At 47.1% G+C, this 140830-nt stretch overlaps 7 protein-coding genes and 1 pseudogene across 30 annotated transcripts in view; 3 read left to right on the forward strand and 5 right to left on the reverse strand.

Moving 5' to 3' along the window:
* The first annotated feature begins 1381 nt into the window (after positions 1-1381).
* SFRP5 (secreted frizzled related protein 5) lies at positions 1382-6953 on the forward strand. Its single transcript, XM_077878086.1, has 3 exons — positions 1382-1904; positions 4104-4181; positions 5857-6953. Exons 1-3 carry the CDS (start codon positions 1382-1384, stop codon positions 6201-6203), a joined length of 948 nt encoding a protein of 315 aa, XP_077734212.1. The 3' UTR covers positions 6204-6953.
* A 6358-nt stretch (positions 6954-13311) lies between these two features.
* Positions 13312-34760, reverse strand: ZFYVE27 (zinc finger FYVE-type containing 27). 5 transcript variants are annotated; one of them, XM_077878083.1, is made up of 13 exons: positions 34573-34758; positions 33008-33205; positions 29078-29148; positions 27121-27307; positions 24088-24183; positions 23241-23353; positions 22376-22515; positions 21799-21870; positions 20422-20442; positions 20108-20252; positions 16319-16365; positions 15937-16018; positions 13312-14937 (listed from the first exon to the last, which is right to left on the reverse strand). In XM_077878083.1, the coding sequence occupies exons 2-13, from the start codon at positions 33202-33204 to the stop codon at positions 14873-14875; spliced, it is 1236 nt and encodes a 411-aa protein (XP_077734209.1). In that variant the 5' UTR covers position 33205; positions 34573-34758; the 3' UTR covers positions 13312-14872. The 5 variants fall into 5 exon arrangements, with proteins under 5 accessions (XP_077734209.1, XP_077734211.1, XP_077734210.1 ...); XM_077878084.1 differs by lacking the exon at positions 13312-14937 and adding an exon at positions 15238-15356 and having other exon boundaries at positions 34573-34760; XM_077878081.1 differs by lacking the exon at positions 13312-14937 and adding an exon at positions 15376-15704 and having other exon boundaries at positions 34573-34760.
* Positions 34761-49778: 15018 nt separating this feature from the next.
* On the reverse strand, positions 49779-53841 carry MARVELD1 (MARVEL domain containing 1). Its single transcript, XM_077878091.1, has 2 exons — positions 51650-53841; positions 49779-50673 (listed from the first exon to the last, which is right to left on the reverse strand). Exon 1 carries the CDS (start codon positions 53647-53649, stop codon positions 53128-53130), a length of 522 nt encoding a protein of 173 aa, XP_077734217.1. The 5' UTR covers positions 53650-53841; the 3' UTR covers positions 49779-50673; positions 51650-53127.
* Positions 52776-77931, forward strand: AVPI1 (arginine vasopressin induced 1). Of its 3 annotated transcripts, none has more exons than XM_077878088.1 (3): positions 52776-52921; positions 76069-76365; positions 77332-77931. In XM_077878088.1, the coding sequence occupies exons 2-3, from the start codon at positions 76079-76081 to the stop codon at positions 77489-77491; spliced, it is 447 nt and encodes a 148-aa protein (XP_077734214.1). In that variant the 5' UTR covers positions 52776-52921; positions 76069-76078; the 3' UTR covers positions 77492-77931. The 3 variants fall into 3 exon arrangements, with proteins under 3 accessions (XP_077734214.1, XP_077734215.1, XP_077734216.1); XM_077878089.1 differs by lacking the exon at positions 52776-52921 and adding an exon at positions 69830-69991; XM_077878090.1 differs by lacking the exon at positions 52776-52921 and adding an exon at positions 70007-70338.
* On the reverse strand, positions 62833-64333 carry LOC144301308 (small ribosomal subunit protein uS2 pseudogene; annotated as a pseudogene).
* A 1042-nt stretch (positions 77932-78973) lies between the features above and the next one.
* PI4K2A (phosphatidylinositol 4-kinase type 2 alpha) lies at positions 78974-110483 on the reverse strand. Its single transcript, XM_077878087.1, has 9 exons — positions 109955-110483; positions 101712-101912; positions 97006-97137; positions 96497-96650; positions 90376-90437; positions 88610-88709; positions 87794-87927; positions 87233-87292; positions 78974-81431 (listed from the first exon to the last, which is right to left on the reverse strand). Exons 1-9 carry the CDS (start codon positions 110396-110398, stop codon positions 81270-81272), a joined length of 1449 nt encoding a protein of 482 aa, XP_077734213.1. The 5' UTR covers positions 110399-110483; the 3' UTR covers positions 78974-81269.
* Positions 110484-115985: 5502 nt separating this feature from the next.
* Positions 115986-127915, forward strand: MORN4 (MORN repeat containing 4). Of its 17 annotated transcripts, none has more exons than XM_077878123.1 (7): positions 115986-116150; positions 117295-117387; positions 121655-121771; positions 124179-124253; positions 125704-125818; positions 126184-126293; positions 126551-127915. In XM_077878123.1, exons 4-7 carry the CDS (start codon positions 124187-124189, stop codon positions 126697-126699), a joined length of 441 nt encoding a protein of 146 aa, XP_077734249.1. In that variant the 5' UTR covers positions 115986-116150; positions 117295-117387; positions 121655-121771; positions 124179-124186; the 3' UTR covers positions 126700-127915. The 17 variants fall into 17 exon arrangements, with proteins under 17 accessions (XP_077734249.1, XP_077734246.1, XP_077734253.1 ...); XM_077878120.1 differs by having other exon boundaries at positions 121689-121771; XM_077878113.1 differs by having other exon boundaries at positions 115987-116150; positions 124153-124253.
* HOGA1 (4-hydroxy-2-oxoglutarate aldolase 1) overlaps positions 126552-140830 on the reverse strand; it is a 26434-nt gene continuing 12155 nt past the window's right edge. The window contains exons 2-7 of one of the 2 annotated variants that reach the window (XM_077878104.1): positions 140796-140830; positions 140460-140587; positions 139716-139850; positions 139365-139461; positions 137568-137701; positions 126552-127082 (exon numbers count right to left, since the gene is read on the reverse strand). The exon at positions 140796-140830 is cut by the window's right edge and continues 94 nt beyond it. In XM_077878104.1, coding sequence (XP_077734230.1) covers positions 127065-127082; positions 137568-137701; positions 139365-139461; positions 139716-139850; positions 140460-140587; positions 140796-140830 — 547 coding nt within the window. In that variant the 3' untranslated portion in view covers positions 126552-127064. Of the gene's footprint in view, positions 127083-128589; positions 130075-137567; positions 137702-139364; positions 139462-139715; positions 139851-140459; positions 140588-140795 lie in introns of those variants that run through there. The other variant, XM_077878103.1, reaches the window with a different exon arrangement.

Consider the following 140830-nt stretch of genomic DNA (forward strand, 5'->3'; position numbering starts at 1 on the left):
GGATGGTAGGGGATAGGAAGTATAAGGGCAGAAGCAGAGGGGGGCAAGTGCAGATCCAGCCCCTGGAGTGCCGCAAGACACCTCCCCAGGGGACCTCCCCACCAAGGACTGAGGAGGTCAGGTCTCAGGTCAGGCTCTCAAGAAGAAGCTCTCCAACCCTCAAGCATTTCTCCAAAGCTCCTCCCACAGGAAAGCCAATGGAAGGCAGGGTTCAGGCAGAAGGAAAAGATCCCAATCATGGGGTTCTTGAAGGCCTCCTCCCTGATGCCTCCCTGTACATCATCAGTTTCTTCCTCTTCCTCAGCCTTTCCTGTCCTGGGTTGGAATTTATCTTAGGGCAGAGTAGTTAAGCCCTGGCCTTTGAAACTCAAACCTGGATTCAAATCCTGGCTCCCTCACCTATTAGCTATGTGATTGAAGTCCCCCAAAGCCAGCAAGCCTGTAGACTCTGAATCCAGACCTCCTGATTGTACCTTGTTTCTGACTCTGGAACCAGACCACCAGGGGTCAAGTCCTGGCCCCTATCCTCACTTAACTCCTCTCTTTGCCTGGGTACCTTTATCTGTAAAGTGAAGATAATAACAGTACCCATTCGCCTTATTACAGCAATACTGTGAGAATGCCGACATACAGTTAGAACGCCTGGGTACAGTTAGTACCCAAGAAGTATTAGCTATCAATAGAGATAGAAGGCGATAAGGCAGTGAGGTGCCGTGCAGTGTCCACAGGCACTCGGAGCTCCCTGAACGCAGTTATGATTACCTTGGCCCCACTAGGCTAGGGTGTCCCTGGAGGTGGGGGGGGGGTTCCTGGGTCAGATCCATCTCTGATTCCCGGCAGCCAACACCGTGCCGGAACCAGGCAGGAGCTCAAACACAGGCTTGAAGACGGACGGCCGGAGCCCTGCCCTCCCGGAGCAGGCGGGTGTGGGCCGCCAGGGGAAGGGAGAGCCGAGGTGTCAGGGAAGAGAAAGCAGAGCGGAGGGGAAAGGCCGAGACGACAGATAAGCAAGTGGAGTGAGCGAGAAAAGGAACAGGGGAGGCTGTGGCGGAGGGAGATAAGGAGAAGGACGGCGAACGCGGTCGGCGGGGAACGCCCCGGGAGGCGAGCGAGCCCCGCGCCGAGGCAGGGGAGTGGGTGCGCGGGGCGGGGCGCGCGCGAGGCGGCGGGAGGGGCCGAGGGGCTCCACCTCGCCTCCGCGCCTGGGCCGGGGGCCGGCGGCCGGAGATTGGCTGGGGCGCGCGGCGAGGCCGGAGCCCCGGGGTGGGAGGTGCCAGGATCGGTCGGCGCGCCGGGAGCCGAGCGAAGGCTGCGGGCACTCGGGCCACGGCGGCGGCGGGGCGGCTGCGCGGGCGCGGGGCCGCTGGAGACGCCGCGTGCCATGCGGGGGCCGGCGGGGGGCGCGCGGGCGGCCGCGCTGGCGCTGCTGCTGGGGGCGCTGCACGGGGCGCCGGCGGGCGCCGAGGAGTACGACTACTACGGCTGGCAGGCGGAGCCGCTGCACGGGCGCTCGTACTCCAAGCCGCCGCAGTGCCTCGACATCCCCGCCGACCTGCCGCTCTGCCACACCGTGGGCTACAAGCGCATGCGGCTGCCCAACCTGCTGGAGCACGAGAGCCTGGCCGAGGTGAAGCAGCAGGCGAGCAGCTGGCTGCCGCTGCTGGCCAAGCGCTGCCACTCGGACACGCAGGTCTTCCTCTGCTCGCTCTTCGCGCCCGTCTGCCTCGACCGGCCCATCTACCCGTGCCGCTCGCTGTGCGAGGCCGTGCGCGCCGGCTGCGCGCCGCTCATGGAGGCCTACGGCTTCCCCTGGCCCGAGATGCTGCACTGCCACAAGTTCCCCCTGGACAACGACCTCTGCATCGCCATGCAGTTCGGACACCTGCCTGCCACCGCGCCTCCAGGTAGCGCCGCCGCCGCCGCCAGCCCCCGGGCGCCCGCGGGAGCTGGGCCCTTAGCACTGCTCTGCGGGGCCCCGCGGAGGCGCCACCCGCTCACACACACACACACACACACACACACACGCACACACACGCCTTTACCCAGCCCTGCATGCATGCCCGGGAATTGCACCCCCCGCTGCCCCCCTGCCAGCCTCCCCACAAACTCCCAGAGTAGGGCCTTCTCGCAGCTCTGGACAAGCTCACTGGTTCTACGCATTCCAGCTTCGTTCCCAATGATGCCCCTCGCGCCCCTCGCAGCGCTGACCTTCCCAAGACGCTGGAATCCCTGGGTAACCCCAATGCTGTCCCCTCCCCCCATTCTGAGGCATCCTCATAAATGTCTTATGGCCTCTCTCAGCCCAAGAATGCCCAGGCCCAGTCACCTCCACCACAGCTCTGGACCCCAGGGCACCAAAACAAGCATCACCACCACCCCACGTTGACAACCTGAGAGGGGAGGGGAGCCTATGGAAGGGATATAGTGTAAAAATCGTGAGCTAAGTGCACTCCTGGGCTATGGTTCCACACACACACACACACATACACACACACACTCATCCCATTTTCTGTACCTGGGAACCCGAATTTCTTGTACTCTCTTCCCAAAATCCCCCAGTTGGGAGACCTTCAGGTAAAGTTCAGTGCAGAAGAGCAGCTTACCAGGCTCTGCCACTAACCAGGAGCCTCCTTAGTTGTTGCTTAACTTTGAACCTCACTTTTTCCATAAGTATAGGAAATGAGCTCAGGTTCCAGAACCCTGTGAGATCCTAAGTGCCACCTCCCACCTACCCCAAGTCCCATTTCCCCTAGTTCCTCCCTGGTCTCAGCTTCCCTTCACTGTGCAGCCCCCACCCCTGCCCCAAATGCCAAACTCCTTCCAGAGTAAGCCTGGGCTGGGCACCAGACAGGAGAATAAAACAGTGGCAGTGAGCAGAAGGGCTTTGTTTGGGCAGTTAATTCGAGAGTCTAAGGAGCCCCTGATGCTGGGACTCCCCCAAGGGGCAGCACTGCTTTCCCATTTTCTATCTGATCCAGCCCCCCAAAAGCAACTGGACTCCACCATACCCTACCCACCTCCTCAGGGCTAACCTCATCCACACAGCCCTTGATCCTACACTCCCATGTCCCTCCTGAGAGTCAGTTGGGTAGGGGTCCTGTGACTGGGGAGTGTTGAGAGAAGGGAAACACCCCTGTTCGTGGGTTGGAAATGGGACCAGGAAGCAGGGGAGAGAGAGCCAGCTCAAGGAGAGATAGCACAGCCCCTAGCAGGGATCCCAGCATGGTTCCTTTTCTGGTTCTCTTGGAAGCCATGGATTAACAGCCTCGACAGCAGGGAAGGGAAGTCCTGGGCTCGGGCTCGGGCTCGGCTCGGAATCCCCCCTCACTCTGCCCTCATGCTTCTGACCTCTCTGAAGCCCACTTTCCCCTGTGATGTGGCACCCACCTGGAGGCAGAGACAGAGGACAGAGAGCAGATGTGGTGGCAGAGAACCAGAGGCACCCTGAAGTGTTTGTGTGGCCACAATAAAACTGAGAATAATAATAAAAAAAAAAACTGAGAATATTTCACATAAAAATTAAAGAGCTTGGGCTTCCCTTGAAAAAATCAAAAGTTCTGGTAATGCTAAGCTGCCCACCGTAGAGGAGGATGCTCTTCAGCTTACCACAGCCTCTGCCCTGCCAGAGTCACTTGTTTCCCCACCTGTCCGGACCCTGTGTTCCTAGAAAAACCCTGCAGATACCCCCATCTCAGCACTAGCCCAGGAGTCACAAATGCTGAGTTCTAAGCTCAGTTCACGATAGTTTTGCAGACTTGAGTAGCCACTCTGGGCCTCAGTCTTCTTTTCTTTAATAAGAATAATACCTACTTCATAGGCTGGGGATTAAACGAAACAGTTTGGAAGACAATGCACATCATAGTGGCAGTTGCCAGGGTCATGGAGCAATTGTGCCTACTGCAAGGTGCCACTGCAACCTTGTCTCTTTTGAACCTCACAACGCCTCAGTGAGCATCATTACCATCATCCCATTTCCTGATGAGAGTGGAGGCTTGACAGGGGGAGGTGGCTCATCAGTGGGATAAGCCTGTACTCGAGTGGCTTTTTTGGACTCTGATTCCCTTATCAGCCTCCCTCAACCCCACCCCTGCTTCCCTCTTCAGTGACCAAGATCTGCACCCAGTGTGAGATGGAGCATAGTGCCGATGGCCTCATGGAGCAGATGTGTTCCAGTGACTTCGGTGAGTGTGGAGCCCACGTGGCCGCTCCCCCAATTCCTCTCCTCCTTGACACACACACACACACACACACACACGAACACACGTGTCCACAACTATCTTAGTGAATACTAAGACTGTTTGCACCACGGGTCTGATTATGACCCTGAACCCTCTCCCCAAAGAAATGCACCTCATTCTGCAGGTCATCCCAGGGGCTTCAGAAGCCCCTCAAGGCCATGGTCTGTGGGCCCCAAAACCACTCCTGGCCAAGGCTCTTGCAGCCCTCCCTTGGCACCTGCCCACAGAGGGGCCTCCAGGGCTGGATCCTCTTCAGGAAAAGCAAGCTAAGCCTGGAGATGGACAGGGGCATCAGGGAAAGAGCTGGGCCCCAGGATGGAAGTGCAGCACCCTCATCCCTGGGCACCTCTGGCCAGGGGAGCTTCATCCTGGAACCTCTCCATTCCTGGGACAGTGAGCCAAGTCTAGTCAGGACCACACGACCCAGCACGTGGCCTTTGCCAAGTGGAATGCTGTTTTGTGTATTAGCCTCCCTTTCTGAAAAAACAGAGAGCAATGAAATCCTTACTTGAGTCTTTTATGTCATTAGTCTGCTTGGAAAGAGAATACTACTATTGTAAGGTGTGTGTATGCCTCTGCCCAAGAGAGAGAAAGAATGAAATTTTATAACAATTTCCTTCCCTGGGTGAACAGTCATCCTCTGGCATCTCCCTGGTTGCTCACAGAGATGGGGGTCCAGAGGCCTGAAGAAGGGGTAGACTAGCCTAAGTGAGTCCCCTCCAGCTCTAGACTCCCAACCCACAACTTATTAGGCTCTCTACAGCCACCCTGGGATGGTCAGTCACCCCTACCACTTTCTAGCCTTTAACCACCTCCCTCACCCCTATATTCACACTCCAAAAACACCATAGACACACTCTGATACATAAAATACACAGCACTAAACATCACACTCTCACCCATATACTATAGTCTTACACAGATCACAAAAGATGGTTGTGTGCATGCTTCTCAATCCAATGCTCTGTGATGCAGTAGGCCATGGTGTGTGTGTGTGCGGGGGGGTGGAGGGGTTACCCCATGGAAACCAGCACATGCTACAGAGCACCTCCCTCCCCAGGGCCAGCTGTCAAACATTTGCCAGCCCACCACTGCTATACACACACACACACACACAGAGCCAGAAATCTCATTTAGAAGCAGCCCCAGGGATCATGAAGTCCAGCCTCCCTCTGTCACAAGGACCTCTCCCCACCAAACCACCCCTCCAGTTGGTCAGCTCCACCTGAAGCATTTCCCTCCCTGGGGAGCCCAATGCCCTGCTCCACTCCCCATCAGGTGCTCCCCACCCTGCCTGTGGTATCCTGGAAAGGCATGGGCTCTGGGGTGTTAGACCTTGGTTCACTTTAGGCTCTACAAGTCTGACAGGTCACCCCCTCTCCAAACCTCATTTCCCTCCCACCTCAAAGATGAAGCATGAGAATGTCAGTGCAAGTCCTGCACATGATAAAATCTTCAAAAATATGAAAATGTACCCATATAAGCCCACCTCACCAAGGCCTAGGCTTGGAGCTTCAGGCACAAGCACTCACTGGGGGCCCACCAGCATCCTGAGCACACCTGCCCACTCTCACATTGTCCCTCTGTCTACCCCCTCCACATGTGTGCACACACACAGTGGTTAAAATGCGCATCAAGGAGATCAAGATAGAGAATGGGGACCGGAAGCTGATTGGAGCCCAGAAAAAGAAGAAGCTACTCAAGCCTGGCCCCCTGAAGCGCAAGGACACCAAGAGGCTCGTGCTGCACATGAAGAACGGTGCTAGCTGCCCCTGCCCACAGCTGGACAGCCTGGCTGGCAGCTTCCTGGTCATGGGCCGCAAGGTGGACGGACAGCTGCTGCTTATGGCCGTCTACCGCTGGGACAAAAAGAATAAGGAGATGAAGTTCGCAGTCAAATTCATGTTCTCATATCCCTGCTCCCTCTACTACCCCTTCTTCTATGGGGCCGCTGAACCCCACTAAAGGGCGCGCCTCCCTGCCTCATGCAGCCAGCTGTGCCTTGCCCTCTCTCCACCCCTGAGGCACACTCTCTCTTTCTGCCCACTTGGCCTCACCCCTCTTCCCAGGCTGACCCAGCCCCTGCCTGAGTGGTCCCATGCAGAGCTATTACCAGCACAGGTCTTAAGGAATGGGCATGGAGCCTGAGCTGCTCTTAACTGAGGGGTTCTGGGTCCTTGGGGACTTCTTCTTTTAGAAGCAGGGCTTTCTCATTTGGGAAGGAACTCCAGGGTTTCAGAAAGTAGGTGGAGGAGAGAGCGAGAAGCATGGAGGGGCTCTGAGCAGCCCGAGGAGGTAGTTTCCGGAGTAGACCATGGCGTCTGCTCCCCTCTGTCGGTGATGAAGCCTTGCCTTGAAGAGGAAAGTCTCAGTATTAGACTGAGCTATTTGGGGGGACAGTTCCTTACCTCCACTGCCCACTTGTGTCATCAGAGTCCCCCCAGAGGAGAGGCATTAGGGTCACAGCACCCTCCAGCCACAGTTCTCCACCTTCCCCATCTCTTCCCCTTCCTGCAAACCTGGAGAGAAGCCCAGCCCAAACCCCCTCCCAGAAGCCGCTTTTTGGGGTTTGTTCTTCAGCCTCCATATGTCCCTGTAACCCTGATGAGTAAATTATCACCACCGTTGCAAGGCCACAAGTACTAGATCTGATGCAGGCAAGGTCTGGTTTCTAATTTTTTTTTTAAGTTTTTAATTAAATCAAAGAAAACAACAGTTGGTTTTGACTAGGTTATTTGTCAGCTGGTCCCCAAAGGTGGGGAGAGGGAGGTTCAGAAGAGACTTTTAGAAAGAGGCCCTTGTCATAACCCACAGCCTGTCCACACAGACATACTTGGAATGCCTAAGAGCAACACCCATGTTCTTGTAGGATCCCGAGAGCACAGAGTGAGGATCACCCTGCTCTTCCCCAGCACTAAGTGAGGAAGGGAGATAACCATCCTTTTTTTCCCAAAGAAGGAGAGAGACACCAAGATCCCCAGTCTGCTCCCAGGGTCAAAAGGCTCCAGTCCTGAAGCACGTCCCTGGAAATACCTGCTCCTCAGATCCCAAGAAGGCTGGACCACTGGGCACTACTCTGAAGAGCCAAGGGCCTATACACAAGTCAATTCCTACCCCTGTGACACTCTACACACACACACACACACACACACACACACACACACACCACCCCCTCCACGCCCCCATCCCCTCCACCCCTATCTCCCACCCTCTGCACTGGTCTGAACCGGGTGGGGATAATGGTGTAGGCAAGTGCCACAGGGACCAGAGGAGCAGCATTGCCTAGAGCTGGTGAGAAACACAAAAGCTCAGGCCCCACCCCAGGCCTGCTGTTTCAGAATCTGCATTTTAACACATAAACCTTCAAATCATCTAGAGAGCTTTTGCAAAATGGGGGCCCCACTTAAGCAATTAAATCTGAATATCTGGAGGGTGCTCAGAAATCTGAATCTCTATAAGCTCCCTGGGGTGGTATGCAGCCTGGGTTGAAGACCTTGATCTGAGGCAGGAGGAGGGGGAGGGGCTGAGGGGAACTCAGCTGGAAGGATCTCGGTCCAGCATGCTGGGCAGGAAGTGGCTATTCTAACTGAGGACTTCTTCAGCGAGCTCAGAGCAGATGGTGCTGCTACCTGGAGCAGAATGGGGCAGGGAGGGGAGGAGGCTTGAAAGGGAGGCAACAGGTTCCTGCACTCAGATGACCAGCATTTGGAAGGGGTGGCACCAGGAAAGAGACTTGGAGTTTGTCATCAGATGCTGAGGAACAAGGCAGATGTATCCAGAGCAGGGGCTGGGGACACCCCCAGAGCAGCTTTCCTCAATAGTGAGAGTCTAGCTACCAAGTCCAGTCGAGGCTTCCTGTTCCTCCAAGACACTGCAGCTGCATTCCCTTGTGAGCACTCGGCTTCCAGGGCTCTCAGAGAAGCAGGATGCCATAGAGAAATGAAGAAGGCAAAAGGGTCCAAATTCTGCTGTGGGGCCAATTGTGAACTAACAGGTGGTCTGACAGCCTGCCCGTAAATCACCTCCCTGGGCAGTCAGGTGGCCTCACCACAGGTCAGGAGCAGCAGAGGCCTGCTTGTTTCTCCTCAACTCTGAGGAAGCCACTGCCACCCACCCTCACCCAAAGCCTGCCCAGCCTACCAGCTCCCTGAATCTGCCCCTTGTCTCCCAGCCTCCTACCCCAACCAAATATTTACGGACACTTCTATGGTCAACCAGGGCCCAGGATTATTTTTCCACTGGACACACAGGACTCAAGCTACTTCTGGCAGGATCACAATACTGATCTCTGTCAGGTGCTGGCAGCCAGTGAGATGGAGCAGGCGGGGGGAGAGGCTCCCTTAACCCATCCCGGGAAGCCCCGGCAAGACCCTCCTCACCCACCCACCAACACAGGGGTCATGCTCTATGTATCAGCTCTGTTCCCCAGCATCTATTGTCAGAGCCCCCAGCAGTCTCCTCCCTAGGACCAAGAAGAATCTTCCCCCAAACCAGGGGAGGCCTCACAAGGCCTAGGCCCACCCTTCATTTCCTGCGGTCACAACACGCTCCCCGCTGGCCGGTCTGAAGAGACAGGTGGTGCTGCCCAGGGAGCATCTGGGCTGTGTGTCAGTGAATGACTACATCTGACAGAAACCTCAAGAAACGAGGGCATCCCCATAAGAGAGGTCTGGAGATGGACAGGTGGGAGGTCCATGTCCCAGACTCATTTGGTCTTCCTGCTCTGCCAGAGGATGGCTTCTGTTCTCGTGGTTACAAACAGTGCCTCCTCCTCACCACTTCTCAACCACATTCCAGGCAGCAAGGCAGAGAAGGGGAGCAAAAACAGCATGTCAGCTGCCTCTGGCCCTTTTGATCAGGAAAACAGTAATTTCCCAACAAGTCCCACCTGGTAGATTTCCACTTTTAGCTCACCGGCCAGAACTAAGTCACATGGCCACCCCTAGTTGCAAGGGAGTAAAGGAAGTCAAGTGTTTCAGTTGGGTACAAAATCAGAGTTCTGATAAAGAACAGGAAGGATTTTGGGCAGGATGCTAAATATTCAGGATCAAGGGTGCCTGGGTGGCTCAGTCAGTTAAGCATCTGACTCTTCATTCCGGCTCAGGTCATGATCTCAGGGTCATCGGGATCTGCATCCAGCTGGGAGTCTGCTTCTCCCTCTCTGCCTCTGCCCCTCCCCCAACTCACACACCTCCTCTAAAAATAAGTATTTTAAAAAAAATACTCAGGATCACATGAAAAGAGGTAGTAGGGCCCAGTTTTAAGTTCCAATCCTGTGACTTAGTGACCATGTGACATTAGGGACACTGCCTAACTATAAAATGGAGTAATAATGTCTATTTCACAGAGTGGCTGAGTGGTAAGTGGGGAAACACATGAAAAGTTCCTGGAACTAGTGCCCAGCATTTAGAAGATATTCATTAAATGATAATTAATATTTTACTAATCAAAGGCCTTGACCTGGCTTAGCATGGTGCCTGCACATAACAGGTACTCAGTACATTCCTGATTTGTTAAGGCAGAAAGAAGACAGGAACATCTCACCTAAAACCCAGAATTGCTACTTTCAGGAGGTCAGAACCTACATTTGGCATTTTACTTCAGAAAATACATTCCTGGGGGGTATGTAGAAGGGAGTAGAAGCCAGTAGAAGGGAGAAGACATATAATAATACTAGTAATCAATAAATATCAAGCCCATGCTAGATGACACACACTACTCTAAGCACTCTGGTATTCTTTTTTTTTTTTTTTAAAGATTTTATTAAAAAAAAGAAAAGAAAGATTTTATTTATTTGAGAGAGAAAGTGTACGTGCGCACCCACATGAGTGGGGAGGGGCAGAGAGTGAAAAGGAGAGAGAATCCTCAAGCAGACCCTGCACTGAGCGCAGAGTCCAACTCAGGGCTTGATCTCACAACCCTGAGATCATGACCTGAGCCAAAAATCAAGAGTCAGACGCTCAACCAACTGAGCCACCCAGGCACCCCTCACTCTGATATTCTAATTTAAGCCTGCCAACAGCCCTTTGAGGTTAGTATTATTATCACCATTTTAATGAGAAGGCTGGGGTTCAGAGAGGTCAATGAACTTATTGAAGGACACACAGCTTGTACATAGTAGTGGTGCCAGGATTTGACCCCAGGCTCTTAACCACTATACTACTGCTTGCAGGGGGTGACGCCAAGTAGGGGTGGGATACAGACAGCAATGCCTCTGCCACCCTCAGAGGAAGATTTCTGGGAGCCCTCCTCAGATCCCACTCCAAGGGCCCTGACAGTAGCAGAGGAGCCAGCCTCAGACAGCAGCTTTTCTCCTGACCCAAAGCAGCCTACCCGACCCCTCCTCCCCTCTCAGCCTCATCAGATTTGAGGCTCTTGAGCCCCACAAAGGAAGCTCACAACCCACAACTGTTTAGTCGGCTGTAATCCTGGCTAAAGTTCACTCCTTGGGAAATCCAACGTGGGGGGTGGTTGCTGCTGGAATGCGTGTGGCTGGGACCCAGTATCTGAGCACAGACAGCAGGCTCTGCTGGGGCCCTGAAGAAAACAGGCAGCCAACAGGCAGCTGGGTGGGGAATCCGGAATCCCCAACCCCCAGCTGTGCCAGAGAATGGAATGTGCTGCTCTGGGGTGTTGAAACAGACCCAACCAAGGGGGGATGGTGCTGGGGTGGGGGGTGCTCCTGCCACAAGGCTGCCTCTGTTCCCCTGGAGGCTGAGCCTACTTTGCTAGGGCTCAGGATGGGCAGGTCCCTCTCATTAGCTCAGTGGCTCTGAAGATCCTGGGGCAAGTGGGGGTAAGCTAGTGGGGGCAAGGTAGAACAGAGGGGAGGGTGACAGCCAAGGCTGTGTGTTCACCCAAAGTTTCTCTGATAAGGCCTCTACAAGTACCTGTGGCACGATTCACACCCTGGCTCCACAGCTTACTAGTTACGTGACCTTGGGCAGATTACTTAACCTCTCCAGGCCTCTATTTTACTCATTGGTTAAATGGAGTTAATAATAGAACCTAGCTTTGGGATTGCCATGAGGTTTAAGTAAAAACAACATGCTCAGCATGTTGCCTGGCACAGTGCTCAATAAACGTAGGTGTTACTGTGCTCTCAGGACCAGCCACCAGCTATAGGATAGATGCCTGAGCCAGGGCCTCTCAAAACGGGTGCCTCGAAGGTTCCATGGAGGTAAGGGCATGAAAATGGAGTTTTTGTTTGGCTTTAGTTCCGAGGGCCAGCAGATCAACTACAAATCCTGGAAGAACCCAGAAACCAGGACCAGTTCAAAGTCTGCCAGGGCAGTGACTGCTCCCCACCTACCAAACCACAAAAAGATCAACAGAACCCACAACTCAAGCCAGGTTGTGGGGGCTGGCTATCTGTCCCAGGTCTGCCCCAATGATCACCAGAGCTGGAGCAAAACCTGGCTACTATTCCTCCTAATGGGTGCCTGAGAGCAAACTGGAGGCATCTTTTAAACCAGGCATCCAGTTCTACTATGAACAGTCTGTCCCCCAGGCCACCTCACATTTGGTCCTCTCCACACTGTGGACCCCAGCCAGCTGTAAGACACAATCCAATCCTGGTAAACCCCTCCATGGCTTCATTTTCCAGGTGGTACCTGCACTTGAAAGTCATCCGTCCCTGGCCTGCTCTCACTGAGGCCCTCACACACACTGAAGGGAACAAGGAGGTGACCCCCTGGCTTCCCTTCTTTAAGGCTCCAGACCCAATGGATAAAACCCGTGTTTCCCAGTATCCCATGTCCCAAAGTCTACTTGTGGTACAAACTGTTTCACCAACATTAGGCTTTGTTTTCATTTTCCCAAAATAAAATAATATTGTCTCGGCTTTTTCAAACTACACTCTGACCTCAGATTCTTTCCTGAATAATAATCTAAAATTAGTCTCTGGTTTAAAAAAAAGGAAAACAAGAACAAACAAAAAACAAAACAAAAAACACTGTTCTAAGCCACCCAGGACAGTTATCTTTTCCTTAAGATTGCCAGCATGGCAGTAACGGGTTGGCATTTGTAGAACTTTTACTGTGCGCCAGGCATCATGCTCCATGCCTAGAGTGGATCATCTCATTTACTCCCCAGAGCAGCCCTAAAATGTAGAGATCACTATCACACCCATTTTACAGAGGAAGCAGCACAGAGGCCTGGGGCCAATGGCCCTGTGGCAACTCACTCCAGCATGACTGCAGCCGATGGCAGAGGAGGCCAAGCATGGGGCCTGCCATAGCAGTGCCTACCTCTTACTGCCACCAGGCTGTGCCTCGAGGCCCTTCAGGGCGGCAGGGCCCCACAACTCGGGGAGGTTCCTGAGTTAGGCGAAATCCCACCTGGACCAGGCCAAGGTCTGTGAGAGCAGCACATGCATGGGGGGGTTGGGGGCAAGAACAGGGCTGCAACCTAACCTCACCTTGGAAGCAAGGCCTCTCCCCCGCCCTCTTCACTGCCCCAGGCCTCCATCTGGAAGACTCTGCAGGGTGCCAGGCCAAACCTTTCATTGCCACTACTTCACTTCCCTTGGCCTCAATGTCTCCCTTATAAAATGGGGAGAACAGTGCCAACCTCATAGAACCATCATAAGGATTAAATAAAAGAATGTGTACAAAACATTCATCACTGTGCCTGGTACCCCATAAACACCCCACAAACCCTGCTTTCAGAGAACTACTTATCTGTCCCATCTCACAGCCAATCCTCTTTCGGCTGGCTCTCAGCCTCCCTGGGGACCAATCCTTTTTTGTTTTCTAAGAAGGATTAGCTAAAATCCTTCCATTCTAAAGCCTGCATTGCTTAGTGTTTGACAAGTCCTGGTCCTAACCCCAACCACTCACAATTTGGTCACAAGACGGAGCCTCAAGTCAATCTGAAAAACACGTGCTGAGCCCCACCTATACAGGCACGGCTTTCCTCCCCCTCCCCCCGCAGACCCCAGGGATTCAGTCTCCATGCCCCCTCCAGCCCTGTCCCGCAGGCACAGCGCAAGCCTGCAAACTTGGCCAATGAGGGGGGAGTCTGGATCTCCAGCCTCAGAGAGAGGGTTAGTGCAAGGACCAGGACAAAAACATAAGAAGCTTCAGGCCTTTTTATTGACAATTCTCCATATACACAGAGATCCTTTGCATTCCTCTCCAGTGTAAGTAAAGCACAGGGTACTTAACTGTCATCTCTTAACAAAGGAGCCCAAGGAAGGGAGTATACCAAGGCCTGCCTGGTGTCCCAAGGACATGCACCTCCCTGGCCTAGAGCAGGCCCCTGGCTGACCAGCCCTAACCAGACTGGCAAGAAATGTGGCCTGGGACGGTCTTGTCTCCCCTGCCCGCCTCATCGGATCCCTGCTCAGGAACCCCCTCCTATGGGTCCTGGGTCCCCAGCAGCCCATGAACCCAGGGAAGCATCCTAGAGCAGGAGAACCCCTCACCATCCTCTTCATCCCATTCCTTGTGCCACATGTTCCCAGGAACCATGCAATAAATAAATAAATATTTCAGAAGGCAGGGCAGCTCCAGGGGAGGGAAAGGGTGCCTGAGCCCGCTCAAGGCTTAGGAAGAGACACTGATACCCTAAGAATCCAGAAGTGAACATAAAAGTATTGAAAATACATGATGGGGTCCTCAAGTGGCCTTAATCCGTAAGTGAACTGTCCTGCTGGGGAACAATGCTAGAATCTAGGACACAGCCCGGAGAGATCCTACACTTCCCAGGCACCCAAGGGTCAAGGGCTTCAAGACCTCTGCTTTGCTTGCCTGTAACACACTCCATGGAACAAGCGGCCAGGGAGGGGAAACAGAGCTTTGGGCCAGAGGAAGAGTGCCGGAGGCTCTGAACAGGAGGAATAAGGGAAATCTGAATGCCTAGCATCTAACCCAGTGGAGCTGTCGCCAGGGTAATATGTAGGCTGAAATTCTGCAAGTCAAGGTTTCTTCAAGGTGAGCCTGATATCCTTTGAGCTGCTCGGGCTCCCTATGTTTTGCTCCACTTAATACTAAAGGACTCTGACAGGCCCTCCTAGACACATCCTCCTCTGGAAGAATATGGAAACTTCAACCCTATTTCTAGGACTTTTGGTCTTGTTAGCTTTGGCCAAGCCCTCTGGTGGAGAAACAATGAGATGCTGATGCCTGAAGGGACATTCAAAGAGCAGAGTTGGGTCCTGCCATGCCCAAGCCCTCCTGCAGGTTCTCAGAGGCCAAGCGACAGGGCCCAGTAACCAGCAGAGGAAGAATCTCTTCTCCCAATCTCTCATCTGTGGTCTCCTAGAATTGTCAGGTGTGGAGTGACGCCCTGATGCAGAGACCAGGCCTAGCTCACTACTGCCCTCTAGTTTATATTTCCTGCCTAGCTCTGAGTCCACTAAATTCAGCCCAGGGCAGAGGAGGGCAAACGTGCCAGGCCCTCCAGGGGCTCCTCTTCCCTCTGGGTTTTGAGAACTGCCATTTACTAACCATCCACAGGAGTAGGGGGTGGCTCCAGAACCCAGCTGGAGACAGCAAGGAGAGGAAGGGGAAGCCTACCTAACGTTTAGGCCACATTTGCCCAGCATATACCACATGGGGCTAGGGACAGGAGAGTGAGATCTGCTGCTGGCCCCAGGGACCGACGCCCACTTTAGACCCCAGCCCCTCTTCTCACTTGCTCAAGGTCTGGTTACACGAGGCACACACAAAAACAGTCTCTCTCTGGGCTTCAGGGGCTGAAAAGGAGGAAGAACTTGGTGAGACACTTCCTCATGCCCTTCAGTTCATGGCCCCCAATAGTACAACCACCTCCCAACCCGCAAAGTCCCACAAAAGCCACCCACCACTCAGTCCACATCTTCACTAACCCAGCTCACTAGAGTGCTCTCAGACTCCTCTTTCCATGGGGACTGGGGACTTTAGGAATGACCATGACCATACCAACAGCAGGCCTCTGCTAGGTGCTCTGCATTAGAAATTATCTAGGCACCGAGAAAACATCACTAAAAAAATTTTTTAAATAAAATACCAGAAAAAAATTTTCTAAAACGTTTTAACAGTGGTTATCTCTAGGTAGTAAAATTACAGGATTACTTTTTTCTTCCTTCTTCTTCTGTACAATAATCTCCAAATCTTCTAGAATAAGCATATGTTACTTGCATGACCAGAAAGAAAACAAAAAAAAAGCCTCAATTTATAACATATTACAGGCAGTATGCAAAACATGCTCCCAATTTTTTAGAACATGCATATGCATTTATCCTATGTGCACAGACTGGTGCTCTATATCTTTTATTTACAGTAAGTACACACAGCTCTTATGGAAAAATTATTTTTTTCATTTTCTTCAAAGTATTACCAAGGTAATAAGAAAAAGAATAAAATTCAGCACAGTAGTTTCCTTGGGGAAGGCAGGGTGGTGCCGGGTAGCCTTGGGCGGAGGGGTCGGTAATGTTCTGTTTTTTACCTTCAGTGAAGCAGCCACAGGTATTCGGTATTATGCCTTATAATTCAGATACATTAAATATATTCTTCTGCATGCATAAAATACTTCAATGTTTGATTTGTTAAAGGACAGCAGAGACATTTCTACAGGCTAGCCAGGATCCTGAGTCCCCCTGTCCTCTCACTGACTCCCTGCTCCCTTCCCACACACACAGCAGCACCCCCTGGGGGAGGTGGCAACCAGCCAACCCCTCCCAACGCCCTGAGCCCCAGCTACCTGCCCCACTCACCTGTGGCCCCCATGGAAGATTTGGGCACCTTGAAGGAACAGCACCGAGAACAGAAGCTGTTTCCACAGTTACTGCAGCTCCGCTGCAAAGAGCCATGGTCAGTATCAGATGTGTCCCCCACACCAGGAGCCTCCCTCCTTTCCATCAGCTGATCCCACCCAAGGAACCTGGGACTAGCAGGGGAACAGGGAGGTGCCCAAAAGGGGCAGGACAGGGCAAAGATGACATCCAATGGGAAGGCTGGTGAAGACATGGGCACAGGGACAGCAGATCCCTGCTCACTGAAGCAAACCTCGGACCCCAGGCCTGATGTGGCCCAATGACTCCCCCTCCTCCCCTGCATCTCATCCCAAGTCCCCAAAAACGCACCCTCAAGACTTACCCTCTTCTTCAGAACTGAGAAGGTGGCCGAGCAGCCCGTACAGTTCCCTGACAAACAGAGGCAGCAGCTCAGCCTTGAGGAGCCCAGGGCTCTCAACTCTCACCTGCTCCTGCTCCTCTAAATGGGACCACTAAGGCTGCCAGCCCAGCCCCCACATTTTGGCCAGAAGCAATGAGCAAGGGGGCAAAGTCCAGATCCAGAGCCAGAAGGGGACTCAAGCTAAAAGGAAAATTCCCAAGGTCCCTGGTAATCCATGTCTGCAGACCATATGCAGCTGCTAGTGGAAGTACCCTCCCAGGGCTTCCAGGCCCCACCCGCATGTCCTGCAGAAGCTGAAGAGCACCCAGCAGAATCTGCTCCCTGGAGGTCAGGAGGGACCTGATGACATGCATCCTTCAGAGAAGGCAGCTCCAAAGAGCTCAGATGAAACCTGCCCAATACAACCCCTTCCTAAGTGTCTCCTGACAAAGAGTCTGCTCACAGGGAATTCAGAAATGCCTAGAACCCCAGACTCCTGCTTCCTGTCATCTGAAGATCTAGGAGAGGAGCTCAGAACCAGGCCCCTTTCAAGGGCAGGGCAGGGGCACAGGCACTGCAAGCAGAGGGCAGGATGGACAGGACAGGCCACAAAACACCCCCATCCCCACCCCAAAACCACCACATGCAACCACGGCACAACCATGGTGGAGGAGTCAATGGCAGCTTAGCAAATGCACGGGAGGAGGCAAGGGGGTTTCAAAAAGACATAAAGGACAGAGAGGGAGGGGAACCAACCATTCTTTCAGAGGCCCCTGTGCTCACCACTCACCACCCACCCACACCCCCAGGAAAATGACAGACAGAAAGGCAGACTGCAATAAAGATACAGTCTGCTGAAGGGGGCACATGAAGGGGGGTGAATGAAGGGAACCAAAAAAGGAAGCAAACTGAGGCCTGAGGACAGGAAAGGTCACACTGGGCCTGATGACTTTACCAAGCTCCAGGAACAAAAGCAAAACCTAAAGAGAACAAAGAAGGTTCCAAGAGCTGTCCCTGGGAACATTGTGGCCTGAGGCAGAACTCTCCATGCAGGGGGCACTGAGCCAGGGGAGAAAGGCCTGGCAGGGGGCCACAATGGGCATGAAGGGGGTCCCGAAAGGGGCTACAGAGCCCAGCCCAGGACTGTGGGCCCAGAAGGAAATGGAGCTGGGTCCTGAAAACACTTGGGAGTGGACAATAAGGCACCTGGATTAAGTGTCTACAACCTGGGGCCCAAAGGCCTCCTGGGATCTAGCCAGAGCAATGAGCAGCTTCAGGAAGCAGTGCTGGGCCTCTGGAACCAGCTATGTGACCAGGTACAGAGCCCCAGGCCTCACCCTCACATAAAGGCCCAGAGCTACACTAACAGCTACATGTGGTCCCTTCATCTGTTCCACCAGAACCCCTAGCAGCCTTCACTATAGGATACTTTCTGTGTTCAAAGAAAGAAGGGGGATCCCTGGGTGGCGCAGCGGTTTAGCACCTGCCTTTGGCCCAGGGCGCGATCCTGGAGACCCGGGATCGAATCCCACATTGGGCTCCCGGTGCATGGAGCCTGCTTCTCCCTCTGCCTGTGTCTCTGCCTCTCTCTCTCTCTGTGTGTGACTATCATAAATAAATAAAAATTAAAAAAAAAAAAAAAAAGAAAGAAAGAAGGGCCCATGCCAGAGCAAGAAGCCTGAGGCCAAGGTGTGTAAGCTGAATACCACTGCTGCCAGTCAGCTCCAGGCCCAGCAGAAGAGAGGAAAAAGTACAACAGGTGCGGCTGCCTTGATGCCAAACCAGCAACCAGGCTACTCCAACACCTTGTCCCCCACACTAAGAATGTAAGCAAAGCAACCCACCTTGGGGCACCCAGGTGGTTCAGTCAGTTAAGTGACAACTTAATCTACCAACTCTACTTGCCCTCATTCTCAGCAAAGGGCCTGACTCACCAGGTGATGATGCCATGGGAACAGAAAGGAGCCTACAACTGCATGGGCCCTGCCAGGATAATAGTCGAAGAGCCTCAGGGCCAGAGTGGGACCACATAGAAGCTCCTGAGCAGCCTGTTCTCAACTGTCCCATGCATCCCCATCATGCAGTGACAGCCAGTCCAAGGGTGGCTGGCTCATCTCACTCTGGTCTGCAGGAGCCAGACCTAGGAGCAGAGCTGGTACACCTGCCCCCACAGCAAAGAGCTTGAGAGCATTGCAGGGAAAGGACAGTAAGCAGTCTCAAAGAATGGGAATTAACAGGGGCTTAGAAAAAAGCAGCACGGTCTGCCCTCGCCATCCTCATGTGAACTCCACACATCCTGGCAGGGATTACCCGAACCAAAAACCAAATACTGAAATAAGACAGACATAAAACCAGGACTTCAGATACTAAGGCAAAGGGAGCAAGATGAGTTAGAAAAAACAAGAACACAGGAGCCAGATCAGATGGTGTGAATTTGAGTCACAGCTCAGCCATTTTTTACTGGCTGAAGACATGGGGCAAATCACTTTTCTCACCTAAGGTTGTTCACCTGCAAATGAGAACATCTAAGGCCTTTACTTAAACTTCATACATACAAATGAATCACAGGCTAGATAAAGCAAGAGTACTAATTCTTGTGGAGTGGTACTTGGGACTTCTGGAACCCAGCTGCTTCTAAGCATCTAAGAACTGCCTGTCCCTATTGCATCTACCGTCGGGACTACATGATACCGTGTATGTGCAAGGGCACTGAATACAGTGCCCCAGAGAAGGGAGGCACTCAGACCAGAAAGCAACAGTATGTCCAGGACCTCTAATCCTCAAAAGCAACTGCCCTGAGTGCTACAGGGGCAGCAAGGCAGTGCCCTGAATGCCCTGGGTCAAATTCCTCAAATGAACCCTAGGGGCTTCTCCCAGGTGCAGACCCTAGAACTCACTCCCACCATAATACACAGTATAGACAATGCCATCCTCCTATCAGCTGATAGCAAGCACAACCAAGGTTCTTCCTCAAGATCAGTGTGGCCCCCAAATCACCTGCTTTCTTCAGCGAGAACTCTATCTGGCTCAGCAACTGCTCTCCTGGGTTGAGTCAGGTTTCCCACCATGCCAACAGTCAAGTGCACCCTTCTCTAAAGCTGCCTTCCTTGACCTTCCCCAAACTCCCAAATAAAATAAGGAGTCGCTGGTCTATGAACTTGGCTTAGGAGAAGGGACCTCAGGGTTCTATCATGCCCAGAGGAAGATATTTTTTTTCCTTCAACTTGTTTCAACCTGGGTAGGAAAAAAAGCTCCTAGACACCTGCAGGATGGACCAGGACCCCTTGTATTAACAACACCCCTTATTAAGCACTTACTGTGATCTAGCCAGCACTGTGCTACCACTTAATAAGCATAACTTCATTAGAGACCTCTAAGAACCCTGTGAGGTAAGAACTATTATTACTACTCTTTTATAGAAAGGGAAACTGAGGCACAGAGAGGTTAAATCATTTGTTCAAGGACACCCAGTAGGGCTGAGATTTACATCGGGCAGTCAGACTACATTCTGTTCTCAGCCATTATTCTACACTGTCTTCTGAGGCTCTGTCTCAGGATTACACCTCTCTACATCTCAGAGTGGCATTTCTAGAACAGAATGCCTCAACTTCCTACAAGCTAATGTTCAAGGAGGACAAGGTGACAAGAAGGAACTCACACTCACTCCCTTGGCAGTCCCACCGTGTGTTTGCTACCTTCCCCAGGGCCCACAATTCCAAAACCCTGGCCCCATAGTGCCCACGCCGCTCTGTTTCTCAGCCCCAGCCGTACCAAAGTTGTTGGTAGGGTAGCGTTTGCGGAGCCGTTCCGTGAGCCGTGACACCTTGCTGCGCAGCACCTCATTCTTGCTCAGGAACCCATTGTCCTGCAGAACCAGCTCATCCTCTGCAGGGCACGGGGCACCTTCGTCATCCTCCTGTGGGAACATCTCCTTCCAGTCCTGCCCACCTCATGGCAGCGCTGTGGGACCCACGTGCAGGGGCACCCAGCACAGTAGACCCCACAAGGCACGGTGATGGCTGGCTCAGTTGCTGTCGCCCTCCCCCTGCCCAGCCCCTGCCCAGCTCACCAAGGCTCCTACTTACCAGCACCACCAAGTGGGTCTCCTGCCTCCCAAGTCGCGGGGGGAAGGAGAGAAAACAGAGAGAGATAGCAAGGAGGACGCTGCTGGGATGAGGAGCCCAGGCAAAAGGAAACACAGAAGCACCACTCTGTCTAAGCACGCCACATAGGTTGATGTTAACAGAGCCCCCCAGAAAAGGAGCCCAGCATCAAATAAGCTTGAGAGAAGCTGTATACTACTGTTTCTCAAACTGGGTGAAATAATTACGTAGCTTATTATTTCAATAGAACAAAATAGAACAGAAAATATCCCTTATAATGTATTTTCAGAAAGCTTTTGCCTCATTTACATCTTACATATTTTAGACATAAGCATGAACTAGGCCAAGACATAAAATGGCCTCATTACTATGGGTTATGAACAAAAGAGCCTGAAAGCCCTGGCTGCATATATTCCCTACCAGCACCAAGATGCACAGTCTACAATCGTATATTCAAGTCTTGGAGAAATCTTTAAGCAGGCGAAAATTCAAATGCCTACATGATGAGGCCAGGGTAATAGTGACATGGGCTAGGGTAAATCACAGGCCCAGGGGCAATGCACAAGACCCCTTTTCTTACACCTCAATGTCTCACATTATAGAGACAAGAGGAATGACTTCCTGTTATGTGGAAGCAGAGTTGTGACCACAGCAACCACACCAGAACTCAGTGATTGGGTACAAGAGGGGGGTGGGGGCAGTGGTGGGGACTCGGTGACTTTTGTAAAAGGAGACAGTCATTCCCCAGCTACACTGACCACTACAGACTCAGGGCTACCAGGGCTTCTGATTTTTCAGAAAAACTGAAAATCCAGACTTTTCATTGAAATCTCTCCATTTGTAAATGCTTTTAAGTCTTACATGACAAATAAATGCTCCTGTGAACTACAGTTTAAATCACTGTCTTAAAAACAGAAAGACTCTTTGATCTAGTACTTGGCCTACAACCACTTTCTCTAGCTTCTCCTCTCTGTCCCCAAAAGAGGGGGACCTCACTCTGCATAATAGCAGTCAGAGACCCAGGGCAGGAACCTCCCCTAAAGCTGCCTTCCCCACACCCAAGGCCCCAAGCCCAGAGTCTCCAGCCTAGGTGATGAATGATCCACCTCCCACCACAGGTACTTCCCAGAGGTTTCCAGAGCCATCCCTGTCCTGGGCAGATGACTAGGTCAGTCACAGAACGGGTGGAAGTTCAGAGGCATCCTTTCACCCAGTGAGCTCTAGCTCGCAAGTTCCAGTTTCTCATTTGATACAAGAGAACTGAAAAACCTAGACTCAGGATGTGAGAAGCCACCCAGCTCCTGGACCACCCGACTTTCCAGCATGATCAGTAGAAGGTGGTGGGGAAGGGCTACCCACCTCAATAGCATCTTTAAACTCCTCATCGGGCTCAGCCTCCTCAGCCTCCTCCACACTGCCGGGCGTGAGGTCCTGGGAAGAGAGACTATTACAGGAGAGGGATGGTAGCCTTGCTCCCTGAGGTCAAGGCTACCAGCTCCCGGGAGCCAGCATCCAGGTTCTCTTGAACACTCATTCTTGCCCCAGAGAAGACAGCACACATGCAAGAAAGAAGTCACGGGAAGGAGGGCACTCTCTGACCTAACAGGGATACGGACATGGGCCCAAGACATGGTCCAACAGTGGCTGCAGAGCACAGGTTCTAGAACTACAGGGCCTGGTCTGAGTCCTGGCCCTATCACACTGGGACAAGCACTTGGTGCCTCAGCCTTCTCCTGTGCAGAAGAGAACCCTCTCATTCTCAGAAGCAATCTACACCTCATAGGGTTAATATCAATAAATGTTTATTATTCAACATTCCAGAGAAGATGAGGCCAGGGAAACAGCAGGAACTATAAAAAGTGGTATGAACAAGCTGGGAACAAGAAGGCTCCATGACCTGCCTGCAGCAGGCTCAGCCCTAATAGGGGGTGCTCACCTCTGTGGGCGTGGGTGCGGGCGTGCAGTCTGGCAGGGCACACTTTCCCCCAGCCTCTGGCAGTGGTGGGCTCTCAAAGACACTGTCTTTCTGCTTGGGGTTCATCCGCCGCTGCAGACATGCCCTGTATTCAGACACCACTACCCAGGGCAAGGACAGGGTGGGAGGCAGAAACAGGATGGAATGAGTGGTGCTCTGGGGGTATCCTCTTCTCCAGGTGGCTGGCTTCCTCCACCAGCAGCCCACTCTGCTGCAGGAAAGTCACCCTCCTAACTGAACAAGTCACCTAACCTAAGCCCCATAAATAAAACAGAAAGACCACCCACCCTATGGATTGTTCTAGAGAGATTAAATGTAGTAAGTGCGAGATAAATTAGGGTTTCTGTAACCAATTACCCAACTACAGGAAGCAAAACAAATACAGCCATCACCCAAACATAGTACAAGCCCAGGTTTCTATGGCTCAGGCCTCCCCAGACTGCCATGCTGCTTTAGAAGCTAGATAGCAGACAAGAACTCTGGGATGGCACAAGAAGTGGCAGCTACTCCAGGTGGCTACACCCCAGGAGGCGGGTGGCAGCACTGGGAAAACCACCCTCTCTCATCTCCCAGAAGCCATCACATCATGTGAGCAGGGATTCACCTGCCTTGGGAAGGGAGATCCCTACAGTAGCAGTCTCTCCTGTATCCCACCTCACACCTTAGAGATACAGGAGCCCTCCCAGGAAGTACCCTGGTGTGGTGCTGCCCCCTTGTGGAAGGCACAGCAAACAGATTATTAGCCGTAGAGACACATACAAAGTGGAGCCCACCCTAGCCAGGAGTCTGGGCCCCATCTCTTTCTTTCTAGCTGTCCAGGACTTACCTCGGAAGAACTCCACATTTCCCAGAAAAAGTGTGCTGTTTAAAAGGGCAAGGACCCAGCACAGGGGCAGCAGATACAGCATGCAAACCGTGCCCAGAAGAACCCCATAGAACCTGCATCGACAGAGAGGAACCAAAGTATGAGAAATTCGTAAGATCAGAAGGACATCACTGTGGAACACAGACACACGGCAACTGGCACACTTAATAAACACGACATCTGCTAATCAAACAAGAGGGTGAAAGATTACATGGTGAGTTCTGTTTCTACTATTAAAATATTTTCAGGGACAGCCCCAGTGGCACAGCGGTTTAGCACCGCCTGCAGCCCAGGGCCTGATCCTGGAGATCCTGGATGAGTCCCACGTCAGGCTCCCTGCATGATGCCTGCTTCTCCCTCTGCCTGTGTCTCTGCCTCTCTCTCTCTCTCTCTCTCGCTGCATCTCTATGAATAAATAAATAAAATCTTTAAAATATATATATATATATATTTTTTTTTTTGGGGAATTCCTGGATGGCTCAACAGTTTAGCGCCTGCCTTCATACCAGAGCCTGATCCTGGAGTCCTGGGATCGAGTCCCACACTGGGCTCCCTGCATGGGGCCTGCTTCTCCCTCTGCCTGTCTCTCTCTCCCTCTCTCTCTCTCTCTCTGTGTCTATCATGAATAAATAAATAAAATCTTAAAAAAAATTTTTTTTCACCACAGCTAAAAGCAGTACATCCCTGACATTCATGTGCAGGTCTGCACCCAAGAGCCTCAGAGGTTCTCCTCCTCTGAGCTAGGGGAGCAGAGGCTGCTGTGGCAAATCCCCACAGAGCAGCAGTGGGGAGAACAGGGGCCACTCACTGTGAGGATGCGGTGGGGTTCTCCCAGTGCAGCACACGGTAGGCAGCTTCACAGGTGCGGCAGAGGCGGCTCAGGAGGGCCTCCAGCTGGATCAGGCTGTGGGCACAGGGGGCTTCCGTGAGCCGCACGCCCAAGGGCCTACCACAGCTCGGTGCCACAGAACCCAGGACTTCACAGGCACAGCTAGCCAGAAGCAGCTGGTCCCTGTGAACCCATGGGAGGAGCCAGAGAGCTCAGGAGAAACTGCATACACACATTTCAGTCCTCTTTTGGGACCCCTACAGAGATGCAAACAGTACAAATGTTCCTGCTTGGGTCTCTTCCTAGTTGTTGCTATCGGGATGTCTGCTTAACTTTCCCAGGGCTGAGGTAAAATGAAGGCAAGGTACCCACCTCACAAACACATTGCAGTTGTAGGATAAATGGCAGGATAGAGGTCACTGGGTCTCCACCTGAGGTGTGAGGCAGCCTCACTTGGAGAGTTTTTTTTTTTTTTTAATATGAATGCACCCTCAGAAGCAATAAATGCATGCTGCACCCAGCTCTCGGTTTATAAGGGCTTCGTGGAAAAATGGCTGATTCCAGAGCTGGGGCAGTGCCAAGTATAAGACGAATCTGAGTATCATATGCACTCATAAATGATGGAACATGGACGCCTAGGGGGCTCAGTCAGTTGAGCATCCAACTCTTGAGTCTAGCTCAGGTCATGATCTCAGGGTCATGGGATCAAGCCCCCACACAGGTTTCAAGCTCAGTGGGGAGTCTGCTTGAGATTCTCTCTTTCTCCCTCTGCCCCTCCACCCCGACCCTCCCACCTCCATGTGCATGCACTTGCACATCTTTCTCTGTAATAAATAAATAAATATTTTTTAAAAACATGGAGACACACCAAAAGAACACAGGAGCCAGTTCAAAAGAGCTCCTACTGCCCAACTTAGGACAGTTTGAGATCAGGCAGCTTGGGTGGCTCAGGAGTGTAGCACCGCCTTGAGCCCAGGGTCTGATCCTGGAGACCCGGGATCGAGTCCCGCGTCAGGCTCCCTGCATGGAGCCAGCTTCTCCCTCTGCCTGTGTCTCTGTCTCTGTGTCTCATGAATAAATAAATAAAATTAAAAAAAAAATGAGATCAATATAATGACAGTAATGGATTACAATTCACTAAATGAAATTAAGAATTTTCAGTTCATACTGATAAGATGGAAGAGCTCTTTCCTAGAGCAGAATGCTAGCTAACAATGACAACTCAAAAATCACCTTTGCAACTGTTACAGTACTAAATTAATAAAGACAAGACCCAGCAATGGTCATTTTATAGTAGAGAAACCTTAACCAAATGATCAAAGTTAGAATCTCCCCTAAGGGGACGCCTGGGTGGCTCAGAGGTTGAGCATCTGCCTTTGGCTAAGGGCATGATCCGGGGATCTGGGATCAAGTCCCTCATCTGGCTCCCTGCGGAGAGCCTGCTTCTCCCTCTGCCTATGTCTCTGCCTCTCTCTCTGTCTTTCATGATAAATAAATCTTTAAAAAAAATCTCCCCTAAGGAGACAGGCTGACATCATGTACCTCCTGATATCATATACTGACAACAACACAAACACTGTCACATTCCTGCAAAAATGAATCACCTCAGTCTACTCATAAGAAGGCAAACAACCTCAAATTGAGGGAAATTATACAAAATAATAAGCTTATTCTCTTTAAAAATGTCAAAGTCATGAGAAACAAAGACTAAAGAACTATTCCAGATTACAGGAGTCGAAGAAAAAAAAAAAAGAAGAAAAAAAAAAACAGGAGTCTAAAAAGATATAAAAACAAAATGCAACGTATGACTCGGGACTCGATTCTGGATCAGAAGAAATTTATATAAAAGCCCTTATTAATACCACTGGTAAAATGTGATTATGAACTATATATTAAATGCACTAATGCGAATGCTAGCTATGTAAAATTTCCACGCTTATGGATATATAAGAGAATGTCCTTGCTCTTAGGAAAGAAGCATTTGGGGTAAACAGGCATGATATTTACAACTTACTTTCAAACAGTTCAAGAAAAAAAAGAACAAAGTGCAAGATGAAGCCAATGTGGCAAAATGTTAGTAACTGTTCTAACTGGGTAAAGGGCCTGTGGCAGTTCTTTGTATTATTCTAATTCCCATTTGAGTTTAGTCATTTAAAAAAGGGGAAGGGGGGAAGGGATTAAAAACCATAGATACCCAGACCCCACTCCAGACAGCTGACGCAGGCCTCCGTTTGTAACTTTTTTTGAAGCCTTGCAGATGCCATGGTTATGGTTATCAATGGTCTTAACATGCTTCTTCAGAAGTACCAGCTCTATCACACTAAGGAAGCTTTTCAATAGTGTAGGGACAGTGAGTGACATTCACCGAACACTTCCCGGGTACCATTCATTCAATCTTCACAACCACCCAGGAGGTAAGTCTACTAGTATCCCATTTAACAGGTGAGGAACCTGAGTCACAGAGAGGCTGAGCAACCCACCCAATGTCAACCATCAAGTGTGGGATTTCCCGTGACTTATGCATGCACGTGCTTAGTCAAGACCCTAAACTGTCTCTTTAGTGGAAAGAACACGAGTTGTGAAATCAGCTAGATCTGGATTCTCATCCCAGCCGGGTCACCTTTTCGCCATGTAAGCCTTTTTCCTCATCCATAAATGGAGAATAGCAGCAGCTATCTGGGCAGCCCGGGCGGCTCAGCGATTTGGTGCCTGCCTTTGGCCCAGGGCGTGATCCTGGAGACCCGGGATTGAGTCCCATGTCGGGCTCCCCACATGGAGCCTGCTTCTCCCTCTGCCTGTGTCTCTCTGCCTCTCTGTGTGTCTGTTATGAATAAAAAAATAAAATCTTTAAAAAATAATAATAATAGCAGCTATCTCCCAGAGCTGTTAAAAAGATGAAAGAAAAGAACATCTGTGGTTTCCCTGACATGACGCCTGACACTAAGCAGTCAGTGTGGTGGCTCCCGTTCCTGTGACCATCTCTCCCACCTCCCCGGCCCCTTCCATACTCACAAGCTCTTCACCTCAGCCACAGCCTCAGGGCGAGACAGGCGAACTTTCTGGAGGTCCTCCTGCCTCACACTGTGATACTTCCTCCGCATCAGGTCAGACTCAGGCAGCCGTGCCCGGCATACCTCCTGAAGGTAGCCCAGGAGGGCAGGCACTGAAATCATCAGGGCACCCACCGAGTACCATGCGCCTATGGGATCAATAACACTGCAAGTAAATGAGGAGCAAGACCAGGAGCCTCTGCCTACCAGATGCCCACATGCTTACTCCCTCACCTCCTCCAGGGCTCTGTCCAAAATGCCCTCCCTGATCACCTCAGATGAAACAGTGTCACCCCTGCTCACTCTCCTTTAACTCAGCTTTACTTTTCCTCAGAGGATTTATCACCACATGACTGATTACAGGCATAGTTGTTGTCTCCTCCACAAATAAAACAGGCTCTTAAGGGCCGGGACTTCATCCATTTGGTCACTGCTATAGTTCCAGGTCCTTTTTTTTAAAATACTAACCAACCTATGCTAGCACCTAGCAGGTGGCTCATGCTTGGAGTCTGACTGCTGGGAACTGCCCACGACTGACATTCTGACCTCTGGGCCACGAGGGCTTTTAGAACACCACAGACCAGACCACTGTAGACTGAGAAATGGGGAGGCTGAGAGAAAATCCAAAGCACTTTCTTCCATTTAGCACGGTACCCCCAAAGCAAGCTAACAGAGCACTGGGGACAGAGCAAATGCTGGTTAAATATCGGTCATAGGATTACAGAAAAATCTTAACAGCTTGAGAAAGATATCTGAGTTTGGATGAGACAAAGGGTCCTACTAAGAAACAAAATGAGGTCTTATGTGAAAACAGGGCTTATTTTCAATCCACTGAATCCGTATCTCCATAGGAAACAAAGGAGACACTTGAGAAATATAAGTTTGATAGAAGAATGAATACATGAATAAAGAACCCAGCTCCTCAGAACATTCTGTCCCAGGCCTTTCACATACCGCCCCCCCCCCCACTAAGGGGGGGCTTTTTCAGAAAAAGATGGCTTTTTCTGCAGCCATCTGTCAGTTCCAAACAAGAAAAGCGCTGGGTCCTGGTATACTTTGTCACAAGAGGTCCCCAGAAGACATTATTACCCAAGATCTCAAGAGCCACCCACGTGTCCACACATCCACCTCAAAGGCTACAGACCCCTCAGAGCTGGTGACTGCCCGGCAGCCCCCTCCAGGCTCACCTGCCGAGCTAGAGGAAATCAATAAATGAGGCAGAAATCTCTTAACCATTCACCTTCCTGGCACCCTCACCCCATGTCATGCCCTCAATGACCCCAACAATCAGCTTGGAAATCAAAATAGGAAAAGGCTAGGACGCCTGGGTGGCTCAGTGGTTGAGCATCTGCCTTCAGCTCAGGGCGTGATCCCCGGATCCGGGGATCTAGTCCCGCATCAGGCTCCCCACATGGAGCCTGCTTCTCCCTCTGCCCGTGTCTCTGCCTCTCTCTCAGCGTCTCTCATAAATAAATAAATAAATAAATAAATAAATAAATAAATAAATAAGTCTTAAAATTAAAAAAAAAAAAAAAATTGGAAAAGGCCACAGCACCAGCATTCAGTCAAGAAGGAAACATTAGCTACAATACATTGGTGGCTTACTGTGTCAGGCACCGTGCTAAATGTTATACACAGGCTACCTCGTTCCTCACCACTACCCTCTGAGAACAGCACTATTATTATCCTCCCCTTAGAGATGAGAAAAATTAGGCCTTAAAAAACAGGTTAAAAAACCCCTGTTCAAAGTCACCCCAACAACCTAGCCATGATTCTAGCTCAGAGTATGTCTCTCTCAAGCAGGTTTTCTGACATGGAGCAGACACGGAGGGAGGCCAACTCCATGGCAACACAAGCGGCCAATTCTTAGAATTCCTTCCCACTTTCATTCACAAAAACCCCCTGGAATCAGTTCTTACCCTCATTCAAAGTGAGGAACAAGACGTTGAGGCCCATGCAGGTCAGCAAGGAACACAAAGGCGTCTGCCACCTACAACACAAGAAAGTCCTGGTCACTGAAAATGGCCACTCCTCCAGTTTGGCAGGGCAGAGGGGAAAGGGAGGGGCAGCCATCACGGGCGGGTCATCAAAACCAGGAGCAAGAGGAGGGGGCTCAGAGCTCAGAGTGTCAAGGAGAAATGAAAAGTAGGCCTCTCACATGGACAGGCAACCAGGAGAGGAGCTGAGGTCACACATTAGGCCCCAGGATAAGAAAAGGTATCCTCTCAGAACTAGAAGACCTGTGGAACTTTCTCCCAGAAGAGAAGATTATATAAAGTATCTGTTAAGGGATCCCTGGGTGGCGCAGCGGTTTGGCGCCTGCCTTTGGCTCAGGGCGTGATCCTGGAGACCCGGGATCGAATCCCACATCGGGCTCCTGGTGCATGGAGCCTGCTTCTCCCTCTGCCTGTGTCTCTGCCTCTCTCTCTCTCTCTGTGACTATCATAAAAAAAATAAATAAATAAAGTATCTGTTAAGAAACCCAGTCAACACTTTAACCTGTGTTTCGTAACATTCTGGTCTCTTTAAGAGGTGACAATGACGAACTTTCTTCTTTAAAATTTTCCCTGGGATCCCTGGGTGGCGCAGCGGTTTAGCGCCTGCCTTTGGCCCAGGGCATGATCCTGGAGACCCGGGATCGAATCCCACGTCGGGCTCCCGGTGCATGGAGCCTGCTTCTCCCTCTGCCTGTGTCTCTGCCTCTCTCTCTCTCTGTGTGTGACTATCATAAATATAAAAAATATATATATATTTTCCCTTATTCTTTTTTACAATTTCACAGGAACATAAATTCACTGTGCAAGAGCCATCTAATATACAGAAATTAAGAGAACAAAATGTGAAGGATTTCTGTGACCACATTTGTGACTTTCTCTTCTTTCTGAAATTTTGAAATTTTAATATATGTTAATCCAAAAGGGGAAGACAATAATTAAGATTTTGTTTTAATATACCAAAAAAGAAGTTGAAACTGGGGTATAGCATTCTTCCAGTAGACATGCCCTAGGTGAACTGCAACAGCTGGAAGCACATGCAGACTCAGCCCCCACCACCACCACCAAAAAGCAGTGCAGACGCCCCAAAGAGGAAAGAAAGACAACCAGACTCAGGTTGCTGAGGACAAGCAAATTCTCTGAGGACAAGCAAATCTGCTGGCTTCATCCCTGATAAAGGATATTTAATAGGGAAAAGGAGCACAGAGGCAACAATGAAGCCACTGACACCAATATTCTAAACAGCAGTGTAGCAATTCTAAGGTCAGCCAACAGAGGAGAGAGTCAAAGAGAAAAATAAACAGGTAAGTTGCTGGCAAGTAGTGCATTCAGAACTTCAATGTATTTTCTTTTGCTGTGATTGACGTGTATCAGTTGCTGAATGAAGTTCACTAATTTATGTGCTGCTTTTATTTTTTTTACTTATTGGTTGGGGGTGGAGGGGGAGAAGGAGAGAGACAATCTCAGACAGACTCCCCACTGACTGTGGAGCCTGATACAGGTCTTGATCTCCAAACCCTGAGACTATAACCTGAGATGAAATCAAGAGTCAGACACCCCAACTCAGTCATCCAGGCACCCCTGCTTTTATTTGTTAATAACAGTTATGAGTAAGGGAAAGAAATGACCTCCGTCTGCCTTTCTCTGCAACCCAGCATCCTCTACTGTGCCTCCCTAATGAGGCCTCAGGACCAGCTAGTGGCAGCTACCAGCATGAAGAGCAAATAATGGTCTAAGGCCAATCCCATTTCAGAAATAAAAACATCATACAACCACTGAAGTCACCTTCACTGTAAAGCCTCTCCCATGCTTTCTTATGTCCTTACCGATCACCTACTAGTGTAGCAGATCCCAGAAGAGAGGAGTCTTTTAAAAATCTAATGCAGCTCTAGGCTTCAGACCTGCCAGACAAAGCTCAAGATTAGGTCCCTCTTGAACGTCAAATCCTCTTTGCTACGAAAAGAACAATCAAGAGCACAAACTAATCTGACAGCCATTCTCACAGACCAGTGCACATTAGCAAAAAAACACAAGCTCTGGGGGAATTCCTAGGACAAAGGCTTTAATGAGTCCCACCACATCCTCAGATTTCTAGTTTCATAAAATGGAAAAACCCTAACACATGAGTGCCAAGAAGCACTGAAAGACCAGCGGTGGAAAAGGAGAAGGGCAATAGGATATATTTAATTTTTGTGCTTTGCCACAAAAAGAATAAAACACACATAGGCACGCATACACGCCTGTATATGTGCAAGACAGAAAATCCCAAGACCCATTCCCTCCACTACGGAAGACAAAAATTCATTTCAGCTGGATCGTCATGGTGGGATCATAAAACAAACCCCTCGTACCCTCTCCCCTATCCCTTGTGCCAAGGGTTCAGTGATCTAATGGTAGAGAACACTGCTCTGGAATACAAACTAGCTCATCGCTAGGACTAATGTCAGAAATTAAAGGGGTTCTGGGGTGAACAAGAAAAACCTAAGGCCTTGTTCAGAGTGTTAAAAATAAATCTCCCACTTTCCAAACTGAGTTAAGAATGAATATTCAATAGCATTCTTAGAGGTTAACCCAACTCCACTCATCTTGCCTCCTACCACTCTCAGAGGATTAGAGAGCTTTAAAAGAACCTGATGAAAACCAGAAGCTTCTCCCTTAGAAATACACATGCGTGCACTTACAAAGTGTTACATGTAGTTTCAGGAGGTTCAGTGATCTCTAAAGCCCCCCTCACAGTCTCTGGGCTATGAATGTCTGCTCTGTAGGACAACCAAGTTTTATGTGGCTCCCAATATTAGGAACATATGACCTTTGTCATATGACCTTTGTGGGGGGGTTTCACTTGAATATGATCCAATCTTTAAATCTAAATTCCATTTTGCATCATGAGGAAGCAACCAGACAAATCTAACTAGGAAATCCTCCAGGACCATCAGCTCAGTCTCCAGCAAGTCAGTACCATAAAAAAGAAACCATTTTAGATTGAAAAAGACTTAGAGGACATAATAACCACATAAGAATGTGGTCCTGGTTTGGACTCTGATTTGGCCAAAACAGAGCATTCTTGGGACAACTGAGGAAATCTGAATGTGAACTGGGTATAAGATGACATAAAGGAATTACTGTTAACTTTGTTAGACGTGATGTTGCTTTTTCTCATTAAAAAGGATGCCTTTGAAAAAAAATAAAAAATAAAAAAAATAATAAAATAAAAAAAAATAAAAAGGATGCCTTTGTTATTTAGAAATAAACTGCAGTATTTAGGGAGTGGAATGGCATATATCTGTAATTAAAAGTCTTTAAGATAAATACAGTGAGCAGAAAAGGGAAAAAAGAAACTAGAGATTTCTTTTATAAATTATTTGATTTCATCAAAGCAAATCAAGAACAAAACAAAAATAAGAAAACTCAAAGCAAAATAAGAACAAAAAATTTTGAGCTCCATAATCCTAAAAGATTGGTGAAAAGGGTACCTCCTTATTCACAGGTATTTTTATTTAACTGATGTTCAAAATTACATCCTAATTTTAACATTAATTATGCTAATATTGAGAGAAAAGAGGAAAAAAATCTCCTTCAAGATTTAGAAAGCCCAATGTTCAGAGCTAGTTAGCAGTCCTAAGGAATGAGTTTACTAAAGCCCAGAAAATAAACTGCAGAAAGACCACATGGTTCCTAGGGCCTGCCTCTCCTGGGGCAGGCCCAGAATAAGCCCAGGGAACCAACAGACCTCCCAGAACCACTCCTCACTAGGGCAGAAGGGACAGCCCAGCAACCACCTAAACGACCAGCACAACTATGGAGCAGGAAAGCAGAAGGCCAAGACAATCAGAGTAACTCTACAAAGTCTGTTACCTGAGCAAGTACCGAACACCGTCACCTGCATCCTTCAGGGGTTCCAGATAGATCTCCAGCCTCTTGTAGGATAGAACCAAGTTGAAAAGATCAAATGCCGGGGACTTGGTAGGGGCAGGTGGAGTTTCCAGGGGAGCCTCAGGGATCACGCTGGGGCTCACCTCTGGCCCACTCCCCTCACGCTCTGACGTCTGCATCCTGCAATCATAATAATTCCCGACATTTGCATTGCCCTTACAATCCCCAAAACACTTCTACTTACGTTATTTTACGTGATGCCTATAATAAACCTGAGAGGTAGGAAGGGTTACAGATGGAATACCCATTTCACAGAAAGGAAACACATTCAGCAGGGAATAGTGAATTGCCCAGATATAAAATCCTGCTCTTTGGGGCCCCTAAGTGGCTCACTGGAGAGAGTCTGCCTTTGGCTCAGGTTGTGATCCCGAGGGTCCTGGGATGGAGCCTGCTTCTCCCTCTGCCTAGGTCCCTGCCTCTCTCTATCTCTCACGGATAAAAATAAAATAAAAATCTTTTAAAAAATAAAATAAAATCCTTCTCATATGACTCTTCATCTAATGTTCTTTTCCCCACAGATCCATCAAGAGTAAAAACCATAAAGACCAAGCACACATGGTTGCTGCGAAGAGGCAGCATGATGTCTAAAAAGAAATGATGACCTGGTATATTTTTCACCCACTCTTTACCTGGTTAACTCCTACTCATCCTTCAGGTATGGGCTGAAACACTGCTCCCTTGATCTGAGAGATCTTTTTTGCCAAGGCCCCCAGTCTGGAATGGGAGACCATCTCTAATAATCCCAATGGATCAGGTACTTGCCCTAATAGCATTTATCACACCAAACTAAAACTCCCTGCTTTCTTGCCGGTCTGCGCTTCTTGACAGGTCAAAAACCACGTCTTCCATTTACCATGCTTGTGCACTCAGTGGACGGGTAATGAATGCTCACTAATGAGCGAACGCACTGTCCATCCTCTAGGGCTCCCAAGCTTTCTCCTGGCCGCCACATCTGCGGCTTCTTTCTCCTTTCTACTCTCAACCACTTCCCGGATCATTCCTGCTCATTATCTCCCTTTTTCCTTCAACCCCACGGGGCAGTCACTTCCTTCCATAAAGCCCGTCTCCGAGGAGGGGCACCCTCACCCTCTTCCCTAATTCAAAGTCCTACTCCAAACTCTAAAAAAGAAAAGGAGGGGGCGGCACGCGGGAACCTTGGCGCACAGCACACGAGCCAGTCCCTCGCAATGGACGGCGGCCTGCCGGGGGTTGGGGGTGGGGATGTGACCAAGTGGCCACTGGGAGCCCGCAATACCCGCAGGCGGAGCTCGGACTAAAGGACCCCGAGAGGGCGCGGGGCTGGGCAGCGCCGGCAGAGGCCCAGACCGTCCCCTCCGCAGCCCACCGAGCCCGCCCGGGGCCCGCAGCCCGCACGGAAGGCCACGCCCCAAGCGGCTGGGCCAGCAGGTGGTGACCCCCGCGGCGTCCAGGCGCCCAAGTCCGCACGGCTGGCGGAGGCCTGGAGATAAGGACGGGCAGCGCCTCACCTGCCCGGTCGCTGGGGGGGCGGGGGAGGGGCGGGGACGGCCACGGAGCACTGAAGGGCCACCAGGCCCGCGAGCGTTGCCTCAGGCCCGCCCCACCCCGAGGACGCGCCGCTTCCAGGGGCCTCTCTGGAGCCGCAAATCCAAGAGCCTCCGCCGCCGCCAACGCTTCCGGGACGCGAATTGCTCTGCGGCGGCGTGCTCGTGACGTCACCACGCCGCCCCGCCTCCCGCGCCCGCGTTTAGCCCCGCCCACCCCGGCACAGGTGAGCGCCTCCGGCCGCACTGCGCCTGTGCGTCTCCTCGCTCGGCCCCGCCCGGGTTCGGTGGGTCTCGGGGGGCCGCGGTTCGCGGAGTCGCCGCGCAGCCCCGGGAGCACGAGCTTTACGACTGTTCGTCTCGCCGCCTTGGTCCAAATCCAACCGGTTGGTCCAAGCGGGAGTCAGATGTCTGTAGCCCTTCTGTGCCCCAGCGGGAAGTTCTCCCCCCTCCAAACAGCTGCAGGGCAGACAGAGCCGCATCCCCACGCGCACCACTAAGCAGCAGCCCGAAATCCTCCTCCTTCTCAGGGGAATGGACCTGGCTCCGTGGCTGGGCCAGGCTTGTCTGCCGCGTTCTGCCTCTCCTCCTTTGGATGAGTCTAGGAGAAGTATAGAAAGATGGTTTTTTTTTTCTTTAATATCCTAACCACCTGAAATTTCACAAGTAGTTGTAAATCAATAACTTACTCCAAAGATGAATTTTAGTTTCTTTGCAATTCCTCACTGGGTGGGCCAGTGGCTGTCCGGTAGTATAACTGGTGCTCTCTTCCAGCAGATCTGCGTTGAGAGATATTATTCAAGAACTAGACATTTTTGGGGGGGGGGTGCGATAGAGGGAGATACAAGGAGGGGATACGAGGATACAAGAAGGCTCTAAAGACCAGAAAGGAACAGCCACGACCAATATCAATGAACGATGGCTTCTCCTGATAATTAGACACTGGTCAGCTAGACTCTGCTTTTGGGGGGTCTAACTTTGAATTTTGTATAATGAAGTTTGCTCAGTTCTTTCTTTCCCTTCTCCAGCATTTTGTCTTCATACTTTGCCTCAAGTCCTAGTGCCACTGCTAAGTGAAAGAGACTGAAAGAGAATATAAAATAGCAGTGGGGTGCTTGGGTGGCTCAGCAGTTGAGCATCGCCTTCTGCTCAGAGGACGGTCCCAGGGCCCCAGGATGGAGTCCCACATTGGGATCCCTTCAGGGAGCCTGCTTCTCCCTCTGCCTACGTCTCTGCCTCTCTCTCTCTCTCTCTCTCTGTGTCACTCATGAATAAATAAGTAAAAATCTTAAAAAAAAAAAAGGAAACAAAATAGTAAAAGTGGATAACTAATAACTTGACGTTTTGCAGTGGTTAGTCTGCATCTCTAAGCGAAGGTGTGTATGGCCCACATGATTGGACCTTGGAGAAATACTAGTGGGGAATGCTGAGTAGAAGAAGCTGGAAAATAGGAGTGGGAAGAGAAAAGAATGTCAGTGTGGCAAGTATACCGTCGAAGAGGTTGATAAGCAAACCGTGTGCAAGGGCAGGTGGTGCTAGGATGTGGGAACTCTGTATTTCTTGGCAATTTTTTTTTTGTAAACCTAAAACTCTAATACTTTATTGAAAAAACAAAATGGGCCTGGAGGAGATCACCTACAGGGGGAGTGCAGGCAAAAAGGAGGTCCTCAGGAACCAAAGACCAAGGTGTTCTGGAGACTATTTGTATATACCATTCTTCCCGTTTCCCTATTTCTTCTATTCCTTCTTATCATACTGCCTTTTAACTGAGACTGACCTTATTTCCACTGTTGCTCCCTCTAGAGCACCATGGTCCAGGTGGACTTCACGGACAATGGAAAGAAATGGTCTATTATCTGGGCTGTCTGATAGAGTACCAGTAGGCACATGTGGCTACAGAGCAATTACAAGGCATCTATCGCAACTAGGAAATAAGTGTTTAATTTTATTTTATGGAAACTTAAGATTTTATTTTGAGACAGAGAAAGAGAGAAAGTGATAGAGAACGAGCTGGAGGGGCTGAGGGAGAGGGAGAACCCAAGCTGACTCCCTGCTGAGTGCCAAGCCTGAGGTGGGGCTTGATTCCTTGACCCCAAGATCATGACCTGAGCCGAAACCAAGAGTCAGCTGTCCAACCAGTCAAACCACTCATGTGCCCCTTTATGGGATTTGTAAATGTAAATAGCTAAATACAGCTACTGGTTATGACTAGGACAACAAAACTCTAGAGTCCAGTATCTCTTTATTTGATCCTTTTTTCTGCCCTTTTACAAGCCACGATATTTCTGATGCTCCACTCTCGATTATCTTGGCTCCAGAACATCTTTAAACAATGTCTGCAGCCAGACTTCCCTCAGTCATGGCCCCTATCTTTCTACACCTACACAGTAGGACTATAAAAGGATAGAAGTCTCCCAGTTGAAATGACCGCCCTCACTAATCTGCCTGAAATTCAGGCCTCAAAGGACAGAGTGTTAGGATTTTATGAAAAACTCATAAGTGTGAATTTTCTAAACAAGAGAGAGGGAAAAAAGATTCCTGGTCTTAATTATAAAAAGAGCTATTTAAAATTCACAAATTGGGGCGCCTGGGTGGCTCAATGGTTGAGCATGTGCCTTTGGCTCAGGTTGTGATCCTAGAGTCCCCGGATTGAGTCCCACATCAGGATCCCAGCAAGGAGTCTGCTTCTCCCTCCGCCTATGTCATTGCCTCTCTCTCTCTGTGTCACTCATGAATAAAAAGCTTAAAAAAAAAAAAAAAGAAAAAGAAAGAAAGAAAATAGTAAAAAAGGATAACTAATCACTTGACGTTTTCCAGAGGTTAGTCTTTGCACCTCTAAGCGAAGGTGTGTATGGCCCACATGATTGGACCTTGGAGAAATACTAGTGGGGAATGCTGGATAGAAGAGCTGGAAAATAGGAGTGGGAAGAGAAAAGAATGTCTAAGCACACCTACCTCCACCAGATGGCTCCCTCACCCACTCTTGCACAAACTGAGGTTTCGTAGTTCCCTTTAAATTTGGGAGTTTTCTGTGGTTTCTCCTGCCACCATTTCCACCACATACCAGACTTTGTGACACTTTGAGCTGTATTCATTATTTCTTTCTGTATAACGAATTATTTCAAAACTGACTGGATTAAAACAATAATAAGTTTATATTTTCTCACATTGGTTTTGGCTTTTGGGTAATTTTGGTCAGGAAATGGAGAGGGGCTTCGTGGGTGATTTTGGCTCCAACTTTAATGAGATTGCAGTCAGAGGCTGGCCATGGCTGCCTTCATCTGAAAGCTTGGTGCGGCTGGAGGACTGGCGTCCACAGTGGCTATCTCACACAACAGATAAATGGATGCTGGCATTCTTATGCTGATAGGCTGGGAGGAGGTTTCAGTTGCTCTTGACTGGGCACTCTCCAGAAGGAATCTTGAGTGTCCTCTTGACATTGTGGCTGACTTCCTCCAGAGCAAGAGATCCAAGAGGGAGCCACAAGATCTTCTATGATACATCCTCAGAAGGCACATATCATTTTCACAATATCCTGTTGGTTTTAAAGGTCAGAACTATTCAATGTCCCAATGTATAATGGGAGGCTTATACAAGAGCATGACTACCAGGGGTAGTCATGGGGAATGGGGACAACCTAGAGGCCATCTTGGAAGCTAGCTACTAGGTACTGCTCTGTAGTACCTGCTCCCACACACCTTTCAACATCCAGCTTGAGTGTCAAGTCCTTTGTGAAGGTTTCCCCAAATAATTCCTCATTTCCTCCTTTGTGTTCACACAAAACTCTGATCCTATTAAGTACCTATCACCTTGCATTTCAATTTATTTAGAATCTCCCTTTATTCTTGAGAGCAGAGAGACTGCAATTTAACATCTTGGCAGCTCCAGTTTCTGCCAAGTATAGAGCTTTGGCATAGTAAGTATTCAATGATTTTTTAAAAAGATTTCTTATTTGTTTATTCACGAGAGAGACACAGAGAGAGAAAGAGAGAGAGAGAGAGGCAGAGATACAGGCAGAGGGAGAGGCAGGATCCGTGCAGGGAGCCTGACGTGGGACTTGATCCCAGGTCTCCAGGATCACGCCCTGGGCTGAAGGCAGGTGCTAAACTGCTGAGCCACCCAGGGATCCCCAGTATTCAATGATTTTTTTTTAAAGATTCTATTTATTCACAGAGAGAGGGAGAGACATAGAGAGATGGAGAAGCAGGCTCCCTGCAGGGAGCCTGACATGGGACTCAATCCCAGGACCCCAGAATTATGACCTAAGCCAAAGTCAGAGGCTCAACCACTCAGCCACCCAGGTGCTCCTGAACGCTTATTTTTAAGATAAATGAATAAAACAGAAAATAGCAAGAGTTGGTGAAGATGTGGAGGAACTGGACCCCTTGAACACCGTTGTTGCAAATGTGAATAATGCATCCTCCAGCAGCCGGGGTTGCTCAGTGGTTTAGCGCCGCCTTCAGCCCAGGGTGTGATCCTGGAGACCCGGAATCGAGTCCCACGTCAGGCTCCCTGCATGGAGCCTGCTTCTCCCTCTGCCTGTGTCTCTGCCTCTCCCCCACCCCCCTCTCTGCGTCTCTCATGAATAAATAAATAAAATCTTTAAAAAAAATAATGCATCCTCTATGGGAAACAGTATGTCATGTTCTCAAAAAATTAAATATAGAGATTATTGTATGATCCATGAATGCCACTTCTGGATATATACCCAAAAGAACTGAAAGCAGGGTCTTGAAGAGATATTTATGCATCCGTGTTTTTTTTTTTTTTTTTAAGATTTTATTGATGTATTCATGGGAGACACAGAGAGAGGGAGAGGCAGAGACACAGGCAGAGGGAGAAGCAGGCTCCCTGCAGGGAGCCCCGACGTGGGACTTGATCCCGGGTCTCCAGGAGCACGCTCCGGGCTGAAGGCAACGCTAAACCACTGAGCCACCCGGGCTGCCCCTGCATCTGTGTTTATAGCAGCATTACTCACAGAAGCCAAAAATGTGGAAGCACTCCAAGTGTCCATTAATGAACAAATGGATAAATAAAATGTGGTATATAATACAATAAACTATTATTCAGCCTTAAAAAGTAGGAAACTTCTGACATGTGCTACAACATGAATGAACCTTGAGGACATGAATGCTAAGTGAAATACGGCAGTCACAAAACAAGTATTGTACCATTCCACTTCTATAAGGTACCTAGAGTAGTCAAATTCATAGAGATAGAAAGTAGAATAGGGATCCCTGGGTGGCGCAGCGGTTTAGCGCCCGCCTTTGGCCCAGGGCGCGATCCTGGAGACCCGGGATCAAATCCCACGTCGGGCTCCCAGTGCATGGAGCCTGCTTCTCCCTCTGCCTCTCTGCCTCTCTCTCTCTCTCTCTCTGTCTCTCTGTGACTATCATAAGTGAATTAAAAAAAAAAAAGGCAGATTTAAAAAAAAAAAAGAAAGAAAGTAGAATAGCTGATGCCAGGGGCTAGAGGCAGGGGAAACTGGGGTGTATTGTTTAATGGAAACAGATTGAGTTTTGCAAGATGAGAAGTGCTCTGGAGATGGTTTCACAACAATGTGAATGTACTTTATTTTTTTTAATTTTTTTCTTTTTTTTAAAATTTATTTATTCATGATAGTCACACGGAGAGAGAGAGAGAGGCAGAGACACAGGCAGAGGGAGAAGCAGGCTCCAAGCACCGGGAGCCCGATGTGGGATTCGATCCCGGGTCTCCAGGATCGCGCCCTGGGCCAAAGGCAGGCGCCAAACCGCTGCGCCACCCAGGGATCCCGTGAATGTACTTTAATACCAGTGAACTGTACACTTAAAAAATGGTGAAGATGGCAAATTTTTTATGTTATGTGTATTTTGCCATAATTAGAAATTTTTCATGAAAGAATAATGGGTAAACAAAGTGTAATATAGCCATTCAATGAAATATTAATCAGCCATAAAAAGAAATGAAGTAGGGCAGCCCCGGTGGCTCAGCGGTTTAGCACCGCATTCCGCCCAGGGCATGGTCCTGGAGACCCGGGTTCCAGTCCCACATCGGGCTTCCTGCATGGAGCCTGCTTCTCCCTCTGCCTGTGTCTCTGCCTCTGTGTGTGTGTGTGTGTGTGTGTGTGTGTGTGTCATGAATAAATAAATAAAATCTTTAAAAAAAAAAAGAATGAAGTATTCACAATTCACTCAAGCTACAATATGGATGAACTTGAAAACAATATGCCATGTGAAAGAAACTAACACAAAAGACCATGTATGGTATGAATCTATTTATCTGAAATGTCCAGAATAGACAAATCAATAGAGAGAGAAAGTAGATTAGTAGTTGCTAGGCACTGGGGACTGGGGCGGGGAAGGGCAGGAATTGGGAGTGACTTCTTACAGGTACAGGGTTTCTTTCTGGAATGATGAAAGTGTTCTGAAATTGGATACTGGTGATAGTTGCACAACTTTGTGAGTATACTAAAACCACTGAACTGTACACTTTAAAACAGATTTTTATGTTACATTGTGTGAAATTTTATGTCATAAGAATTATGTTTCCATTAAAAAGTGAATGAATAAATATTTGACTGATACACCTTTTTAGATTGTCTTTAATATTTGCATTTTCTCTAGTATTTACACTTAAGATGTGAGTATAGTTTTTGATTAATAGCTCACTGCCATTGCTCCAAAAAGAGTTCAATAAATACATCTTTATGTTCATGTACCTGGGAAAGAAGTACTTGTGAGTAATGACTTTCCCGGCTGTGAGACAGTGAGTTGTCAGACAAACACAGCAAGGAAATGAATGTCTGCAGATACATTCTTACTCAATTGCTCTTGGCAGCCATGAAAACAACCATTCATCAAACACAGGCACAAAAAAAGCCTCACAGACCAAAATAGTGAAAACCTCAGCACTAAAACCTGTGGCCTCCTGTGAAAGAGACAGTTAGCTGTCCACCAACAAGTCTCACCCACTCCTTCATGGTACAGTCACAGCTGGGCAGCAGAGGCCCAGCCAGGAACTACATTTGCAACGCCCTTGCTGCCCTTGCGGCTAGATCAGGTCATGTGACCCACCAAAGGAAGTGGATGGAAGAGATGAGCGTTACTTCTAGACCAAGGCATTTAAAAATCAGAAACCTCCTCTTTCCTCTCATCTCCCAAATGCCAGCTCAATGCAGAGGGAATGGCCAGGCCACGAGGTGGAAGGAGCTTGAGTCCCTGAATCATCACAGTGGAAAGGCTCCTACTGACCTGGGGGTTTCCACAATAGACAGTCATATGAAGAAGAAATAGATCTGTATGTGAATAACAAAGAGATTTTTAATTAGGCTACCAGATTGGTGGGAATATTTGTTACAGCAGCTCACCATCAAAATTCATTAATTCTACTGAACAACTATTTATTATGTCCTTTCAGGGGAATATAGAAATGACTAGCCACAAATTCTTTCGTCAAAAGGTTCTAATTCTAGGAGCACCTGGCTGGCTCAGTCAGTAGAGCATGCGACTCTAGATCTCAGGGTTGTTAATTTGAGTGCCACATTGGACATAGACATTACTTAAAAAAAAAAAAGTTCTAAAAAAAAAAAAGTTCTAATTCTAAACTGGAGAATTAGATGGGAGACTACTTCAATAAATATGCCACCAGTGGATTGCTGTAGGTAACCCACCAAAAACCTGAATAGATCAATTACTATTAAAGAAATTGAAAGAATCAATAACCTTCCTCAATGACATCAGGCCAAGATCCTTTTGTAGACAATTTTTATCAAACCCACCAATAAAATGATTCGTTAAACTATTCCAAAAAGAGCAAGATGGAAAATTTCCCAACTTATTCTGTGACTCCAGAATTGCCATCACTGATACAAGTGGCAGGTAATAGCATACACACACACACACACACAACAAACATCATCTAGAATATAGCCAATTTAAAAATAATAGGAAAAAAATAAAAAAAATAAAAATAAAAATAATAGGAATACCTACCACACAACTGAACATTTCCGCGGCTAGCTATTTATGCAAGAGAAATAAAAACCATATGTCCATATAAAGATTTGTACCTAAATGTTCACAGCAGCTTTATTTGCAATAACCAAAAACTTGAAGCAACACAAATGCCCATCAACAAATAAATGGAAAAACAGGGCAGCCCAGGGGGCTCAGTGGTTTAGTGCTCCCCTTACCCCAGGGCATGACCCTGGAGACCCAGGATTGAGTCCCATATCAGGCTCCCTGCATGGAGCCTGCTTCTCCCTCTGCCTGTGTCTCTGCCCCTCTCTCTTTCTGTGTGTCTCTCATCAATAAATAAATAATTTTTTTTCAAAAAAAAAAAGGAGAAACAGGGCAGCCCAGGTGGCTCAGTGGTTTGGCACCGCCTTCAGCCCAGGGTCTGATCCTGGAGACCTGGAATCAAGTCTCACATCGAGCTCCCTGCTTGGAGCCTGCTTCTCCCTCTGCCTGTGTCTCTGCCTCTCTATGTCTCTCGTGAATAAATAAAATCTTTAAAAAAATAAAAAATAAAAAAATAAAAGAAGGAAAAACAAATTACAGGGACGCCTGGGTGGCTCAGCGGTTGAGTATCTGCCCTTAGCTCAGGGCATGATCCTGGAGTCCGGGGACCAAGTCCCACATCGCGCCTCCTGCATGGAGCCTGCTTCTTTCTCTGCCTATGTCTCCGCCTCTCTCTGTGTCTCTTATGAATAAATAAATAAAATCTTAAAAGAAAAGGAAAAACAAATTATAATGGAATAATACTCAGTGATGGTAATGAACAAACTATATTACCATAGTAGCACAAATGGATCTCAAAATAATTGAATAAAAGAAACCAAACACCTCCCCTCACCCCAGAGAAAAAGAAGCACATAGCATACATATATATTATAATTATAAACTAATTTTTAGTCACAGAAGGTAGATCCATGGTCGCTTGCGGGTGGGGGAGATAAGAAGGAATTACCAAGGAGCACAAGGGAGCTTTTGGGCATGATGAATATGTTTACCATCCTAACTGTGGTGGCAGTTTCATGAGTGTATACATACAAAGTGTACACACTTGTCAAAGTGTACATTTAAACTAATTGCAATTTATTTTTTATTTTTTATTTTTTTAAGATTTATTTATTCATTCTGAGAGAGAGAGTGAGAGGCAGAGACACAGGCAGAGGGAGAAACAGGCTCCATGCAGGAAGCCCGACGTGGGACTCGATCCCCGGATTTCCAGGATCACACCCTAGGCTGCAGGCGGCGCCAAACCGCTCCGCCACCGGGGCTGCCCACTAACTGCAATTTAATGTACATTAAGCATATCCTAATAAATCTGCTTAAGAAAAGAAATATGTAAAAAAAAATATCTAGGGGCGCCTGGGTGGTTCAGTTAAGCTCCCCATAGGGAGCCTGCTTCACCCTCTGCCTAGGTCTTTGCCTCGCTCCGTGTCTCTCATGCATAAATAATAAAAAATTTTTTAAATAAAAAAAAAATCACCGGGATCCCTGGGTGGCACAGCGGTTTGGCGCCTGCCTTTGGCCCAGGGCGCGATCCCGGAGACCCGGAATCGAATCCCACGTCGGGCTCCTGGTGCATGGAGCCTGCTTCTCCCTCTGCCTGTGTCTCTGCCTCTCTCTCTCTCTCTCTCTGTGACTATCATAAATAAATAAAAATTTTAAAAAAATTTAAAAAATCACCAAGGTAAAAAAAATCACTGAGTTAATTCATCATTTTTTAAAAGATTTTATTTATTAATGAGAGTCACAGAGAGAGAGAGGCAGAGACACAGGCAGAGGGAGACGCAGGCTCCATGCAGGGAGCCCAATGTGGGGCTCGATCCCAGGTCTCCAGGATCACACCATGGGCTGAAGGCAGCGCTAAACTGCTGAGCCACCTGGGCCGCCCTAATTTATCATTTTTTAAAGATTTTTATTTTTAAGTAATCTCTATACCCAACTTGGAGTTTGAACTTAGAATTCAGAGATTGAGAGCACATGCTCTACCAAATGAGCCAGCCAGGTGCCCTGGTAGTTCATCACGTTAACTTAAAAGAAAAAACAAACTCTGCAAGTGCACTAATTCCTAGGGATGGCTGGGAGGAGGTGATAAGCTGATAAATACAACAGAGTTTACAGTTTACCAGGGAAGTGAGGAAAGACATGTTGTGAAATGCCCAGATAGAAAACATCGAGGGAAGCCAACCACTTAGAACACACCACTACCTCCACCACCACCCCGCCTCCACGTCTGGACAAATTTTGCTTTGAGCACAGTCATGGAGGAGCCTGCAAACACATAATAAGGGGAGTTTGCGCACATCTCACTACTGACACCTGAGAATACACGGTCAGTTTCTCTCTCTCTAGATGGACCAGAATCTCAAGAAACAAGATGAGAGCAGTTGTCCTCCTTCCAGACTAAAAGGAGACAGACAGGGATTCTGCTGGGAGCACAGAGCATACTGCAGGGACTATCAAAAGGAATAAAGGGGCACCTGAGTGGCTCAGTGTTGAGCGTCTGCCTTCGGTTCAGGTGTGGTCCTGGGTCCTGGGATCGAGTCCCGCATCGGGCTCCCCGCAGGGAGCCTGCTTCTCCTTCTGCCCATGTCTCTGCCTCTCTGTGTCTCATGAATAAATAATAAAATCTTTAAAAAGGAGTGAGGGAATAAAAAGGAAGGCAAGGAAGGACCTTGGACTCTGGAGAAAAGAGGATCCTGATCTTCACGTAGATAACGGTGATTTTTAACACTTCTGTGCTTTCAAGAAAGCTCAAATCTGACCACAAGAAAGAAGAGTAGAAGGCTCAATCCGTGGCTGGTGATTGTCATTTCTCGGTCTGGAGGAGAAGCAGGGTGGAGCCCAGGAGAAGGGAAATAAGACTCCTGAGCACTTACTGTGGCTCAGGTCTGCCCTTTACAAACATGCTCTCTGAGGTCCTCCCAACAATATCACACGGCTGAGAGCTGCCCCGCAGTGACTAGGTGCCAGGCGCTCTGCCCTGTAGGCATCGTGTCAGCAAGCCTCTCCCACCCACCAGGGGGTAGCTACTAGCATTAACCCCGCTTAGTAAGCCATGAAACAGATGAAGAGCTCTAGTAGGTTGCCTAAGGAACAGACAACGCATCAGAGATTGGCCTCACTTCTGACGTGACAGGCTGAGCTCACCCGAGGATGAGAGCCGGTCATACTAACTGCCGAGGAGGCACCGAAGGAGACAGCCCAGAGTGCAGAGCAAGGTCTCGAAAGGCAGACGGTTCTGCATCCACATCTGGGCCCAGGGCCGGTGCCATACCCTGGCACGAGGTCTCGGGAGGAGGAGGGCTGAGCGCAGGGCCACGCTACGCCCGCCTCCTTCAGGCCGACAGAGAGGCTCCAGGAAGCCGGGGAGTGGCTTCGGCGCCCTGAGCTGATTAAACCTCACTTCACTGTAAATTGAGAAGACGGTAGCTGGCACGATTCAGATTTGTAATGACAGCGCTTTCTTTACAGTCTCTCCTTCCTGCCTTAGCTCACAACACAGCTACTAGACAAACCCGGCAGCTCTCAGTGGGGTCTTTGGATGGCTTGGAGAGCCGGTTGTCGGCCGGGAGGTCCTCTGAAACAGCGTGGCATGGTAGCGTAGACTTGAGTTCAAATCTTGTTTCTGTCACTTAAGTGACTCTTCGGAGCCTGTCCCCACGGCTAGCAAATAGGGGTATTTATTACTTCATGGGCGGGGCACTGGGGTGGCTCAATCGGTTAAGCATCTGCCTTCAGCTCAGGTCATGATCTCCGGGTCCTGGGATGGAGCCCCACATGGGGCTCCCCGCTCACAGGGAATCTGCTTCTCCCTCTCCCTCTGTCCTTCCCCCTTGCTCATGACCTCTCTTGCTCTCTCAAATAAATAAATAAATAAAATCTTTATAAAAAAAATACTTCACGGGCTTGTGAGGATGGTAAGAGCTGTTGCATAAGGTATCCTCTGGCTTGTTCTTGGCTCATTGCAGACACTTCATAAAGTTAGTTCCCCTAACTTTCCCTCCTTGCCAACCTTGCTGGACTCAGAAGTGCTTTACAACTGGGGCATCAGGGCGCCCCCTTCAGGACTGCTGGAGATGGCCACAAGGAGAGCCTGCATTCCACCTGTGAGAAATACGGATAGGAATCTGCAGAGAACTGCCTCTGGGAATTTGCCCTCACCTCAGTGCTGAAGAAAGAATGTCACAGCCTTAGTGCCAGTAAGATCCCAAATAGCTATCCGGTTCAAAAGGAATGGGGTCATGGAGCAGGGAGGGCAAAAGGGCTTCCGGGTTAGGAGCCTGCCTGGAATTTCTACAGGCTGAGAGGTTGCCATGGGTGGTCCACACTCGCGTGCTGGCTATGCCAGGTGCTCTCCTTTGGGTTCTGGCCGCCTCAGCAATACCTCTCCCTTACCTTACAGGGCCTAGAGAGCCTCGGGGCCTCTTCACTTCTTTTCAGCTGCCCCCACTACACTTGGTCCCTGGTGTTCCTCTCTCCCAAGACTGGCTATGAAGTGGAATGCAGCCACCCCAGGGCTGTTTCTGCTCCTTGCTACTCTTGGCAACGTGGAGGCACGGAGAACACAGACCTGGGGAATCACTTCACCTCCCCTCCTAAGCCTCTATTTACTCATCTGTAAAAAAAAAAAAAAAAAAAAAGGACACCCCCCCCACCCCGCCAAGGGTTTTACTAAGATCTCTACAGGAAGCAGCTATGGGAGTTACAGAGTTAATCCATGTGAGAAAGTTATAAATGTTCCAGAAAGTACACAAAATGCTTGCAGTCTCTATTTGCATGGACATTTAGAAAGGGTTAGAACTATATTATCATTAATTTTTTTTTAAGATTTATTTATTCATGAGAGAGAGAGAGAGAGGCAGAGACACAGGCAGAGGGTGACGCAGGCTCCATGCAGGGAGCCTGACGTGGGACTTGATCCCAGGACTCCAGGATCACACCCTGGGCCAAAGGCAGACGCTCAACCACTGAGCCACCCAGGTGTCCCTATTATCATTAATTTTATTTTATTTTATTTTATTTTTTATTTTTTTTTAATTTTTTTAAATTTTTATTTATTTATGATAGTCACAGAGAGAGAGAGGCAGAGACACAGGCAGAGGGAGAAGCAGGCTCCATGCACCGGGAGCCCGACGTGGGATTCGATCCCAGGTCTCCAGACCGCGCCCTGGGCCAAAGGCAGGCACTAAACCACTGCGCCACCCAGGGTTCCCTATCATTAATTTTAAAGGGCAAGTTGTAAAATTAGTCAAATGTATATATGTGTGTGTGTGTGCACGTGTGTGCATGTATCCATGTATGTTTGATTAGTTATAAAAATTAAAGAAGGAGAGTTAATAGTTAGCAATGGTTTATCTCTAGCATTTGAGATTAGGATGAATGGCTTCTCTTTTTACTTTGTGCCCTTCTGAACAGTTTAATTTTTTTGTTTAAAGATTTTATTTATTTATTTATGAGAGACATACACACACACACACAGAGGCAGAGACACAGGCAGAGGGAGAAGCAGGCTCCAGGCAGGGAGCCTGATGTGGGACTCGATCCTAGGTCTCCAGGATCACACCCTGGGCTGAAGGCAGCGCTAAACTGCTGAGCCACCCGGGCTGCCCAGTTTAATTTTTTTAATGGGTATATATTGCTATTATATGTTTAATGGAAATATACTGGTATTTTATTTTACAAATAACTACTCTAACAAATGAAACAATACAAAATTTATAAATAGTGCTAATCAGACCTTTCTCTCTCACATTCCTGCTCTTCCCCTTTTATCCCTGAAAATGTAGGTTTGTTAGCTTTCCTTTCTCACCACTGACCACCCACCCCCATCCTCAGAAAAGCAGGAAAAGTAAAAGACATAAATGAGCAAATCCCTCAGGTTCCCCAGACTCAATTATGTCCCTGAAGAACAGTGTCTCATTTCAAAGTGCCCCCAGCATTGAATAGGAAATGTCAGAGTAGATCAGTCCTCAATACCTGATCTGCAGGAATGAAAACCAAACTCCACCGAAACCTCAGAGCCTGCCAGAGGACCAAAAGGACTTACCAGCTGCCAAGGGTAGTGAGAAAACATCTGCCTTCCAGTCCCAGTTCTGCCAATATCCAGCTGTGACCATGGATAAGGCCTTTCCCCTCTTTGAGGCTCTATCTCCCCTCCCCTATTAAATGGAGATGACAACACCAACCATTAAGGCTGTTAATTTGATCAAATAAAGTCATGCAAGTAGAAGCATATTTTCAACTGCAAAATTCTCCACAAAGTTGCAATAGAGCAAGGGGCTTACCAGCCTTTGCATAAAGGGAGGCCACTTTTTATTTGTGCAAAATTCATGAATAGATACAACAGGAAAAGGGGAATAAGGGAGAGTCCTTGGCGATTTCCTCTACCGTGGAAATCCAAACCATTAAGAAGAGGGTGTGTGTGTGTTTATTGTGCCGAGGAGGGTACTTTGGAAGAGAGTGGGTGTGGAGCACACCAGGCATCAGATTCTTGCCTGGAGGTGTTCTAAGTGAGTTTTGAGCTTTGGCTGGAAAATCTTATGTTCTGGCTACAGACTTCAGGTCCAGGGCACAGGAGGGAGGAGCTGGCAAGGAATCCAGCTAACTCTGCTTTCCTGCCTTTCTGAAGCTCCGTATTCATCAGGCTGTGGCTGGAATCAGGGGTAAACCATGCAGGGTGTGTCCAAGAGGCAACACCAAGGCAGGTGCTATGGTCTGCACCCGAGCCTGAGCCCCAGGACACCCCACCCACCTCTGTGACACTAGGCAAGTCCCCACTCCTCCCTGGGGTTCATTTCCCTTTTTGCAAAAGAAGGGATTCAGACTAGAACAGGACCCTTTGGCTCCATAACCATAGTCATTCTGTGCCTGCCCGTCAGGGAGTGGAGCTTCCAAAAACAGAGGGGTCATTGAAAGCTGGGATAGGAGCCTCTGGAATTCCCACCAGTTTTTGTCAGGGGCAGACACAGGCAGTTTTCTTCCCTCTGCTTTCAGTGTCCTGCCCTAAGTGCACTGAAAACCTGTGAACTCATTTTTCTTCCCCTCTGAGAAGGAAAGCGGAAGCTGGGAAGGTAGACAACAGGAGAGTGTGGCATAGCAAGATGGAGGGAGGCTCGGTCCTCCCTCCCTATGTAGGGCTGCTGCAGGAGGCCGGGAGAGAAGACATGTACACCAACATCAGACAAACCAAACTTTATTCAGAAAAGCAAATTAGTAATCACCACTAAACTATTAAATGAGGCACATAGGTCCCCTCTGGCTACTGGCCCCTCCCACTCTCACCCTCTCTTTTGGCCTTTGTAGAACACTAGAAAAATCCTCTCTTAGATCCACAATCAGTTCTAGATTTTTGCACTGGTAGAACCAAAATGGTCTCAAGTAGGACTGAGTCCCGGATTCTAACGAGGGAGGCCAATGAGACTGCCTCCAGTATCCAAAAATTCTGGGCCAGTAGGTCAAGTGGCCATTCCTATGGTACAGGGTCTCAGGGGAGGAGGGGATGAGTGTGGGGGCTGTTTTGCACGCCCTTCTCACATCTAGAGAAGCAGCTGAAGGCCAAGCAGGAAGGCACATCTAGAAGAGCCGGTGAGCTCTGGAATGTTTCAGGCACATCTGGAGAGATAAGGTACCATGAAGGCCAAGGAGAGGTCTACTCCTGAGTAAGGTCACCTGACCACAGACAGAGTACCATCAGCTGGGGGACTAAGAAGTGATCCTCAGTTCTGAGCTGGTTCTGAGCTGAGGATGCAATTTCAATGGTGATCTGGAAAGAGAAAAAAGGGACAAAAGCTGGAGCTAAAGCCCGCTGTTCAGAGCACAGAGGTGCACCGCTCAGTTCCAGGTGTCTGGAATCTTGGGCCCAAGGCACACCATAAAGAGATTCAGAATTTCTCATGTGTCAATGTAAAATGAATCTTTACGCATCTTGGATCTTCCACTGGATAATGCTGAAGGGAAGCTGCTGGGCAGGGGTCATCCGCGCTCCCCACTCGGCAGCCTCTCTGCTGGCCCAGGCCAGAACAGGGTCCACTGCCCAGGGAAGCGAGCCCTGGGAATCTCTGTACCTGGAAACCTGCAACAGAAGAATCAAAATCACGAGGCTTCCAAGGCCAAGGATCCCAGCAAAGACCAACCCCAGGCTCTGGCCCACACGAGCAGTGGGGTCTGAGAGAACAGGTGCCCCGGCTGGAAGAAGGTAGCAGGACTGCAGCCTACATGAGACAGTGAAGGGCCCAGTGTTTTAGGATTTCTCCAAGGAGGGAAAATAACAGTAACGACGACAACCAAAATAACCACAATGCTAATGGGTACAAAGTTTCAGTCTTGCAAGATGAAAAACGCCCTGGAGATAGATGGTAGTGACAGTTGCACAACCATGTGAACCTACTAATGCCCACCAAACTGTACACTTTAAAATGGTTGAAGGGTCGATTTTATGCTGTGTATATTTTATTTCAATTTTTTTTAAGTAGCCACATTAACAGTGTCTAATGTGTATTGACCCCCTACTCTATGCAGTGCAGTCCAGTTCTCAAGAGGCCAAACTGCCAGAGTCCAGATCCTAGCTCTACCAGGCACAGCGTCTGGGAGAGTCTGGACGAGGTACTTAACCTCCTAGGGAAGATGAGAATAGTAACAGAACTCTCTTCAATTGGGTTGAAAGAAAGAAACAAATAGGTCTGAGCTTCAAACAGTGCCAGGCACACACAGCCCAGATAAATGCTTTCTTGCTCCACACTATGTAGCTCCCAGATCTTCACAACTACAAGAGAAGAGCCTCAACCTGTCTACCCAAGCTTTAAAAACACACTCACAAAAACATTCTGGCCTCCCCTATTCTAATTTCTAATCCAGACGAGGCTGAGCTTTTTCAAAGAGCAAGCCTCTGAATGATGTAGCAAAAAGGCTGAGTTGGTACAACTCTTTGGGAGTTGCGATCACTCCTCCAACTTGCTTCCTGAATAAGAACCTGTTAACTTTTAGAGAAGAGAGCTCTGTTTTTTATTCAAAGGCCTATGACCCCTCCAGAAAGTCAAGAAGCACCTTACCTTACAGAGACTGGGCCAGCTGTTCACCCCAACTCGGAGTGTTCTTCTCTCTTTGGCGAATGAGACCCACTCCTGCCAGTTGCTCACAGTCAATGCCAGCATCTCATACAGATAATGTTCCTCTTGAGTAGGTAACCACTTGGATAACCTTGACTTCATTTTTCAAACAATGTAGAGCAATGTTCCGATCTACCGACTCCCAGGTCTCTCCGGGGCCTGGCAGGGATGGCTATCTTCTCCCCCACTGAGGCAAGCCCTCCCTCTGCTAGAGAAATTCCCTAGGAAAGAGGAGCACCCCAGATCTTCAATCATACCACAGCCAATGGGTTGGATCCCTTAGGAAAGAATGACAGCCAAGCCAGCACAGGGATGCTCGGAAGTCTTAGGTGGCAAAAAGTAACTGGTCCAGGTCCAGAGGCGGTTAACACTGTAAACCAAATCACTTGAGCTTCTTTTACAGCAGGACTTCTCAGAGCCTTTGGTATGCTAATGAGCATCGTGAATCTCCAAGAAGGCGAGATAGCACCTTGACAAACCCATTTGGCACCGACACCCTCTTTTAGAGGGTAGCTCCTGAGCCAGGATTCCTGGGAACACCCACTGCGTTAATGTAAACAGTGCTGGACTGGGAGTCTGGAAACGGGGGGGGCGGGGGGGGGATTCTAATGGGAATCCAGAAACGGAGTTCTAACCTTATTTTGGCTTTGCCAAGAGCAAGGGGTGAGGCTCACCTTGACATTCCTTCAGGGTTCTGTGGGACCCCTAATGCAAAAAGATACTGAGAGGTGGGGGTGATGGCGCAGAAACCCGTGAGAAGAAGGCTGGGAGGGTGAGGCCCGTGAAACTAGTGTGCGTTTGAGCCTGGCCTCCAAGAACCCCGAGGACAAAGGCGCAGCAGGCAGAGGCGAGAGAAGGCTCCAAACGTGCCAAGGCGCAGCCCGCGGGCCTTCCCGATGCCTCCTCACCTTTGCAGATGGGCCCCACCCCAACAGCCGAGCCCGGATGCGCTGGGTGCCCGCACAATCCCGAGCCAAAACGAAACTCCTGGCTCATCCTGAGACCGGTGGAGGCCTGTCGTCGGCTCCGCCCGCGGCTGCGAGCCTGCCCGCCGCAGCACTCGAGGCTGGAAGCGGGGCCCGGGGACGCGGGTGCTCTTCCGACCGCGGCGCGGGAGGGAGGGGCCGTGGCGCGGCCCGAAGGCTGGTTCCAGCTGGGAGCCTCCCCCGGATCTACGCGGCGCCTGTCCACGTCTCGCTCTCTGCACGGAAGGGGGTGAGCACGCGCGGGGTTTCGCCTCGAACCGCCAGGCTGAGCGTGGGGCCCGCTCCCGGGATGCGGCGCTGCGCGGGCCCCTGCCGACGGCGCGGGCGGGAGCTGCGGGCGGGGGCGCGGGGCCGCCGGGGGGCGCTCGGGCGCGGGGCGGCGGCGAGGACGCGGGCGCCGGCCTCGGGGGGGTCGCCGCCCCGCGGCGCGGCGGCTCAGGCCACCTCCTGCTCGCCCTGGTAGCGGCGGCAGCAGCCGTAGAGCGCCGACAGCAGGTAGAGGCCGAGGCAGAGGCCGCCGCACACCGCGGCCGCCAGGAAGGCGTGGTAGGCGCAGGCCATCTGGTAATCCTTGAGGTTGCAGTAGCTGTGGCTGCGCGTCTGGGCGATCATGATGCCCGTCGCGGCGCCGTAGAGCGCGGCCGCCAGGAGGTCGTGCGCCGCGTTGACCGCGAGCCAGCGCGAGCCCAACACGGGCACCAGCTCGTGCTTGCCCAGCAGCGTGAGGAAGTAGAGGCCCAGGGTCAGCAGCCAGAAGAGCACGGCCACGAAGAGCGCGAAGTGCACGGGGCCCTGGTACCTGCTCGTGGCGATGGTGACCCAGAAGGCGGCGCCGGCCAGCAGCTGCAGCAGCCGCAGCACGCCCAGCGGGCCGCGCAGGAAGGCCCGGTGCAGGCGCACCGCCCCGCGGACCGCGCGCGCCTGGGGCGGCGGCTGGCGCGGGGGCGGCGGGAGCATGGCCCCGGGGCGCGGCGGCGGCGGCGGAGGAGGAGGAGGAGGAGGAGGAGGAGGAGGCCCGAGCAGCGCAGCGGCGGCGCCCGGCTCGCGGAGGTGGCCCGGCCGAAGTGCCCACTGCGCCCGCCGCGGCCTGCGCGCGGCCCTGCGAGTCCTCCTCGCGCTTCCTCCCGCTTCTCCCCACCCTTCCTCCGCTCTCTCCTCCCTCCAGCCCTCCTCTCCCCGTCCCCCCGCCAGTCCTACCCGCCCTCCGCCTTCCCACCCCGTCCCCACCCCCGCTCGCTCCTCCCGGCTTCCTGCCATCTCCTTTCGGGCCTCGCTCACCACCCCGGCCCCCTCTCCCGCCGGCCGGCGCCAGACTCCCAGCTCGGATTCCTTCCTCCCCGGGCGCGGCTGACGGCGCTCTCGCCCCGGCCCACCGCGGGCCTTCGGCTCGGCCGCCCCCCAAGCTTGGCACGTCGGGGGCCACCCTGCCCGCCCTGCCTCTCTCCGGCTCCTGGCCGGCCTCGGAGGGGAGAGCTGTCTTCCGAAGCCTTCTCTCAGCCTCTGGCTGGGCCCCTTGCTTTCTCTTCTCTCCTGCCCTAGGGCCTTTTCCTGGCCCTGGCGGAGGACAGCGCTGGTCTGAAGCTGACATCCATTCCCACCTGGACATCTGGGATATGCTACCCGGGTCCACCCTCACGTTTATCCGGCCGTCCGGAGCTGGGCTCTCAAGGGACCATCACCTACCGGAGACCCCACTGCCCTTCCCACATACCCCAAAGCCAAGCGTCCATCCTCACTTTTGCAACATCCTTAATTGCCTAGATTAAAAATGTGCTACCCAACATGGCCAGGACACCAGGCCTGGGGTAAGAGACAGTAAAGCCTGCGTGCTTAACTACTAGGCATCGTGGCCTCTAATGGAACCTAATGATGCTTTACACTGTCATTTACACTTATGTCCATTTAAGCCTCAAAACGACCTCAGAAATACAATTATTTTCCTCCTTTTACTGAAGAGGAGAAATGAAGTCTAGAGGGGTAAACACCATGAAGCTGGTGTCCCTTTTCTCCCCATCCCATTCAAACTTCATGCACTGTGACCTCTTTCTAAAACACAGACCTGGTGGTGCGTTGCTTTCTCCACTGACCATAGGATAGAGTTCTATCTCTTCTATGGGCATATTTCACAAACTGGCTTCAACTGACTTTCACTTTCCTGGTTTTCTACTTCCTTTCCTTACCCATATTCCCACCCAGCATGCCAACCCCACCAAACCTCTTAGGTTCCCCCAAATAAGCTCAGAATGCCCTTCATTCCCAGACCTCAGTTGGCTGGCAAGCCCCTGTTTATCCTTCAATGCCTAGTTGGAATCCTCTCCCCTTGGTCCAGCCTCCCAGGCCGTTGAATGCTGGCTCTTTAGGCCCTCTTTTGGAGCACCCAGTAGTTCTGCAATACTCCTGGGTCTGGTACATTGCAACTCTTGGTTGTCACCTCTATCTTTGCCTGGCACATAGGAGACCCAATAAATGTCAGTGCGGTGGATGACCCAGTGGCGGTGGGAGCAGCGATGAAACAGGGGGCCCTCTTACCCGGGGATCATGCATGCTCCAGTCCCCTAGCTGACCCTACCTGCAGAACTAGTCCCTCATCTCCTGGTCATCTGATGTGTCCATTGGCCTGCTGGCCTGGCTGAGCAGGTCTCTCTTCCAGCAGCCTGGCACCCCTCATGGGAAAAAGTGGTTTCTCAGGGGAATAATGCCTCTCACTGCTAAAGCAGCCTCACCTACAGGGACCTGAGAAAGCTCTGAACACTTATTTTAAATGAATAAAAGGTGATGTATAACATCCATATCTACATAAGATAGCATGGTCTAGAGGCTTAGGGTGCAAACCATGGAGGCAGACTCCCTGGCGATGCATCATCACTTCACCACTCCCTCATGCTGGGACCTGGTGTGCGTGCGCGTGCTCGCACTTAACCGTATTGTGCCTCGGATTCCTCATCTGTGAAATCCTTACATTCAGCAAATGGATATTAAGCACCTGTTAGGCACTGGGCACCATTTCAGGGTTTAGGGATACATAATACTCCTGTCATCATTATTAATTGAATGCTTACTATGCTCTAGGCACTGTTTTGCGTTGTTCTTTTTTAAGTAAGCTCTATGCCTAATGTGGGGCTTGAACTCCCTGACCTCAAGATCAAGAGTCACACGCTCTAACGACTGAGCCAGCCAGGCACCCCTATATTCTAGGCAATGTTAACTCTGACTTGTTGGCGTGGAAGCCAGGGCTCAGAGGGTTAAGGAAGGTGACCATGTTCACAGAATTGATGGATGACAGTTTAAACAGGAGCCCAGGTGTGGCTGACTCCAGGTTCACACTCAAAGAGCTTATATATACTTTCCCATGACTTATTCTCAGCTACTCTTACAAGGACCCAGAAAGGTTACATAACTTGCCCAGGGAAACAGAACTAGCTAAGCGTCAGTGTGGAGACTCAAATGTAGGTCTTCTGATCCCAATTCTGGGGCCTTTCTCTCAGCATCCCTGGCGAGACAACCTCAGGGTGCCAATCTTGAGAAGGGCTGGAGCTAGGCAGACACCTGGAGGCTGAATCTGGGTGCTGGCTGGAGACGGGGTTATGCTACACAAACACCTCTGTGAGCAGGGGATCTAACCAAATAAACACTTGGGAGAGTTCTGTCGTCTAAAAAAGGCATCTGGAGACTTAAGGGTGGAGCGCCACCTGGTGGACACAAACCTCCCGCCTCACAGCTAAGTCCAGCTCCTTACAAGGAAGACAATGGGGTGGCTTTGGAGAGATATTTTTAGCCTCTGGAATCCTGAAAACATTCCGAGGGGCAGTCCCAGAAGACTCTGCAAAAGCATAAGCATGCAAGAAAATCTTGATTCCTCCCACGCAACAAATACGGCCTAAGCACCTGTGGGATGCAAATAATCTGGTGTAGAAGGTAGGAATTAAGAAGCAGGGCTCCTGCCCTCACAGTGTTGCACTCTTCTGTGGGACAGCTGTGGACGTGAAATGGGGAGATGGATACAAGGAAATCCGAAAGGGAGAGTATGTGTGATAAGAGGGCTGGGAAAGCTTTCAGAATGAAGTGTCTCTGGAGGGTGGCTAGAATTGCGAAAAGCAGAGACGGGGGCTGGGCATTGTTGGGCAAGGCAGTCTACCATGGGGCCTGAGCGGTCCTGGCTCTCGTCACCAAGTGTGCTCAGAATGCAAAGCCACGGTCGCCCATTTGCTTCCCAACCATTTCTTACTGTTGTGCTCTGCAGCCAGCAACTTTGTGGGATGAGGGAACATCTCCCAGGCTGAGAGCAGGCTTGCTTGTTGCTTAACTATAAAAGTGGTGGTGGTAGGAGGGGACGGGGTGGGTTCTCGAAGCGCAGTGCTCTCCGTAGCTGTGACATAAAGCTCCTGCATGGGTAATATCCACCTGGGCCCCTCAGCGGTGCCCCTGTGAAACTAGGAAACAAGGGAAAGAGACATAAAGATGATGCTCACACTGCTTGCTGTGCCAAGATTGGTAGATCCTTTGGGTCTGACTCAGGAAACCGGGTCTTCCGCCAGCATTTATGAAACAACAGCAGGCTAGCTTGTTAGCTTGAAAGTGGGGGTAAATCCCAGCCCCTGACAGGTGCTATAGGCAGAGGGAATAAGTAGTGATGTTTGCCAGTCCCAAAACAATCTAAGTCCCAAATCGATGACTTTCACTATGCCCAGAAGGGAAGGCGGCTTGTAACAAGGAGTGACCACCCGGAGATCCCATGAACAGCTCAGTTCTGTCTTCAATCTCTGGGCTACCGTAAATGCACTGCATATATAGATTCAGCTCACATTGGTTTAATACCTATTATGTGCCAGGCCCTGAGCTGGCACTTGACATAAATTAGCTAACAGCAGAGGCAAACTCACAGTGAGGAAGGAGATGGGTGTTGGGACCTGCAGAATCTTGCCTTGAATCTTATAAATTACTAAATAAACGTTTTTTCAACACCCTACTATGTGTATACCTGGCATTATGCTATAATCCTACACCTGAGTTGGAAGAGGCCTTAAAGATCATGTGCTCCAGGCTTCTCATTTTCTAGAGGGATAACTAAGGCCTGGGGAAGATAAGTGGCTTGCCCTAGGTCACACAGCTGGCTGATGATGTGAGTGCCAAGTTTAGAACTTAGGTCTCTGGCAGCCCCGGTGGCCCAGTGGTTCAGTGCTGCCTTCAGCCCAGGGTGTGATCCTGGAGACCCAGGATCGAGTCCCACGTTGGGCTCCCTGCATGGAGCCTGTTTTTTTCTCTCTGTCTCTCTGTTTCTCATAAATAAATAAAATCTTTTTTTTTTTTTTTTTTTTAAGAAGAGGACTTTGGCCTCCTGATTCACAATCCAGTGTTCACTCAGGGCAGGGGGCTCTGTACGTGAACTCTCATTTGTTGGCCAAGTGGCTCACACCTCCAGACCTGTTCCCAGGGCTGTGGGAACAGGGACCTCTGGAATGGTGGGTGGGGTCCCCTCTGGGTTGGAGTTGGGTAGAAATCTGGTGGCTCTTGAGTTTGTTATTCCAGCCCATGAGGGGGACCTGGCCTTTGTTGGAACTATAAAGTGGCCTGGATTCTGGCACCTTGGGGCTAAGCATGATGAAGAGGCAAAGGCATTTGACTCTGACAAAGCTCAGCCCTTGCTCCCCAGGTGAAGCTGGCCAGGACCAGACCAGGAGCCACAGGTACCCTCTGAGGCTTTTTTTTTTTTTTTTTTTTTTTTTTTTTTTTCCCCTCTGAGGCTTATCTTTGTGTGAAGCCACCCAGAACACTGGCTGGCAAGGCTGGTTCCTAAGGCTAAGTAACCATGGGTAACCATGGGTGACCAAAGTAGAAGCCCAGGAGACTTCACGTTAATTGGCTGCCTATGAGGTACTGAAGATGACCTACTACTGGGACCTGTGATGGGGATGTGCAGACCTCAGCAGACCACAGTCCTAGAGAAAAGAGGATCCTCACTTATAAGAATGGACATTCTGAGCCAGGATGGACTGAATCAGTCACCACCACTCTGCCAGTCAGCCTTGGATAAAAGTGCCAGTGGCTCAATAGTAATAACCAACATTTGCAAAGCATTTACCATGGGCCAGGCACCATGACAGGTGCTTTCCACTCTTGTCTCACTTACTTCCCACAATAGCTCTGTGAGGTAGGGCCTTTAAACCACTTCTACTTTAAAATGAGGAAACTGAGGCACATAAGTCACTTATGTGACTTATCTAACGTCACATATCTAATGGAGAACGGAATTCAAATATTTGATGTCCAAACCTAGGCTTTTATTCTTTTAAATATTTTATTTATTTATTTGATAGAGAGAGAGAGAGCACAAACAGGAGAGGCAGAGGGGGAGAGAGAATCATGCTCTCCACTGAGCAGAGAGCCTGATGCAGGACTCAATCCCAGGATTCTGGAATCATGACCTGAGCCGAAGATAGACACTTAACCTGCTCAACCGACAAAGCCACCCAAGGCACCCCCAAATCCAGGCTTTTAATCAGTGCATATATCTCAGATTTCAGCCTTGGTCTTGGAAGTGACAAGACATCAGAGGACTGCCCCCGAGCAGTGATAAAGAGAATGATGCCTATGTTGCAGAGATGGTCAGCAGGTAGGGGGCCACAAGAGCGGGTGTGGCTGTCACAGGCCCTAAGATCTGTATTTGGGCAGCCTGACTGTGTCTGCTGTTTCTATTTCTTACCCTGCTATGTCAAGGGTCTCCAGGAAAGGGGGATTTGTCCCCCTAATTCTCTAGCCCATCCATGACTGGAGCTTTAAAGCAAGAAGAGTGAGGCCCAAGGGTCACCATCAGATGATGCTTTGCGCTGCATGTTCCCACCTGCATCTCCTCCTTGGCCCTTGCAACAACCTTGGGAGATAGGAAATTCATTATCTCCACTTGACAGTTGAGGAAAATGAGACTCAGAAAGATTAGGCTAGGAACTAAATTTAGATTTCTGGACCACTGGAAACACTACAGCTGTCTGAGATTCCCTGAGTCTACTTTAACCATGAACTTGCCGCTTAGGTCAGTCTCACCAGACCCTTTATCAGACATTATTCATTGAAATCACAAGGCAAAAGGAAAGATGGTCTCACCACCACTACCACTTGGTCTCCAACTCCTGTTACCACTGAGGTCCCTTACAGATGTGGCTAATCATGGAGATTTTCTCCAACTCTGGTTTTTCTCTCTGCTGCCAAAAATCCACCCCCTCCCCCACGTAGACTGGCAGAGTGGGATGCCATGACTGAACAAGTTCAAAAGTCACAGACGCCACTGGACCTTGTCCTGGCCTATTAGGAAGATGCCAAAATAGCTAACATCATGGCATTCAAGGATCAAGAGAAGAAACAAAAATCTTCAGTGGTATTGAAATGCTTTGGGAGACCTGCCTGCCTCTCCCATGGCAGCATTTTCCCTGTACTCACAGCCCCTGTCGGACTGGTGGCTCTAGATATAGATGGTATATTTATACTATAAAGCTCTGCCCCTACTTTCCTATCTCCTCTTCTGACCCAAACTGGGCCTATCAGATTCCTTCTTTTGCAATTTGACCAAATGGTCATTCCTAAATGGAGCAAGTGCTGGAGTGACCAAAGGCAGTACATGAGGCAAATTTAGGTGAAGTAGAAATCCTGCGTTGGCAGAAGTTGATCTGCAGAGAAGAGGGCAGTGTGTTAGGGTTGTCTAGAGAAACAGGAAGGATAGATAGATATGTAGATTTATTCTAAGAAACTGGTTTGTGTAATATAATTACAGGTTTTAAGGAGGCTTTTAAGTCCCAAGATCTACAGTTGGCAAGGTGGACACCTAGGAGAGCCATAGTGTAGCATACTCTAAAGGTTGCAGGCTCAAGACCCAGGAAGAGCCAGGGTTTTAGTTAGAGTCCAAAGGTGGGGGGAAAAATAAACAATGTCTCTGGGCACTTGGGTGGCTCTGTTGGTTAAGCTTCTTGATTTCTGCTCAGATCATGATCTCAGGGTTGTGAGATCAAGCCCTGTATTGGGTTCTGCAGTGAGCATGGGGCCTGCTTAAGACTTTCTCTAGGCAGAAGGAGGTCCTCCTTACTCATGAGAGGGTCAGCCTTTTTGTTCCATCCAGGCCTTCAACTGATTGGATAAGATCCACCCACACTAGGGAGAGCAATCTGCTTTACTTAGTCTACCAATTCAGATGTTAATCTAATCCAAAAACACCATCACAGACACACCCAGAAAAATATTTCAACAACTCTCTGGGTGCTCTGTGGCCCAGTCAAATTAATATATAAAATTAACCATCACAGGCAGCTATGCAGGCACAAAAGATGGTGAGAGAGGACAGTTGCCTGTGACGTGCTTTGGGTGGTTCTGTTAGACTTCAGTTCTGTGAACTCACTGTTGCTTTACAGTAACAACCCCTTGCACTGCACTTTTTCATTTTAGCTAACTTGAACAGATTTCTGCTTCTTATAACAGCACTGGAATGAAGCACATTAACTAACTAACTGCTAGGGTGTAACATAGTTCCACTCTGTGGTGGTGGAACTGCAAATTCTTTGATTCTTCTCCCATCAAGAGGTTGAGTCTATGTCCCCTTTCCCTGAATCTGGGCAAGGATGGCAGGATGGCAGAAACCATACTTATGACTTCTAAGTTCTGTCCAAAAGACAAAGCCACTTGAGCCTTATTCACTAGACCTCACTTGTGTCCCTGAGCCACCATGGAAGACATCTATGTTCCAGGTCACATTGAGAATCCAGTCAATAGTCCTGGCTTTCAGGTTCTCCTAGCCTAGGCACCAGATACACGAAGTGAGCTTTCAAATGATTCTAACCCCAGCTGTCAAGGCAATCTCAGCCTTCCAGACTTCTGGCTGAAGTCCTGACATCACAGGGCAGAGACAAGCCATGCCCACTGTGCACTATCTGAATTCCTGTGTATGGTTCATGCTTTCTATTTTCTGTTGTTTTGTGATGTTTTGACATCTTGGGACCTTGCAGATCCAAGCAGGGACTGCCCCTCCCAGGTTTAGCTAATTCCTAAAGATAGCAAATAATGTGACTGTGAGTGTGCCTTTGACGAGCAAACTAATCGATCCAGAGCCCATACTCCAAACCACTTTCTCTATTTTGGCTCTTACACTCTAGGAGGCAATATTCCTCTGCCCTAATTGTTCCAGGGAAAGGTATCAGACAAATGAAGATAGTCCCTGGGAATCCCTCGGTGGCTCAGTGGTTTAGTGCCTGCCTTCGGCCCAGGGCGTGATCCTGGAGTCCTGGGATAGAGTCCCACATCAGGCTCCCTGCATGGAGTCTGCTTCTCCTTCTGCCTGTGTCTCTGCCTCTGTGTGTGTGTGTGTGTCTCTCATGAATAAATAAATAAAATCTTAAAAAAAAAAAAAAGAAAGAAAGAAAGAAAGAAAAGAAGACAGTCTCTAGGCCCCAGAGCCTGCTGGAATTATTCAAACTAGCCAATCCTATACCTGCCTACCCTCCTTACTATGCTTCACCCATTTCTTTCCACAAAAACTACAATAAAAGCTCATGTCCATGCTTTTCTCTTGTCCCTTCTGATTCCTGACTGACCCTGTGCTTCCCCAGGTGGCCCTGTGTGGCATATCCCTTCCTCTGGGGAACTATGAGTAACAAGTTATCTTTTCTTTTCTTTCTTTTCTTTTTTTTTAGATTTTATCTATTTATTCACGAGGGCCACACACACACAGAGAGAGAGAGAGAGAGAGAGAGAGAGAGGCAGAGACACACGCAGAGGGAGAAGCAGGCTCCATGCACGTAGCCCGACACGGGACTTGATCCCCTGTCTCCAGAACCATGCCCCGGAGCTGAAGGCGGTGCTAAATTGCTGAGCCACCCAGGCTGCCCTAAGTTATCTTTTCAATGGTAGCTATCTCCTGATCTGTTGGCCTCACTATTCCTAAGTAAAACCAAAATCTCCAGTACATTTTAAAACCACCTGATCAAAAAATAAAAAATAAAATAAAACAACCTGGCCTGGGGTACCTGGGTGGATCAGTCAGTTGAGCCTCCAACTCTTGATTTCAGCTTAGATCATGATCTCAGGGTCATGAAATTGATCCCCACGTCCAGCTCTGTGCTCAGTAGAGTCTACTTGTCCCCTCTCCCTCTGCTCCCTCCCCAAATAAATAAATAAATATTAAAAAAAAAAAAAAAGTTTACTGCAAAGCCACCCAAGGGGCTGAGGGAAGCCACTAGTCCCTGTGTGTTGCTGGCTGCCATGTGCTGTAGGGTAAGCCTCCCACACTTCAGGAACCCACACTGCCAGACCTGGCGCTTGAAAAGTCACCTGAGCTCCGGGAGCAGGCACTGGAAAAGCCTCGCAAGCTGCGGGAGCTCAGTGAAAGGGCACACCTTAACGAGGAGAGAAACCCTTCCTCCTACGGTGTCTTGCCAGCTCCCTCTACTGACAAAGCTGAGCATTGTGCCAGCTGGAAAAGGAGAAATATTTACAGGACTCGGCTCCTTTATCGCAGAGATAACTGGCACAGTCTACCTCTTTGGAGACTCAACTTCCATATACAACCTTCTATATACATCTGGGCTTCCATAGGACAATGAAACAACTCCATATTTCCACCTAATGAAATACAGCATCTTTCTTTTCTTTTCTTCTTCTTCTTCTTTTTTTTTTTTTTTTTTTTTAGAAACTGTTTATTTTCGGTCAGCCTTATTTCCATTTTGTTGCTTCTGTGGAAGAGCAGCTTAAGACCACTCAGTGGTTGCTCCTACCCATTCAGTGGCCTGAGCAGTGGGAGCTGCAGGCCAATCTTCAGTGGCTGGCTGAGCGCTCCAGTCTTCAGTAGGGAACTGCTGAATAGGCACAGAGGGCACCTGCATGCCTTCAGACCAGTCTGCAACTTCAGGCTGAGTAGCAGTGAACTCAGGAGCTATAGCTGTCCATTCACCCTGAAATTCCTCCTTAGTCACAGCCTTTTCAGCAGCGGCCTGTTCTTCCTTTTCAATCTCTTCAGGATCTCTGTAGAAGTAGAGATCAGGCAAGACTTCCCACGGGTGCTCATGGGAACTGGTGCTACGCATGGGCAGGACTTCCCGAGCTAGCAGCCACCACATCAGACCCACTGAGTGAGCTCCTTTGCTGTTGCAAGGGGTGGCGATGTCCACATAGCACAGAGGAGAGTCCGTGTTACACAGAGCAATGGTAGGCAGGTTAACGAGGATGCCTCTGTGAGAGGCTGGTGGTCAGCCCTGGGATCAGTAACCTCCAGAAGCCTTGGCTCTTGGAAGGTTGCCTGGATCTGGTTAGTGAAGGTTCCAGGAGTGAAGCGGCTAGCTATAGGAGTGGCTCCAGTAGCAGCAGCAAATTTCAGCACAGCTCGCTGGCCAGTATTCCTGGATGATATAACACTGACATCAGCTGGGTTTTCAATGGCAACAATGGCACAAGCTGCCAACAGAAGCTTCTCCCAAGTTCTCTTCAGATTTATGATGTAGATACCATCACTTTTCCTTTTGTAGATGTACTGTTCCATTTGGAAGTCAAGGTTGGTGCCACCTAAGTGGGTTCCTGCTGCAAGGAATTTGAGGACATCTCCTTCATTTGCAGAACATCAAGGGCTCCGGACATTGTTAAAGTTTCCCTTTAAGTTCTGATGGGAACGAAAAACAACGCTGTATGGACCCTTCCCTGGGTAGCGTGGAAAAGGAAAGCATCTTTCTTGTAAATGACATTCTTACCCCCTCTCTTCAAAATAAGGAGATATACAGTCTCAGTGATCTGTATTAAGTACTGCTCAGAAAGAAAAAAAGACTTCTTGGATTTTGTTAGGGTCCTTTGGAATATACTGGTAACTAAAGACTAAGCTAGTAACGATAATATCCAATAACTTCCATATAAACGTACATATGAAATGAAAGCATAAGAGAGAGAAGAGGGGGCAGCCCCGGCGGCGCAGCAGTTTAGCGCCGCGCCGCCTGCAGCCCAGGGCCTGATCCTGGAGACCTAGGATCAAGTCCCATGTCAGGCTCCTGCGTGGAGCCTCCTTCTCCCTCCTCCTGTGTCTCTGCCTCTCTCTCTCTATGTCTATCATAAATAAATAAATCTTTAAAAAAAGAGAGAGAGAGAGAGAAAAGGTTACTATGTACAAAAACACCATGTATATATAACAAAAAATATGCAAAGCTGCTACAATCCTGTTTTAATTTTTTTTTAAGATTTTATTTATTTACTCATGAGAGACACAGAGAGAGAGAGAGAGGCAGGCAGAGACACAGGCAGAGGGAGAAGCAGGCTCCATGCAGGGAACCTGACATGGGACTCGATCCTGGGTCTCTAGCCCTGGACTGAAGGTGGCGCTAAACCGCTGAGCCACCTGGGCTGCCCTACAATCCTTTTTATAACTGGCCACCGGGCTGTTTTAGTAGCCATTAATGATTTTCTAGCTGCTTTATTCCTTGTACACTTATTAGTTGGCATTTTACTATAAGGAAAGCCTTTTTCTTTTCCTCTGTTTACCTATTCACTTATTTATAGTGCTATGGACTCAGGTGTTTTTTCACTCATTGGATTATAATCTATTAGTGTCATGCTTTATTTTGATGCTCTGCATTTGCTAATGGGAGCCCTTATAAAAGGACTCCTTGTCCCTTTGATGTGTTCGCATTATTCTTCGAGTACTTCTTTGCTTTCTAGGACAAGATATTCTAGAATCATCCTGAACTTTCTCAACCCCAGTGGCTGAATTGATCATTTCCCCAAGGGGCCATGGTTCCTTTTGTGGAGAATATTGAGAACTCATATGTGGGGCAGCCCGGGTAGCTCAGCGGTTTAGCGCCACCTTCACCCAGGGTGTGATCCTGGAGACCTGGGATCGAGTCCCACATCAGGCTCCTTGCATGGAGCCTGCTTCTCCCTCTGCCTTGTGTCTCTGCCTCTGTATTTGTGTGTGTGTCTCTCATGAATAAATAAATAAAATCTTAAAAAAAAAAAAGAGAGAGAACTCAGTATATGAACTGTAAATGTGCATATCCCTGTTGTGGTATCATTGCTTCTAGGCCCTCTCAGCAGACACAGCTGGAGAACAGCTGTATGTGCTTGTATGTGTTTGTGTGTAAGCATACACATGTATATATGCACACATAATACATTTAAACATATGTATACATTTACAACTTATTTATTTTTTAAATTTTATTTATTTATTCATGAGAGACACAGAGAGAGAGGCAGAGACACAGGCAGAGGGAGAAGCAGGCTCCATGCAGGGAGCCTGATGTGGGACTTGATCCTGGGACTCCAGGATCACGTCCTAGGCCAAAGTCAGGTACTAAACCGCTGAGCCACCCAGGGATCCCCAGAAGGGTGCTTTTTAAAAAGTTTAGAATTACCAAGATCGCTGATCAAGAAAAACAGAATTAACTCAAGAGAGTCACACAATGTTCTCTCTGCTCCCCGCAGAATAGGACAGATAGCAACCACAAACCCATTGGAACAAACCTCAACTCCACTGGGGAACCATTTGTAAGAGCTGCTTGAACAATTCCTGCAGGACAGAGAGAGAAGGGGTCAAATGTTGGGTTAGTGTCTGTAGCAAGGCTTATATTGAGCGCTATGCCTATAGCACCTCACTTCATCCTCACAGCAAAACAGAGAGGTGCCTATGATTCTTTCCACTTTATAGATGAGGAAGTAGGAAAGCAGAGAGGTTATTTGCCTAAGGTTGAACAGCTGAAACTCCTTTTCTAGACTCTACTCCCCTAGAAATTAGTAGTCTACTGAGCCCTCTTGGCACTTGAGGCAAAAGGAAACATGTGCACTCCTATACACACGTATCAAAATATTCTCCCATATTGTGAATCAAATGGAAAAATTTGATGAAAGCCCTACAATAAAAAAAACATGGCCATCCATAAAGACTTGTGTTGCCCAATCGGTTCACACACTATTTTCAACCCTCAGAAAGCTAATTGGAAGGGAGCATAACAGCAACCTGTGTGGGAACCACGGGCTGATTGGAAATGACCATTCTTGTTGCAAAATGACACCAGGTCATAAAACAAACCAGAGCTTGTCTTTAAGTGTTGATATTTTGTTCATCATGGATGCTTTACATTAATTTTGATTTTTAAAAATATTACACTAAAATATTTATCTTGATTACTGAGTTTTTTTTTGTGTCCCCTTAAATACTGCACCCAAGGAGTATTCCTTACTCACTTTACCTTAATCTGATTCTTGGTAAAACCAAATCTTGGCCTGAATTACACCAGGGCTCCAAGCCTCAGATTTGACTTTCTCTTCGAAACAGGGCCTTCCCTGCTGGGGAGGTGGATCCCAGATCCTCCAGTCCTGCATGATGGAAGTGCACTATCTTCTCATCAGACATACGGAATCATAAAGCTCTAACAATAGAAATGTTTCCATTGTGTGATAAGCGCATGGTCACATGCCTACAAAAATGTTTGGAGACACCAGATGTTCTCCACCCAGCCTTAGTCACGTCTGACCCAGAAGCCACAAGTTCCCAATTCCCACCCTGGTATGTTCATTTGAGCTCCTGGTATCAGAAGTCCTAGGCTCTCCAAGTACTAATATGCCAAGAGTTTGGCCCTTTCTATTTCTGAGACTGGGGAACAGGGTGTCCCTGGTTCAGAAGCTCAGTCTCCCTATTTAGGACTCCACATACTCCTTTCTTTAGCCAAGCAGCTGGCTGAAAGGTTTTGCAGCAATCAGTGCCTTCTATTGGAGATGAACATTGCTGACTTCTTTATTCATTTGCTATTTCCCTAGGTCTTCAGAAAAAGCAAAGAGAAACTGCTGCTAAAACCCTTTTAACTATAGCAAAGCATTTGCTGATGTTTTTGTAGAGGACAGAAAGAGAAACTGGAGACCTTGGGATGGGGAAGAACAGCTCCCAAACATCCCTTCCACCTTGCAGAAAGGGACCCACAAATCCTTATGTGCTGGCTTTTATTCCTTCTCCCTCGCAACTTTTACAGAGGAGAGATCACACTTAAATGACTATGAAGGTCAACTTTGAAGTGAAAAAGAAATCAGGGAGACCTAGCTCCCTATTCCCAGGTGCCTTCCTGACCATTTTTGAACCAGTGTACAAATAACTCCTCCTCTTCCAAGGAAGTAAACAAGCATTTATCAAGAACCTATTGGGGGCTCATAGGTGGCTGCAGTTGGTTAAACATCTGATTATTGATTTAGGCTCAGGCGGTGATATCAGCATAGTGATCCTAGGGTCCTGAGATTGAGTCAAGCGTTGGAGTCTGCACTCAGTGGGGAGTCTGCTCGAGATTCTCTCTCCTTCTCCCCACTCCCAACAACTCCTTCCTCATGCTGTCTCTCAAATAAATAAATAAATCTTAAAAAAAAAAAAGATCCTATTGGACCCTGCATCCACTCCCACTCCTTCTGATCTACGTTCCAAGCTGTGGCCAAAGTGGCCTTCTAAAAACACAAATTTTTCATGAGGATGAAATGAGCTAATATCTGTAAAGTGCTGACTGGTACATTTAGATATAAAATATCTATTAGACAAGTATATATAATGCTATTCTCCTCAGAGAGTCAAATGGAAATGTTTTCACTGTCCGCCTCTGTCTTCTGCTTTCTCACCACTCTCTCCCTTGGGAGTCTTACTCCAGGTCTCATTTTTTTTTTAAGGTTTTATTTATTTATTCATTGGAGACACACACACACACACACACACACACACACACACACACACAGGCAGAGACACAAGGCAGAGGGAGAAGCAGGCTCCATGCAGGGAGCCTGACGTGGGACTTGATTCCCGGACTCCAGGATCAGGCCCTGGGCTGAAGGCACAAGCTAAATCGCTGAGCCATCCAGGGATTCCCCTCTAGGTCTCATTTTAAGTCCTCCTGAGCCAAGCTTCCTCCTAGACTCTGCACATGCTATTCTTTCTTTTTTTTTTTTATGTTTTTTTTTTTTTAAGATTTTATTTATTTATTCATGAGAGATACACAGAGAGAGAGAGAGAGAGGCAGAGACATAGGCAGAGGGAGAAGCAGGCTTCCTGTAGGGAGCCCGGTGTGGGACTCCATCCCGGGACTCCAGGATCATGCCCTGGGCCAAAGGCAGGCGCCAAACCACTGAGCCACCCAGGGATGCCCTATTCTCTCTTTCTTAAGCATTCTTCCCAGACCCGCTCCTCTTCATTTGACCAACTTCAACTTCTTCATAGCTTAAAGTTACTTCTCCTTCTCCCAGGACCTCCTACAGGGAATTGAATTTCCTCCGTTTGATCCTTTTATAGTTATAATGTTTATCACAGTTGTAACCACTACTAAATGTTTTAAGCTTTTTTTTTAAAGATTTATTTATTTATATTTATGATAGACACACACACAGAGAGAGAAAGAGGCAGAGGAGGGAGAAGCAGGCTCCACGCAGGGGGCCCGACGCGGGACTCAAACCCGGGACTCCAGGATCGCGCCCCGGGCCAAAGGCAGGCGCCAAACCGCCGAGCCACCCAGGGATCCCCCGTTTTAACCTTTTTAATGTCTGCCTTCCTTACTATAATTCCCCCAGGGCACGGGCTTACAGACGTCTCCTATTCACTGCAGGTTAAGGAACTTGGACGCGGTGGGTCCCTGATGGACCCTTGTCCCCTGAATGTATAAAATCTTCGCACGCAGTATGGCTCATTTAGCTGACCGACCCAGGGTTGCGCAGCTGATTCAGGATTCGAATCCACGGCATTCTAGCTTCGGAGCCCACGCTCTCACTCTCTCTTCCTTTCCCTCAGAGCTGGAGCCAGAAGGAAGACGAATCTAAGGCACTGCGGGTCCGTCTGCAGAGGCCACCGCGGCCGGGAGCGCGGCGCCCAGGCCCGGGGGAGGGGCACGCGTCACGTGTACCCGCAGGGCCCGCGGCCGCCGCACCCCGAGGCTGGAATGCGGCCCCGCCCGCTCCCGCGCCAGCGAAACCCCGCTCTCCCCGGGTGCTGACGTCAATGAAGGGGGCGCCTCGGGCGCCGCGCTGGGGCGGCCGAGGGGGCGGGAGGGGCCCCGGCGGACACGCCCCTCGCCGCTGCGCCGCGGCTGATTGGGCCCGGGGAACCTTCGCGCTGGGCTCCGAGGCCGGCGGGGGGGAAGGGGCGGGGCCCGGCGCGCCCCTCGCGCCTCCGCTGCTGCTGATTGGCCCACAGAGTCTCCGCGTTCGGTTCTGGGAGGCTCGCCCCCGAGCTCTCGCCGAGGCTCGGCCGAGGGTTGGCTCCTCCCCGGCCGGGGAGCGCTCTCTCCCCGAGTCGCGGCTGTGACCCAGGTGGCCCGCCTCGGGCAGCCAGGTACGTAGCTCCGAGGCCCGGCTCGCGCTGCGGTGGGAGCGGGCGGGCGGGCCGTCAGACCCGGTGCCGCTGGGACCCGAACCCGGAGTCCGCTTAGGGCCCGGCATTGTGCGAAGCGGCCACGTCTGAGCCCCGGGGGCTGACCTGTGCTGGGGATGTGGCCCTGCAGCCTGGGCCAGGAGATCCCCTCCCAAGCTCTCGACCCGTGGGTGAGCGCCGCCTGGACCTCGTGAGCGCCTTCGCATCAGGAAGCGCCCGCCCTTGCCAAAGCCGCGAAGGGTTGGGGTGGGCGCCTCTTAGCTTGCCCCATCCCGATTTGAGGTCTGTCGGCGCTGCCTTTCGGCGCGGTGAGTAATCGCTCTAACTCCCTGCGGGCCGGGGAGTGCTGAGGGCGCCGAGGCAGGCTTGGGAGACTTGCCTTTCGATCCCTGCGCCTTCCGAAGCCCGCAGAAGCAGATAGCAGGCTCCGAGAGGTTTCTGAGCCTCCGGGTCGTTCCTTCCCCTGAAGACCTCGACAACCATCTGGCAGGAACAAAAATAGCAGTGGTTGAGAGGCTGGGCGCTGAGATCATACTACCTGGGTATATCCCAGCCTCACCACCCACCTCCTGTTTGACTTTGGGCAAGTTACTTAACCTTTCTGAGCTCAGTTTTCTCATCTGTAAAATGGGTATAACCTTTTTAGTTATAGTGCTTCCTCATAGGGGTGAGTTAAAAAGATCACCTATTTGAAAGTGATGTTCTGTGTCTGACATGGAGCAAGCTGCCTCACTGGCAGCTGTGATTTAAAGGTCTACAGATGGATCCATTCCCCTTTGCCATCTTTTCCCAAGTGAAGGCCCCTTTTGAGGGAGTTTCATGAAAATGACAATGATTCTATACTGCCTGGCTGTTAAATTGCCTTTCCCTTACATCACTCATTCATGATGCAATGTACTGGAATGGATGCTTTCACCAGTACAGCAATGTACTGGAATAAGGGAATAACCCTTATTCCTTTAAGGGTTATTTATTCTCACTCATTTGATGATGGGCAAAATGAGGCAGGGGAAACAGGCTTGTCAATGTCACCCAGTTTTCAGTGGCACGGCCAGAATTCAGGGTTCTTGAACTCTTGAAGAGGGTTATTTCTACACTTAGTTTATTTTCCAGTCGTGTCTGAGAATTGGTCTAGGAGTAGGGCCCTTTTGTCCACTTCCACATTAGATCTGCAGACTGACATGTATGCAGTTCTCTCAGTTTCTTCTCGGGGTAGGGTAGGCCTTAAGGGCCTGGGAGCTCGGAGCTCACACGGCCTTGTTGACTCCGCCTCCCAGTGGAGGAACCACAGATTTTGGCTGCTGTCCAGCGAGAGGGGAGGCAGGCCAGGGCCACAAGTGTTGATCTGGGCCTTGGGCCAGAGCCTCCAGTTCTTTTTCCAAAGGCCCTTTGCCTCCGATTACAGATTATTACCATCACCAGGGTTATCTGAAGGAGGTGAGCTGAGTGTGGAAGCAGTTGCTGGCAGCTCGTGCAAGTGTGTTCTGCCTCTGGTAGTTGGTTACCTGTGCCTCTCTGAGACCATGGTCAGAATAGCTAGCTGTCTAAACTGAGCTTCATAGACTACAAAGGGTGCTCAATTGTGCGCTATATTTATGTATTACAAATTCATTGCATGGTGAGTCACTTTTTAAATATATTTCTTTGTTAGAGCTCTATAATTCATTTATTGCCTATTTCAAAACAAGTTGAACTTTGTCCTTTTCCACATTTGGTATTTACTTTGGGGGTTCATTTTTAAGCTACTTTGTGTCATGCTGAAGTATTTTGCAATGAGTTTTTACTCATTTGTTCACAGACCCATGTTTATATTCTTTCACGTCAGCTCTGGGATGAAAGATCCACTTGTAATCTTTTAATATCTCTATGGTGTCATTTTCCATTTCAAAAAAGTACCATTGTTCAAGTATACACTGACTTCCCATGAATTCAGGTCCTGTCCAAGAAATTAGGGGGGAAATAACACATTGAATAAGATGAGATATTTCTTCTGGGGAGCCTGGCTGGCTTAGTTGGTAGAGTGAGCCACTCTTGATCTCAGGTTGTAAATTCAAGCTCTACATTGGGTGTAGAGATTACTTAAAAATAAAATCTTAGGGCAGCCCAGGTGGCTCAGCGGTTTAGCACTGCTTTCAGCCTGGGGCGTGATCCTGGAGACCCAGGATCAAGTCCCACGTCGGGCTCCCTGCTTCTCCCTCTGCCTGTGTCTCTGCCTCTCTCTCTCTCTCTCATGAATAAATAAAATCTTTAGAAATAAACATAATAAAATCTTTAAAAAAGTTTATTCTGATAATAAAAGTGTTTTTTTTTTTTTTTAATAAAAGTGTTCTAATTCATTTTCCCAAAGTTTAATCCTATGTGAAATCTCATATTGATTTTTATTCTCTTACTGCTGGCTGACTCCCAGGGGCAGGCAGAGCCAAGAGTGAATATCCTCAAAATCTAGAGGTGCCAAGGCACCCCACCCCAAAATGCATGGAGGGTATGTTTGAAGCTGGAGGCTTAGACTCACCCAGATGGTTTGTTGGTGTGTTTGTAACTTGCTGTAACTGGGATGCTGGAGGCTGGAGGTGGGGCCTTGTAGGGCTTCGTAGCACACACTGGTGGCTGTGAATATCTGGGAAGTTGGGCTCCAAGTCATCCCTGAGGCAGCTGCTGCTACTTAATCCTGTTGCCATTCTCTCTGAAGGGAGGGTAAGATTGCCTGAATCTGAGAGAAGCCCAACATGGCCTCTTCTCCCGCCACCCAGACCAGCCTAGGAGGCTGCCCCAGGCTTGGCCACAGCCAGCGTAGGTCACTGGAGTGCTTTAGAGCAGTGAGTTCTCTGTCTTCTCCCAGTCCCTAACCCCAAGTCCCACAGCAGCAAAAACAGTGTCTTATCTCTAGGGAAGGTTGAGGAGAGCAGAAAAGGAGGAACTACTGGTTGGGGAATTTCCTGGCACCTAATTAGCCAGACCTGTCCATACACGTTGCATTAAGGCCTCATCAGACGAGCAAATCCAGTCACTGCTTCTGTACAGACCTAGCCTCGTCATAGAACCATTGACTACACACGCCCTGAGACCAAAAGCACGAAGCTGTTCCTTCTTCCTGGTGTATGAGGGAAACAGAGGCCCACAGAGGTGATGTGAAGTACTGGAGGCTCCTCAGCCAGCGAGTGGCACAAGGGCTCAGAGTCCTCTGACTCAGGAGCTGGTACTGTGTGCACTGGGCTGGGCTGAGCTGTGGTTCCAGATTTGTTTTGTGGGAGCTGGGAATCTAACTCTGAGTGCTGCGGGTTCAAGGCTACAACAGCAGATCACAGTCAACAGCTCTGACACTCAAGAAAAGATAAACTCTACAACCCCGCCCCTACCTTGTGTGTGGGCTCGTCATTGTTCCCTTTCCAAGTGGCAGGTTTCCCCTTTTATGAATTAGGTGAGAACAGAGCCCTCTCCCCCACAGAAATGATGGGCTTCAGTTTGCTCGGTGCTGCTTGGCTGTGAAGGCAGCCGAGGTATTCAAACACAGCTGCAGCCCCTTACACCAGGTCCTGGCCTTGGCTGAGCCTCTGGCATTGAATCTGTGTCTTGGCTTTCTTTACTCCTCTCTGAGCTGGGAGGAAGGTAACAGTGTTTGATTCCTAGAACTATTTGGAGGATGAAATATCATGCATATTGTCCTATCACCAGTAAATGACCCAGAGTTAGTTTTTTAACATCAGCCTGAAAGTGTTACCTGGTGACTATTGTTTTTTGGTCACTTTTTATCATCCAATTCAGGGGATTTGATTACCACACATACCAGGTTTTTAACTGGATTTCAAAATAGTGCTTAAGGAGATGTAGATTGAAAAATTCCCATTTCCAGATAAAAAACACAATTTTTGTGGAGTTAATTTATCTGAGTCTTGTGCAGTTTTTTTTTTTTTTTAAGATTTTATTTATTTATGAGAGACACAGAGAGAAGCAGAGACATAGACAGAGGGAGAAGCAGGCTCCCTATAGGGAGCCCTACGTGGGACTCCATTGGAGTCTCCAGGATCACGCCCTGGGCTGAAGGCGGTGCTAAACCGCTGAGCCACCCGGGATGCCCTCTTGTGGAGGTTTTAGTTATTAAACCTTTTGAAGAAAGTGGGGTTCTTATGATAGGAGGCCTAGGCACTGGGACAGGGTGAGTTTGGAAATTACTGGAATAAGGAGGTTGGTTATTGAGGGAGGGCCAGTTACATTTGAGGAGTCTGATCAGAGTTGGAGAGAGGTCTCAAAGTCTCAGGAAAACAAAGGCAGGTGAGTGTTAAGGGCCGTGAAGCTGGGAATGCTTTATGTGATGTCCATTCTGTTTGAGTTTGTTACAAGGAGCATAGACATTTTGTATTGAAATGTATTTTAATTTTTACTCCCTTTTTAAGCTGGTTTCTGGTTGACCGATATCTCTGTAGCTCACCGTGGATGAGAGGAGGTCTGGTGTAGCAGCCAGGCCTTCCCCACTAGGCCTGGGGCTGAAGGGTGAAAGGAGCACAGGCAAATCCTCAGCTGGTTTAGGCCAGAACAGAGGAAAAGAGATCCTGTCATACCCCTGATCCAATTACAAAAGTCAAGGAAGCCAAAAGGGACAGGGTGTGGGGGTGAGAACAGAGGGTGTGGTGGCATTTGCATTTATTTGGCTCTTATCTGGTACCTGATACCACACTGGACTCAGTCCTTTTTTTTTTTTTTTTTTGGATTCACGCAGTCCTTACAGCAATCCTGACAAGTGGTTATGAGCCCTACTTTACAGCTAAGCAGAGGCTCAGAGATGTTGAGTAACTTGCCTAGGGTCACAGTTAAGAAGGTGGCAGGAATGTGATTCAAGCCCAGTTCTGTGTAATGCCAAGGTCTTTGGTCTGCTTTCCAATCTCATAGCTTTTTCAGGCTGTACTGGAGACAAGGATGGGGGGAGTGAGCCTCAAATGTCTTTGTTACTCAAACTGAACTCTCTAGAACTGAGGAAGATCATTTAATTCTCATTTCCTATGGAGGGAGGGCATTGACATGAGCCTTCCTTTTATTGAACTCTTCTAGATCCCAACCTCTGCCCGTGGTTGTATATTCTAACCCTGTAGCCACCTCTTTGCCCCTATGTTCCTCTCCATGGCCTTTTGGTCTGCAGTTAGATCTGATTAGTCTGTTTCATACTGTGCTTACTGAACCATATGGACTTGGTGTGTCTGTAGGGTCTTGAAAATAGGTAGGATGACCATTCTGTTTTCCAGCTGGAAAAGCAGAATAGAACATTGGGCACCGTTCTTTTTTTTTTTGGGGGGGGGGCACCGTTCCTAACACTGTCCTAAGTCCCCACTGTGGCCCTGTGAAGTAGGAATTGGTGCAGCTCACACATTCACACAGGAAGCAAGTGAGCCATTCAGGGATGGAGGTGGCCAGAAGTGGGATTCCAACCTACATATTCCAACCCCAAAACCCTTCTCACCTCTGTGCTACAGAGCCTTAGAGAGACCTGGCTTCCATTCTAAAGTTTCATTAGTGAAATGAGGATACAGTATCTACCCATAGGGTTGCTGTTATCACGTTTCAATGAGGTGGTTGTGTGATTACAACTCTCAGAGCCATGCCCAATACATTTAAAGGCTCAACACAGTTCCGTGGCTGCTGTCAGCACTGTCCTCAGGACGTAGGTATCCCGGGTCGGCCTGGGCTTTACAGCCACAGACCTGGGTTCTGCTCCCAGCTCTCTGCTTATGCAAGGCTTTGTGACTGCAAAGGGTCATTTCAACCAAGTTACACTTCTTCATCTGTATGGTGGGAATAAACCATTCTTACTTCACGGGTTGCTGTGACTCTTCAGTGAGATAGTACATGTATTGTACACATAAGCACTTCATAACAAAGTTTGTCGTTATTCACATTATATCCCCCAGGTGCCCTGAAAATTAGAGTGACTAAGACTTAGTGCACGTTGACTCCTGGAGAATAGAAACACCAGAAGCCCTTGCATCCGTCAGGCTGCAGGTTTGGGAATGGCCTACTGACTGAAGTGTCTCCATGCTTTCCTTCCCCAGAGCATCCAGGATGGGCACCCCAGCCTCTGTGGTGAGTGAGCCGCCCCTTTGGCAAGCTCCAGCCGAAGCCCGGGGCCGCAAGCAGGCCTCGGCCAACATCTTCCAGGACGCTGAGCTGTTGCAGATCCAGGGCCTGTTTCAGCGTAGTGGGGACCAGCTGGCTGAGGAGCGAGCACAGATCATCTGGGAGTGTGCAGGAGACCACCGTGTGGCAGAAGCCTTGAGGAGGCTGCGTAGGAAGAGGCCCCCCCGGCTGAAACCACTGGCCCACTCACTGCACCACTGCAGCCGGCTCAGGTGGGTTCCTGGAACTGGAAGGCTGAGGGAAGGTGAGCACCAATGATGCCCCTTCCACCATGCTCCTGCCACCTGGCAGGGTGACCTGGAACCACTGACTTGGCCTCACTGTAAAGCACCTGCTGTGGGGGTTTTGAGGTCTACACAGTGCCTGTGACTGCAGTTACTACTAGAGTCATGTTGACCCTGTGAACTTCCATGGGAAGGAAGGCCTGGGCCCTATTGGTATCACTTAATTTTGCAGTGAGTCTCAGCCAGGGGAGGGATTTTTGTTTGGGAGAAAAAAATTGCTTCCCTGTTGCAGAATAGGTAACAATCACAATCTTACCTGTGGGATTATGGAGAACATAGTGTAGGAAGGTTTCGTAGAGGCAATGAGGTTTCAAAATTGAGGATCTTTAAACTTTCACTAGTCATCCCCCTTTGCCTAGGTCACGGACAGCCTGGGAACCGCAAACCCCACAAGGCCAAGCCAAACCACACAGCCTAGCCAATCACTGTGGGTTACGATCTGGGTTCTATTCTTCCCACTGCTTTCTTAGGGCCCCCAGTTAGAACATTAGACCTGAACAGGTCTTCCAAGTCATCAGGTCCGGGGGAGTAAATCAGGCCCTTGCTCATATTACCTCCAGTTGACTTGCAATTCCTGTTTAATATACCTTGCTAAGGAGGATATTTGTTCCTCCAGTCTCATATCATGGCTGACTGATGATGGCTGCCATGGGTACAGCATGAGGAAGCTGGAGAAATGCTGAGTATCACATACCCTGTTCTAGCCCAGCTCTCTTTACAGAAATGTGAAAGCTTTGCCTGGGCTTTAGCTTTCGGGGGGTAGACCAAACCAGGCTTCTGGTCTTGTTTTACCCTGAACAGTCTGTTTTAATAGTCCGTTGTGACCCAAATCTCTTTAGTTCCCATTCTGTTCTTCCTATTGATGTGGGCCTATTATACACTTGTTCTCCGCAGAATCCCCGAGCCCTGCGCTCCACTGGCCAACCCACAGAGTGGTAGCACGGAGACAGCTTCTGGTGATCAGTATCTGAACTCCAGGAGGACAAGTGCCAGGATCCGCCGGAACTGGAAGAAGCCAGGCCCTACAAGCTACCTCCATCAAATCAGACACTGATCCAGGGAAGGAGCTGGGAATAGCATTATCTTCCCCAGGAATTACAGGGACTTTTGCCAAAAGGCCCAGGAGGTAAAGAAGGAGGAGAGACTGGAGACAGATAGCCCCACAGGGGTAAATGAAAGACTACTGCCACTGGCCTGCTCCATTTGGAACAGGACTGGAAATGTCTCCTGAGCTCTAGGTTATATGGGACCCATTCCTCACCAGAATGAGAAGAAACCGCGCCTCAGCTCTTCCCATCTAACAGTACACCTGGGCTGCATGATATTCCCCTAAGTGTTGGACACTCACACTGAGCATCTCACCACTCCTGCTACTAACCCTCCTGTTCCTGCTATAACCCACAGTCCAGCAGCCTGCCCACATCCCTGCCCCTGTCAGGCTAGCACAAGGAAACTGTGGTTTAAGTGGCAAAATAAAAACATTTGCATCAATAATTGTGTGAGTCTGTCACAGAAAGGGAGGATCCCCAAATGGACACTCTTAAACAAGGGAATGAAGGATTGTGCTTATTGCAGGGAAAAGGGGGGTGTTCCCAGGAAGGAGATAATAGGACAGGCCTCCTTTTTCTCTGTGAGTCCCCCAACCTCCTAGGCCCCCTGTGCCAAAGCCTCCTTTTCCAGAGGTTGTCCAATTAGGAGATGGATGTAACTCTATAGGGTGGTCCTGATCCACAGAAGAGGGCTCCTGGACTCTGGCCAGTTCTAGAAGGGAGAGGTTATTCCAGTTGGCCTTGCATAGTGAGCACTGAGCCTGCAGTCATTGTGCTGGGATGCCAGCTCTTCAGCTGGTTTCTTTCTTCCCACGGGCCAACCATCAACAGCTAGCCCAATCATTCTTGAGCCTCTGGCATTATCTGAGGTTTCCTAGCCTAAAAATGTTCAGTGAGGATTTTTGGTTACTCTACTGGCTTTGCCTCAATAGTATATCATGTGCTCATTAGCATCCAGCTCCACTCCCCTGGAATCCTATCTGCCCTATTACCTACCACTTCAAAAACCCAGGATTCAAAACTTCAAGCAGGCTATGATGCACAGACAAAACAGGGCTGCCCTCTTGTGGCCACGAAGAGAAGCTGAGTCCATATTCCTCATCTCAAACCTTTAGGGCTAGATGATTTTGCTATTCAGTATTTTTTCAGTTTTTGGGAAGTACTAAGTACAAGTGCTGCATAATCCCTAGTAGGGAAATATCTCATAACATAACAGTAATACTTCTGCAACAAATATACACACTAAGAGGAAAACATGATGGTTACAAATAGTTTCAATTCATATCAATGTAGGTTCAGTCACATTTTGGTGTCAAATGAGTTAATGAAAATATTTTTGGTTTTCAGAGCACTAGGACTTTGGAAATGAGGACCTGTATAATTCAGGAGCCATATCTCCAAAACTCCATGGAAACACAGGGTTCTTTGTCCTTAAAATTTCATTCTACCTTGTCTTTCTCTCACCCAAGAATACTAGACGACAAAGGTCAGAATTGGACTTGTTATTCATACATTTGCATTGATTTAAATACATTACATACAAGTTCTACAGTGCGTTGGCAGAACAACACAGGCAGCAACACTCTCCCAGCCCAGCCTCACCTCCCTGACACGAGAACAGGGCCTCGGGCTGGCAGAGGGCTGGGCTGTCCCATGAGTACCACCCAGAAGCCTGCCCTGGCACTTTGGGCCCCCGGCTCTCCCCGAGTCCACATTCAAGGCAACCTGAGTACAGACTTCAAGGAGAATGGAAACATGCCAGGAAAGGATGCCCCACACTCTTGCCAGGATTGGGACCAGCCCCCTCGTACACTGAACCCAATCTCCTTCTCATCACAGGGCTGGTCTGGATGAGGGCAATGTGCAGATCTACTTGGCTGGAGGAAGCAACCAGCTTCCTCTAAGACTGCTTAGGCTCTCTTGACACCCAGATGAGACACTTTACCAACAGGTTTATGTAGAGAGGTCTTGGAGAGCTAAACACACCATGGTACCCCCTCTGGCCTCTGGAAGCCTTGCTGCCCCTGCAGTCTGGGGGCAGGCACTGTCACAAACATGGTCCCCAAGGCCAGATTCCAGGTCGGTCGAATGAGATTGTCAGGGCTAAGAGCTGTGTCTTTGTCCACCAGGCATGCATATCCAGCTCCCAGAGATTCTTACTGTCAGCTGGAGGGAATCCCAGCACAAGCTGGCTCCTGGAGCTAGGATGCAAAGGTACCAGCTTGGCCCAGCTGACAAGAGGGCTGTACATCTCCGCTCTGCCTCCTGGGCAGCGGGAGCTGGGCAAGCAGAGGGCACACAGCCATAGTCCTCGCTCCCTTTCTTTGGTTGTTTTTCAAACCTTCGAGATAGTTTCTTTCCAAGGTTGATTGACCAATTGCAGGATGCCAGAATCTTGAAGTGTCTAGCAGCGTAGAACTGCCGCTTAGCCACAGATGGCACCCTCTTTACTCCCTCTTGAGGCCATTCTTTGCTTTGGTGTAGAAAGGGCTTGGACACCTGGGAAGGGGGACAGCTGAGGGAAGAGACATGGAAACAGGAAGATGCACACTGAGCTGGGCAGGCACTGAGGGACAGTTTGAAGGCCTTTCTCCTCCGGGCGCTGCCTTTCTCAAGAACCCATGGAACAACTGGCCTGGAACAAGAAGTCAGGGAGCAAAGGGAAGTTGCCAACTAGGAAGAGAATACGAGTCCAGTAACCTCCACCAAGCAGCAGCAGTACCATAAAAAGAAGTGCAGGGACCTAATATCCTGTCCTCTTATGAGCTGAGATGCACCTCACTGAGACCCACTCCAGAACCCAGAACTGAACCCCTAAGTCAAAAGTGCTGAGAAAAAAAAAAAATCTAACAACAGAACAAATTAGAGGACTGGTGGAGTTGTATCACAAGACTCAGGAATCAAGGCTGGGATAAATTTACCCACAGACCAATTACAGCTCCCAGCATGCCCTTAGGCCAAAAGGGATTGCTTCTGCATGCTGGGGCGGCTGTTTCCTCCCTCTTGCCATTGCCTGTATGATGGGCAACTACAAGCCTGGCCTAGGGAACCTGCATCCCTACCAGAGCAGAGAGCAGAGCTGATCTCTATGACCATCTGCAGAACCACTGAGAGTTCTGGAGCAAAAGCGTCCCCACTGTGAGACTGGGCTGGGAGGCTTTCAGTCAGCCTATTGCACTGGTGGAAGAAGGGGAAGAAAAACTGGCAAAAACCCAAAGGAAAGATGCGGCTCTGTCTGTCCCAATTGGTGAGTCCCCCAGTCGCCCTCTGAATCACGCAGCCGCCTTGGTCCACGAGAGTAAGGAACTGTGAGGCACGTGAGTGTCTGGGTCCATGCAAATTTAGGTCTGGATCAGAGCTTTCTGACCTGAGAGGATCTGGGATTCTGCCTGGCTTTTGCTACTAATATTTAAATTCGTATTTGTGTGTTCATTTTCTGATGCAGAATATAATGAGGAATTGCCACAGAGCAGGATGTCAGGGAGGGAAGGGGATGTCCCAGCCTGCCCCCAGGGGACGCTGGGAGATGCTCCTTCCAGGGCCTCTGGACTATTCCCACGGAGGCTCCAGCCCTCCCTAGTACTCAAAAGGGTCCAATAGCACACACTGTCCATCTGATTGTGCTTCTCCCTGTGTTTGGGAAAGCACTGAGGGGGTGGCAAGCAGAGAAGAAGGGCTCTTAAGGGCACTGCTCTCCACCGGCTTCTCTGGCTTCTCCTGCAACCCACTCCCCAGGCTTCCTCCCAGCCCAAGTTTCAAACATGTCTTTGTCTGCCTCTCGGGCTACCACCACGAAAAGAAGGGCTTCCGACTCTGAAAGCTCTGTGTGTAGGACTCGCTAGAAGATCGCTGGTGGGATCGAGCCGTCTCGACAATCACGGGTGGCATCTGGACAAGGTGCAGGGGACTCTTGTTGTCTTTCAGGGCCTGGGTCAGATTTAGAATCTGCAGCAGGAAAAATAAGATCAGTTTGGGAATGACCAAGGCATCCTGGTCTGCCTCTGAAGGAAGACCTGCTGACAGAGTACTTCCATAAATCAATACAAAAATAAATACATTAATGGAAAATTATGCAAATAGAGTATTTCCAAAAGTAGAAAAATAAAGGAGCAAAACACAGAATATGGAGACCACTACCACTCCGGTCATTTAAAAAAAGAAAATTAAAACCAAAACTCCCATTTTTTGCCATTCCCCTTAAAAGAATACAGAAGCAGCAGCAGCAGCCTCAAATCTGGGAAACAGTTCAGAGAGTCAGGCTCTGGGGCCAGACCCTGGGCCAGTTTTTCCAAAACACAAGTGGATGATAAAGGCTTAAAAGTGAACAGGCCCTCTGACTCAGCAATTCTGTTTGTAGGAACTAAAGAAACAATCATGGGTATGCACAAAACACTTAGTTTCAACTAATACAGGGAAGTATTGTTTATAACAGTGAAAATGTATAAATACCCAAGAGTATGGGATCAGTTCATAATCTAAGGAATAAGAAACAGTGATTAAAAGATTTATTTTATTGGAGTGGAAAGTTGATCACGATGTCATTAGAACAGGATAGAGACTGTAGCCAGGATTATAATGTGACTCCACCTTTATTTTCTGAAATTCTTTCTTCCTATCTACCTATCTATAGAGAAACAAATTCTGGAAGTGGCAGTGATTATCTCTGGGTCGAGAAATTATAGGTGTTTTTTTTTTTAAAGATTTTATTTATTTATTCATGAGAGACAAAAAGAGAGAGGCAGAGACACAGGCAGAGGGAGAAGCAGGCTCCATGCAGGGAGCCTAATGTGGGACTCGATTCTGGGTCTCCAGGATCACGCCCTGAGCCAAAGGCAGGCGCCAAACTGCAAAGCCACCCAGGCATCCTTTATAGGTGATTTTTATTTGCTCATTGTTGATCCTTATTTTCTGATTTTCCTACATTTTGAAAAGAGTCAAATATTTCATTTGGGTTCTCCCTCTAATGCTGTGTCTTTATCATTGTTTTCTAAACTTATGGAAAAGGTAAAAAAAATAGTACAGAGAATTCCTGTACACCACTCAGTTTCTCCTAATTTTATTTTATTTTAAATAGGTTTAGTTTTTTTATTTTTTAAAGATTTTATTTATTCATGAGAGACACACAGAGAGAGAGAGAATGGCAGAGACACAGAGGAGAAGCAGGCTCCATGCAGGGAGCCCGACATGGGACTCGATCCCGGGTCTCCAGGATCAGGCCCGGGGCTGAAGGCAGGTGCTAAACCGTTGAGCCACCCAGGCTGCCCCAGTTTCTCCTAATTTTAAATTTTCATGTAATTATGGTATATTTACAAGAACTAAGAAAATAACATTGCAAACATTACTATTAACCAAACTCGACTTAATTCGGCTTTCATTACTTTTCCAGTACCATTCTTTTTCTATTTCAGGATCCCACTCAGGATACCACACTGCATTTGGCTTTTTTTTTTTTTTTTTTTTAAAGATTTTATTTATTTATTTATTCATGAGACACACACACAGAGAGAGAGAGAGAGAGAGAGAGAGAGAGAGAGGCAGAGACACAGACAGAGGGAGAAGCAGGCTCCACACAGGGAGCCCGATGTGGGATTAGATCCCGGGTCTCCAGGATCAGGTCCTGGGCTGCAGGCGGCGCTAAACCGCTGGGCCACCCGGGCTGCCCCATGCATTTGGCTTTTTACCAACTTTTGTTCATACTTTACAGAGATTTCAGAAATGTGCTCATGGGAGGGTACGTGGATGGCTCAGTTAACCATCTGCTTTTGGCTCAGGTCATGATCCGAGGACCCTCCCTCTCCCCAGCTTGTGCTCTCTTACTCTCACTCTCTTTCTCAAATAATAAATAAAATCCTACAAAAAAAAAAAAAAAAAAAGAAATGTGTTCATGGGAACATGTTCATCAAAATAAGAATCACCACCATTATCTATTCTGACAAGACAGTACAAAAATGGAAGTTGTCCTATGATGGCCTTCCTTCTTTATAAAACACAGTTTCTTTTTTTTTTTAAGATTTTATTTTTGAAAAAAAAAAAAAAAAAAAAAGATTTTATTTTTGAGTAATCTCTATACCCAACGTGAGGCTCAAACTCAAACCCCAAGATCAAGAGTCACATGCTCTACCGACTGAGCCAGCCAGCCCATGAACTGCCTTTATTTAAACTGCACAATACTAAAAAAAATTAAAAAATAAAATAAAATAAAATGAAAATAAAAATTAAAAAACTGCATAGTACTGAAGATTTTCACGGCCAGGCCACAGACACAGGGGAGGGTAAGCACGGCTGCACCCTCAAATCAAGGAGACACACAGCCCTCAAGCCATAAATATTCCTGGTCTGCAAATGCTGCTCATGAAGAGGCAGAGATACACCTGAAACAGAGGTGAGAAGTGAGAACTGGATCCTACCAGTAACTTTTTTTTTCACTTGTTTTGGTACCTGTCAGCATCCTCTACTGCTTCAAAGACCACTGAACCTGAACTCAGGGTAGAGAATGAAAAGGAGGTTCAGATGGAATTGGAGTGAATTGGGCAGAGACTACCCAATTCAAGAGAGAGGATTTTAAACCTGCTCTGGCTGGTTCTTCCTGAGCTTCCTTTGGTTCTTTGGGTTAGAAGCTGCCTCTGAAGGAGTTGGGGTAAAATGTCAAATTATCTACAACTTACTTTCAAAAGATCTGGCCAAAAATAAAATATATCAATCTATCTAGGGAGAGACAAATTACACAGGTATTTTATTTTTTTAAAGATTTTATTTATCCATGATAGACATGAATAAATAGAGAGATAGAGAGAGAGAGAGAGGCGCAAAGACACAGGCAGAGGGAGAAGCAGGCTCCATGCCGGAAGCCTGACGTGGGACTCGATCCCGGGACCCCAGGATCGCGCCCTGAGTCAAAGGCAGGTGCCAAACCGCTGAGCCACCCAGGGATCTCCTACACAGGTATTTAAAAAAATTTTTTTTTTTTTTTTTTTTTTTATGATAGTCACACAGAGAGAGAGGCAGAGACACAGGCAGAGACACAGGCAGAGGGAGAAGCAGGCTCCATGCACCGGGAGCCCGACATGGGATTCGATCCCGGGTCTCCAGGATCGCGCCCTGGGCCAAAGGCAGGCGCCAAACCGCTGCGCCACCCAGGGATCCCCTACACAGGTATTTTAAAGAGAGAAAATATATAGGGATATACAGAGATAGATATTATTCCAATAGATAATCTACAGAGATACGAGGAAACAGATATAAAGCAAGTGTGGCTAAGTGTAATAATTGGTGAATCAGGGAAAGATCCTACTCTTTACTGAGGTTTGAAATTTTTCAAATTAAAAAGTTGATGAAAAACTGATAGCAGGCACATAATGCGAAAGAATCAACACTGTCTTTGAACAGGCCATTTAAAGAGGCTTGACCTCAGACCCTACACTCTAACACCTGGTGTGAAGATTTTATGGTGAGCGACAACTTCTGTCCCCCAACTCTGTGTCTCTAGGAGCTCCTGACTCTTCCCCTCTGGCTCAGAGCCCTCACACAGGCACTCTGTGATGACAGCTGAGGCAGGTAAAGGATTGTGACCCCCTTTCCCTGTGGTGTGGCCGACCTCTGGAAGGCAAAAGCTCATTTTGCCACGGGATGTGACTGGTGAGCAAGTGAAGATGTGACTAATATACTGGCCTCCTACATGCTGAAAGGAGCTGGATGCTTATGAAACCTTATGGGGTCCAGAGGCAGCCACTCTAGGCTGTAAGAGGCCAAAAGGCTCTCAAAGGACATTAGGTGCACAAAACAGAAGAAAGAGAAAAACTGCACTTCCTCCTTTTTGCCACTCTAGACAACGGCCCTAACTGGAGCAGATGAAAGGAGGATGGCTAGGGTTGTGGGCAAGGGATGGAGTTGGGAAGGTTTGAGGGAAGAGAGTATACCACAGGCACAGAGGCACAGCCTACATAAACTTGAGAAGTTCATTCCTTTAGGCTGGGTTCCCTAATACCACAGTACATCAAGTGGCTTTTAAGGTTTCCAAAAATTCTGCCAGCTTAACTGTGCCCTTACACTACTCGGGAAATGTAGGAAGACCAAGTTACTGGTACGCAGGCAGCTCTAACTGCAGCTCTTAAAACCTCTGTACATCCCATTTCCAAGGAAATATGGACTCAGTAACCCCAAGAGTTGCTCTCACCAGAAGCCTTTACCTAAATGGTAAGAAGACATAAATGCATAATTACAACTAGAAAGATCTTGTCCTTTAAAGATGTGACAAGCTGCCTTTTCTCTATACATAATCATAAAACAGCTAATGCTTATCGAGAATTTCAATCAAGCACTACTCCAAATCATTTATCTCATAATAACTCTATGGTGTAGGTGCTGTTATTACTCCCATGTTACCAATGGAGAAACTAAAGGAAGGAAAGACTAAGTAATTTCTCCAAGACCTCACAGCCAATAAGTGACAGAGCCAGGATTCAAACACAGGCACCAAGACCAGGGTGTGCCCCTTAACTGTTAGGCCATCCCATATCTCTTTATCTTTTTTTAAAAGATTTTATTTATTTATTTATTTATTTATTTATTTATTTATTTATTTATTTATTTATTTATTTATTTGACAGAGAGAGAGATAGAGAGAGAGAGAACATGCACACACACAAGCAGGGGGAGCGGCAAGCAGAGGGAGAGGGAGAAGCAGGCTCCTCGCTGAGCAGGAAGCCTGATGCAGAGCTCTTCACAACCTGAGCCAAAGGTAGACACCCAACTGACTGAGTCACCCAGGCGCCCCCATCCCAAATCTCTTTAAAGTGATAAGAACGTCAGTGCCCTTTAAGAGTTTTAAAATGGCAGCCCTGGTGGCGCAGGGGTTTAGCACCACCTGCAGCCCGGGGCGTGATCCTGGAGACCCTGGATCGAGTCCCACGTCGGGCTCTCTGTATGATGCCAGCTTCTCCCTCTGCCCTTTTTTTTTTTTTAATTTATTTATGATAGTCAGAGAGAGAGAGAGAGAGAGGCGCAGAGACATAAGCAGAGGGAGAAGCAGGCTCCATGCACCAGGAGCCAAACTGCTGAGCCACCCAGGGATCCCAAAAAAAGAGTTTTAAAACAACTTTTCAGGCATAGTCTTTACTAATTTGGAAGATCAGCAATGCCCTAGGGGTTTCCTTAGCTCTCTTTGAAGGTAAAATGGAGAGAGAAGAAATAATATGACTTATAACCATTACAAAAATTATAACCACAGCCAATATATATGAGTGCTAACTATGTACTATGTAGGTAATTGTTTTAACTAAACACTTGATATGCATTATCTTATGTAATCCTCTGGCCAGCTCTGCAAAGTGTTATTATTGTCACACTTTATAAACAAGGATACAGAGGCTCTTGCCCAAGATCGCAGAGCTTACAAGTAGTGAAGAGGTCTGACTCCAGAGGCTAGCTCTTAACCACCAAGGCATATGGCCTGCCTTGAACAACTTGAGGACAGTGGACCCTGGGTCAATTTACCAATGAACTACCCAACACCTGGCACAAAGCTGAGCACACAGTAAATCCTCACCAAGCACTGGATACCATGGAAGAGATGGGAAATTGGAAAGGGCTACCTTTCCTCTCCCATGTGCTAAGACAGAGTCATAAATAAGCATGGCATAAACTCAAAGGCTATATACAACACAAGCTTTACACATTTACTCAACACGAGCATACAACCCTCCCAGAGAGATCCCAAGAATGACACCAGGAGGAAGTCCCAGGCTTACCTGTCCCCGCATGACAGCAATCTGCTTGTGGAACTGGCCCCTGTCAAAACCAGGATCTTTCTGCAAAAGGGCAGGAGATGGAACCTGCATGAACCCCTCAGAATTCTTTTTCATTTTCTTCCCCCAAATAGAAACCTTCTAATAAAGAAAACTTACATAAGACTTACGAGGCTTAGTGAAGTTAACTACCACCCCAAGAACTGTTTCACAGACAGGGAAAGAGAGAACAAGTAAGTATCTTGTCCTAAGTCTCATTATTAACTCTAAAGAACTCCAGGCTCTAGTGCTCCATTTGAAAAGGGAGAGCTCTGCAGATACACCACAGCCCCATGACATGCAGGATAAACCCATGGTGATTCATCACAGATGTCAATTTTTTTCAAACCAACCCAAGCTAGGTCTTTGCTGTCCACATGTGGGAATCTTGCTTGCTCTTCATTGGCCAACACAAGTCAGAAGAGTGTTAGCCATTCTCTCTTGGCTTGTATCAGGACCCATTAGAAAAGCCATTAGAAATTCCTTCTTCCATATGGTTATAAGGTTGAGGATCCCAGGGCTAACCTTGAAGAGTTCATATAGGTCCTCCTCCAAGTCCTTGACAAAGTTAGGGTCCGATATCTTTGGAAGAATCAGATCTTTGATCTCCTGAGAGAACGGAACTTTTGCCTGGGGCAACCAGGCCCAGTAAAAGGGATCTGAAAAGAGGAAAAAACACAAAGCAAAGCTGCCCATCTATGTCCTCCACCTTCAGAGCACTGCAAAAGGCAGAACACCCCTCTCACATGATATACAACAGGAAAGAAAATTACAAGGGCTGTTAACCCTATGGCTATAGAGTAATTGGAGGAATTAGGATTTAAACCTAGGACTGCCGAATCCTAGATCTCTTTCCAGACATGACATGACCTTCCAGTGACTTGCAAGGAGACACTGAAAAGACAGACTGATACTGCAAAGGAGTTAGTGACCCCCAACTTGTATTGCTCTCTTTTTCCAAGAGTTTCTCATTATAACAGGGCAGGGGCTGACTTCCAGGATGTCAACAAGGAATATAGAACACTAACAATGGCTTATATTTAGAAACCCAAATAGAATAAATTATAATAAGACAGTCCTCAGAAAGGAGAAATATGCAAACACAGATGAGAAAATTCAACTGTGTGCTTGTAATAGGAAAAATATAAGGTAAAAATGACAATAATAGCTTGTATTTTGCAGTACTTGCCATATGCCAGCTACTGTGCTAAATGCATGAGCTGCTTTATTCCATGAATTCTTAGAACAATCCTGTGGTAGAGTTATTATTATCTTCATTGCATAGATGAGAAACTGAGAGTGAGCAAGAAAAGAGCCAGACCACAGTGGTCTCAGACTTACATGCCCTCCAGGAGTCAGGATGTTTCAGGGGGAAAGCCAGACCATTGTCTATGGCAGCCACCTTGATAACTGGCTCCTTCACCACCACCCAGTCTGTGTCCTGAAGAGCAAGGAAAGACTAAATATCTAGAGTCTCACCTGTCTCATGCCCTTTAAAGTAGTAGCAAAGCACCCCACCTCAACCCCCTCAGGCACCAATCCTTATTCAACCTCTGAACTGGTTTTCATAGTTACCTAAACTTAGTATTTTTTTTTTTAAATTGGAGTTCAATTTGCCAACATATAGCATATCACCCAGTGCTCATCCCATCAAGTGCCCCCCCTCAGTGCCCGTCACCCAGTCACCTCAACCCTCCACCCACCTCCCTTTCACACTACCCCTTGTTCATTTCCCAGAGTTAGGAGTCTCTCATGTTCTGTCATTCTCACTGATATTTTAAACTTAGTACATTTATGGCACCTTGGCCTTGGCCTATTCAAGGTTCTAAGACTCCCTTATCTTAGAAAAGGTACACTTCCCCAGGAGTTGCCACAGTCCTTGGTAAGAAGGAAACTGACAATAACAAAGGTACCTCTAAGCCTTTCCTCCTAGGGAAAGGCAGTGAGAGTCCTGAGAGTATGAACAAGAAAAAGAAAAATCAAATTCAGCCAGCTAAGGTCCTTGACCAGATGCTACTTCACTGGTGACCATATTTTCCCATGACATGACGGAGCCATGGAAGGTAACAGCTGGTTGCTCTTGCACAAGAGAGTCTCTTGCCATTTCAGTGATAAGGGACAAGGTCAATTGCAAAGAGTGGGGCAGGGTACCCACGACAGTCTGCCACCCTCATGACTATATATTTGGCTCCATGCTTCAGGTTCACAGGTGCCATCACAGAAACAGGGGTATGGGTCAAGGATACCTGCATCAGAATCCCCTAGGATATCTTATTAAAAGTCTGGAATCCTGAGTTTTACCCTAGAGCTAGTGAGGGAAAGGCCTGAAGAATCTGTACTATTTTTAATAAGCTCTTCAGGTGATTCAGACGTACAAAATTTGAGAACCACTATTAGAGAAGTAAAAACACTATGAGAATGTGTTAACTAACTTTACTGTGGTAAATACTTTGCAAAATATACATTAAAGTCACCACATTGCACATCTTAAAACTGCACACGGTTGTATGTCAATTATATTTAAATAAAGCAGGACAAAAAACACTCACTATAAATAAAAGTCAATCTCACTCTCCTATTCTAGGTAGCATTCCCACTAATTTTTTTAAATGTGCAGACTGAGCAGAAATACAGAAGCATGGTGGAGTACGCAAGCAATGAAAAAGTATGGAAAGCTGCAGGAACCAGCTTCTTCTAAACTGATATTCTGTGGAACTGTCTGTGGAACTATTAGGAGAAAAATATTCTTAAAAAGTTTAGAAATCACTGGGCCAAATAAAATTAAATAGGTTCATCTAATGAACTACTTTTCAGACCTTTACAATGGTACTATGCAAGTGTATCTCCAAGAAAGGCATAAAATATGTGATATAGCCCAAAGATATTTGAACTTTCCTTCATTCTATCTTTATTAACATCACTCAAGATATTGCTTAAAAAACAGATGATAACTCTATCAAATATTAACTTATCAATTTTAAACACATGTGCTATCCTGATTCTCTTGAACCTATGTTACCTAATCTCTGATTATTATGTTTCTGTATTATGCATACATACTACCTCATCCTTCATCCTCTTCTTCGAGACAGAGATCAACCACTTACCCGAGAGCTAGAACTATCCATTGGACAGTCATATTTAATCAGCCAGTTGTCATTGCCTCGATCTGTGAACAGAAACATGAAGTTAGGAAAAACTGGGGTGACTTTCACTTTCAGTATGAGGGATTTCATATTTTGGGCACTTGGACCTATCATTCTACTGAGAACTAGAAAAAACTGCTAAAAATTTTTTTTTAAATCTCTTGAAGGTACTGGAGATTTTAACAAGACCATTAAGAGTGTCTTAACGTGTCTTCCAGGTCCAACACTTCGGATTGCTTGCCAAGTACAGACATCTTCTTCTACATGGGATTTATATTAGCATCCAGGCCTCCAAATATTTCTACCATTTTTGATATATAATATCTGACAATCAAAAATAACCAGATATAGGGACGCCTGGGTGGCTCAGTGGTTGAGAGTCTGCCTTTGGCTCAGGGCATGATCCCAGAGTCCCAGGATCGAGTCCCATATTGGGCTCCCTGCATGGAGCCTGCTTCTCCCTCTGCCTGTCTCTACCTCTTTCTGTGTCTCTCATGAATAAATAAATAAAATCTATCTATCTATCTATCCATCTATCTATACATACACACACACACATATATATACATAAACAGGTATATAAAGAGACACAATGACATAAATAAAAACAAAGAAAACATAAAAGTAAAATAAATCTACAGGGACTTCGAACAATGAAAATACAGACACTAAAATATGCAAGATAAAATCCTTAATATGTTTAAGAAGATAAAAGGCAAGATTAAGAATATTAGCAGAAAATAAGAATTCACAAAAAAGAATCAAATAGAAATTTAACAACTGAAAAATATGGTTACCAAATTGAGAACTTCATGGGCAGCCTGGGTGGTTCAGCGGTTTAGCGCCACCTTCAGCCCAGGGCATGATCCTGGAGACTCGGGATTGAGTCCCACATCAGGCTCCCTGCATGGCACCTGCTTCTCCCTGTGCCTGTCTCTCTGCCTGCCTCTCTCTCTCTCTCTCTCTCTCTCTCTCTGTCTCTCATGAATAAATAAGATCTTTAAAACAAAAACAAAAACAAATTGAGAACTCCAATAGATGAGCTTAACAATAGATTGTGCCAAAGACAGAAGTAATGATCTGAAAGACAGTCACACACAAAAAAACCAGAATGAAGCACCCAGGAAAAAATGTGTTACTAACAACATGTGATTGGATTCTTAAGAAGGAATGAAGAAAAAAAAAATGAGCAGAAGTAATTATTTAAAGAGAGAATAGGGGGATCCCCGGGTGGCTCAGCGGTTTGGCGCCTGCCTTTGGCCCAGGGTGATCCTGGAGACCTGGGATTGAGTCCCACATCAGGTTCCCTGCATGGACCCTGCTTCTCCCTCTACCTGTGTCTCTGCCACCTCTCTCTCTGTGTCTCTCATGAATAATTAGATAAAATCTTTTTTTTTTTTAATTTTTATTTATTTATGATAGTCACACACAGAGAGAGAGAGGCAGAGACATAGGCAGAGGGAGAAGCAGGCTCCATGCACCGGGAGCCCAACGTGGGATTCGATCCCGGGTCTCCAGGATCGCGCCCTGGGCCAAAGGCAGGTGCCAAACCGCTGCGCCACCCAGGGATCCCAAATCTTAAAAAAAAAAATAAAATAAAGAGAGAATAGGGATGCCTGGCTGCCTCATCAAAAGAGCCATGCTACTCTTGATCTTAGGATTGTGAGCTCTAGCCCTACAGTGGGTGTGGAGATTACTTAAGTAGATAACTTTTAAATAAATAAAATAAAGAGATAATAGCTGAGAATTTTCCAAAAGTGACAAAAGGTTTCAAACTATTGATTCAAGGAAAACTATGAATCCCTAATAGGATATATACAAAGAAAACTACACCAAGCGTATGGCAGTAAAAATTTTGAAAACCAACTACAGGGAAAATCTCAAAGGAGCTAGAGAAAAAGAGATTACCTTCAAAGAAACAATAATACAGGAAGAAATGACTGGGCATGGAGCCTGCTTGGGATTCTCTCTCCCCCTCTCCTTCTGTCCCCCGACCCTCACTCACATGCTCTCAAAAAAAAAAAAAAACCCAAAAAACAGACAGACTTCATCATGCAGAAATAGAAAATCTGAATAGATCTATAACCAGTAAGAAGATTGAATCTGTAATGAAAAATCTCCCAACCAATAGCCCTGGACCATCACTTCACTGATGAATTCTACCAAACACTTGAAGAAGAACTACCACCAATCCTCCTCAAACTTCTCAGAAGTTTGAGGAGGAGGGAACATTCTAAACTCATTCTATGAGAGCAGCCTTACTTTGACATCAATGCTAGACAAAGACACTACAAGAAAATGATAGACCAACATCCCTTATAAATAATGCTGCAAAAATCCTCAACAAAATACTAGCAAATGGAATTTAGCAGTATATTAAAAGGATTATGGGGTGCCTGGGTGCCTCAGTCAGTTAAGTGTCTGCCTTTGGCTCAGGTCATGATCGCAGAGTCTCAGGATCAAGCCCTTCATCAGGCTCCCTGCTCAGCTGGGAGTCTGTTTCTCCCTCTTCCTCTGCAACTCTCCTCCACTTGTGTTCTCTCTCAAATAAGTAAATAAAATCTTAAAAAAAAAAAAAAGGATTATATACCATGACCAAGTGGGATTTATTACTGCAAAGTAAATATGGTTCAACATATGAAAACTGATTAATGCGATATACCACATTAGCAGAATGAAGGGAAAAAACACACATGATCATCTCAATTGATGTAGAAAAAGCATTTGACAAAATTCAACATCCTTTTTTAAAAATTATTTATTTTTTTAGAGAGATAGTGCATGTGTGCAAGTGGAGGGGCAGAGGGAGAGGGAGAAAGACAATTTTAAGCAGGCTCCACACCCAGTGCAGAGCTGGAAGAGGAGCTCAATCTCACAACCCTGAAATCATGACCTGAGCCAAAACCAAGAGCTGGATGCATAACTAACTGAGCTACCCAGGTGCCCCTCAATATCCTTTCATAAGAACACTGGAATAGAAGGAAACTACCTCAACATAATAAAAGTCATATGTGAAAAACCCACAATAAACATCATACTCAATGGTGAAAGACCAAAAGCTTTTTCTCTAAGATCTAGAACAAGGCAAAAATGCCTGCTTTCAACATTTCTATTCAACATGTTACTGGAAGACCACAGCAGTTATGCAAGAAAAGGAAATAAAAGGCATCCAAGTTTGAAAGAAAGAGGTAAAATTATCTTTGGTTGCAGATGATATGGTTTTATATGTAGAAAACCCTAAAGATGCCATACAAAAAAAAAGAGAATAAACTCAGCAAAGCATCAGAATACAAAGTCAACGCACAAAAATAATTTTTATTTCTTTTTTTTTTAAGTTTTATTTATTTATTCATGATAGACATAGAGGCAGAGACACAGGCAGAGGGAGAAGCAGGCTCCATGCGGGAAGCCCGACGTGGGACTCGATCCCGGGACTCCAGGATCACGCCCTGGGCCAAAGGCAGGTGCCAACCCACTGAGCCACCCAGGGATCCCTAATTTTTATTTCTTTCGCTAACAACAAACAATCCAAAAAGCAAATTAAGAAAACAATTCCATTAGCATCAAAAAGCATAAAATCCTTAGGAATTAATTTAACCAAAGAGATAAAAGACTTGTAAATAAAAACTACATTGCTCAAAGAAATTAAAGACATAAATAAATGGAAAGACCTCCTATGTTCATAGACTGGAAGATTCAATATTGTTAAGATGTCAATACTACTCAAAGCTATCTACAGATTTAATGCAATTCCTATCAAAATCCCAATGATGTTTTTCATAGAAATAGAAAAACCCATCCTAAAATTCCTATGGAATCTCAAGGGACACCAAATAAACAAAACAATCCAGAAAGAGAAGAACAAAGCTGGAGGACTCATACTTTCTCCAAAACTTCCAAATTTATTATAAAACTATACTTACTACAGCGGTGCCTGGGTGGCTCAATCAGTTGGATGTCCAACTCTTGGTTTCAGCTCAGGATGTGATCTCGGGGTTGTGAGATTGAGCCCCATGTCAGGCTCTGTGCTGGGTATGGAGGCTGCTTAGGATTCTCTCTTCCCTTCTCCCTCTACCCCCACTGACTTACACACGAATGCACTCTCTCTCTCTTAAACAAAACTATACTTACTACAAAGCTATAGTAATCAAAATAGTGTGGTACTAGCATAAAGGCAGACATATAGATGAATGGAATACAATACATTCTAGACATAAACTTTTGCATATATGGTCAAATGGTTTTCAACAAGAGTGACAAGATACTTCAACAGGGAAGACAGTCTTCAACAGATGGTACTGGGAAAACTGGATATCCACATACAGAAAATGAAGTTGGACCCTTATCTCACACCATATACAAAAATGAACTCAAAACGGATCCATGACCTAAATCTAAGACTGAAAACTATGAAACTCTTAAGACAAAAACATAGGGCAAAAGCTTCATGGCATCCAATTTGGCAATAATTTCTTATCTATAACACCAAAGGTACAGACAATAAATAAAAAAATAGACAACCTGGACTTTATGAAAATTTTAAAAATTGCATCAGAAGATGCTATCAGGGCAGCCCCGGTGGCTTAGCGGTTTAGTGCCACCTTAGGCCTGGGGCGTGATCCTGGAGACTTGGGATCTGCATCGGGCTCCCTGAATGGAACCTGCTTCTCCCTCTGCCTGTGTCTCTGCCTCTCTTTCTCTCTGTGTCTCTCACGAATAAATAAATAAAATCTTTAAAAAAAAAAAAAAGAAGAAGAAGAAGAATATGCTATCAACAGAATAAAAAGGCACCCCACAAAATGGGAGGAAATATTTGCAAATCATGTATTTGATAAGGAATATCCAGAATATGTAAAAAAAAAAAAAAGTCCTACAAATCAATAACAAAAGGAGTTGAAAAAACATTTCTCCAAAGATATGCAAATAGCCAAAAAGTACATGAAAAGATATTCACAACATCACTTAGGGAAATGCAAAACTACAATGAGAGATCACCTTATACCTATTAGGATAGCTATGATTGAAAAACAAAACAAAACCCAGAAAATAAGAAGTGGTGAGGAAAAGATGGAGAAATTGGAATCCCTGTGCACCATTGATGGGAATGTAAAATGATGCAACCACTGTGGAAAATAGTATGGCAGTCCCTCAAAAAACTAAACACAGGTCAATCATACTTTAATTAAAAAAAAATAAACAGAGACATCTGGGTGGCTCAGTCAGTTAAGCATCTGCCTTTGGCTCAGGTCATGATCTCAGTGGTCCTTGGATAGAGCCCTATGTCAGGCTCCCTACTCAGTGGGAAGTCTACTTCTCCCTCTCCCTTTGCCCCTCCCTCTGCTTATGCACATACGTGTACACTCTCTCTCTTTCTCAAATAAATTTAAAAATCCTAAAAAAATAAATTAAACAGAACTGCCGTATGACCCAACAATTCCACTTCTGGGTATATACTCAAAAGAAATGAAAGTAGTATCTCAAAGATATTTGTACACCCATGTTTATAGCAGCATTATTCGCCAAGAGCTAAAACATGGAAGCAACCCAAGTGTCCATCAACAGATAGATAAGCAAAATACAGCATATACATACAATGTATATTCAGCCTTAAAAATTAGGAAAGAAATTCTGATATATGCTGCAACATGAATGAAGGTTCAGAGCATATGCTAAGTGAAATAAGCCAGTCGTAAAATGACATACTGTATAAGCCCACTCATAAGAAGTACTTAAAGACAAGACTGTCTGGTGATAGGTCTTGCTACTATAAGTAACTAGGGATCAAGGACAAAAGTACTCTCCATGTTGCTTTGGAAGAGCCAATATATCTTCTGTCTGGGACCAGAAAAGAGACTAAGATAAAACGTTAGTTATTACTAGCTCTAGGACTCACTACCTCTGATAAACACACATGATATCCTGAATAAAGCTTGTCTTGGAAAAGTATTTTTGAGGCCCTTCTCACTTAGAAAACCCTCATCCCTAGAAGGCACTCTGGAGTAGAGTCTGGCAAGCTCCCAAGCCTCTGCATGCATGCTGCACAGCAGTATAATACAGGCCCCAGGTGCCCATGGCTGCTTACCGGTGTTGCGGATGATGTAGTCCAGCACCACCAGCCGCTCGAACTGCAGCAGTAGCTGCCGGTTAGTGTTCTCAGGGAGAGGTTCTGCTTCAAAACGCCGCAGCCAGTAGTCTGCATCTTTGTAGCCTTCAACAAAGAGCTGGAATGAACCAACCTGCAGCCAAAGAGGAGGAATAAAGGTATTTCCCTATAGCTCAAGTCCAAAAAGCTCAGGAGTAAGCCAGGTGGCCCATAAAGCACTGTGGAGTTTATATCAGAAAAAAGTCATGAGTGATTGCCCATCCAAATTCAAGAACCCCACCTAAATGTGCCAGAGGAATAAAGTGAGAAAGTTAGGGACTCAGTTTCTGGAGAATTATTCCCCAAACCTTAGGCCTTCAGAAATGAGGAAGATAGGAGCCTCGAGGCAGGCTATCCACATGTTTATATGCAAGTGCCTTGTTTCAGCACTTGGATGGTTATGCCACCATACACCATCACCTTTACTAAGCCACACAGGTGTTTTTTACCTTTGGCGGTAGGCCGATGCGATTGAACCGCTGCCCAACCTTTGGCACTTTCTCTAACGCAAGCCGCTTGCCCCTGGACTTCACTCGGTCAATGGCACTATAGTTGAAGGTATCACTGGCCAGGTATACTACCTACAATGGAAAGAGAAGAAATACCTAGTTTATAGTCGAATACAAGGAACTATATTACTGTAGTGGTATAGAACAAATAAGTATGTTCTATACTTATTTGGGAATAGCTGGATGCTTATCAATACTGTTCCTCTCCAGGGCATACAGAAAGAATACATTTCTGTCTTTCTAATATGACTAGTTCAGGCCAGTGGAATGCTGACAAAGTGATGTATGTATGTATCACTTCTGGGCCTGACCCCTAAAACCTCCCATGATCCTTAGTTCACACTCTCCAATCTGTGCAGCTGGAAACGAAGGGGTCTGAGATGGCAAAACCACATCATGGAGGGATCTCAGATCTCTTGTCACTACACGGAATGACAAGGGATCTAGGAGAACTGCCTAACTGGCATGAATCTACAGTGTGAGCAAGATCCATTAAACCACGGAGATTCAGGGGTTGTTATGGCAGCTAGCATGAATTCCCCTAATATTGCCACCTCCTGGTTCATTAAAAGAGTGCCCAATCCCTATTTTCTCTCCAGATTAAAAAAAAAAAAAAATCGCAATTTACTCTCTATCCTTTTATTTCTCTTATATTCTGTACTATGTGCAGTTATTCACTTTTTTAAAATAAGCATTAAAATGGGTTTTAATCTTTAGTGGATTGCTATATTTATGCATATCTACACAGACTGTATCTGGAATATTACAAAAGAAACTAGAACTAGCAGCTGCCTTTCAGGAAGGGTGGGAGAGAGGCTAAACTATTCTTCTCTGTTTACCCTACTGTGCTTTCTGATCTCTATACTAGATATGTGCATTGCCTATTCAAAAAAACATGTTTTAAAAAGATTTTATTTATTTGAGAGAGAAAGAGAGCACGAGTGAGTATGGCGAGTGCCTGTGAAGCAGGAAGCTATACATGGGGCTCAATCCCAGGATTCTGGGATCATGACCTGAGCCAAAAGCAGACGCTCAACAGACTGAGCCACCTTGGCAGCACTTCAAAAAACATTTTTTAGTGGGCCATCAATAACACTTGATTGGGGCGCCTGGGTGGCTCAGTTGATTAAGTATCCGACTCCTCATTTTGGCTCAGGTCATGATCTCAGGTTATGATCAAGCCCCATGGGGGCTTAAGATTCTCTCTCTCTCTCCCTCCCTCCCTCTTAAAAATAAATTACATTTGACTGTCAAATAGCAGTAATAAACTCTAATCCATATGTATGTCCATTATCACCCTTATCATATTGTCTTGTGATTATCCATTAATAGATCTAACCTCTCTTAAGACTAAAGAGATTAAAAAAAAAAAGACTAAAGAGATTTGGGGAAAAAGAGAACATCTTTTTTAATTTTTTTTTAATTTTTTTTTTAAGATTTTATTTATTTATGAGAGAGAGAGAGAGAGAGAAGCAGAGACATAGGCAGAGGGAGAAGCAGGCTCCATGCAGGGAACCCGACGTGGGACTTGATCCTGGGACTCCAGGATAATGCTCTGGACTGAAGGTGGTGCTAAACCTCTGAGCCACCAGGGCTGCCCCAAAAAGAGAACATCTTATTTTTATTCACATTAGGATCCTCAGTCCCTAACACAGTGCATGGCACATGTTCTTTTTTTTTTTTTTACATGTTCCTTATTTATTAAGTGAATGCATGAATGAGTTACAAGCTTCTTTCAAAGATAGCAACAAATGAGTCTTAGCATATAAATTCCTAAAAATCAAATTTAAACGAAAATTCGTTCTTTTCAAAGCCTTGTAAAATTCGTTACAAATAACTAATTATTGTGCCTATGAATCTTAAAGAGGGGCAAAATCATTTCCTCCCTCCTATCCATCCATCTCTCCTCCAACGTTAACAAGAGTATCTATAATGGATGTGCAAGGTACTGTAGGTTGGCACTCTATGCCCAGAAAACACATGCACAGGAATTAAGGGGAAAAAAGGCTTTCCTAAGACTACATTACCGGTTTCCAAAGTGAAAATCCTCACTCTCTCAAAGCAATAAACCACCTTTTTCCCCTCAATCAGGTTTTTTCTCAAGCGCTCTCTTTAACAACCCACTTTTTTCTCTATGACTAATGAAATTATCATAATCTGAAACCTCACAAGAACAGAGAGCTGAAACAAGCTATCAAATGAGACTTAGAGCCTTACTATTTGAAGCTCCATCATAACATGAGCCCCGTTCCCATAGTGACAGATGTTCTCATCAACTGGATAGAATCTTGTCACAAGGGTGAGGAGGTTGGGTGGGGAGAGACTTCCTCTCACTATTCTCTAGCAGCTGTAGGTTAAACTTGCAAAGTTCTGTCTCATCCCAGTCTCATGGAAGATGAGTATTTTTGTTACTGCTGACTTTGATGCAAAAGATCCTCAAGCCACATTAAGGTTCTCTAACAGCGAAAGAGGAAGACCAGAGATGGGGAAGAACAGGATTATATAAGTGACATTTCTATTATGATTAGAATTGTCATAAAAATACCATAGGCTGGGAATCCCTGGGTGGCTCAGTGGTTTAGCACCTGCCTTCAGCCCAGGGCATGATCCTAGAGTCCTGGGATCGAGTCCCGCATCAGGCTCTCTGCTTGGAGCCTGCTTCTCCCTCTGCCTGTGTCTCTGCCTCTCTCTATCCTCTGTCTTTCATGAATAAATAAATCTTAAAAAAAAAAATACCATAGGCTAAGACATATGGAGTGTTTCCATTGTGCAAAGGCACTGGGCTACGTGTTTTACATGGATTATCCTGTGTAATCTTAATAGCCACCCCATCAAGTAGGAACTATTTATATCCCTATTTTTATAGTGAGGAAACTGAGCAGGCAAGGCATGTGGGGGTGTCTTGACTTGCCGAGGGTCACCCAACAAAGAGCTACAGAGCCAGAATGTGGACTCAAGCCTTGATTCTTAGGCACTACACTCCAGAAGCACAGGCAGAGTAGGCAGAGCAGGCACAGGGCCAGGTGCAGACTGCTATTTACCCAGTAAAGAAAGGGAATAACAGTGATGAGCAAGGAGTAGTTAAAAGAATTTCTAGAGTCTAGGAGGAGCCTAATAGGAGGAATTCAGGTTAGGCAGGAGATCTCAGAGCTTTAATTATCATACAAGATATTCAAAGTGTGCTATTTAACTCTGTGTACAGAGAGAACTAAAGTATAAAGGGAAGGAATGAGTTGTATAAGACCAGGAAATGAACCAGATGTCAGTGGGAGCTATAAGCAAACACTCTCCTCATAGACCTGAGTTGGGGGATCACTAGGATTGTCCCTCACGGTTTGATATTCACTCACTGATTCAGCTGGCACTTACAGAATACTTACTATAAAAACAGTACTTTGCTTGGGGCACCTGGGAAGCACAGTTGGTTAAGTGTCCAACTCTTGATTTCAGCTCAGGTCATGATCTCAGGGTTGTGGGATCTCACTGAGCATGGAGCCTGCTTGGGATTCTCTCTCTCCCCCTCTGCTCCCCCTACCCTCCAACTCACATAGCTCTCTCTCTCAAAACAAAAACAGTAAACAAGCAAACAAAAAACCCCCCACAGTACTTTGCTAGATGCTGAGAATAAGAGGAAATTTCAAGAAATAGTACCAGACTTCTACAAACTTACAAACCAGTTGACTTATTGTTTGGAGTTTGGTAGCAAAAGAGTAGACAGTTAAACAACCACAACAATCAAAATTTCTTCTAAAACTCCATGGGAAAACAGAAAAAACAAGTTTGAAGGGAAGCTCTCATCTGCTGATCAGTATTTTTGCCCACAGAGTCTACTATCTAAACCTGCAAAGAAAACTTCAAAACCTCTTTAGTCTAATTCTCAGAGGATTAAGGCCCATAGCTATAAAAATGCTCCTGCAACCTTAGGGCATCAGATCAGAGTTCCACCTGAAGTTGTTACTCAATCTCAGGTGGGGGCTGCCTGGGTGGCTCAGTCAGTTAAGCAGCTACCTTCCACTTGTGTCATGATCCCGGGGCCTCACATAGGGTCTCCCTGCTCAGCAGAGAACTGGCTTCCCCTCTCCCTCTGCCTGCCACTCCCCTGCTTGTGCTCTCACTTTCTGTTAAATAAAAAAAATAAAATCTTTTAAAAAATAAAATAAAATGAGAATTCCATGTCAGTTCCCTATACAGGTTCAAGCCAGACCTTTATCCTAACCCTCAGTCCCTCTTGGACTCCTCCTTGCAGACCTTACATAAGTGACTAGCTAACAGCTAGTCCATTCTAGATTTATCTAAACCATGGAATAGCTAAGAGAATGAGCTACAAAAGTAGCTACGTTTCTAACCAGCATGCAGTTACCTGGGATCAAAAGACCCAGGGAACTCGTAAATGTGCATCAGAGGATCAGCGAATTTCCTGAAACATATGCAAGAATTTTACGTGTATCTTTCTCAGAATGGTTTCTATCAGATGATCAAATCATGAGCCTAAACCAACCACCTCCTCCCCACAAAAGGTTCAGGACCCTAGACTTAGGACATACATAGCCCTCCCTGGACCTAATGGTCCCATTAACATGTAGCAGGACCTAGGCCCAGGAAAACTCTGGATAGGCAGTAAAGCTCCCTGAAGACAGATCACTGACCTTTGTACGGGGTACAATGTTGAGTTCCAGTTTTTGGTCCACCAGACTGGCCCCTGCCTCTGAGAGATAGCCCTGGTTGAGGACAAGGCAGTCTCGGCCAAAGCAGCAGGGACAGCATAGCTTCTGCAGCCACTTGGTCCACTTAGGATTAAGGTGCCCATATGGCTCTTCGTTCTTGGGTTTGAAGACAGCAATGATCTTCTACACAGAAAAAAGAAAAATAGGATGTTAAAGGCAAATTGATTAAAGGAGGTCACAGACCAGGTCAGTAGGAATCTAGAAAGACATGAGAGGGCATAGGCAGACAATCCTAAAAGACAGACACTGATTTCTCCCCAGCGTGTAAGGGGAAGACACAGCTCATTTGCACAGCTAAGAGACCCACTGCCAGAAAGGGCTGTGGCCAAAGAAGATGCCACATCTAACACAAATGGTAAAACAGACTTAACACCATCAAACCCCAACCTCCAGGGTAAATTCATACAAACTGGTATTCTGCATCAATTAGGTAAAAACTCAAAATTAAGTATCAACTGATAGGAAATGAGTAAGGTATTATGGAATGAGGCTAAGAAAACTCCACCAGTGGTTGATTTCCTCTTATCAGTCTTACTATCCCACTCCCTGAGTGTTAACAAAACTTTCATATAAAAAGTTTAGGAATGACAAACTAAGAAAGCAACAGAAGGGAAAACTCACAGCAGGAAAAAGAATCTGCCACCTGATTAGAATGGGGTTCTTTTAAGTAACTCTGAGAGGCAACAGATTAGAACCTGAGAGTCCACAAAGGTTAAAAACCATCTTCTCTGGCAGGTTGTAACTTAATCCTCAGAGGTCCTTGTAAATACGGGATGCTGCTGCAACCCCAAAACTACAGACCTCCCTCCTGGAGTCTCTTCCCCAGGCCAGGCTGCCCTCCACGGTTATTCACATTTGTCTCATTCCCTCCAGTCACCAAACTGGTACTTTCAAAGGAAGAAAAGTAAGTATGCTATCCAAGTGATTCATCTTTGTATCATATGATTCTCCTTCTCCCCTTACCCCACAGCCAACTCGAGCTAGTCTGGGTCATAAGACATTTTCCTGTGGGTGTCACTTCCTGACAGGCAGGTCACAGCAGAAAACATACGCCCATCTGCCTGCATTAAGTATGTACTCCTATTAGGAATTAGCTAGATGCAGGTCTCTAACAATAATTGGGTCCATCTTGAGACTAATTCTTTCAAGAAGCCTTGTAAGAATTTGAGATGACAAGAAAAATACAGAACTCTCCTCCTTCCATAGGAATCAATTTACTTTTAAACACAAACAACTTGGGACACCTGGGTGGCTCAGGGTTTGAGCATCTGCCTTCAGCAAAGGGCGCGACCCCGGGGTCCTGGGATCAAGTCCCGTATCAGGCTCCCCGCGGGAAGCCTGCTTCTCCCTCAGCCTGTGTCTCTACCTCTCTCTGTGTGTCTCATGAATAAACAAAATCTTTAAAAAAATAAATAAATAAACACAAACAATTTTACTGAATCACTGGGAAAGGTCAAATGCATATTCATATCCTAGGTCTTCAGAATTACCTTTTTATCCAAAATGTCTAGCAAAAGGTCTAAGTCAGCAATCTTTCTGGGCTCCAAGCCACACAGCAGCAGTAGCAAGGGGCTCCTATGACTCAGAGAATGACCGACGAGTCCATTCTAACTCTGGAAGTAGGTATAATCCACAGGACAGCTTGAGGCACGTCCCACAGCAGCCAGTTCACCTGAGGTACAATGTGGGGTTTGGCAGGCTGGTCCCCAGTGGGAGGAAGACCAAGACACTCCTATTAGCAAGGCTAAAAAATAACAGGTCTAGGCTTAAGTACTTGCATTAAAGAAAGAATAACCTGAAAGCCAAGATGACAGCCAAAGCCCCACTAACAGACTCACTTCTTAAACTTCTCCATTTCCTTCAGACATAAGGATAAACAGAAAGTATCTTGACGACTATGAAAGCATTAGTGATCATCGCTGCCTCAGTATCACACAGGGCTCATTAAATAATAATGTTTGGACAGGACACGTGGAGGGATGGTAGGGCGGGAAGGATGGAGGAACTGAAGGACATGAGGCAGAAAGGGAGTCAAAGGCCTTTCAGAACTAAGTGTGGCCTCAGTTCAATTCAATTCTGTTAACATGTGCTCAGTGCATCGTTTGTGTAAGATGACGTGTGAGCGCCGCAGGTGCCACAAAATACACGACACGGCCTCGGGTCTAATTTCCAAAGCTAATGTGAACTTCACATTTTCAGCTGTGTTCCTGCGTACTAAAGAATACTCTCCTACTTCACAGAAAATAAACTCTAGAACCACTCAAATCAGAAAGGCACTCACATTATTTGGTTGAGAAAGAAAATGTCTACTGCCTAATTTTTCTCATTCTCCTCTCTCTTCTTTACTTTCAGTTCCTTTCTTAAATTTAGGAGTAAGGTTTGGTTTGATGCCAATATTTTTCAAATACCTTTCCTTAACACCCACTTAGTAACCCTCCTTTAATAAAGAGGGTGATGTACAGAAAGTTTAAGCAGCAGCAGCCGCAATGGAGCTGCAGTGCAAAGACAACTTCCCGGGAAGCAAGAGGCCATTCACTGGCTGGTGTCAGAACCCACAACCAAATACTGGTACCTGGAACTCAAAGGGTTTTCTCTATCTTTCTGGCAGCCCCAAGGAGGACGGCATTGTGCTGTGCTAAAATTTAAGATAGTTCAAGCACATTGCTCATATTGCACAGTGAAAATACACAAAAATAACTTTTAATAAAAGTTTTTTTTTTTTTTTAATTTGGTAAGCATGAAGTTGATGATTCTCTAACATTTTGTCTTAAGATCTCTTTAAACTCGGGCAGCCCCGGTGGCGCAGTGGCTTAGCACAGTCTGCAGCCCGGGGTGTGATCCTGGAGACCCGGGATCGAGTCCCGTCACACTCCCTCCCTGCATGGAGTCTGCGTCTCCCTCTGCCTGTGTCTCTGCCTCTCTCTCTCTCTGTGTCTCTCATGAATAAATAAATAAAAATAAAAATAAATCTCTTTAAACTCTTAATTATTAAAGACCCCAAAACTTGTTTATGTGGGTAAAATCTTCATTTGCTATACTACAAATTAAAACTAAAATGTTAAGACTGTTAATTCACTTAATAAAAATAAACCTAGGGATCCCTGGGTGGCGCAGCGGTTTAGCGCCTGCCTTTGGCCCGGGGCGCGATCCTGGAGACCCGGGATCGAATCCCACGTCAGGCTCCCGGTGCATGGAGCCTGCTTCTCCCTCTGCCTGTGTCTCTGCCTCTCTCTCTCTCTCACTGTGTGCCTATCATAAATAAATAAAAATTAAAAAAAAAAATAAAAAAAAATAAAAATAAATAAAAATAAACCTATTACATGTTAATATAAGTGATATATATTTTTATGAAAAATAACTATTTTCAAAACAACTTTTAGTGAAAAGGCAGTCACTGGTTTACATTTTTGCAAAACTCTCTAGTGTCTGGCTTATTAATAAAAGGCAACTAACTGTATTTTTATGGTTTTTTATGTCTTCTTAATATTCGATCTGTTTCGATATCACACATCATGTAGCCTCTGGAAATCTCCACTGTGCACTCATAGGAAGTGAGAATGAAAATGGCAAATAGTCTTAAAATTGTTATTATTTTGACCTGTGCACCCTTAAATGGATTCCTACAGTCCTTCTGCCTCACTCTGAGAACTGCTGTATTCTGTATTATCAGCTGGATAGAAACAGCACTCCTATTTAGGGAGAGAAGCCTTATTTACATATTAACTCTTAGAAAAGAGAGGGATGGGCTACTCCAAATATATGAAACTCTGAAAGAAGGTGGGATCCAAATAGAACGCACTGGAAGAGATTAAGCCTGTATTTATTTTCCTATCAACTGCCATTGACCCGACCTGCCTCATCCATTACAACTGGTGGCCTGGGACAGGTCCCTGTAATAGTAACGATGCTTAAAAAACCTCAAGAACTAAAACAAAAACAAAAACAAACAAAAAACACACAAAAAAAACCACCTCAAGAACTACATCTAAATATGATGTACAGGGGATCCCTGGGTGGCTCAGCAGTTTAGCACCTGCCTTCGGCCCAGGACATGATCCTAGAGGCCTGGGATCAAGTCCCGCATTGGGCTCCCTGCATTGAACCTGCTTCTCCCTCTGCCTGTCTCTGTGTGTGTGTGTGTGTGTGTGTGTGTGTGTGTGTGTGTGTGTCTCATGAATAAATAAAATCAATCAATCAATCAATATGATATACAAACTTGACAGCCTCTTAACACTTTAGTAAAAAAATGTTATTCTGGGGGCTCCTGGGTGGCTCAGTTAAGCATCTGTTTTCCAATTAGGTGGTAATCTCAGGGTCCTAGGATACAGCCCTACTTAGGGCTTCCTGCTCAGTAGGGAGCCTGCTTCTCCCTCTCCCTCTGTGCTTGCCTGCGTGCATGCTTTCTCTCTCAAATAAATAAAATCTTTAAAAAAAGTATTCTATTTGAGATCTTTATTCTTTATTGGGCTATCAGTGTTGCTCTCAGCCATGTGTAAGGATATCAGAACTTCTTGGGAGGGCACAGGTAGTTGGAAGAAGCACACTCAATAACATAATTTTATATTTGAAAAAAGAAAAAAAAAAACAAAACCTGTACCATTGTCATGACAAGGTCTTGATGGATAAGTGTTTTTAAAAGATTGAAAATTGGACCGCCCAGGTGGCTCAGCGATCTAACGCTGCCTTCAGCCCAGGGCGTGATCCTGGAGACCCAGGATCGAGTCCCACTTCAGGCTCCCTGCATGAAGCCTGTTTCTCCCTCTGCCTGTGTCTCTGCCTCTCTCTCTCTCTCTCTCTCTCTCTGTCTCTCTGTCTCTCATGAATAAATAAAATCTTTAAAAAAAAAATTGAAAATTACTGATACAAGGCCTCGTTCCTAGAACACGTGAGCAGTATCTGCAAAATTTTGAAGCAAATACCAGTTAGCATTATCTAATGAATTACCATTCTCAGATGATCATAAAATCATCTTCTCACAATTCTACAAATTTGCTTTACTCAATGCCATGTATCCAAGAAAGCCTAACCCAGAGGTCAGTGGGCATTAACTTAAGAGGAAAAAAAAAAAAATTTAAGATAGTGGGGCAGAGTGGTTTTTAAACTCTGAGCTCCTGCTAAGCACCAGGAACTATGCCAGGGGCTTTCATGTGTGATATCGCATTTAATCTTCTTAATAAACTAGTGAATCACATGCTATTCTATGATTCTTGGCAATATGAACATATAGTATTACTAGCCTCACAAATCAGAAAATGCTCAAAAAATATTTTCATAGGTGATTGAGCGTAAGACCAGAAAGCACAAGAATGCAAGTGAGGAGGATAACATGAGCACTCTCTACCATGCCTTCTGATCTAGCATTTTCCATCTTACTTTTCTAGGTCCCCACTTGCTTGCCTTGAGGGAGAAACCATCCTAAATTGGGAAATGAAATCAGGGCCATTATCTTTAAGAACCTTCTAGCCTTTCTAGCTCCAAAAGCAGCTATGGCAGAAACTGCTGGTTCCCCCAATCTCTGTTGCCTCTTCTTCCTTGGACACAGGACTCTGCATTTAGGGGGGCCCAATTAAGACTACGGTTACCAGTCACTACTGCAGTTAAGTTCTGAATGACGGGATGCAAAAAAGGATCTGGTGCAACTTCTAAGAAATGTCTTAATGGAAGAGGGCATACTCTCCCTCTCCTTTCTTTCTTTCTTTCTTCCAACTGGCTAAAAAACACACAAGATGTCTACAGTCTGAGTAGCCATCCTGGATCATAAAGTGGAAGCCACATGCTAGGGATGGCTCATCAGCCTGCGGAAGGACACACATTGTTCATAATGCCATGCCAGCCTTGAACAGCCTAGAGGTTTTTTCTGAGAGTTAAATGTACTTATTCAAGCCATTATTGTTTTAAATTTTCTGCCACACATAGACAAGTTTAATCCTAACCAATATGGTAGATGAAAAGAGAAAGCAGAAATTCAGATGACTCTCTTTGAGGCAGCACAGCATAGTGTGAGGAATATGAATTCTGGAGCCAGTAGGCCTGGGTCTGAATCCTGCCTCCTTAGCTTACTGCTAGACCCTAAGCAAATTAGTTATACTGTGTGCCTTAATTTCAATATTTGTGAGGAGAATAATAGTACCTACTTCCAAGAGTGTTATAAGTGCTAAGTGATTATTATTTGTAAAGCACTTAAAACAGTACCTAGCAGATAGTAAGTGCTATCTGTGTATTTGTTAAATAAAATAAACAAACATATTTGGAGCAGGGCCAAGGATGACATGACCAACTACAGTGAGCCTGTGGTCCACTATAATCCACCACAGCATTTAGGAAGTGGTCCTCTGCTGTGAGCCACATTTTCCTCAGTGGGAGGAAGATGGTTATATTAAAAGTGTTGTCAGGGCATATGTGTTTTGACTTCCTCTCTAAGAAAGGACAGTGACCAGAAAAATTTATACCCTGTGATCCTGCAAACCACCAAGAAACATACCTGTAGTCTGTCATTCTCTGAAGCCTATGCACAGAGGTGGTAGTACTTTACCTGCCAGGTAAAGGTGAAAGATCTTATTGCTTCTACCTGTCAGAACACCAGATCACTTCTCAGCTGACCTGACACACTTCCACAAAGCTTTAACAGAGTCATGAAGGAAAAATAAAACCCTTCCCCCTGTTACTATACCTATCAAAGATAATTAGCCCCTTCTTACATCAGCCAATAAGCTTTAAAAAAAAAAAAAAAAGTAAGGTAAAATTAACAACAACAACAAAAACCACTTATTTAAAAGACAAAGTATCTTGCTAACATTTAGACCTCAGGACACCCACTCTTCTTTTCTTCTAGAAGTAATGGTTCCCCTTTGAGCTTTCAATTTAACTCACTGCTCCCTTATTCGAGGGGCTTGGAAAGACTTATTATTCCCAAAGTTTTCCTCAATTTATGTTAAATGAGCTGATAGAATTGCTTTCTGGTTCTTGATGATTTAGGGACAACAACATCTGGGAGAACGACCAGATCATTCAATAAACCTCCCCAAGGGCTACAAGTCAGACCATCCGGGCCACTTGTTACTCCTATAAGAACAGACCACCACCCATCTAAAGTGTTCCCACGGGGGAGACGCAGGGAAAATTTTTGCGGGAGATAGGACAACCATTATTTTAGTGAGTATATAACAATAGTATATTTTCCCAAAAAAACATTCTGGCCCATCCGAGATCTGAGAGGAAAAATCAGTATTATTTGACCGACTGATATTCCAATGATACCTCTGGTTTGATATAAACGCCCTGAATTCATCTGCAGCTATCGAAAGAATAAAGTCACCCCTCAGCTGCCCCAGTCACCCCATGTCCCATCCCAACCCATCTCATCCCCGTCCCCCTTTATACACACACAGGGTACAAAATAAAGGTCAGCAAACATTTTTGCCTTAGCTTAAAAAAAGCAAACTGCTGATAGTCCTGGGAGAGAAATGAAAAGTAAAATGTAGCAGCTAGTCCTCGGTTTCTAAAACTCCACACTCTTTACTGAGAAACCATAAAAAAGAACTTGAACAATTTCCCAGAAGTGAGCAATAACCAGGACAGATGAAACCGGTTTAAGTCCACCTACTCCATCACCGACGTCTGCCAGTAAGAGCTCTGGGACGGCGGGAACATCCCCACAACACAGAAGGCTGGCACCGAACCCTCAGAGCCCTTGATGCATCACCCGTCCTCCTCGGTGAACAGCGACAACGCTGGTTCGGTCCAAAAAGAAGAAATGGACCCAAAGCTCAAATCTGTAGGACAACGGCCGCACAGCAGACTCCGCAGTTTAAAGCTAAGGAACCTACTAGAAAGCAGCACGTCCCCGCGCGGGTCCCGGCGACAGGCCGATTGCCCCACCACACCGCTGGGCCCCTCCTCGCCCGTATCTGGTCAATTTCCTCTTTTCATTCTCCGCTCACTCCTCCCCCACCAAATAGGTTCTGATTTATTTCTTCGGTTCGCAGACTTCTCCATCTCCAGTCCTCAGGGGCATTCCAACATCTTGCCAGGGGGCTCTGCACTGAGAAGTTGCTCCCTTCGTAGCCTTTCACCCCCCCCTGCCTCCGGCTGTGCGAAGCGCCTAACTCCCCGGACAGGCCCGCCCTCCCCAGAGGCTGCGGCGGCGGCCTCCGCCCCACTCTCACCCCCTGGGGGTCCTTGACGAAGTAGCTTCCGCTGGAGCCCTGGTAGATACGCTCGGGGAAGATGCAGCGTTCGATGGCCAGCTCGGCCAGCCGCACCACAGCCTCGAACTCGGGGTCCTCCGGGAACTCGTTCCGCTCGCGGTGGGCCTGCGCGGCGTGCGCCGCCGCCGCCGCCTGGGCGGCCAGCGCCTGGGCCTGCGCCGCCACGGTCTGGGTCTGGCCCTGGGCCGCCGCGCCCCGAGCCCGATCCAGCAGTGGCTGCCGCTCCCGGTCGTGGCCTGGCGAGCCCGGTGGAGAGGGGGCCGGGCCGGCCGCCGCCGCCGCCGCCGCCACTCGGACCGCGCCCCCCGGCACCTGCGGAAAGTGAGAGCCCGAGCAGGACGGGAAGGTGTAGTCCGGGGGTTGGGCCCGCTCGGGGGACACCAGTGGGCTCGTTTCGTCCATCCCTCAGGCGGCCGGCTCCGGGGCCCGGTGAGCTCCACACAGCTGAGCTCCCGGCCGGGACCAATCCGCGACACCCCCAACCCCCGCCTGGCCAACCAGGTCGTGGCGCCTCGCTGGCCCCGCCCCCCCAGCCTGTTTACTTGGCGACGAGTAGGCACGACCCCTCGCGCGCGAACGGTAGCCAATCAGAACCGGCGTCTACGTAATCGCGCCCTCCGCAATTTTCGCCCGTCACCGTCTGTGAAGACTGCGCATGCTCCATGCTCCAGGAGCCAAACCTGGGTCAGACACGCCCCCTGCTCTCAGCAGCCCTGCCTCTCGCTCAGCTTCCGATTGCTGACCTGTCCTCCGGTGCTTTCAGTGAAGCAGCCTGCCCAATCAGTCAGTCGTTTGTTGAACGCCTGCCAGGAGCCAGCCGGCTCTGAAACTGCAGAAATCTAATCTTTGTATTTGCATTCATGCAATCATGCACCCAATCCTAAAATATTTATCGAACACCTACTATGTTCTTAAGTGCTAGAGACAAAAATAAAACAAAGAAACAAAAACCCCTGATCTACCTAAATAAAAAGGTTTTAAAAAATTACCACTATAGGGGCACCTGCGTGGCTCAATGGTTGAGCGTCGGCCTTTGGCTCAGGTCACTAACCCCGGGGTCCTGCGATCTAGTCCCACATCAGGCTCCCCGTAGGGAGTCTGCTTCTCCCTCTGCCTGTGTCTCTGCGTCTCTTTTGAATAAATAAAATCTTAAAAAAAAAAAAAATCACCACTGTAAAATCTTGGTGTCTAGATACGATAGGGACTGAGTATATTTTTATTAGTGAAAAAGAGAAGGAAGAATTGTTCTTGCCCTCAAGCTGAAGACACACAGCTCTCTGAGGCAGCAGAAGAAAAGGAACCAACACTAAAAACTGAAAACTCCATAGTAGAAGTTCAGCAATTTGGGGATAGGCTAGAATGTCAGCAAAGGCCTTAATAGGGGCATGTGCTATGAGCTAAATTTAAAGGAAGACTGTATTTAGATTACTGAGGGGGAAGGGAGAAGAAAGGGAATGAGTCATTTGAGTTTGAACCCCATCTCCACACTTAAGCCTCTGTTTTCTTACCTGTAAAATGGGAATTATCATCCCTTCCTCAATTAAATAAAAATTAAAATAATGTATGTAAAATGCTTAGCATAGTGTTTAGTACATAAAAAGTACATTAAAAAAATTATCATCCCTTCCTCAAATAAGAAACAAGATAAGTGGTTAGTACCCTCAACAAAGAGTGCCACCTTTTTATTTGTTGATGTTGTTTTTGTTTAAAGTTACCAGCAGAGGGCAGCCCGGGTGGCTCAGCGGTTTAGCGCTGCCTTCCGCCCAGGGCGCGATCCTGGATACCGAAGATCGAGTCCCACGTAGGGCTTCCTGCATGGAGCCTGCTTCTCCCTCTCCCTCTGCCTGTGTCTCTGCCTCTCTCTTTCTCTCATGAATAAATAAATAAAATCTTTAAAAAATAAATAAAATAAAATAAAATAAAATAAAATAACCAGCAGACCAGAGGCATGGGTTTTCACAAAAGATAAGCAGCCATATTATAAGCAATATTTCATAGTCATTCTTCCTTGAATGTCACAGCTAACTAGAAGTACTGAATTGAAACAACTGATGTTTAATTGTATGTATGAGAATGTCTCAATTTTTTTTTGCCATGTAAACCATTTATGCAAAGGCCCACACAATTTCCTTTTTCAGTTAGAAGACATGTATTTCCCTTTCCTATCAGGCATCGAATAATTCAGTAATGCTTGCCTTTTACATTCCAAGGGTCACAGCCAGAGATGATCTCCTGGTATTATTCATCTCATTTAGCCCCTAAGCTTCATATTATTGTGAAGGAAATCTCAAGATTTAGAGTTCTCCCTTGAGAACTCTATGGAAAACTCTCAGAATTTATTTCAAATTCTACCCCTTAGAACTTGATTTTCCTTTGGCTGAAAAAAAAAGGGGGAGGGTCAATACATTCCCTATTACCTATGAAGAGCTAGCACTCACCAAATACTAAACACATGCCAGACATTGTTTTTTGTAAAGTACACGGATTTAACTGGGTTACCTGTAACTGGTATTATAGTCTTCCGATGTTGGAAAATGAGTAAAGTAACTTGCCTATGATCATGCTGCTGGTAAGTGGCAGAGCTGGATCCAAATCCAGGCAGACTAGCTCAATCCTTTTAATACTGTATTGTCTCTTATTAAATATCTCTATGAGATTCATTTCATATGTGATGCGGGAAGGAAAGGCAAAAGAAAAAATTAAATTTCCTTACTAGTTACAACCCACTGACAAGTCCTTGAAACATGCAGAGTGACATTCTGCTAGGAATTCAGTTGCCTCAATATTAATACTTTGCTAAGGGCAAAAGGCTTAGCTTAACATCATCCAGCAATTCCCCTCCCTTAGATCCTGTAAGTCTACTTTAATATATAAAACTTCCTTTGGAAAGTTCCTTTATCTCTACTCCCAAGATACATGTTGGCAATCATCCCCCAAGCATATGACCCACCAATATACATCTGAAGGGTCTCATGACTAAGGTTTTATTAGATGGTAATAAATGACCTTTTCCCAACAATAGGTCTTGTAAACCTTGCTTCCAAAATTCCTAAGGGACTTAACTATCCCTAATCCCCTCACAAGTTGAAAGTATGTACCCACCTACTCCTCATAATCCTAGTGCAGCTCTTTTTGCCCACGGGTCCTGCCCCCATGCTTTAATAAAACCTCCTTTTTGCATGAAGAGATCTCAAAAATGATTTCTTGGCCACTGGCTCCATATCCCAACATCTTTCCTATATCAGTATGTACCTCCTTTCTTTCCATTTTCACCAATGCCACATGACTTTTGAGACTCTCAAGATGTCTTAGCTACATTATTAAAATAGCTTGTGAGTTTGTTCCTCTGCTTCCAATGTCTTTGGTTATCTCTGAGTATCACTACCAGATTAATTTTCTGAGAACACTGGTTTCCTGGTGTCACTGCTCTGATTAAGAAATTACATTTTTAGGGATCCCTGGGTGGCGCAGCAGTTTGGCGCCTACCTTTGGCCCAGGGCGCGATCCTGGAGATCCGGGATCGAATCCCACGTCGGGCTCCCGGTGCATGGAGCCTGCTTCTCCCTCTGCCTGTGTCTCTGCCTCTCTCTCTCTCTCTCTCTCTATCATAAATTTAAAAAAAAATAAAAAAATAAAAAAATAAAGAAATTACATTTTTATTGCAGTAAAATATGCATATTTATCTGTTGTGCCCAAGATTGCGAATCCGAGAAACCACCAAGGAGCCCACACCGATGCAAGCACACGAGAGTTTATTAGCAAGCTTGAGCTTGGGTCCAAGTATACTCCACACAGCAGTGCAGGGCCTTGGACCCGGAAATGGGTTACAGCTGGGTTTTTTATGGGCTGGTCTAGGGGATTTTCAGAAGGGGTGGAGGAATTTTTTTCATTCCAATATGGGGGAAATGTGGGGGAGTTTCTTAAGATCTGATATGGGTTTCTCTGCGAGGGCATTCTGAGCTCTGTTATCTTTCTGATATGGGATTCCCTGCCGAGGAGATTCTGCAGTTTTTCCTGTCAAGTTCAGCTCTTATTCACAGGGGCCTAAGATGGCTCTACTTGTACTAATGCTAAACTTGAGGTGGAATGGCCTTAATTTTTCTCGGCCTCCACATATCATTTTAACCATTCACAAGTGTACAGTTCAGTAGCATTAAATAAATTCATAATGTTGTGTAACCATCATCATTGCCTATACCCAAAACTTTTCATCATCCCAACATCATCCCAACAAAACCTCTGTATCCATTAAACAATAACTCCCTCTTCTTCTAGCTCCTGGTGACTTTTATTCTACTTTCTTTGTCTATGAATTTACCCATTCAAAACACTACATTTTGTAAACCATATCTTCCCCCTAATCTTTCAGGTTTATCCATAATTTAACCACAATCTATTTAACCTTATTTCATCAAGGTTTCTAATATACATTCTCCAATCTAATTAGATCTGTTTTCCTGATATGCCATTCTCTCAACCACTCACTGTATTTATATCTATAGTCACTACCACACAGTTTTAGCATGTTTAATCTTTGAGTGTTAGAGCTGCTTGTGTCATACATGTCTGCTAGTCTAATCTCATTTTATAGGCTGGAGAGCTTAATAACTTGCTTGAAGTCACACACAGACTTCAAGCAGATATGAGGTTTGAAAACACAGAATCCAAGTCTTTTTTTTTTATGGTGAAAATAGTTGTCATTTAATTTAGCTTATGATTTTTTTTAAAATTTTTTAAATTTTTATTTATTTATGATAGTCACAGAGAGAGAGAGAGAGAGGCAGAGACACAGGCAGAGGAAGAAGCAGGCTCCATGCACCGGGAGCCCGATGTGGGATTCGATCCTGGGTCTCCAGGATCGCGCCCTGGGCCAAAGGCAGGCGCCAAACCGCTGCGCCACCCAGGGATCCCAGCTTATGATTTAAAAAGGTAAATACCATTGGTTATTTTACATATATAATCTGGTCTTGGAAAATTTTACACGAAAAGGAGAATCTTCCAATATAAAATTAAAATGTAATCTTGAGCAGTAAAAACAATATGGTTGTTCTGCAGCACCAAAGAAGACAAAACTCCAGATCCAAAAGCCTCAGAGAACTTTGACAAATATGACCCATGAGAGATGTAGGAAGACCTAGAATCCAAGTCTTTTAAAACAATCTAAAACGATTGTTTTTCAAGCAATTACAACGCCACAGACACAGTTCTGAGCATTTTACACTGTATTCTCATACAAGTCCTAAGGAGTCTTTATCACTATTATTTTCATTTTCTATTTCACAAATGAGGAAGTGCCCAATTCAGAGAGCACTTGCCTTCTTTTAATAATTAAATATAATCTCGAATTTTTCTATGTGCATGAATCTTCTCCACATCTAGGCAAGTAAGTTCCACAGGGGCAGCGATCACGTCTTTTGTAGCTGCATTCACATTGGTCAGTAAATAAACATATGGGTAAAAGGATTGGCGTGCGCTGTATTTGGAGAATTTGCTCCAATCTTGACACTTTAAGTACAAAGGATCTGAGTAACGACAACAACTCAAATCCTTACAATAAGTGGATGCAGAAGCGTCCTGATCTCACAGTCCTGACGCTCATTAAACCCCAGTTGCCTGGTCCGGCATGTTGCAATTGACAAAGCTGAACCTCAAAAGCCAGATTTGGGTTCTGTCCTTAAACTCCAGGGAGGAGCCAACTCTGAAGGTCCGCGCAGGATCCGAGCCCCTTAAGTGGGTGGTTACTGTTCCTTCGGACCCGGGTTTGGTTTGTTTTTTGCTGACATTTCGGCTAGGCTGCGTCCGGGTGGCGAGACCCCAGGTCTCCGTCAGGTGGCCCAGGTGGGAGCGGGGGTCCAGCCCCACCCCTCTTCGGGTGTGGGCGGAACTCTGGACGCACTCCGCCCCGCACAAAGATGGCGCAGGGTCCGCGCTGGGCCAATAGGGAGTGGCGTTGCTCCCGGTTGCCGGGGTAACAGCCAATGGGCAGCGGGAATTGCGCCCGGTGCGGCCGCCAGGGATGGCGGCGTCAAGTGGGGCAGGCGCTGGTGGAGGTGGCGGAGAGGCTGGTGGCCGCGGCGAGCCCGGCGGAGCTGTGGTCGCGGCCGCTGGAGCCCCGCGTCGGGGCGTGACCGTCATCCCGAAAGGCGGAGCTCAGGTTGGCCGGCAGCGCAGGAGGGAGGGCGCCCGGAGAGTGCGGTCGGTGAGGAAGACTGAGGACCAGGTCCCCGTCCCAAGATGACTGGGGATCGTGACTCCGTCCAGGATGCGCTGACCAGAGGGCGGGGCCGGTGGGGTGCGGCCCCCGGGCCTCGGGTCTCTGCAGCTGGGGCCGAGGCCGGGGAGAGCCCGCCGTACCCGGCCTGGCTAGCGGGTGGCTGGGGGCTGCGTCCCGCGCGGATGGCAGACCCGCGTGAGCAGACACCTGGCCGGGCGCTGGAGCAGAGCTCGGGCGGAGAGCAGGATCAGTGTTGGGATGCGAGAACGGGATGGGAGGAAATGCTGTTAGTTGGGTCTCGGGCTTTGTTTGGCCTGGGCCCGCCCCTCACACTCCCACACCATGAACCTGATGCCTCAATTAGTGGGTGGTGGCACCCCTGCTGGGTCGTATCTCCAAACTGCTTAGGTATCCGGAGGAGTAACTCGACTTTATTAGAACCCCGTCCGGGCATTTCCTTTTTCATGAAATAGGATAATATCATGGCAGTCCCCATCACCCTCAAGTCTTTTGTAATTTTTTTTTTTTTTTAATTCATGAGAGACAGAGACACAGAGACATAGGCAGAGGGAGAAGAAGGCTCCCTGCGGGGATCCCCTTGCGGGACTCGATTCCAGGACCCCGAGATCACGACCTGAGCCGAAGGCAGACGCTCAACCACTGAGCCACCCAGCCGCTCCTCCTTTGTAAATTTCTAATCTTTTTTCTGGTGTCAGAATTTTCTTCCCACTTTCTCCAATCTAATTGTCCCACAGTCTTCCTAAGTAAGACCCTTATCTATATAAGACTGATGAATCACTGACCTCTGCCTCTGAAACCAGTAATACATTAGATGTTAATTAATTGAATTTAAATAAAATAAACAAAAAAGACCTATATCTAGTAGCAATACTTTTTTTAAAAAAAACTTTTCGAGTTCAAGGAAGATTTACAGTAAAAAGGCTTGTAGTGTTATAAGAAAAGCAGTTATTCCAAGCTAAAAAAAAAAATATTTTTTTAAAAAGAATGTGTGACTTTTCTTCTAGGTTTCTTAGGTTCTAAGTCTAATTTTTGTTCATCAAAGTCTTCCTTTTCTTCTCTTTAGGATTCTAAAAGCCTAAGACTGCTTTCTTTGTAATTAAGAGAACTTTGACAAGAAGGTCATACTCTGGGGAGGCTTTGGAGGAACAATGTAAAGGTATATGTGGGAAAAGCTGGCTGCCTCAAAACAATATTCTTAAAGTGAAAATCTGTTCCTCTTTATGTTAGCTTTGTTGTTGTTGTTGTTGTTTTTAATCCTCTGAATTTGGACACAAAATCCTGTGAATGCATAAATATTTTTTAACAAGTTTGATTTCTAAACTCTGAAAAAAAAAAGACAAATGGAATTGAAACAAAAGTTAACATTACTGTCTCCAAGTTCTATTTGGAAATGTCTGGGTCAGGAGAAAATAAAGAGAACTGGGATGTTCAGTTCTCTTTGTGCAGACAAATAGTATACTTATTTCACGAACAAAATAGTCATTTTCTTTTAGATAAATGTTTGGATTGATCCTTTGCAACCTATCTATCAAAAGAGCAGAAAGGGTGGGTATCTGCTTAGAAGCATGATTCTCTTTTGGTTTTGTGACTTGATTCCATATATATAGCTGAAGCCTAAACTTCATCAACACTGGCTATACCATATTAAACTAATTTATCTCAATGAGCATGATTTCTTTTGGGGTCATTGGCTTTGTAGCTGACTATTACATAGCATGGCTAATTATAGAAGTCGTAAATGAAAATCCCAACACTGTCCCAGGCTGTGACGGTATCAATTATTTGGACATAGGTAGAAGTTTCTAGTCCAATGTGTTCACCAATGGCCTGAGACCCACAGAGTCCATGTGTATCCTTTTATTTATTTTTTTAAACATTTTTAAAGATTATTTATTTATTTATTCATAGAAATGCAGAGAGAGAGAGAGGCAGAGACACAGGCAGAGGGAGAAGCAGGCTCCATGCAAAGAGCCTGAGGTGGGACTCGATCCAGGGTCTCCAGGATCACGCCCTCCTGGGCTGCAGGCGGCGCTAAACCGCTGTGCCACCAGGGCTGCCCCATGTGTATCCTTTTAGTTAGCATTTCCGATTGTGTTCTTGGGAATGGACATCATTTTGACCAGCAGCCGTTGAAGGGAGTTTTCTCTGTCTCCCTAGATAAAAAAAGGAATGGGAACATCCTTTTGAAAAACAAATGAGAGAGGATGGTGGCAGGGTTAGGTGTAGAGATGATGTTCCAGTTACTATAGGCATATAACATATTACCCCAACCTTAACTTAAAACAACATTATGATGTTTGCAAATTCTGTGAGTCAGGAATTTGTAGAGGGCATCATGGAGATGACTACACTCTGCTGCATGATACTTTAGATGGGATGCCCACACAGTGGCTAGGAGCTAGAATCATCTGAAGGCTCCTTTGCCCACAGCTGGTGCCTAGGCTGGGCTGATTCAAGGATGAGAACTGCCAACTGGAGCACCAACACGTGGCTCTTTGTGGCTCAGCTTCCGCACAGCATGGCAACCTCAGAGGATAGACTTCTTTTAGGGTGGCTCAGGTCTCCCAAGTGCAAGTGTACCAGTGGGCAAGAGGGAAGATGCATCACCTTTTCTGGCCTGACCTCAGAACATGCCATCTCTTCCACCATGTTCTATTGGTTGAAGCAATCACAAGCCTGCCCAGATTCAAAGAAGAGGAGTTAGAGTCCCCCTTTTGATGGAGCAGTGGCAAGGTCAAATTCTAGAACACGTAATACAGGGGATACTAATGCAAATGTCTTTGGAAAATACAATATGCCACAGTTGGTAATTAGAGGAAGATCTTTTCAGTTTCATTGGCATCTTTAAAAAATTTAGGTTATATTCCCTCAGAGCTCATAGCATGCCAAAAGGGTGGCTACGTTTATAGTTTGAGAGGCTGGCTAGTACTTTGTCTAGAGATAGTCTTCAAATTTTTTTAAGACTTTATTTATTTATTCACGAGAGACACAGAGAGAGAGAGAGGCACAGGCACAGGCAGAGGGAGAAGCAGGCTCCATGCAGGGAGCCCAACATGGGACTTGATCCCAGGTCTCCAGGATCAGGCCCTGGGCTGAAGGCGGCACTAAACCGCGGAGTCACCCGGGCTGCCCTAGAGATAGTCTTCAGACTGGAGAACTGCTGTTACCTTTTTCTCAGGGACCTTCTGGTGGTCCCTGTGAAACAAATGGGTTGCTGCTATTTGGAAGTTTCACGTAGCCTTGAGAACCAGTAAACAAATCCTGGAGCCTGCTGCCCCTGGGCCCTGGATCCCGGGCAATCAGATTGACCCCTCATATGGTACTGCAATAACTCCTTACAGACCTCTGAGTGAAGACAAGGTAACAGCTGTCAGACATCGGAAGGAAATGCCTTTATCTTATCATCTCCCTGCATAAAGTGTGATTTTGCGTATATGTTTCAGAATGGCTATTTAGTTATGAGATTTATTTTCAGATACGGCCTTTAAGATTCTGACTTGTTAAAAAAAAAAAAAAAAGATTCTGACTGTTTTGAAGGAATAAAATATTTCAGATTTGCTCCAGAGGCTGACTTTGAGTACGCTGACTTCATTAGTTCTGGGAAGAGCTGAAGACATCCTATAGTTATCAAAGCCTATCTGGACTGGAAAGAGTTTTCCTCTGCAGTTTCGATGGAAAATTGCTTCTTTTCTTCTCATTAATGTTGTATTTGCAGTGGAGTCATGCTGACTTCTACCCCAGGCACTCCAATGCTGGGCTGACAGCAAGAGGCTTGAGGCTGAAATTGGATGCCAACCTTGTGGAACATTGGTGGAACAGAGATGGCACACCAGGTCCCAGTGTCACCAATCAGAGAAAATAGCCCCAGAGGTTTCCAAGGGCTTTAAGACATAAAGAAAATGATCCCTACATGAGGATATCTTCCACTGTGTGAGAGAACCTGGGTATAGAGCTCCCGAGTAGCAACAGTGAGAAAATCCCTGGTGGAGCTGTGGCAGGGGTTCCCAGACATCACTGGAAGAGCATCCAAAACTGGCCTCATTGTGGGGTAGAAGCGGATGTTGCTCCCTGTTTGGGTGAGAGCAGGGATTCTCTCCTGAGAAGGGATTCTCGGAACTCATCTGTTCTCATAGGTGGGATGAAACAGGAGCTTGGAGACAGGGCCAGGGCTCAGAAAATATGACTGAGCCCTGCTCTGTTAAGCCCAACTGTTTGCATGTCAGATCATTGGGCTTATGGCATCTGTATTCAAAAGCATTGTGACATAGGCCAAAATTAAAACATCCCATGAGGTGGTGATAAAAAACAAGACCAGTGGCAATTATAGTTAACCTTCTCCCACCTTAGAATTTACCTCTGGCAAAATTGCTGAGTTTTTTTTCCCAAATGTTATTTGAATTACGTTGGTAGCATTTTTATACCGAGACTTTATTTTTTAATTTTTTATTTTTTTTTAATTTATTTTTAATTTAATTTTTTTTTTTTTTAATTTATGATAGTCACACAGAGAGAGAGAGAGGCAGAGACACAGGCAGAGGGAGAAGCAGGTTCCATGCACCGGGAGCCTGACGTGGGATTCGATCCTGGGTCTCCAGGATCGCGCCCTGGGCCAAAGACAGGTGCTAAACCGCTGCGCCACCCAGGGATCCCTATACCGAGACTTTAGAGAAATTTCCATTACAGTAAGTGAATGTGTGAGTTTAGGTATCTTATGTTTGAAGGAGGAAAAGAATGACATTTAATGGATAGGGCCCTGTGGTATTCTAGTTACTTTCACATGTCTTATTTAATTTAATCCATGCCAATTCTCTGAGGTAGGTATCTTTTCTCCACTTTATAGAGGAGGAGACTGAGGTTTAGAGGCATTTAAGTAACCTTCCCAAGGTTACACAGTGCACTGGGATGAGAACCCAGCGTTGGTGCTCCCCGACCCACACAGGACTTGAAGGAAGCTTGCTGTTGGCACCAGGCCTGGAGGGATTTAAAAACTCACTCCTGTTTGGCCCTCCAGGCGTGCCCCCCATGCTCTGAAGAAGAGATGCACTTGTTCTGTCTAGCTTAATCAGATGCTTGAGGGTTAGACTCTAGGTTCATTATTAATACCAGAGGACCGGGCAGCCCCGGTGGCGCAGCGGTTTAGCGCTGCCTGCAGCCTGGGGTGTGATCCTGGAGACCCGGGATTGAGTCCCACATCGGGCTTCCTGCATGGAGCCTGATTCTCTCTTTGCCTGTGTCTCTGCCTCTCTCTCGCTCTCTCTGAATGAATAAATAAATAAATCTTAAAAAAAAAAATACCAGAGGACCTTTCAGTGGTGATTTATAGGTCAGAGAATTTTCACACATAGTGTATCTGTTTATTGGAGTAATAGTAGCCATACTTCCAAGTGTGTAGCCGTCTAACATTGTGCTTGTTAAAACTGCAGATTCCCAGGCTCTAACATACAGAATCTGATTCAGTATATCCAGGTTTGGGCCTAGGACTCTGCAGTGTCACAGTCACTTGGAAATACGTTGTATTGCTTAAGTCTGGAAAAGACGAGGTGAGTAAACAAACCTAGGAAAATTAAAAAGAACTAGGGATTGCACTTTTAAAAATATGTCAAATGCTTCTGTTCATCTCTGTATTTAATGATATTTTAGGTATCTTAATGTCCTTAAAGGATATCTTTGAATACAAGTATTCTTTTACTGCAAACCTGAAGCCATACCTAGCCAATCTCCGAATGTTATTGGGTTGTTTGTTTATCTCTGTCATTGTCACTCCTGCCTTCTTCTCCCATGACACTGTTATCCCCCTTGGTCAGGCCTTATGATCTTGTGCCTGGGCGTATCAGTTAGCTTTTGCTAGATAGTAACACACCATCTCAAAACATAGCAGTTTAAAACAACTACCATGTATTTAGTCCATCATTCTGTGGGTCAGTAGTCTGGACCTGGGCTCAGCAGCAGCTCTGCTGGTCATGCCTGAGCTCACCCATGCATCTGTGGTCAGTTGGTACAGTTCCACATGACCCTTGGCATCAGCCAACTAGCCTGGGCTTGTCCACACGGGGCTAGAACAGTTCGTTCCTAGTGTTGTGAGAGGGCAAGCCCTGTGTACGAGCACTCGCCAAGCCTCTGCTGTATCCCTTTTGCTAATGTTCCATTAGCCCAACCAACTCCTATAACCCACCCGGACCCAGTGGGTGGAGGAATAAACTGCCTGTTAATAGAGGTAGTGCCATGTCCTAACACAAGGGCACGAGCAGAGGGAGTGTAATTTGTGCTCATTTTCACAGTCTCCTGAATGATCACATCTGCCTTGCAAGCTTTTCTGGCTGCGGGCTCTTGCCGCTCCAAAGCATCCTGTTTCCTGCTGACCCATTCGTTTTTCCGCAAGCACCCCTTTCAGATTACTTGCCTGTTCAAAAATCCCCAGAGCCTTCGTCTTTCCCCCACCTTATTAGCTGTAAATTCTTCTGCCTAGCTTTCCAAGATCCCCTTAGAGTGGCCTGATCCTAAAAGCAGAGTGTGCAACACGAGAGAGAAAGAATGAGCAGCAGGCAGGGGAGGCCAGGACCCGAGTTCCAGCCCAGCCACTGACTGGCTTTTCACTTCCTTCTCTCCGTCTTTGAAATGATGGAGTTTGGATTTAACTCTGAGAGGCTGGGACACTGGGTGGCTCAGTGGTTGAATGTCTGCCTTTGGCTCTGGACATGATCCCAGATTCCTAGGATCTAGTCCCACATTGGGTTCTTTGCATGGAGCCTACTTCTCCCTCTGCCTGTGTCTCTGCCTCTCTTTCTGTGTCTCATGAATGAATAAATAAAATCTTTAAATCAATCAATCAATCTGAGAGGCTTTTTTTTTCAGATTTCAGAGTTTGGCTGAGTACCTAGATAGACTTATTTCCCATTACTCCTTAAATAAACCTTCAAGTGCAATAAGACCCAACTTAATATTTTCCCACCGACCATCCAGGTTATGTTGCTGTTTGTGCTTCCATTCCTCAGGTTTTCTCCATGGGCAGCCGCCCTTTGCTTTCTTGACTGCTTGCTTTCAGTTGTGCCCATCCCTTGTGGGTTTGTTTTTGTTTTTGTTTTTTTAATTTTTATTTATTATTTATTTGAGAGAGAGCGAACACACAAGCAGGGGGAGGGACATACAGAGAGGGAGAAGCAGACTCCCCACTGAGCAGGGAGCCCAATGCAGGACTTGATCCCAGGACTCTGGGATCATGACCTGAGCCAAAGGCAGACATTTAACTGACTGAGTCACCCAGGCTCCCCAACCATCCCTTGTCTTTGTACATCTCTACCATCCAGTTTGGCACTTAATTATATTACCTCTCCTATTGTTCAGTATGTCAGCTTAGTCTTACCAACTAGACTGTAAACTCATTGAAGGAAGAGACCATATTTTATACATCAACTAAATACAGAGTACGTATCAAGCAAATATTTGTAAATTCATCTTCAATTTCTATCTCAGGTCATAGAAAATTGGAATTGGCTGACAACTTTTTTTTTTTTTTTTTTTAGATTTTATTTATTTATTTGAGAGAGAGTGTGAGTCAGGGGAAAGGGCAGAGGGAGAGGGTGAAAGAGAATCCCAAGCAGACCACATTGAGTACAAAGCCCAGTGCAGGGCTCGATCCCAAAACCCTGAGATCACTACCTGAGCTGAAACCAAGAGTCGGAAGCTTAACCAACTGAGTCACTCAGGTGCCCCAGGCTGATAACTTTTAAGTTGGAGGATAAGACTGCTTGAGCCAAGGTGATCTGGGGGTGGGGAGGTTGGAGAGGTGGGCATGTTTGTTAAATGTATCCAGGGTAATATATATACTCACTGGGCTAGTTTATAGAATGTTTCTGCAAAATTGCTTTGCAAGCCTTTCTTCCAACCATCCCGTGACTCTGGTTCTCTCCTCTGTTTCCTGCAGTTTTTATCCTTTTCTTCCTTCCATAGCTGTCACCATGACCCTGACAAAAGGTTCCTTCACCTACTCCAGCGGGGAGGAATATCGTGGAGAGTGGAAGGAAGGTAAGAGAATCCCTGGGGGATCAAGTGAGGAACACTTCATTTGGCTGAAGGACAAATGCATCAGGCTAGATAAGCCAACTGCATGAGTCTTCATGTCTAACTCCAGGATTTAACCTGAATAGTGCCTTGCCTTTCTTTGGTTTTAGGATTAAATAAAGGAATTAGAAAACCTCATTGTTTGCCCAGTAAGTTAAGGAAGACCTGGAAATTAGGACACTCAAGGGCAAATGACAGTCATTTCCTTGAATTTTCTGTGACAGCTCCTTGCATTTGGAAGTGTCTATTCACAGGCTTAGTGAAATTCCACAGAGCCTGAGAAACACAGTCTGACCATTTAAGAGCCTCATGGGGCCAGTCCTGGCAAGCCAGGAACTGCCCCGAGGAGCCGTGACTTCCAACAGTTGTGCCAGGGAAGAGTTCAGGCCGTTTCAACATGCACCCCATTCTTTTAGATACTTGTAGCTGATGAATTCTTGAGCCCTGAGAGGCGAAACTGGACAGACGGGATGTAACCTTGCCTCCCCAACACCTGCCGTCCCCTCAGATCTGGCCAGTTAGAGGTGCCAGTCTGCTAGGCAGTCTCTATCCCTTAGAGGAACTCCCTTGTACTCTCCTGGAAAGACATGATTGCTCCTCCAGCATCGTGCCATTTTTCTGGTCAGTTCAGTGGATAACAAAGCCTGAATCATTGCCATCAGTTGACTGTTCAGTTTGTCCCCTAGCTTCACGGTGCCATGTGGCACTTTTTTTCTCTCAGAGAGGCAACATATAAGTCAGTGTTGAGAGTTCTCCGGTCCAGATGCCCACTGCATTTGCATTCTTACTCTGCCACTTAACAGCTCTGTGGTCTTAAGGAAGTGATTTAGCTTCTCCTAGCCTTACTTTCTGCATCCGTGAAATGGGAATAATAATAGTACTGTGCCTATCTCTTCATGTCGTGAGGATTAGATAGGATGATAAATACAAAGTGAGAAGGGTGCCTGACACGGAGTAAAGGCACTATGGTAGCTAGTGTTATTTTTTTTTTTAAGATTCTATTTATTTATTCATAGACAGTGAGAGAGGCAGAGACACAGGCAGAGGGAGAAGCAGGAATCATACAGAGAGCCTGATGTGGGACTCGATCCAGGGTCTCCAGATCACGCCCTGGGCTGCAGGCGGCGCTAAACCGCTGCGCCACCGGGGCTGCCCGCTAGTGTTATTTTTAAGTGCTCTCTTGTTCATACGTAGTGAGACCTGCTCCAAATCTGATGCTTGTGACAAGATGGGAAGGTCCTGGAAGCCGGATTTTCCTGGTGCCTGTTCTGGGTAGTAGTTCTCTGCCCTGCTAACATCACTGCTTCTCTCCTTTTGTTTGTGCATGGGGTGACAAAAGACAAGGGAGATTGGGCAAGGAGGGTGTTCCTGAAGCTGCCTCTGAACCCTGACAACTGTCTTTTTCTTTGCCTAGGCCGCAGACATGGTTTTGGTCAACTGATGTTTGCAGATGGTGGCACCTACCTGGGTCATTTTGAGAATGGGCTCTTTAATGGCTTCGGGGTACTGACCTTCTCAGATGGCTCAAGGTAAGTATTGGGTCATTCTTTTTTCAGCTTTGATAGTGATAGCTGGTCAGACCTGAGCTTGGCCCAGGCCCTCTGAAAACAGGCGAGAAGTAAGCAGTTCTTTTATTAGTTACTTTATAAATAGATCTAAAATTTGAAATGGCAAGGAGCCGAATGACCTTCCACCCCACTGCCATTCTCTTCTGTTATCTCCTAGGGATTAAGGCCTCATATCACACATGCTCTCTGGCCCTTGTCTGCTGGCTAGGAGTGGGGTGGGTGGGAGCGGGCCAGAACTCTGAAATAAGCAGAATCCACTCCACTCCTTGGCATTAATATGTAAAACTCATTGGTAGCTGCTTCACCACCCTGCTATGTTTCTACAGGTACGAGGGGGAGTTTGCCCAGGGCAAGTTTAACGGCGTTGGAGTCTTCATTCGACATGACAACATGACATTTGAAGGGGAATTTAAAAATGGCAGAGTAGACGGTTTTGGTAAGTCACCAGCCGGACAGGTGACTGGGGGAAGCATAAGATGGGTGGAAGTACACCTTGTTAGCGTTAATGCTTTCAGGGGTGTCTACCAGTCCTTTGCGATTGTGCCCTAACGGCCACCCATCCATCGAACTTGCCAATTCAGTACTCTGGAGTAGAGCTGCAAGTTTTCCTCCTCCACCGATCCACAGTACCAAGCTGCTTTCTGAGTCACTGATGCCCTTGTCAATACCATGTTTTCTCTGTCCCCCTCAAAGGCCTGCTGACTTTCCCTGATGGTTCTCATGGAATACCCCGCAATGAAGGTCTGTTTGAGAACAACAAGCTGCTGCGGCGTGAGAAGTGCTCGGCGGTCGTCCAGCGAGCCCAGAGTGCCTCCAAGTCAGCCAGAAATCTCACTGCCTGATGGGCGTTGTGCACCAGCTGACAAGCACTGGGCAAAGCCATGGCCCCGTCACTCACTCGAGGTGTATAAATGAACCAGATGTGAGTGGAGATGAGAATCCCCACAGAGCAGAAGCCTTGAGATGTGCCCCATCACCTGCGAGGCAGGGATTCAATCAGACAGTCGTGAGGACTCTGGCCCCACCTTGGTGGCCCACAGCAGGGTCACCAGTTCTGTCTCTGCTTCTCTCGCTGGTTCGTATTCTCTGTCCCTAACGCCTCAGGTTGACCAGTGCAGACCTGCTTCTACTTGATCTCCTGCCAAGGGACACAGGATCTCTTCATTCTGCCTGTATTTGGGGCAGATGATCCTAGCCCCAATTAGGGCTAGTGCTTTGTGTTACCCTGGAGAAACAGAAAGATGGGGGTGGCTTAGACAGCTCAGCAGTCCTAGGAAAGTCAAAGCCAGTGCTTTTCCATGTGTCACCCCCTTGTTTGCTGCTGGTTGGCTTCATGGCCCTAGGCCTTCCACTTCTCCCACCAGGTTGGTATTTGTGTCTGCTTAGTTCCCCTGTGAAGGGTTCGGTAAGAGTGCTGTTTCCCTCTCCTGTGACTGTACAAGCTGTCTTCCTTACCTGAGTTCCAGCAGCTAGTCTGTGCCCCATTTGTGCCTCTCTCCTTCCTTAGACACAGGACAGGATCCCTTTTGGGGATAGTCAAGAAACTGTTTTGAGGAGTCATCTCATCACATGTATTTATTCCTTACTCCAGGGCAGAGGGCAGACATTTCTGGGCCACATCAGGCTCTACCATGGAGTGACTGAATCCTTAGGGATGGCTTTGGCTGACACAGCCCCTTCCCAGTGGATCAGTAGGCCAGACCCACCTCCACCCCTTGGAGTTTGGGGAGAACTGGACCTATACTAGGATTGCAGTGAACCAAAAGAGAATTTGGCTCCTTACATTTGGTTCACTGTTAACTCTTCCACCACAAGGCTGACCATCAGGCCTGGAGGTCAGATCTTGATGGATGGGATCCCTACATAGTTCATCACGGAGGCCTCCAGTTCTCCTGTGACCCAGACATGCCCACTCCACTCCCAGCCCCCCATCCTCACACTGAATGTCTCCTCAATAGCAGATTGTGGTGGAAATTATAGCCGTGTGCCTCTATTTATTCTCTGAGTTGTACTGTAGAAACATGTTTATTAGGAGTAAACAAAATCACCAGAACTGCCTATATTTAGTTTCTTTACTCTTGCTCTGCATCCTTGTGAATCAACCCATTTGCTGTTTCTAAAAAGTTCATCACAGATGGTGGCTTGGAACTGACACCGCACACTTTACTGCATAGTACCTAATTCTCAAAACCTTTGCAAGGTAGGAGCTTTTTTTTTTTTAATCTGACAGGCTCAGGTTGCCCAAACTAGGAAGTGGCAGAGCTGGGTGGGATTTGTTTCCCAGTTTTTCTGATTCCAAATCACTTTCTACTGTACTTTTCTTGCCCTGAGCATCAAGAGTGCCCACACCCTGAGACCACAGTTATTGTCATACCTGCTGGGTTACCCTGGGCAAGTCTACTCCTGCCTGGGTTTCCCTTTCTCTGCAACAATACCTCCCTGACTGGGCTAATGTGTGATGGTCACTTGCCACGCTAACCCCTTTACATGCATGATCTTATGTAGCCCTGAGAGAAGGGAACTGGTATTATCCCCAAATTACAGATCAGATCAGGTACTTAAGTAGCTGCCCAAGGCCCTGCAGATCCTAAGGAGCAGGTCTAAGAACTTAAACCATGCCTGCTTAATTTAAGTAGATGGCCAATTTCAGTTGAAGATTGATACTTTTTAGAGTCTCTCCTCTAGGCTTTGTTCTAAACAAGGATCTCTTTACCTTTCTTTTTAGCCAGAGCAATTTTTAAAAAAAGATTTTATTTATTCATGAGAGACACACAGAGAGGCAGATACATAGGCCGAAGGAGGTCCCCTCCCTATGGGGATCCTGATGTAGGACTCGATCCCAAGACCCCAGGATCACAACCTGAGCCAAAGGTAGACACTCAACCACTAAGCCACCCAGGTACCCATACCCAGAGGAGTGATTTTTTTAAAAAAGTCATCTCTGGTTTACTGCTATACTAGTCAAGTATCACTGGAAAAGGTTAAACATTTTTGGAGAGAGCAGCCTTTTTGACAGTGTTTCCAAGCATCTCAGATGCACCTTTTTGCCTCCTACCACTCACTCAAAACTTCCACATGCCTTTCCCTTAGACCACCACTGATCTAATACCTAGATGTTAGGGCTTCTCTGAGAGCTGGGAAAAAGCACACCTTGAAAGGAAGGTCCCCCAGGGACCCCCAGGAAGGTCCTTGACATCTAGGCCCGAGAACTAAGACCTGCATGGCAGTGCGGTGTTAGTTTGTACGTGGCCACACTGTTTTCACTTATTCAACTTTATTGTAAGAGCAAAGGATTATTTTTCACAACAAAAGCACAGTGCCTAAGACAAGAGGATGGCTAGGTCTCAGACCAAGTTTCCTTCCCTACTGTTTGCAACCTAGGTTGGCTAGAAGTTTCTGAGAATGTAACATCCACCAGGTGTCATTATTCACCAACTCTGGCAAGCTCCATGGCTGTCCCAGGGAGCTCCAAGGCTGAGATCAAGGCTAGAGATGAGAATATGAGATGATCAAAATGGATTGAGGAAAGGACACTGTGTCTGGAAGGCAGCTTGGGGGCCTTTTGAAAAGGCCAGTGACACATTTCTGATTAGGTTTCTGAACCCACCACATTCCCCTGGAAGGAGTCAGGTTCTTAGGAACAGCCCTGGCTCCCTGCTGCACTGTGTACTGGGCTCAGGTGTGTACCCCCAAGCCTAAGCGGTCATCCCATCAGTAAAAAAGATACCCTTACTTGTGTCCAGCTGCCCCCCTGCTCTTTCCATCTGGCTCCTAATCACGTGTCCTGGGGCACGGGAAAGCACAGTAGAGGGACACGCAATTGCTCCTTCCCAGACTGAAGGTCTCTAAAGAGCCGAAGTTTAGGATACAAATGCCAGCAATCATGGGGCTATAAGAATAGGAAAAATAGGAAATGGGTGTGCATGGCAGAGCCTGGGAAAGGCTACCTGGAGGACTGAAGCAGGGAAATCGGCCTTGAACCCTCATACTCCCATGTGGCTCTTCAGCTGCAGGTATAAGGCAGGAAGATGAGACGGGCTCAGGCCAGGTGCGTCCTTGCCTCACCCTCAGAGCCAGCCGTTACTGGTGAAATCCATACGCAGCGCCTCCTCATCCATGGGGCTTAGCTCCTGCAAGGGGGCACGGCAGGGGCCTCCGTAGTAGCCAAACCAGTCCATGGTTTTCTTCAGTCCCGGGATCCCGAAGCGCCGGGTCACCTGTGAAGCAGGGTCTGTTAGGAGAAACTGGGGAATCCCTGCACACGCATGTCTGGGATGCAGACGTGTCTCTCTCAGAACGTTAGGCTTCCTCCCCCCTCCCCTCGTAATGTAATTTCACCAAGTTGGTGACACTAGGGTATATTGGAAATGCAGATCAAGAGACCAGAAGGCGGGTCAGCAGAAAAGAACACAATGCCGACAATTCAAATTTAGGAAGGAAATCACTGCCTGGGTTTCTCAAAGAAAAATCCACCCCACTGGGGAGAAAAGCGGCATTTGGCCATCAGGCTGGGACTTGAGAAGCTAGCAGTGCTGTGGGTCTGGGTGCTAGACCATCACAGGTCTGCAGCCCAGTTCCCAGGAACATAGGGCCAGGGCACACCAGGCTGGGGACGTCAGGAAGGGGAAAGGTGTGCAAGACCCTCAGGCATAGCCCAGACGTCTACTGGCCCTGCAGCAGAGACCCCCACCCACCCTAAGCTCCTCCCTGACCCCAACTCTGAAAAAACGATGCATCAGCTATCCTGAGAAGTTCCACTTTGTAATCTTATGTCACCAACTTACTACATACATCTGAGCAAGTTCTCTAGTCTAAAATATGAGGGGACTGGACAACATAACTAAAGTGCTTTCTATTGTAAGGGGGCACCTAACACTCTTGTCAGAACTTAACATCATGCATGAGGACTTATAGAAAATGAAGCATCAAGTTTCTTTGCCTTTGGCATAGCTGATCAGAAGTGTTAGATGAGTCTTTGACTACCTCAAAAAAAGAAATGTAATCCTTAAGTTTTATTTGGAGGGGAGGTAAAACCTTAGAAGTTGGGTTTCACAAAGGGTAAAATAACAAGAGAGGTTGCTTGGGGTAAAAAAGTTAAGAACCACTGATGAATGATTGACTAATAAGTATTTACCACTAGAGGCCAGGGAATTTTTTCTTGAAATGAGTGATACGCCACCTTCCTCCTAGGCCTGGCCCCAGCTGTGATGTTCTAATACCTGGGCTTTTCACCCAAAACCTGAGTAGGGTGGGAAAGACCTAGGGGACAGGATGGAGAGGCACAAGAAGTACCTAGAGAAAAAGGCTTCTTCCACCACAAGTGTGTAGGATCTCTGAGTTGCCCCCTCCTCAGACCCATAGAAATAATTGAATGCTTTGGTGGTAAATAACATGGAATATCCTAAATATAGCCAGGGCAGGACCTGGCTGGGTGGGAAGGCAGAGGAAGGACATTGTGTTCAAGCAGGACAGAGCAACAGAGTGACATCAAGCTGCTCCTGGGGTGGCTGAGCCTACAGCCCAGGCAGCAGAAAGGTGTTCCAGGCATTCCTGAGTGTGTGCCCAGAGTTGGCACAGGAGGACCAGAGTGAAGAGTAAGGCAGGATGGCATGTGGAAAGCCAGGATGGCAGCAAGCATCTTCTCTTCCCAAGGGGAAGCCACAGCTTCATCTGTAAAATGAGGAGATGACAACACCTACCCCATGTCACAAGAATCAAATGAGAAAAACACCACTGTAAGACCAGACCCTGGGGCGCCTGGGTGGCTCAGATGGTTAAGCGTCTGCCTTGAGATCAGATCATGATCCCGAGGCCCTGAAATTGAGTCCCACATAGTACTCCCTACTCAGTGGGGAGTCTGTTTCTCCCTCTCCCTCTGCCCCTCCCCCTGTTTGTGTTCTCTCTGTCTCTATCTCTCAAATGAATTTTTAAAAATCTTAAAAAAAAAAAAAAAAAAAAGACTAGACCCCTAAGAAAGCTCCTCTACCACGTCCTGGTGGTATGCAGGTTCTGGGACCTTCTCTCTGCAGGTGAGTGGGCATAGACAGCAGAGGTGCCACCCCAGTGGAATGTGCAGTACATACCAGACAGTCTGTGCCCAGCTGAATGGCCCTCATTTCTGCAGTTCTTGCATCCTATTAATAGAGCACTCTACCCCAGGAAAGCCTTCACATCCAGGAGACTTGTGCTTGCCTCCTTAGCTGTCCTTTCTCAAAATCTCAGTTTATTTTTCCCTTTGAGGTAAAGATATAAGCTGTGAGGGAGCTCTAGAGCCCACCTACCACTTTACCCAAACAAAATATTGCTGCTTAGCCTGGGACTCTCACCTCTGATGCAAAACTTACAGGGATGCCCCCCAAAAAATCAGTCAACAAGGTAAGTAATATTTAGTGCCATATTTCTTTTAAAAATCAAAATCAATGCAAAAAAATCCATGATGAGCAAAGTGTCGATGTTTTAAATAAAGACAGGGTCCAAAAGAACCATGCCCTGCCATATTGTGGCCCAAGGTAAAACTAAACATGTGCCCCTATATACAAGGTGTTTTTTTAAATTTTATTTTATTTATTCATTCATGAGAGACCCTGAAAGAGAGGCAGAGACATAGGCAGAGGGAGAAGCAGGCTTCCTGTGGGGCGTCTGATGCGGGACCCTGGGATTACGCCCTGAGCCAAAGGCAGATACTCAACCACTGAGCCACCCAGGTGCCCCCATATACAAGTTTTATGTATTTTTTACTGGTTCATTTTTTTCTACGAGTAGATACAGGAAAAAATTTTAGATGAGGTTGTTTCCATTTAAGTCAGGAAAGTAAAATTATAATACATTATGTTTTTAACATATATAAAATGTTTAAAACTAAACTAAAAGATACTAATATCTTATTAGCATATATACTATATATACTAATACTAAAACTAATATACATAAAATATTTTTTTTTAAAGATTTTATTTATTTATTCATGAGAGACACACAGAGAAAGAGAGAGAGAGGCAGAGACACAGGCAGAGGGTGAAGCAGGCTCCACGCAGGGAGCCCAATGTGGGACTCGATCCCAGGTCTCCAGGATCAGGCCCTGGGCTGAAGGTGGCACTAAACCGCTGAGCCACCAGGGCTGCCCCACATAAAATATTTAAAACTAAACTAAAAGAATGTCGTTTTAATATACCTACTTTTTAAATTTCCAATATATATTTTTTTCAAATAGTTTAACATTCTATGCAGGGAGGGAAAAGTATTTAGAGGGGCGCCTGGATGGCTCAGTTGGTAGAAAATCTTTTTCCCCCGAAGATTTTATTTATGTATTTATTTGACAGAGAGAAAGAGAGAGAGAGAGAGAGAGAGAGGAGAGCACATGCACAAGCAGGTGGAGCAGCAGGCAGAGGGAGAGGTAGAAGCAGGCTCCCCACTGAGCTGGTGAGCCCAAAGGTAGATGACAAAAAAAAAAAAAAAAAAAGATTAAAAAAAAAATCCAAAAAATAAGGCAGATGACAGCTGACTGAGCCACCCAGGTACTCCAAGCCTGCAACTCTTGATCTTGAGGTTGGAATAAGAAAGGAAGGAAGGAAGGCTGGGAAGGAAGGAGGGTGGATAGGCAGATAGAAGGAAGGAAACGAAAGACAGGAAGGAAGGAAGGAAGGAAGGAAGGAAGGAAGGAAGGAAGGAAGGAAGGAAGGAGAGAAGGAAGGAAGGAAGGAAGGAAGGAAGGAAGGAAGGAAGGAAGGAAGGAAGGAAGGAAGGATAGAGTTTCCACTTCCAGGAAGATGGAATAGATGTACTCTTTCCCATTTCTCCCAAAAAATACAGCTAAAACAAAACCTTGGACATTACATAAAAACAAACATAAGGCTCTGAAAGGTAGAGAGAAGGAAGACAAACTAGGGACTTTAGGACCCAAAGAACACAGTGGTGAGTTCCCTGGCCTCAACTTGAAGCTTAAGAAGCTGGCAACCCTAAAATGCCAATGGGTACAGATAATAAAAGCCCCCAACAAAAGCCTGTTCACTCAAGACAAGGATCAGGAAGAAGCAGCCTAGCAAAATGGAAAACTTTTAGACAATCACCACTCTGCTCCAACCAAGTAGCCTAGAAAAAACTGTGGTCCCATCTCCACCATCTCCACCATCCCCACCCAGGCCAGTGAGTGTTGAGTCAGGAGCCAGAACTTCTGCCCTCAACTCTGGCAGTCTTAAAGGGTGCCCTTCCCCCTCCACAATGGATGGTCTCAGCAGAGCCCCGTGAGGAAAGTCAGAGCTTACACACCACTGCCCACACTGAAGCTACCCCCACTCCCCACCCCCTGCCGGAGGTAATTGTAATGTCAGTAGAGGCCGGTGGGAATCGGTAAGGAGGCATTCCTACCCTTTCCAGTCAGGGAGTTGTCAGTGGAGGTGGGGGACAGAGATGTAATTTAAAAAATACTCCCCAAAGAAATCTCCAGGCCCAAATGATCTCATTGGAGAATTCTAAAAAATGTTTAAAGAAAATTTAACACCAATTCTACATAGTCTCTTCCAGAAAATAGAAGAGGAGGGAATACTTCCCAGTCAACAGATGAAGCTATTATTACCCTGAGACCAAAATCAGACAAAAGCGATGCCAAAAAAAAAAAAAAAAAAAAAGTGTGTGTGTGGGACTACATATCTCCTATGAATGTAGACAGAAAAATTTTCAACTAAGTATTAGCAAATGGAACTCAGCAATATATGAAAAGAGTTACACACCATAACTAGGTGGGGTTTATTCCAGGATGCAAGACTAGTTCAATATTAGAAAATCATCCATGTAACTCACCATATTAGCAGGCTAAAGAGGAAAAACAAAATCACAGAGTCCTATCAATCAAGGCAGAAAAACACTGGACAAAATTCAATATCTTCTGCAATCCCACACAGATTTTATTACTATAGGTATATAAAAGACCTTAAAATCAGGTACGCTAATTCCTCCCACTTCGCTGTTTGTTTGTTTCCAAAATTATTTTAGCTAGTTTAATTCCTTTGCCTTCCTATGTAAGCTTTAGAATACTTTGGTGTGGTTTTGCAGAGGGATAGACACAGATAATGGGAGCAACAGAGAACCCAGAAAGACCCACATAAATATGCCCAACTAATTTTTGACAAAGGTGCAAAAGTAATTCAATGGAAGAAAGACCATCTTTTCAACAAATGGTGGTGGAGTAAGTGGATATCTAGAAGCAAAAAAAAAAAAAAAAAAAATATTCAACCTCCACCTAAATCTCACACTTGATACAAAAATTTACTCAGAATGGGTCTTGGACTTATAAAATGTAAAACTATAAAACTTTTAGGGAAAAACACAGAAAATCCTCACAATCTAATGCTACGAAAAGCCTTCTTCTTCTACTTAACACTAAAAGGATAAATACAAATGAAAATATTAATGAATTAGACTTCATCAAATTAAAATTTTTTGTTCTGCAAAAGATCTGTTCAGAGAATGACAAGACAATCTACAGAATGGGAGAAAATATTTGCAAACCACACATCTCACAAAGGACTGGTACCTAAAAGATACAAAGAGGGATCCCTGGGTGGCTCAGCTGTTTAGCGCCTGCCTTCGGCCCAGGGCGTGATCCTGGAGATCCAGAATCGAGTCCCACATCAGGCTCCCTGCACGGAGTCGGCTTCTCCCTCTGCCTGTGTCTCTGCCATTCTCTCTCTGTGTCTCTCATGAATAAATAAATAAAATCTTAAAAAAAAAAAAAAAAAGATACAAAGAAACTTCCAAAATTCAACGTTAAAAAAGAAAAAAATCCAATCAGGCAAGAGACATAGGCAAGAGACATACACAGACATTTCATTTAAGAAGATATACAGATGGCAAATAAGTACATGAAAAGATGTCGAATAGCATTAGCCATCAGACAAAGGCAAGTTAAAACCACAATGAGATGTTACTACACACCTATCAGAATGGCTAAAATAAAAAATAGTCACAATGCCTAAAGCTGATGAGGATGCAGAGAGAACAAGTCAGTCATACATTTACATTGATGCAAATGTAAAATGGCACCGCCATTCTGGAAAACAGTTTTTGGCAGCTTCTTAAAAAAACTAAACATGCAGGGGGCACCTGGGTGGCTCAGTCAGTTACGTGTCTACCTTGGGCTCAGGTCATGATCCCAGGATCTTGGGATGGAACTCTGTGTCGGGCTCCCTGCTCAGTGGAGTCTGCTTCTCCCTCTCCCTTTGCCCCTTCCCACTGCTTGTGTTCACTCTCGTGCTCTCTCTCTCTCAGATGAATAAATAAAATCTTAAAAAAAAACAAAAACAAAAAAATTGAAACATGCAATCATCATAATTACACCAACTGTGTATTTATCCTAGAAAAATGAAAACTTCCGGTCACACAAAAACCTGTACATGAATGTTCGTAGCAGCTTTTAATAGCCCCAAGTTGGAAACAGTTGGAAACAACCCAACTGTCCTTCCACAGGTGAATGGTGACACAAGCTGCTGTATGGCCATACCATGAAACACTACTCATCAGTAAAAAGAAACAGGCTATTGCTGCATGCAACGACTTGGATGAATCTGCACAGAATTTTGCTGAGTGAAAAAAAGCCAATTTTAAAAGTTTATATACTCCATAATTCCATTCATATAGCAATCTTGAGCTGACAAAATTATAAAAATGGTGAACATATTTGTGGTTGCCAGGAGTTAAGGAGGGGGTAGGGGCAGGAGGTAAGTAGGCATAGGCATGAAAGCATAGCATGAAGGACTCTTCTGGTGATGAAAATACTCTGTATCTGGACTATATCAATGTCAAAATCCTGGTTGTGATATTGTACTTTAATTTTGTAAGATGCTCCCATTGGGGCAACTGGGGAATGGGTACATGGACTCTCTCTATACTGTATCTTTTGTTTTTAAGATTTCTATTTATTTATTTGAGAGAGAGAGAGCACAAGCAGAGGGAACAGCAGAAGCAGGCTCCCCACTGAGCAGGGGATCATGACCTGAGCCCCAGGCAGACACTTAACTGACTGAGCCAGATACCCCTGTATTATTTCTTACAACTTCATCTGAATCTATAGATATCTCAAAATTAAACGTTTAATTTAAAATATACATACAAACCCATTTTCCTTCCTGCCTCAGACCCCAATATGGCTCTGCATAGCACTGCCTGGCTCTTGACAGGCATTCCACCTTGGCTCTTCTCTTTGATTTGCCCAATCCAGAGTTGGGGTACAGTGTCTAACTGCAGGATAGATTATTTAAGGAAAAAACTCTGGGAAATCTGGGCTCTGAAAACATCTAGCCTTCTAACTCCTCCTTTACTCCCAGTCATTCTGTTTTCTAGGATCTGACTCCCTATTAAAGCTGATGGAAAGGCCCATGGTTCATGCTTTCTAGGCAGTGCATCTCTAAGTAAGAGCCCAGAGTTACTTATGTCACCACAATCAGCCAGCCAGCGTGTCTGTTTCAACGCTTACTCCTGGGTCTACAGGATTAGAAATTTAACTGGTTCCCTAAGTGATTTCCAATACAGCCAACGGGACTCAACTCTGAAGTTGTGGTTTTCTGGAGAGGTACAAGGAATTCCCACACTAGGATGTTCTCTAAAAGGACTTTTTGAAAGGGAAGAGGCTAAGTGGGGGCCCCTGCGCCTGCCCTGACTCCTGCTCCAACAAGGACACAGACACCCCCACCCCCACACCTTGGGGCCATTGGCTCACCGCAGTGTTTGGCTCAATGAGGCGGTGCTGCAGTTTCTGGGCATCTTCCCATTGCCCCGTGAGGCAGAGTCGCTCCAGCTGGCACACCTGAGCCCCCAGGACATTGGCCAGGGCACATACGCCCCCCACAGCTCCTGCCCCAGAGAAAAGTGCAGAACATCAGCCAGAACCTCTTCTCACAGGCAATTCCAAACCCTGGGGTTTCCAGCACCTCTTATTCTGGGGAGAGAGGATATGGATTTTTATGCCACTGGTTGGCCATTTCAAAGGCATGCTCTGAGAGTCCAGAGTACAGATTTCCAGAGAGAAAAGCTGCCAGCATATTTGAAGTAGAATCTCACAGGCTGAAGGTCAGGGAACAGAGCCTGAAGGCTAACTTAAGGACAGGTCCTCCCCTGCACCCCCCAACACACCTCCCAGAGTAAAGTCCCACCTGCTAGTTGACACCTCCACAATCCTCTAATAGCCCCCTGACTCATCAGTCCGGGAATGGGGTGGAGTGAATGGGAAGAAGCCTTTGCTCTTCTGAAATCTTATTCCCCCCTGTGAATTCAGCCTGGGAATGTGCTGGGGCCAGGGGAGGGGGAGGGGTAGTGGAAAGAGCCCTGGACACAGGAGACCAGGCATTTCCTCCCATTGGCAGCATGAACTTGCACAAGTCATGGACTTTCCAGTCCTCTTTGTTCTCATCTGGGCAATTAAAACGTGCTGGCTGTGATCTCAGGAGGTTTTGCCATTCTGCAGGCCTGCGATGGGATTCTAAGGCTAGTTAGGAGGGTCCCTAAGCACAGCGGCCTGAAGACCGGAGAGTGGGAAATTTGGAATGAGCTAATACAGCTGCCATTTATGGATCCCCACTTTCTGCCAGGCACTATGCAGACACTGAGCCAATGCTCTCACATTCTCACAACACTCCTGCTTTATAGAGTAGAAGCTCAGGCCCAGAGAGGTTGAATACTTTGCCCAACAGTACTCAGTAAATGGCAGAGCTGAGATTCCAACTCACATCCCACCCACCAACCCCCACCTGGCCTCTAGAGCCTGTCCTCTCTCCATCTACCCACCCTCAGCAACAAGGCTTCAATGGGTCTTCTTTTCTGCCTTTGCACTTTAGAGACTGTGACGTGATAGAGATGTGCAAGGACTCATACAGCAAGCCTAAGTCCAGAGAAGAGGAACCAGCATTGCCCCCTCAGCCCTGGAAAGGTAACTCAGATCTGTACTTGCTGGGGCTTCAGCCCAAGGGAGCAGATGCTCTCTTCCCCCTCTGGGGCCCAAATCCAACCTGAACCCCAAGAAGCCTGACCCATAACAGGTAAGCACAGTTGGTTTAATGGTGACATTCCCAGTATCCTGGACTGGAACAGAAACAGGCAGCTGAAGATCCTGGGCCTGACCCTATAGGTCTGACGATTCCTACTGGCCCAGTACCAGGATGAGAGGAAAACAGACTTGCAGACCAGAGGAAAGACTCCAAGGCTCCAAGGCCTCTATCCTCAGAGAATGATTTACAAAGTGAGATCAGAGGAGCTCAATTTGTTAACTAAGCAGGGAGCTCAGGACTTAGAACAAACTTCAGGCATCCCCATTACAGACCAAGGATTATACAAGGCCACCCTCTTCTGTCCAGAAAGGTCACTCATAAGCACCTAATATTCAAACAAGCAAGCAGTGTGCTGGACTTCTGAGGCTTCCAAGTAGGCAGGATGGCAAAATGACCCTGCAGACCCAGACTCCGCCCACCTGGGGGGCCTGGGTATACCACCCATGATAGCATGAGAGGAGCAGGAGGCCTACCCACGGCATAGCCGGCCAGCAAGAAGCCAGCTGATCCAGCCAACACCTGGAAATCCTGCTTCCTGGTCTTGTGAACAATCAGCCCCAGCCTGGTCACCTGCAAGAGCAAACCTGTGTGAGAGCTGCACGTAGAGCTTCAACACCAAGCAAGATGGGTGCTGGGCAAGGGAGGGAGAATGAGCACCCAGGCTCCAGAGAGCTGTCCCCAAACTTGGACAAGGCCGCAGAGAACCCACATAATGGGAAGAACCCACATAGGAGCCCAGGACTGAAGCAGGTCCCAGAGCTGCCCTGAAGTTAATAACACAGGAGAAGAGGAAGGAGCGCCAGCCAGGAGCCACTGCCACTCACATCACCACCACTGTCCTTGATGCCCACGATGTTTGGGTGCTGGGAGAGCGTGACCACTGCATCTATGGGCAGGTCCAGCCCCGTGTTGGCTGGGACACTGTAGAGCACCACAGGAATTGGGGAGAGGTCAGCGACCTGAGGGAGGTAGAGAAGAGGGGAGAGACAGAGGGCAGCTGCCCAGGCCCGAGGAGCCTGAGGCACTGCCCATCACCACCCGCTCTGGGGATGGGTCACTGTGCGGCCACCTGGGCAGGCCCACCTCCTGGACTAGACATCACAGGGCTATGTCCCCTGCTTGTAAACAATAATACTACTATTTCATGAGAGCTTTCTATGTGCCAGGCTTAGTTCTAAGCTCTCTGTATTTTTTTTAATAAATTTATTTTGTATTGGTGTTCAATTTGTCAACATATAGAATTACACTCAGTGTTCATCCCGTCAAGTGCCCACCTCAGTGCCCGTCACCCAGTCTCCCCCTCCCCCCGCCCACCTCCCCTTCCACCACCCTTAGTTCATTTCCCAGGTCCTCACAATGATCCCATGAGGAAGACACCATCACTCCTTCCATCTGAGAAGGGAGGAAGCAGCCTCATAGTGTGGTCAGGCCAATTTCCCAGCAGCATCCCCTCCCCAATCCCATAGCTGCCATTCATGGGAAGTAGGCTCATCCCTTGGCCCCCAGCTTCTCTATCTCTTCTCCCTAGCCAGCCTCCTCTTGGTTCCAGGCCCCAAACCCATGCCCACCTTGGTGTAGTGGTGAATGAGGGCAGCACTGCTCATGCGGCCACGATAGTAGCAAGGTGTCACCACTATGGCGGCGTCAGCCCCAACTTGGGCCATGCTCACAGTCATCTCCACAGTGGCCTGGGTGGCTACAGGAAGAAAGAGGGAGCCTTCCCTATAGGTCATGGAGGGTGAGAGCAGAAGGAAAGAAGGGCAGGGCTAGGACCCCAGGGCAAACAAGAGGTTCAGAAGATACAGAACCAGTTAACTGAACTGGGCCAAGGAGCCTGGCTCCCACCCGCAGGCACCCCCAGACACCCCCAAGCACCCCAAGGGCCCAGAGCACTGTGGCCTCACACTCGCAGCCAGAGCCGGCTAGCAGGAGTTTGTCC

The sequence above is a fragment of the Canis aureus genome, chromosome 29 (assembly GCF_053574225.1).
Source record: "Canis aureus isolate CA01 chromosome 29, VMU_Caureus_v.1.0, whole genome shotgun sequence".
Lineage (NCBI taxonomy): Eukaryota > Metazoa > Chordata > Mammalia > Carnivora > Canidae > Canis > Canis aureus.

Coding starts and splice junctions, on each gene's coding strand:
- MARVELD1 (XM_077878091.1), bottom strand. CDS start 53,649: ATGCTCCCGCCGCCCCCGCGCCAGCCGCCGCCCCAGGCGCGCGCGGTC.
- SFRP5 (XM_077878086.1), top strand. CDS start 1,382: ATGCGGGGGCCGGCGGGGGGCGCGCGGGCGGCCGCGCTGGCGCTGCTG. Junction 1,905..4,103: donor GCCTGCCACCGCGCCTCCAG/GTAGCGCCGCCG, acceptor TTCCCTCTTCAG/TGACCAAGATCTGCACCCAG. Junction 4,182..5,856: donor GATGTGTTCCAGTGACTTCG/GTGAGTGTGGAG, acceptor GCACACACACAG/TGGTTAAAATGCGCATCAAG.
- ZFYVE27 (XM_077878081.1), bottom strand. CDS start 33,204: ATGCAGACGTCAGAGCGTGAGGGGAGTGGGCCAGAGGTGAGCCCCAGC. Junction 27,308..29,077: donor GTTCCTCACTTTGAATGAGG/GTAAGAACTGAT, acceptor TTGATCCCATAG/GCGCATGGTACTCGGTGGGT. Junction 20,253..20,421: donor AGACCCACTTGGTGGTGCTG/GTAAGTAGGAGC, acceptor ATGTTCCCACAG/GAGGATGACGAAGGTGCCCC.
- PI4K2A (XM_077878087.1), bottom strand. CDS start 110,398: ATGGACGAAACGAGCCCACTGGTGTCCCCCGAGCGGGCCCAACCCCCG. Junction 97,138..101,711: donor ACATTGTACCCCGTACAAAG/GTCAGTGATCTG, acceptor TTTCCATTGTAG/GTAGTATACCTGGCCAGTGA. Junction 87,293..87,793: donor ACCTATATGAACTCTTCAAG/GTTAGCCCTGGG, acceptor GCCCTTTTGCAG/AAAGATCCTGGTTTTGACAG.
- MORN4 (XM_077878123.1), top strand. CDS start 124,187: ATGACCCTGACAAAAGGTTCCTTCACCTACTCCAGCGGGGAGGAATAT. Junction 125,819..126,183: donor ACCTTCTCAGATGGCTCAAG/GTAAGTATTGGG, acceptor ATGTTTCTACAG/GTACGAGGGGGAGTTTGCCC. Junction 126,294..126,550: donor TGGCAGAGTAGACGGTTTTG/GTAAGTCACCAG, acceptor TCCCCCTCAAAG/GCCTGCTGACTTTCCCTGAT.
- AVPI1 (XM_077878088.1), top strand. CDS start 76,079: ATGGGCACCCCAGCCTCTGTGGTGAGTGAGCCGCCCCTTTGGCAAGCT. Junction 76,366..77,331: donor CACCACTGCAGCCGGCTCAG/GTGGGTTCCTGG, acceptor TGTTCTCCGCAG/AATCCCCGAGCCCTGCGCTC.